General features: G+C 46.2%; 4 protein-coding genes across 7 annotated transcripts; 3 read left to right on the top strand and 1 right to left on the bottom strand.

Moving 5' to 3' along the window:
- The first annotated feature begins 32,879 nt into the window (after positions 1-32,879).
- KCNG1 (potassium voltage-gated channel modifier subfamily G member 1) lies at positions 32,880-38,664 on the top strand. Its single transcript, XM_054573370.1, has 2 exons — positions 32,880-33,653; positions 37,894-38,664. The coding sequence occupies exons 1-2, from the start codon at positions 32,880-32,882 to the stop codon at positions 38,662-38,664; spliced, it is 1,545 nt and encodes a 514-aa protein (XP_054429345.1).
- Positions 38,665-56,481: 17,817 nt separating this feature from the next.
- Positions 56,482-58,758, bottom strand: MOCS3 (molybdenum cofactor synthesis 3). Its single transcript, XM_054573371.1, has one exon. It carries the CDS (start codon positions 58,738-58,740, stop codon positions 57,364-57,366), a length of 1,377 nt encoding a protein of 458 aa, XP_054429346.1. The 5' UTR covers positions 58,741-58,758; the 3' UTR covers positions 56,482-57,363.
- Positions 58,759-59,032: 274 nt separating this feature from the next.
- Positions 59,033-80,330, top strand: DPM1 (dolichyl-phosphate mannosyltransferase subunit 1, catalytic). Its single transcript, XM_054573596.1, has 9 exons — positions 59,033-59,206; positions 61,922-62,021; positions 67,525-67,558; positions 68,906-68,982; positions 69,067-69,092; positions 71,433-71,528; positions 74,238-74,306; positions 77,157-77,271; positions 78,346-80,330. Exons 1-9 carry the CDS (start codon positions 59,046-59,048, stop codon positions 78,448-78,450), a joined length of 783 nt encoding a protein of 260 aa, XP_054429571.1. The 5' UTR covers positions 59,033-59,045; the 3' UTR covers positions 78,451-80,330.
- Positions 80,331-82,477: 2,147 nt separating this feature from the next.
- Positions 82,478-115,385, top strand: ADNP (activity dependent neuroprotector homeobox). 4 transcript variants are annotated; one of them, XM_054573597.1, is made up of 5 exons: positions 82,490-82,675; positions 84,691-84,864; positions 103,541-103,653; positions 105,389-105,481; positions 110,167-115,385. In XM_054573597.1, the coding sequence occupies exons 3-5, from the start codon at positions 103,546-103,548 to the stop codon at positions 113,275-113,277; spliced, it is 3,312 nt and encodes a 1,103-aa protein (XP_054429572.1). In that variant the 5' UTR covers positions 82,490-82,675; positions 84,691-84,864; positions 103,541-103,545; the 3' UTR covers positions 113,278-115,385. The 4 variants fall into 4 exon arrangements, with proteins under 4 accessions (XP_054429575.1, XP_054429572.1, XP_054429573.1 ...); XM_054573600.1 differs by lacking the exon at positions 84,691-84,864 and having other exon boundaries at positions 82,478-82,675; XM_054573598.1 differs by lacking the exons at positions 82,490-82,675; positions 84,691-84,864 and adding an exon at positions 101,114-101,774.
- Positions 115,386-121,391: the final 6,006 nt, after the last annotated feature.

Genomic DNA, 121,391 nt, shown 5'->3' on the forward strand with positions numbered 1-121,391 from the left:
AAGTGAAAAATACACTGTATGAAATTAAAAGGTCAATGGACACGTTTAATAACAAATTGGAGATGACAAAGGAAAGAGTTGCTCACCTTGAAGATAAGTCACCAGAAATTATTCAGGTTGAAGAACAAAGAAAAGATTTCTAAATAAAAAACCAAAACCTCCAAAACTTTCAGGACACTATTGAGAGGCAACAGAGGGTCAAAATACCTGGAGCCAAAGAATGGATCTCCTCGCTGTGGGCACAATGACTAGGTAGATTAATCTCCCTACTGTACGGAGAACTTAAAAATATGGGAACAGGGACCAAATTCCTGTTAGAAAACTTGGCAAAGGACACGAACAGCTAACAGAAAATAAATGTAAATGAGACTCAAACATAACAAAGATGCTCAATTTTATTCATAATGAGAGAAATGCAAAGTAAAACTATACTGAGATACCATTTCTCTGCTATCCAATTGGTAAATTTAAAAGCTTAACACCAAATTCTACCTGCAAGACTATGGGGGAGGAGGCATTTGGAATGTTGCTGATAGAAGTACCTAATGGTGCAATCCTTAGGGAGGGAAACTTGGCAATATTAACAAAATTACATGTGTATTTATTCTTTGCCCCATTCATCCCACTGTTAGGAATTTATCCCACAGACATAGCTCCCTGAATATGAAAAATATATATATAAGATCATTCACTGCAGCATTACTAGTAATAGCAAAACATGAGAAACAATTTAAATGCCCATTCGTAAGAGAGCGATTGAATAGAGTAGAGTACCACCACACAGTGGAATCTAAGAAGCTGTGAACAGAACAACAAAAAAAAAGAATGAGGAAAATCCTTGTGAGCTGGTATGGAGTGATTTCCAGGACATACCAAGGTAGGGGGAAAAGCAATAGGCTTACAGTTGTAATGCAAATAATATAATAACTAGTAAATAATACTACAAGAATAAACCCTGTGTCTCATGCACTCACAACTGTAAACCTACTTTTGCCCCACCCTCTATTGTCAAGAGAAAAAGGTGCAAAATGGTAGAGAGAGAGAGTGTTGTAACAGCATTTTTGCAAAATGAAGCACAGGGAGAATAAACCAGAAATTAATAAAAACCCTTTGCTCTGTGCGTCGATGAGAACGTGGTAAAAGGGGTAGAGGGGGAGGGAGGCGGCTCTGAGTACACCTTTTTACAGAGTTTAGCTTTTGAGCCACTTAATTAGATCAACAGACATGGGAAGCTGCAGCCCCTAAAATCGAACACATGCAGAAACAAAAACTCTAACTGTAGGGCAAATGAATAATGCAACCCAAAGAGAAAAAAAATGATTCAAAGAACCTTGTGACACACATTCTGGCCGGATACCCTTGGTGGACAGGGGCTCAAAGAACTGCAAAGAAATTTTGAATTTATTTACTAGATTTGTTGCTGAGAATGGTGAGAGCAGTACATTCCTTCTGAAAGCACTTTGTGTGTGTTGCATGGTAGAGCAAATGAGGAAATACATTATTTTTTTGTAAATCATTGTTCCCACTATGGGTGAATGAAGATATAAACATGGAAGGGTGGGGATGAGGGAGAACTGTGGTCTCACTGTGAACTCATGATGTAAATTACACATCGCCCCGTTCTCCACGCAAAAGATCTAGAAGTAATTATACCCCAATGTCAAGAAAGTGCACCCAGCACCCAAAACTCGTTCCTCACTACTGTGCCCCTACCAAAAGGACAAACGACTGATTCCATTTCTGGGGCAACATCTTGCTGTATCCAAAAGGAAAGGATGTGCTCAGAACTGATGGAGGCGTGTTCCAAGGTCAAAGGAGCCGGCTTGGCACTCCTCCCACCGGCCAAACCCGGTGGCAGGTGGGGAGAATCCACACGGCCGCAGTGATACTGAAGACAAGAAATTTTGAAATTGCAGGGAGAGGGGGAACAGGAGGGTGAAGATCTCCTTTACACAAGAATACCAGCCAGGAAATACAGACGGAATGACATGAATGAATGACAGAATTAGAAGACTGTAACTGCGAATGTATTGTAATGATCGATTCAGGCAAGGATCCTCAGTTGATGCTAAATCCATTGGAGAAAGGCCATTGGGAACAGAACAGGCAGGTGGCCTCATGTGTTAACTTACAGTGGGGAAATGTAGCAGACACCACCTAAAACACGAGTCCCAGTGTGGCCTTACCAGTAATGGACCAGGGCTGACGTCCTCTACCACCCAACGTGATGCAATGGGAAGTAAAAAACATTGCCTGTGCATCTCATGTGCCAAAAAGGTTTGTCCTGGGTCTTGTCATAAGGAAATAATCAGACAAACTCAAGTTATTGGATATTCTAAAGGACAACTGATGGGTTCTTCAAAAACATCAGTCTGCCATGAGATGTGTAAAGGACAAAGGCTGCGGGGGCCGGGGGAACATTCTAGATTAAAAGACCCTAAGGGGCATGACAGCTAAATGCCATGCGTGATCTTTAATTGGATCCTGGATCAAGGAAGAAAGGAGAAAAACAGCTTCAAAGAATGAGAATGAGATACTTGGGAAATTTTGAATATCGGACATTATATTATACCAGTTATTAAATTGTGGGGCATGGTAATGGCCTTGTGGTTACGGTGAAGAATGTCCTCGTTTGGGGGAGGTGCAGGCTGAAGTATTTAGAGGTAAGGGGTCATAATGGTTGCAATCTACTTTCAAATAGTTTAAGAAAAAGTCAAAAGGCACAATGTCAAATGCCGATCCTTGGTGAGTCTAAAATAAGAACACAAGTTATTACACTATTCTTTTACCTTTTCTGTAGATTTGAAAGATTTCAAAATAAAAGATGAGGAAAAGGATGAATTGGGCACAAAAACTCAACTATAGTGTGGATCAAAGGGGCTCTCTTTCATCAATAGGTGTGAAGGATGTTAGAATAAAAACAGGTAAGATGTTTATGGCTCTTGTGAAAAACTAGGTACTCAGCAATGTCAGTGGGAAATGCCCTGTTAATTTATCCCGGGGATTGGAGGAGTGGGAAAGAAAACAATTTATAACCAAGTGTTGTAGATGAATGAAACTTCAGCTGTCTTTCCTTGGGCGGTGAGTGAAAAATCCTCAAACCTAGTGCTCTCGCTGATTTGATTTCTGGGAACCCACTTGGCGGCGGACCTTTCCAAAGCCAGTGTCCACAATTACGTGCCCTCACCCTGGTTCTTGAAACATGCGTGGGACTTCCCACATTTGCCCCACCTGGCACATAGACGCCCCCGGTGTCTTTAAGGTGCGGCCAAAGACCAAGGCACAGGGTACAGCTTGCTACCACTTGTGTGTACGAACAAGTACACTGTTGTGTGTGCAAAATATTACTGGAAGAAATGAGTAACTGTTTTTTCGAGGGAGAAAAACCAAGATGCGAAGGTCTTGGCCTTCCCTTCTATCCTGTTATTCTATTTGCATTTTTTTCCACGTGTTCACTCTTCCAAAAAGATTTTTAAATCAATAGTGAAGAACGGATGGGTGGGTAGGTGGAGGAACGACTGATGGACATGTGGTTAGGTAGACAGAAAAATGAGTTTCTGCACAACTCTCGTTCTAGACATTTGCCCCACACGGCCCCACCCTCCCCTTCCCCACTCCTGTCCCAGGTACAATGGTTTTTGCTCCCAGGCTAATCTCTGATTTTCACCCTGTTGGGGTCTTCAGCTTAACAGACACAGCTTCTCCCAACTCTGCATCTTTCCTGACCCCTAGGGTTCTCTCCCCGCGCCCTACGGCCTCGCGACCTTCCTTCTAGCCCACTGCGGTGCATCCTTAGCCAAAGGGACTTCATCTGTCCAATTCGAACACCCATCCACTTTATCTGCGAGGACAGAACCGAATCGCAGCAAATCTCCTGGGTGGGAATTGCTCCACCTCTGGTGCGGAGAAGAACCCCATTCGCACCCCAGGGAGCCCTCTGAGGAGTTGCCAGAGCCCCACGCCTCCCTGGGGCGGCCTGGTGACAACCTTTCTCCTTCTCTGCAGTAACGTGCTTTTACAGAGAGTTTGCTCACATCACACGGCCCCTGGGACCTCATCACTCTGGCCTCTGCGGGGACCGCGTGCGACTGCTTTCATTTCCAGCAAAGGGCAGGGAGGACCGCGCAGAAGGCTGAGATACCCAGTCCTCCGCTGCCCGGCACTGCCAGGCTGTGGAAAAGAGGAAAGAGCAACCCCAGGTAGGTGATGCCGCCAGGAGGGCTCAGTCTTCAGGAGGCCGGCCCCTGGCCACGTCACAGCTCATGACCCCACAAGCCTGTGCAGAGAAATGGCAAGGACCTCCATGCCGCCGCCTTTCAGGAATAAAGAATGGGAATAGGGGGTCCCACGGGTGTCTGTATAGATTCCCTTTACCAGGCGTGCCCTCACTCCTACCTACTGCGTGGATGGGTAAGGGTTGGCTTCTAACAGCTCCTAACATCCTGCCTCCCCAGAGAGTTGCCTGCTCTGGAAGGCAGCCCATGAGCCCTGAGGGGTGGGCATGGGCGCCCAACAGCTGGCCCCGCTGTGCAAGTCTCACGTGCTCCCTGGAATCAGGCTGAGGCTCACCTCCAGCTGAGATCACACCCTACCCAGTCTTCCCCTGTGCTATCTTGCCCCCGCCCCCCCCCCACCCCCGACACACACACACACACACACTTGTGCCCTCACTAAACCCCAGGCCTCAGCTCCCACCATGTGGCTGACACCCTGCTCGAGTTTACGAGCACTGTCCCATGCGACCCTCACAACGGTCCTACGAGGCAAGGAAAATTCTTAACCCCATTTTACAGAGGGCGACCCAAGGGCCTACAGCCCACAGGTGGGGGGCCAGCACCACTGTGAGAGCTAAAAGGGGCTAGAGACCCTGGCTGCTCCTGGCACATTTAGGGAAACAGAGGGAACAGGCAGAAGATCTATGTGTCACCCTCAGCCCAGCTTGCCCAGCCCCCCACTCCAGGGCTCTCTCTGTCACCTTCCACCTCTTAGCCTCGGGCCAGAATCACATCTGTAGGAACAAGACAAAACAGAAATCTCCTTCTCTCTCTCTCTCTCTCTCTCTCTCTCTCTCACACACACACACACACGCACACGCCCCAAGCTAGACCTCTCATTTCAAACCTCCCAAGACAAATACTGACCAGTCTGTAGCGCCCTTCATCCCCAGACACAGATTCCACAGACCTGGATCCCGGCCTGGATCCTGGGTCCTGGATCCGCCGTATCACATACATTTTAATAACCTGACCACCAGCAATTACTATTTCACCCTATGGAGAACCCACCAGACAACAACGCTCTGGTTCTCAGGGTGACCCAGGAGCTAGCGTTCCTGGGAGGGAGTCCGGCCCTTCCGGGAAAGCAGGGCGCGGCCCATCTTGTGATCTTAGGGGGGTGCAGGGCTTACCCTGTGCCAGCCTCCCCGACGAGCCCACCCCAACTCCAACTGGCGTCAGTATTTTGCCAGGATGTCTGGGGGCTGATTAACGTGTGCAGGCACTATGCCAAGTGCTGAACACACCTCGTCCGCCTGAATTCTTACGGCCACCCGCGTGGCGGGCAGTGCGGTTTGACAGGTCAGAACACTGATGCTCAGAACGTAACTTGTCCACGTTCACACAACTAGAAAATGCCAGAGCCCACCCTGGCACTCAGCGCAGGCTGAACCCCTACTGTCCCAACCTAATCATGACCTTGGGCCTGACCCAGGTCTACATAACCCTCTGCAGCTGACCTCAAGGCACTTTCTAATGAAATGACCCCGGGAAGCCAGGGAGATGGAGAGAACCGATGGGACCACCCCGTCCCTGCAGAAACGTGAACCCGAACCACAACTCTCGGCCTGCAAAGTGTGTCCCTTCGCTCCCCTGTGGCAGAAATAGAGGAGAAATAAACAGAGCAGAGGCTGTTCACAGACCTGCCGGCTATTTCCATATGAAAAGAAAGAGAATAAAGGGAACAAGGCTATTTTCAGTTTTTTCCTTTCCCTGGAAGGCCATTGGTGGATGCTTCTGCCCTTGCTGGCGATAAAGTGTTCCCTTAATTATCAGCTTGGGGCTGAGTCCAGAAAGCTATTTTCCTCCAGTATTGTCACAAGGAAATGAAAGACACCACGTGGGGCCACAGGTGGTCACAGACATGTTGCTTGTGCAGGAGAGTGGGCTGTGTGTCACGAGACGTTGCCACAAAGATGGTCCCAGCTCCGACATTAGCCTCGTGTCTCTGTTACTATCGCCCAGAGCAGGGCCAGTGCCGGAGGCCGCCTGTACTTCTCCTTGCCTTCCCCGAACTCTCATGCCTCTTCAGAAAACATGAGAAGGACACCAAGGCTGTGTTTCTTTTCCTGCCTCTGACCCTTAGCTCAACCCCCAAGAACATTCCCAGGCCTTGCCAGCGTAACTCTGATGTCGCTGGCCCCCAGGACAGCACAGCCACGACTGGCTGGAATCAAGACGTTTATCTCAGGAAGACGTGGGCTTTCCCCTTACCCTACATCACCGCAAAAACCTTCACAGCTTCCCACCGCCTCTTGAAAGGAGCCACACTGTGGGCCAAACATTCACGGCCACAGTAACGTGGCTCTGGAGCCACAGGAGTGGTCGTGAAGAGAGTGGAGCTGAGGATGACCACACCAGGTTTGCACACTGAGCTGTGGGACCATGAAAAAGTCTCTTCGTAGATCTGTTTCTGTATTAGCTATATATTGCTGTAGTTAAAACCTATCCCAAAAGTTAGAGGCTCAAAGCAGCTTGTGGTTATTGTCCCATGTCTTCTGTGGGAATGGGATCCAGGCATGGTGTCACTGCTTGGGGTCTGTCACAAGCTGCAGTCAAGGCATCAGCTTGGGCTGCAGTCTTATCCGAAGGTTCACCTGGGGAAGGACCCACAGGGATCTCACTCCTGTGGTGTGGGCAGCATTCAGCCCCTCGGGGACTGTCTTCCTATAGGAGGTGCCAAGTAAGCTCAACCTGGAAGGATGAATGAGATTGAGAGACGAGTGGCCCGAGAAAGGAATGACAGGGTCAAAAGCCAAAAACAAGAAAGTGGGGCTGTGCACATGTTCTGCCAGCAGCCAGATGCAAAAGATGAGGGACGGGGGCTCAAGGTCAAAGTTAGGGAGGTAGGTTAGAATCCTATTGTGGAGAACCTCGAACACTAAACTTAGTTCAGACTTTTTTCAAAGGGCAATACAGAAGGACAGGATCCAAGCTGCACTCCTGGGAGAAAGAGCAGACTGTACCATGAAGGTGAGAGGCCACGTCAGGGAAGCAACTGCAATATCCAGTAGCAAGTTCAAGGGAAGCTACAACAACAGAGAGAGAAACCTTAAAATCCCAGGGAAACCTTCAAACCCATACAGGGCACCAAAAGCCAGCAGTGAACAGGGAGTTCCTCCCCTCTCTCTGGAGGAGATGTTGCCTCCCGTCCTTGACTCTGTGGGACACTGAGCTTTCTAGCATTAGAGCGTTTTGAAAGCCAATTTTCTAGCTGTCTCACGCACTGAAGAAAGAGCTGGCCCTCTGCTGGGGATCACACGGCACACAGGCATGCGAAAGACAGCTCAGTGCCAGGCGTGAGCTCCTCCACCAGACCTTCCCCTGGCCCCAGCTGGGCAAAGGGAAGGTTCTGTCCTAGATACTAACCAACATGTTTCTGTCTGTACCCATAAAGCTAAGTCATATTCTCTCCAGCAGTCAAAGTGCCCTGACCCTAAGCCACCATCTGTCCATATTGGCAAAGAGTTTGGTAATTTCCCAAGGGACTCCTCTACATTCTTATTTTTTAATTGTGGTAAAATACATATAACATAAAATTTACATCTTAACTATTTGTAAGTGGACTGTTCTGTAGTGTTAAGTACATTCACATTTTTATGCAACCAACCTCCAAAATTCTTTTGACCTTGCAACTCTACAATTCTATGCCTATTAAACGACTCGCCAGTTTCTGCCCCTCTGAGTCCCTAGCAGCCACCCTTCTACTTTCTGTCCCTATAAGTGGGTTTGGCCGCTCTAAGACCCTCAGAGGAGAGGAATTGTGCACTATTCATCTTTCTGAGACTGGCTTATTTCACTGAGCAAAATGTCTTCAAGGTTCATCCACATTGTAGCATGTGTCCAAATTTCCTTCCTTTTTAAGGCTGACTAATATTCCATTGTACATACATGCCCCATTTCGTTTAAACATTCATTCATCGATGGACACTTGGGTTGTTTCCACCTTTTGGCTATTGTGAATTATCCTGCTATAAACATAGGAGTACAAATATCTGTTTAAGACCCTGCTTTCAGTTCTTTGGGGTATATATGCAGACATCGAAATGCTGGATCACATGATAATTTCTATGCTTAATTTTTTTTTGAGGATCCATTATTCTGATTTCCACAGCAGCTGCACCATTTTACATTCCCGCCAACAGTGCACAAGGGTTCCAATTTCTCCAACAAATGATATTTTCTGGTTTTTCATAGTGGCCTCCTACTGGTTTTGAGGTGGTATCTCATTGTGGTTAAGATTTGCATCTCCCTAGTGATCAGTGATACTGAGCATGTGTTTGTTGTCCATTTGTATTTCTTCTTTGGAGAAAGTCCTCTGCCCATTTTTAATTAGTTTGCTTGGTTTTTGTTGTTTAGCTGTAGGAGTTCTTTATGTATTCTAGCTATGAACCCCTTATCAGGTATATAATTGGCAAATATTTTCTCCCATTCCACAGGTTGGCTGACCCCTCCTCATTCTTGAGGACCACCATCCCTGAGTTGTTTATATCCACCCTCACATCACACCGACCTCCGAAGCTGCTCTTTTCTGAACAGCTCTATCCTAGGTTCATATCCTATCATTTCCCAGGTCTCCTTCCAGGACAACTGACAGCAAAAGTGTCTGTTGCCCTCAGATCTTACGCCGACCCAGCATGGCTTCCACTGATGATCACAAAATAACCCAAAGCCAAGGTAATTCCCAAAGGCTGAGTAATTTAGGTTTAGATTCATCCAACGACAACAGATTGCAATACACTCTTGAAATTTTATTGTGTGTTGGGCAAGGGATAGGGAGAGGGTAACCTTTTTGTCAACCATTTGAAAAACATTGGAATCTTGTGCTATGTTTTGCAGGAAACTGCAGCATTAGGAGTTTTCCAGAGCAAGTTTGAGGAAACAGTGTATAACATTGACATAAACAGGCTGATTCACTAACATTGATTTTTCAGAAGGTTCATAACCTGCAAAAGTTAAATAAACCTGAATGCTGACAGAGGAGTAAATCACTGCTGAAAGGTATTATCAGATTCCTACATTCCTGGTAAAGCATATCAGAGATTATAAGAGAGAAATGTTTCATAAACTTAATAAGGAGGGGGAAAATATTGTTAATCAGAAAGCCATGCTGTATTTCCTGGTAATTTTTCTCTAAGTGTCATGAACTGCTGAGAAATAATTAGGTATAATAATCACATTATTTATGTCTAATTTCTATGTCAGGACCCACTGCAGCATTTATGAATTTCAGGCACTTTTTAAACTTTTTAAATTTTTTCACTATGCATGATTATTTGCTAAGTATAGTATCAGTACAGCTTTGGTATTCGAGATGATTTTAGGTAGCACACAAATGAATAGTTTGCTCTACATTAGGTAGTCTAATATTGCATTTATATTTTAGCTATTTTTTGTTTATACCAAGTGACATTGGTTTTCCATTTACCATAGTGACACAGATTTTCTTTTTTTAAAAAAACTACTTAATTAAAAAAAGTAAATTGACTTAAAGAAAGATTTTAAGTCAATAATAGTACAGGTATAATACTATAATTACTATAGTACAATGACATATTAAATGGATGTGACAAATATAAGGACAGAATGCAGAAAATTGATTTGCAAAATACTACTCTTAAATCACAGGAAATCCTGATGAGATCTAACAACTTCTTGGCTATTGTTTTCCTCTAATTGTGTTCTTTTTATTTTTTAAATTAAATTTATGGTGGTAACATTGGTTAAAGACATTATGTTCTTTTAAAGGAATTTCCTATCATTTCCAGAATCTTGGCATAGCAGGCTTTAATACATATTTGTTGGATAATTGAGAAAAAAATTAATTAATAGAAGAAATTGGCCATATGATCCACAATATCATCCCTTATTAATTCAGTTTATAGGGGCAGTAACAAAAGCATCTATAATACATAGAATATTTACTATATCCCAGGTACTTAGTCAAGTGTTTTACATATATCGTCTCATTAAATCTCTACAACAACTTCAGGTGGTATTTATTTTCCCCTTCTTACACAAGAGTAAGACAGAGTTTAAGTTACTTATCCAAGTGTATCAAGGATGGTTTAAATTCTAAGGGCATTTGCAGATTACTTAACAAAAGGCTTAGAGGTGGATGATTCCAGGGTTCATTCAGTGGCTCGAAAAGGTCAGACAGCTCTGACATTCTCTTAATTTACCTCATGATCACAAGATAGCTGCCACAGCCCCACACATCACATCCTCACATGGATGCTCCAGGCAGGGAAGCTATGGGAGCTGACACAAGCCAGCTCTCCTCTCCAAAACACCCACCTCTGGATAATCTTTCCCAGAAGCTCTCAACACATATCCCCTTACATCTAATTGACCAGAACTGTGTCACATGGCAACCCGTAGCTGCAAGAGAAGCTGGGAAAGTCAGTATCTATCTAGCACTGTGGTGTGAGCATGATTGGCTTAAATGAGTCACAGTTCATCCCTGTGGCTGGTGAAAGGCTAGGCTCTCTGAAGGGTGAGGTACCTTAGAAAATAACAAGAAGGAAGAGGGGAGTTACAATCAGAACAACAAGAAGAGAAAAGAAAAAAGGTTCCCAGACTATAAAGTCATCAGAGGTCAAAAGGCCAGGAAAACAGAGACTTGTGACTCTCTAAACGCAGAGTTTCTCAGTCTCTGCACTGTTGACATGAGGGGCAGGAGAATTCTTTGATTTGTCAGGGTGGTTCTGTGCACTGTAGGATGTTTGGCAGCATGCGTGGCACTGTCCCCCATTGAGGACAATTGTTCTAGGTTGATGCAAAGGGATGCCTACATCCATGATGACACCTGTGTCCCAAACACAAAGTAGAATCAAGGGCATTCCTGCTGCTTTGGCCCTGCCTGGGCCTTGGTACACCCCGGCTGCTGTGGAGGGAGACAGAAAGCCCCATTATGGACTGAGGTTCAATTTACCACTAGGCTGGCATGCTTGAAAGTAAAGAAATGTGTTACTTCTTTTTCCTGGCATGCCCCATTTTTAAGATCAATCCCTGCTACGAAGAGACCCCTAGGAAGTCATTGTGAGATGAAGGCCGAATACACTGGGCCAATTAAAGGCACCACGATGTCCAGGCTGTGTGCATCCCTCTGATCACCCATCACAGGTCTGTTTGTAAGGACAGTCACCTCTTGGTGGTTGTTCTACCCGCCTGTGAGGTTTTCCGAAGCGGCTCTACTTGCTCAGGTGACGTGGAGCCATGTCTGGGACCGAAATCATGAATCCAGGTGCAAGCAGCGTGGCTGGACACAGGCCAGTGTGAGGATGAGGCTGGGGCTGAGAACATGACATGACAGCATTGTGTTTATAATCATGTAATTAATTAATGTGGGGGGGTGTTGGATGAGGGATGAGGGTGTTCGTCCGTTTTGTCAACAATTTGAAAAGAGTTGGAATCTTATGCTGAATTTTGCAGGAAACTAGCCACGAAGAATTTTCCAGAACAAGAGAGAGAAAAGAGTGTATAACTTTGACTATAAAGAGGTTGGTTCAGTGACGTTGAGTTTTCGAAGGCCTATATAACCTGCAAAAGTTAAGTACGTGTGAATGCTGAATGCGGAGTAAATTGCGGTTGGAAGGCATTGTTACCACTATAACTAACAACTAATGTAATTATTACTGTAAATTCCTACGTTGGCATGTTGGAGAGAGAAACATGGGGATGGCTGCCCGTGGGCGCTCCCTGACCTCACCCGGAGGGTCGCTCTCCTCAGACCCCGTCTGCCACGTGGGCTTTGCTGGGCACAAACAGGTTTGTCTTGCTCAACTTTATATTCCCCTGTCTGGCACGCAGGAGATGGGATATACAGCTTTATTCGGAAATAGAGCCTGTGCGGATATAACCAAGTTAAGAGGAGGTTGCGCTACAGTAGAGTGGGCTCTAAATCTAGTGTCTTTGTAAGAGAAAGGAAGAAGGATTTGGACACAGATACATGGGTGGACACAAAGGGAAAAAGCCATGTGAGGACGTAGACACAGGTATCCACATGTACAGATACATACACATACATACGCACATATGCAAATATGTGGATGTTGAATAACTAATAACAACAAAAACAAAGACAATAATTTACTCTCCAGAGTAATACCAGGGGAAATACTTCACACAACCGGCAAATCTTCACCCTGTACCCTGAAACAGTAGCTCTCAAACAGGAACGATTTTGCTACCCAGGGGATTTTAGTCATCCTTTTTTACTGGAGTCATTGTTGTTTATCACAGCTTTCAAGAATTTACTACCGGCTGTGCCAGGGCTGCTGCTAAACATCCGACAATGCACAGAAGACCCCACAGCAAAAGAGTCCTCTGACCCAAGTGCCAATAGTGCCCAGGCTAAGAAACCTGCCTAAAAACCCAAGATACCAAGTTGGAAGAAACATCTCACATGGCAGTACAAGTCCCCTATTTTACTCATGGGTAAACTGAGGTCCAGAAAAAGAAACTGCTTGTCCAAGGACATGGAATAAGAGGGTGGCGAAGCTCAGACTAACATTCAGGTTTCCTTTACCCAGGCTGGCATTTGGGCCACTGAACCACAGGTCTCTGCGGCCAGAAACAAGAATGGATTCGGAGGTGCCAAACAGAGAACAAGAGGGCCTCTTTCCCCACCCCCAACAACACGCAGGATTCTTGACTCATCATCAAAGCCGGAGGCCGACAGCAGGCAAACGGGGCTGGCTGAGAACCGCCTCTAACCCAGCACTTGGTACAGTGCGCTGTTCTCTGCACTGAAGGCCAAATCACAGCAATTAGCGGTGTGGTGCCCACCAGCTGACTTCACGCTGGGCCAGTGGCCCAGGTTGCTAAAGCGACACCCCTCTGCAGCTAAATGCCAGGCAACACCAGGCAATGTGCCCCGCTCCCTGGTACCACAGTGCTCCAGCCATGGAGGTGTCTCCTACTAGCTACAGAATGGCAGATGAGTCCCCAAGCAAAGAAAGGAGAGACCGGAGTTTTGACCAGACTTCCAACAGCTTTGCAGGAAACACAGGACCCTGCCCACCGCGCTGCTGTCCTCCCTGACCCCAAAACTTACTCGCTCTGGCTAGAGCAAGGGGAGGAGGAGAGGGGGGAACAGGCCCCTGCTGGCAGTATGTGTCAAGCTGAAATCAAGATTGTATCTCCAGCCCTGGTTGGGTGGCTCATTGGATTGGAGCATCATCCTGTGCACCAAAAGGTTTCGGGTTTGATTCCTGATCAGGGCATATACCTGGTTTGTGTGTTCAATCCCTAGGCAGGGAGTGTAAGGGAGGCAGCTGATCAATGTTTCTATCTTTAAAAATCAATGGGCATATCCTAGGGTGAGGATTGGGGGGGGGGGCGGATTTTATCTGCAGGTCACAAACTGGTTATCTTGCATACCAATGAGTAACAGAACAGCTACCCACACCTGGGATCTTCAGAATTTTGTAGATTTTTCCATCAGAAACCAATTTAAGTAGATCAGTTGGGCTGAAAACATCTGCTATTCCCAGATCTTCGTGGTGACCACTGGCCCATTTTGCATCTAGACTTGGAATTTCTGAGTCAACAACAGAAACGCACTGGCAGCTGAGATCAAAACAACCGCCTCTGCCCATACTCCACCGTTTGCAAAGCACTTTCACAGCCTGAAATCACCTCATCGTATCGTCATAACCACTGAGAGGGGCTGCGGAGCAGGGTAAGTGTCTCGGCTCACAGGGCACAGAGATGTGTCCAAAGTCACACCCCTAGAACGTGGGAGAGCTGAAGTCCAAGCTCAGGCCTTGCAACACTCTGCCTTCTCCCCATCGCACACACGCTCACAGAAATGGCAGTGGCTTGAGCAGAGTCCAGTCCACTGGGTCGTCCTTGCCCCCTGGGATGGCCTCAGCCCTAAGGCTCCAAACAGGAGTGTGAAGGATGCCCGCACTTCAGAGCATTTTCTCCACCCTTTCCTGTGCCCTTGGAGGCTGACGTGTACCTGCTCCCTTTTGCTGATCGGGCCCAGCCCATGGGGAGTCTCAACAAGCTCAGAGGGAGGGAGAAACATGGTGTCGCATCAGGTTGCCTGGGACCCTCAGCTGAAGGCCATTGGTCCTCTCAAGACAGCTCTCCCTGTCTCCACAGTCTCTCCCTGTGGATTCCAGGACTGCCCCCTCCCCTCATCCCTTCTCATCTCAGACTAGTAGGAGCCGATCAAAACATACAATATGTCAAATGATGATAAAAAATGAAGGAGAAAAAGAAAACGGGATGGAGAGGCCTGGGAGTGGGGGCCCCCTCTGCCCATCCTTCCTATATAAAACTCACGTAACTCAGATGTATCCACACTGCATGGAAGAGAATTAAAATTGGTTCCGCTGACATGAACGAAGAAATAAGGTTCTTGTTTTTTTTTCTTATTTCACAAGGAACCTCTTGAAAATGAACGGGAGGCCCCAAGAGGCGCGAGGCATCGCCTGTGCCATAATAATGACATGGAAAGAGAACACAGGCGTTGCCAGAGCCCCACACTCATCCCAGGGATGGCTGACATAGACGTGGAGACTCGGGGGCCCAGACGTGAGGGAACCAAGACTTGGATGCGAATGAGCATCATGTGAGCTCTGGAAGCCAACTCAATCCTGCAGACCACCCACTACCAATCAAGTAACCCCCCTGAGCTGTTCGGAGCCAGACGAGGGCCTTCCGTTGGCCCTCGAGGCTCAGAGGCCCCCGAGGATCACGCAGCAGGGTGATGCCCAGCTGACTTGGCTGCCGTGGGTCACCCTTCCTGTCAACAGTCTAAGACACCTCTAAGTGCCACTCTACTCCACCCTCTTAACGTCCAGAGGGCTGCCGGTAGTGTATGGGGGCAACATTTATTCCCAGTAGCCCATAACTGAAAACACCCAAATGTCCATCAACAGGTGAATGGGGAGACAAAATGGGGTGTGTCCACACAGTGGCGCACCCCTCAGCAACAGAAGGGAACGGACTACCGATAACCCCAACAACGCGGAAGTTAACGTTGAGCACTGAACTTTATGCTGAGCGAAGGAAGGCAGACACCAAAGAGTGCATTCCGTATGGTTTCTTTCATTCACATGAAATTGCAGAAGACGCAGAGCTGACCTACGGTGAAAGAAACTGAAACAGTGGTTGCCCAGGGACGGCAGGCCCAGGGCTGGCGGCGGGGGCGCGTGCGGGGACTTGACAGGCAGCAGGGAGGAACTTGCTGGGGTAATAGCAAGGGTCTGTACCTTGACAGGTGCACGAGTGATACAGGTGCATGCCTTTATCAAAACTGATTAAACTGTACCCTGAAGATCTGTCACTCTGTGTAAAGTGTGTATAGGCTTTTGAAGGAGTTTTTAAAGAACATGAGCTTTGGAGTTGGGCAGACCAACCCCTAGACTTTTCAACCACGTGAATGCAATGGACTCTCTTGTGTGTTTAAGCCAGTGTGAGACAACTCCTGGCTACTCCAGCTTCTCCTCGTCTCCGCGACCCCGCACCTTGCACAGGGCGTGGCACATACCCTTAGGTCAGCAAATGGTGTCACACGAACCATTAAAAATGGGGCTAGATGTACGGTCCTTGGAGCATTTTTAGGAGTGGACTTAGTTCCCACAAACACAACCTTATCTAAAGCGAACGGAAGTGATTGCGCAGACATTTACATTTTCATTGCTTACTGAAAACTGTTTCCTTGTTTAAGGATCGTTTGAAGTCCCCGAAACCCACCTGGCTGAGGTTCAGCCCTTCATTCCATATAGAGTCGTGGAGAAGCTCTGGGTTCCAGGGGCTGGAGAGAGGGCAGGGAGACAGACACCAGACGGGTGTCCCTGCCGCTGTGGAGCGTGCAGGGAGAGGTAATAAAAATGTAAATTAAACTCTGATCTGAGGTCATTCCAGATCGGATCAGAGCTCTGAGAATAAGAAAACAGAGGATGTGAGAGAAAGTGATGGGAGGCATGCTTAAGGCAGCGGCTTGGGGGTGGGGCAGGGTGGCTCCCTGAACCCAGACGAAGGTGGAGAAGAAGGAGCCCCGTGAAGGGCTGGCTGAAGAGCAGTCCAGGTGGCTGGTGCACAGAGTCCCTTTAGCCTTGGCCTCTGAGATTCTGAGGAGGCAGGCTGGGGTAATGTCACAGGGCTGGGGCCGAGCCTGTCGGGCCCCACCAGCCTCTTGCTCTCTCTGGGCTTTGTTTTACGATCCAAAAGGTGTGATCACACAGTCTCTCGGAGCCAGTCCAACTATGATGATCCCGGGGCATCTGACAGGACATTTTGCAAAGCACAGGCTGCGCTCTCTCAAGGCTCTCAGTCCAAAAGCACAAAAGACCAAGGGGCAGAGTACACCCTGCTGTCCCCCACCGTCCCCACCCCCACTCCCCCCCCACCCGCCGCCACCGCTTCGCAGCGTCCTCTGGGCAAAGGGGATGAGGACCGAGGCTCTGAGGCTCTGACAGCTTCGTTGCTGCAAAATGAAGATGTTCTTTCTCCCAGGCCTGTCTGCAGGAATAAAACCAGGTGGCAAAAGCCCAGAGTGCTCCCTCCGCTTAGCTGTCGGCAGCCCTCCGACTGGCTGCAGCCTTGGAAATAAATGGTCCCGTCAGCTGCTGAGGAGGGTGAGCTCAGGATTTCAGATGAAAATGAAATAAGAGGGAACGCAGCCCAGAAGCGATGCGAAAGTAACGATGGGACACTAAAATCTTCCACTGCAGCAAGAGCGGTGCGCGGGGGTGCTGACCTCGAGCGCGGGGACACGTGGGATGAGCTCATACGTGGGGGCTGGCTGGTGGGCCCTGCGCTTCTGGGGTCTGTGGGCTGTCTGCGGGGACCTGGTCCAGGCTGGGGGGGCCACGGTTTTCTTGCTCCACCCCCACCCTGTCTTCTTGCTACGAAGCTTAGCACCTTGCCTGTCCCCAGATCAAACAGCCTACAGGAACAGACCTGTGGACGGGCCTACCTTTCACTCTGTGCCAAGGACTGAAAGCCTCAAACCTTACACTCCTAGCAGGAGGGAGACAGGTTATAATCCCAGGAAATGAGCTGACGCCAAGAAAACCACCATTTAAAAGACAGCATCTACTGGCACCTCCGATCCTGTTAAAACTGAGGTTCAGGGTCATTCAATCATAGCTTCTCGCAATCCTGAGAGAATTACTTTCCTGTGTCTTGGTTCTCTTGTCTCAAAAAAGGGGGGAAGCAATAGTCCTGACCACACCGGGTTATTATGAATTAAATGTAAAAGTCTGAGAACGGTATCTGGCACATAGTAAGTACTCTCCATGACTTAGTTTATTTGAATTTTTATACTGTTTCATAGTCACATTAAATGCATCTCTGTATATACAAGTAAAGCAGCATAGTACCACCCATGTTCAAACTCCCATTTGAGTTCATTGATACTAAGAAGCTACAGAATGGATTCTTAGCAAGCAACCTCCTGACTCTCCCCTCCTGTATCTGCCCAATAATCTTCAGCAATGATGCCCAGCCTCTCTCTGAGCCTTGCTAGTGCATAGCAGCTCTTAAAGGAAAAAAAGAGTTGAAATCCAGGGTTAAAATTTCAAACGCTTATAGGAGCCAGGAAGGAAAAGTGGATGAGTGAAGGGAGCCGTGTTAGGCATTAAGGAATAGCAGAGACTGCAGCAAACTGGAGAACCCATGCCCTATCTAATGCAAAACATTGCTACCAGCTTTAGCCAATTTTACCAGTAAGTTCAGGGTCAGCACATCTTCTAAGGGAGGCCAGAAATTCAGATTTTTGTAGGAGGTCTCCTGATCATCAAATATTGGCATATCATTCCTTATTTTTAAAACATGACAGTTGGCGCTAGATGCATCTGTTTGTACCCTCTAAGTTGAGGGGCACAGCCCTCCCTGCTGTTCACTGACTGCCAGGCAAGTGTTCTCTCCCTGCAGGAACCAGAACATTCTGGCTGGGCTGAAGCAACAAGGAACTCTAGACAGAGCTTCATTAAGCTCTACACTAAGGCCTGTTAGTTGGGAAAGGCTCTGGAGAGAAAAGTGAGGGGGAGTGGCCTGCGGGAGGACCCCTGAAAGGAGGGGGAGGGCCTTGAGGGTGGCAGGACTCGGAAAAGGCTGGGGGGCAAACCACAAAGCAGGGGGGGCGGCGACGAGGGAGCAGAGGCCTTAGGAGGAACTGGAAGCCCCATCTCAGCGCTTTGCACAGCCGAGTGGGGATCCAAAACAGGACGCTGCAGCACCGTCTCATCAGGGAGGTGCCCCTGCGCTGCTCCGGGCTGATGGCACTTGGCGACAGCAGGGAGGCTGCAGGTCCTCCCAGGAGCAGGGACAGGGCACAGTTCTCTCGGTGTGGCCTTCACTGGGCTGAAGTCCTCCCCGCATGCAGACTTCTTGCAGCTCGTGGAGCTGCTGGCATGCAGGCTCCCCTGCTGGAACATAAGCTCTCTGGGGCTGGAAGCGTGTCTTCGGTACCCCAGTGTTTGCTCAGTCCTTAACGAATGTGTGTCCCGTGATCCAATGAGTGAACCAGAGAACAAGAAGCAAGACATCAAAGAAGAGAGTGCTTGACCATACCTCCAAAACTCAAAATTTCCCCCAGAGCAGGAAAAATGAGCAAGGGCTCCAATGTGCACGGCATGCTGCAGCCGTGAAGATGCGGTGTTTGCACAGAGGAACACCTCACATGGGGGGCTGGGAAAAGGACCGTGACATTCCAAAATGACCAGAGTCGGAGAGGCCTAAAGCGGCCCCAAAGTGCCCAGGAGACAAGGCACAACCTCTCAGAGCTCTAGCAGGTATCTTGGATCATTCGAGAACTAGAGTCAAGCATAACCCCTGCGCTGGTAGCTGGTGCCGCTGAGAGGCTCAAGACACCAAGGGGACTGTGTCCAGTCACACGGCTAGTCTAGTGGCACAGGCTGGACCAGAACCCAGGTCTCCTGACTCCCTGTCCCAAGCACCCTGGACTGGGAGCAAAGCCGGGGCTGGGGCGAGGCATGTGGGGCCCCTAACTGGGGCACCCAATGTAAGAAGGCGCCAAAAAGCTCAGTGGCCACACTAAGTAACACTTTGTGAGGCATTTGAGATCTTGCTCCCTGGCATATGTTGTCAGTTTGGCTCAAATAAACTCTTACAAAACACTTCTTAAAGATAAGTAACATATTGATAGAATATTTTTAAAATCAAAATCAATGCAAAACAAATCTATGATGAGCAAATTGGCAGCTTTGAAAGTAAAGCTTTAAGCAAAGTTGTGCCCTTGCATGTCTCAGCCTCACCCCCTGCACCCGGATCCCGGCCCCCGACCAAGGGTCCCAGGGTGATGACTGACTGAGACCTGCAGGAACTAGTTATGTGGAAATCCATAGGGAGGTCGCACCAGACAGGAGGGTGAAGCTTGCATGGGGTGTCCGAGGCAGAGAGAGGAGGCGGCAGCGGGGGGTGGGGGGCGGCGCCTGGAGCAGAGGGACTGTGGGAGAGGCGGCGGGCAGAATCCCCCCATCCCCACCCCAGTGCAACAAGCTGCCACCCTCCCCTCACGCACACTCTGAGTTAGGTTCACCAGCCCCCCCCCCCCCCGGCATAACAGCTAAGGGAGTAAAAAGGGCCCTCCACCCCCCCCCGCCAGACTCCCCTCCTAACTCTAACTAGTTGTCCTGCAAATCCAAGCCTTATTCATCTCAAGGGAGAGGACGGATACAAACATTTGGACAGCTCTGGGTAACCCTTTGTGCCACAGAAAAACAACCCAGAACTTTAGGGCTTCCTGACAGTTGGTTATGAATGGGAAGGAAAGCATATTCTTAAACCGCTGACAGCAACTCCCTTTTAAGGCATTTCCTCGGGCCAGAGACGCGCATCCTCCTCCTGCCCCCTGTACTAATAGCAGCGCGTTTTTCAGTGACAAGCTCCAGCTTCAGGTCAGACAGGCCTGGACTCAGACACTGCTTTGCCATTTACCATGTGACCTCAGAGAAGAGGGCAGCAACTCATGATTCCCTGAGCCTGGCGGTAGCTTCAACGACACAATGTGGGCCACAATGTGGGCTGAGGGGCAAACCGGAGGCCGGGGTTGGGGGGCGGGGCCCGACCAGAGGCAGCCCAGCTGTTCCCTGCGGGAGGTCAGCCAGATCTCCCAAAGCTTCAAAAGGAAAGAGTGTATGTGAAATCTCCCAATTTTTCAAGGATGGCAACTAATTCCAAATGAAAAGATTTTTTTTTTTTCTTTTTAAATCCAGCAGGGCCAAATAAACCAGGCCTTCGAGCCAGAGCTCACCTTCAGCCCGGTGTGTATCTCTGACATCTACAAATCGCCCGGCACCCCCGCCCCCCGCCCCAACCCCCGCTGTCGCCAACACCTCATAGGTGCTCAGCAAGCAACCGGTCAGTCCCATCTCTTCCTAAGACGTTCTCATCAACATCCATTTCCACAGAACAGCTTGGGAGGGAATGCTTCCCGGGCGGAAAATGAAGATATAAAGAGCTGAAAAGCTGGAAGGCTCTAAAGGGAGGGAGGAACTGAAAAGAGGGAATTCCTTAAAAGGCTTTAAAAGAATTTTATTGGACATAGTTTAGCACAAGTCAGGGATAAGACCAGGCAGTAATTTCACTCATGGGCACTGCAAGCGAGTCTGTGTGTGTGAGGTGGATGGCGGGGCGGGGCAGGGAGGGAGGGCGCCCTTCTTGGCGGTTTCTACCCAGCGTTTCAGGGTCTTCTGTTTGTCGGTCACGCCAACCTTTGACTCAGGTGCATAGTGTTTTAATAGGTCCAGCCCTTGGGTGCAGCTCCTCCGGAGGAGGTGCCCATAGGCTCAGCTGACCCTACAGGAGAGGTAGCAAGGCTTGGGTCCCCCAGTGGATCTGGTAGCTCATGTGGGCTTTGAAGTCAGACCCAGCTGGATTGAGTTTCAAGACTTCAGCATCAGTGGAACTTGTTAGAAGGGCCCCTCCCCAAACCCACTGAATCAGGGGGTGGGGGGTCAACCAAGTGGGTTTTCACCAGCCCTCCAGAGGATTCGGGGGCACATCCTCATCCCCTGGCAAGTCCTAGGTCTCTCGAAGACGATGAAACCTACCCCACAGGATTGCCCCGGCGCTCCCCCAACAATTATTTAGTAGCCTGGTCTGCCTGGGCCGGGCGGCGTGGAGGACGCTGAGAGGGTAGCACAGAGCCCTGGCCCTGGTGGAGCGGGACGTCTAGTGGGGAGAAGGTCGAGGCAGGAACGCATACATATAAGCACCGATTTTCAGACAGGAGGAGACGGCGCAGGCTCGATCCTTCACAGGGAGAGAGCTGTGTTTCTCAGCGTCCTCCACGGACCACCTGACCCCCAAAGCCCACCCGCACAGACCTCCTGTCCTACACACCCTCTCCAGTCCCCCTCTCCGGCAGCCCTGCCGTTGCTCAGGTATGACTCCCTCTCTCCTGCTTCAGGACCATGTTGCCTTTGCCATCCCATCCTCCCAGAAAGCTTTTCCCACATCTCCCAGAGACGGGCTCCTTCTCCCGGCGCAGGGCTCAGGCACCCCTCATAGTCCTAAGCGGTCTGTCTCCCCTCACTCTGCACCCACCCCGCTCTGCAAGTCAGCAGAGTTCCTGGTTCTGCCCCCTCCCCACAGCAGATTATGAGTTCCTGGGGGCAGGCGTGGTCGCTTCCAGAGCACTGGGAGCCAAGGGTTGCCGAATGCGTGAACACCCGAACCCTATTCCTCTTCACGGAATCCCAGAAACAGTGGACACCCACCACTCCCGGGTCTGCTCCCCGCCCTTAAGGAGAATGCCTCAGGCAGGGCCCACAGCCGGGTTTCTTCACGTCCTGTCACGGTTCCCCGACGGGGCGAGGCGATAGAGACGGGAAGGAAAAGAAGAAAGGAGAGTGCGAGGCAAGAGACCCTAAGCGGCTGGGTCTTCAGTGCCGCTCTCTCGCTCTCTCGGGTCCAACTCAACAGCCAACAAAAGCGCGACTCCTACCAATTCTGACGCGGCGCCTTGCTCTCTGCCGGCTGCGCGCGCACCAGGTGCGGAATCCCAGGCCCCGCGGACCCCCGGATGGTGGCGCACGCGAACCTGGAGGGAAAGGCACCTAGCCCCGCACGTGCTGTCCCTAAGAAGTTGACGCTGCAAGGCGCCTGCAGTCCCTGGCCCACAGTAGCATGAGGGGCCCAAGGGCAACGGTGCACTTGGACCCCAGGGAAAAGCACAGGACAGGGCGCACGTGGCCCCCCGAACGTGGAAGCGCGTGGTGCGTGGGGATGTTGCATGGCCCGTGGAGACCCTGCAGCAGCGACGCAAGAGTTCCAGGAGTTTAGGCGTCCTTGAACCCTCAGGGAAGGCACGAGCGACCCCAGGAGGCTGGAGCGCCAGCCGCCCCAGGGCGGCGGAGCGCGAGAACCACAGGAGCCGCCGGGCCAAGCGGCGGCGGGAAGAAGCAGAAAGTGGTGGCAGGGGGCGCTGCGCGCTCGCAGTCCGGGGCAGAGCTCGGGAAGGGACCGCGCGGAGCGCTGTCCATCGGAGGTGCACGGCCGCGAGCAGGACGCCCGGGCGCCGGGTGCCTGCGCGTGTTTCCCCTACTCCGGCTGCGGAGCCAGGCGGGCACGGCTCCCTGCCACCGCCCCCTCTCCCCGCCCCGCGCTCAGTCCCCTCCCTCCGTCCCGCCTCCTGCCCGCCTCCCTCCCTCGGCGGCTGCCGCTCGGCGCTCCCGACGCACTCGGAGCCCGGCGGGGACCGCGAGGCAGAGACGGGCGGCCCTGGGTCCGAGTGCGGGACCTGAGCCGGGCTCAAGGGTCGAAGTTTGCCCGCGGTTCCAGGAGGCGGCGCGGGAGCCCCAGGAGGCCGCAGCCCCTCGCCTCCTGGGCCCTCGCCTGGGACCCCCCGGCAGCCCGGGCGACGCCAGCTGCGGCCCGGCCAACTCCGAGGCGGGGACGCCGCGACGGGCAACTTGAGGTGGGAACTTTGCGCGCTGCAGCCTCTCCCGGCGCCGCCGAGCCGCTGGCTGGCCCCCGCGCCTGCGAACTCGGGCTCGGGCGCAGCTCGGGGCTCCCCTGAGGGCACCCCAAAACCTGCCGAGGAGGGCGGCTGGGGCGACGGAGGACCAAGGTTCAGCTGCGGTCAGGGCGTGGAGCGCGCTCCCCACGGTCACGGTGCGGGGCCAGCTGGTATTTTTCCTGAGCGGGTCACCCACTGAAGTGCGAAGTAGGGGAGGTGACTGGGAAGGGGGAGACATCCCGACGGATGCTGGGGTTCCTCGCTGCCTCGCGGAACCCTGGGAGGAGGGAGTGTTGGGGAAGGTGGAGGGGGGCATCTGTCACTCGTTCATTCACTATCCATAGGCACAGAAGGGGGCTTCCCAACAGTGGGCTTTCCTGAGTCATTCATTCAGCAACAAGCTTCTATTGAGTGCCTACTGTGTGCTGGGCGCTGGGAATCCCGATACAGCTCTTCACCTGAGGGAAGGTGGGTTGTCGCCACCTCAGCCTCAGGGTCCCCAGGATTGGAGTTTGGGGGTGGGAGAAGGAAAAGAGAGCGTTTCGTTCATTCACGCATGGATTGGGCAAAGATTGGCTGAGCACCTACTATGCGCAGCTCACGATGCCAAGAGCCCAACAGTCATTATTTCATTCATTTAGCAAACAGTTACTGAGGCCCCAGGGCTGGGGAGAGAACGTGAAAGGAGAGGGATGGGGTGGGGACAGGAGAGGGTGGAAGGCGGCTTGCAGCTTAAAGAGCAGTAAGAACTCAGACCCAGCCCCTCCCTGAGGAGGCCTCAGCCTGGACTGGGGTGGGGGGGCTGCTCTAGGAGCCCCCATGTGTGCAGGCAGGACGTGCCTGGCACGTTGTAGGATGGCCCTTCCCCGGTCATCCCAAGCCTTCTTTCTCAAGGGGAGAGGGGAGTCTGGAACAGGTTCTTGGATAGAAGGAAAGGGTCTTTAATAGGCTCCTTGGGCTGTGGGGCGGCAGTGGGAAGGAGGGCTGGAGAACACCGATCCAGCATTACGGTGGAGGCAGGCACCCGCCCTGGGGGTCTGTGAGTGAGTCGTCCATTCAGCAGGCATTTTCTTAAGCGCTTGCTATTCTTAAGCGCTTACAGGGTGCCAGGCAGCAAAGTCATCCCGGTGAGCGAGACAGACACAGATCCCCCTTCTCTGACACGTTGGGATAAGTACAAGGGAAGGCAAGAGGAGGGAGCAGGAGCTGTGCTGATTCATTGGGGGAGGGGACACGGGGGAGGCCCTGCCTCTGTGAATCTGAGCAGAGGGTTGTCACTAGGGTGTGTTTGATACCCACACATGTGACTGCAGTTGGAGTCACTCTGGGATATGGCTCACCGGAGCCTTTCTCCAAGGAAAGTTTGGCACTGCGGGAGACCAGCCCCAATGCCGGGCCGGTGGCGGGGTGGGGGGGGGGGGGGCACGTGGCCAGGGCACCGGCTTCTCAGGCTCTGCTGGACCTGAGCTCCGCCCGGCGCCCGCTGCCCGCGAGCTCCACAGAGGCACCAGCTGAGTGGGGGACAGTCTGCGAGATGGGCCGGGGTGGCCCCGGGGGGTTGCCCTCAGCAGTCGCTCCATTCCCTGTCACAGCCCATTCCAGCGGAACGATGTCTGTCGCGGGACACACTCAAACCCATGGGGAACCATAAATGTGCTGGGAACTAGACAGCCTTCATTCCTGCACTGAGGCTGGAGGACTCAGCTGCCCGCCCTCCCCCGCCCCCGAGCCCATCGGGGCAGCTCTGGGATCTGGGCTCTGGTCCCGCCACCACCTCCAATTCTCTGCACCAGGCACACAGCTGGGCTCTGGCAAGAGGCGAGGGAGATGCCGCAGGGAAGGGAAGAATGGAGAGATGTGCCCTGAGGGCAGGGCTAGGAGACAAGGGTTGAACCCCCTGGAGCCTTCAAGGGCGTCTGGACTGGGCTGGCCTTTCTCCACCTCCCTTTTCGGATTCGTGACAAAGAGTCCAGATTTCCAGTTGCCAAACATATAGGGGTCTGGGAAGCCACTCTTGGTTGACTCATTAAACCCAGAAATGGAGCCCCTGAGTGAGAAATGGCAGCTGGAAGAGCTACTCCAAATAGAATTAACAAAAAGGGGGAAGCAAGAAAGTCTAGCTGCAAGCACTCAATCACTGTTGGCCATTTTCATTGTAAGGCAGGCTGGGAGAACGTGCTACCCACAGGATGGGAACTGTGCGTCCGCGTCTCCCCTGCTCTGTGGGGGCCTCCCCCCACCCGCCACCGCCCCTGACAGGCAGGCAGGCCGGCCCCCGGCTGTCCCTCTTCCCTTCCTCACCCCGGAGGCCGCAGCCCTAACACTGAGGAGATGGAACGGAGGGATTGTTCAAGTAGCTGTCCCTCTCCTACTGCACCAAGGTCCCCTCTTCTCCCCCAAGCCTGCTCCTCCTTTGCTTATGTCTGTGTTCCCCAATTTCTCCCTGCAAGGAGGCAAATAGAAAAGGACCGTCTGGCTCCCACCCCAAAACACCTCCTGGTGGAAGGCAAATGTGCATTGGGTGTTACTTTGCAGCAGCTGAGTAGGGAAGCCCCAGAGGCTGCCTCTGTCTTGGGGGGTGCGGGGTGATAACTCCGGCATGTCTACTCAGGTGGCGGCAGGTGGGGGATGGAGGGAAGAGCCCAGGTCCCAGAAAACATGCTCCCCAGAACTTGGGCCCCAGCTCAAAAGAAGCTGCACTGAGGTCCAGACGGGCTGGATTATGGTAAGGATGGATGAGGGATGGCAGGCGTCTACAAAAGGCTCTCCACGTGGGGACAGCATCCCTCGGAGAGCCAACATGCCAGGACCGGGGCCAGGCTAATGGCTGAATCCATTTTGATTAACATTTTAATTGGAGATTAATGCAGCATCACCCAAGTCTGAGTCACCCCAGCCAGGAGCCCTAACCCCGAACCGGCCCGAAGAAGCCGCTCTGGCGGGGGACGGGCGGCCTGGAGAGATCAGTGGGGTCCGCTGACACCTGCGTGGAATTAGGCGGTGACACAGGTTGAGAAATGTGGCGTGAGGAGGAACCAGTGCCCCAGGAGCTCAGGAAAGAAATGCTTTTCTTTTAGGAAGTTGCTTTGGAGGCTGTGTTAGTTTGCCACTGCCAGGTATACCAATATAGTGGCTTAAAGCAACACAGATTTATCGTCTTCCAGTCTTGTGAGATCGGAAGTTCAAAATGAGTCTCGTTGGGCTAAAACCAAGAGGGCAGCAGGGTTGTGGTCCTTCTGGGGGAGGATCTATTTCTTTGTCTCCTGCGGCTTCTTGAAGCTGCCTGTACCCTTGGCTCCTGGCGCCGCATCTCACCGACCTCTGGTTTCATCATCTCATCTGCTCTGACTCTGACCCTCCTTCCTCCCTCTTATGAAGACCCTCGTGATTACACAGGCCCCCCCACTAGATAATCCAGCATCACCTGGACCTTCTCTCTGTCCAAAGATCCTGCGTGTAATCGCACCGGCAAAGTCTCTTTGCCATGTAAGGTAATGTACTCTTAGATTCCAGGCATTAGGATGCAGACATCTTTGGGGGACCGTTCTTCTGCCTACCACTGGGGCGTGGCTCATCAGGTGGGGAAACTGAGGCTTGGCCACAGGAGGGACTTGGCTTCACTGCCAGGTGAGAGGGAGAGCCAGCCCTGAAGTCCAGCCTCTGGAAGGTGTTTTCTCTTTCTCCTTCCTCCTCAAAGAAAGGAAATGCAAGGAGAGGGACGGGGGCGGGCTTGCTGCACAAAAGCCGTTCTAGCAAACACTTGCGCGGGGCACAGCTCCAAGCGCCGAGAAGGCTGGGCGATCAATGATCACCCCAGCTTACAGCTGAGGGCGCTCAGGCACAGAGAGGTGAAGTCATTTGCTTAAGGGTGCACAGCCCCTCACCCCTGGCTGGTGCCAAAGGGGAGCTCTCCTGCCCAGAGGCCAAAAGGGCAACTCGGACAAAGCCGGGCACCGTGTTGATGTCTTACTGTGCTCCTGTGCAAACGCACACTGCGAATCAAGATGTTTCCCCAGCCGTGCGCGATTGTCTGCCTCTCCTTATCCCTAAAGACTTTCCGAAAGCTTGTCAGAGAAAATAGAGATGAGAAATGGAGACACATGTATTTGAACCATAAAAAAATAAATTTAAAAGAAAATACAGATGAGAAACCCAGGTGGTGGCAACACGCACACTACAGGGAAGGACCTGGTGACCCACGTCCCCAGAACACCTCCGGGGAGGCCAGGAAATGCAGAGTCAAAGGTGTGTGGTTTGGAGTCCCGCAGGCTTCTTTTGATTTTGGCTTCATCACTTATCACATGAGTTAATGAGTTTTCACTTCTTGATGCCTCAATTTCCTCATCTGCAAAATGGGGAGCCAGCGGTAATGCCTGCCTCTTTGGGAAGGATGTGGCTCATGCAATTAAGGCTCTTTCTTACACAGCACCTGGCACTTAGTGGGCGTCAGGGAGGCTGTGGTTGCCGCCGGCACAACACTAGGGCTGTTTAGCTCTCTCTCCGCAGCCCCCCTCCCACTTAGAAGAGAGACAGAGAGCTCCCTCCTAAGGATGGGCATAGGATGGAAGAGCAGAGACCCCTCTGCCCCCACCCCCCGCCCTCACTGGCATCAGACGCCAACCATGGAGCAGCCTCATGGTGGAGTTGCCACTCGAAACTCCTCACGGTTTAAACTATCATTTGTCTTTGGAAACGTGTACCCAGCCCTCAGCCATTGCTTATGAACATCATCTTTCTCCCAAGAGGAAGGACCAGAAATTGCATGAGAGTGTCAGCAGATCTGCTGGCCCACGGGCACACTTCTCCTTGCATCCAACCTGCTGGCCACAGCAGATCTGCTGCACCCAGCAGGTTGGATGCAAGGAGAAGTCTGCCCATTCTGTGCTTAGCAAATCCCAGCGTCTGACCCTCCCCGGGCGCAAGCAGACTGAACAAAGTGTTCTTTTTCCCTCTCCTCCATACTAAGGCATCTACTGCGACAGGATAGCTTTCCCCATGAGGCGCTGAGGCTCTAACTCACAACTGATGGGCGTCAAGAGGAAAGCAAGGAGGAGCCATCATCACTCATTGAGGGAGTTTCCTGCAGGACAGAAGGCGGCGGGCTGGAAGGAGGGCTTCCTCAAGAGCAAGGGGAACTTGCCTGAGGCATTCCCCGCACAGGAAGTTCCTGCTTCTCCCGTGAAGCTCCCCAAATGGGGGACCCACAGAGCCTTCCAGAACCCCAAGGACATTGAGAGGTTGGGCAAGGGGCTCTCCTCCAAAGCCCAGGGCAGCTCTCAAGCCCCCAGCCCCTGAGGGATCTCTGGACATTCACGGCACCCTCTCTTCCTCTCTTGAGCACACGGGGGACTTTCTAAGGGAACCTGTCAAAGTGCCTATTGCTGGGCCCCCTTCTCAAGCATTCTGGGCAAAAAGGTCTGGGGAGAGGCTGGGAAATCTGTATCCGCTGGGCACCAGGGCGATTCAGAGCCCAGCGGCTTGGCTGTGCCTGTGTTCATTTGTCTTTTTGTTCACCGGGATTAAAGCCCAGACAGAGCCGTGTTAGCCACGCTCTGGACTTCGCTCCTCATCCTTGGCCCGTGCTGGGCCGTGCCATTCAGTGGCCCCTTCATCCCAGTCCCCACTCCCCACGCTTGTTCCCCTTCCCCTTCTCTCCCCTCCCCGGCATCCTCTCCATGGTCGATACAGATCCTGACATGTACGTGAGTTTCTGCAATACATGTAACGTGTGTGGTCATTCATATCAAGAGCACAGCGCTATAAACTTCTGTTTCTTTTTCCACCTGCCACCATGGTTTTAACACCTAAATGCATTGCCAAACCTACATCTAGTTCGTTGCTTCTGATTCCTGCGCCATCTACCAGACTCCCTTGTCCGTCCCCCCACCCCACCCTGTCAGACGCTGGGGACCTAGCATCACTCACAACTTGGGATGCACATTCTTGTACCTTGTTTCAGTCATACATCTGTTTCCCCAGAAGCAGATCCTGAGTCAAGGGTTTGAGTGCAAATAATTCATGACTGGCAACTCTGCCAAGACCACTGTAAATCCAGACCTGGGAGATCTACCCCGCAGTGGGATTCCTGGGTCATAAGGCACCAGCATCCTTCATCTCCCTGAGCACCCCGGTGGTCGCCCTTGGCTGGTGGAGGGGGGATAGCAGACACCCACCCCCATAGCTAATAGTGCAGCAGGCATCCGTTGTGTGTCAGGCACTGGGGCCGTCACGTCACCATGTCATTTGCTTTAGTCTTCAGCACAACCCAAGAAGGTAGGAGCTATTCACATTCCCATTTTATAGATGAGAAAACTGAGTCTCTGATGTAGGTGACCAAAGTTACAGCAACTGGCCTTGAACCCAGATCTCCTGATTTCAGAGACAGCAGGCTCCTCTGTGTCCCTGGCTTGGGCCGGTCAGCAAGTTGTCCCTCAAGCTGGCTGCTTTTTCCTACACATCACAGGTCCTCAGAGGTCGATCCCTATGAGCCACCATGCTCTCGAGGTGACAGGCCTAACGCTTCAGAGAAGTTTTAAAAGACCAGATTTTTTGCAAGGGTGTCAGGCTGGGCAAGAAGGGGCATTGGGGACTTGGGGGCTTGTTGGATTTATGACCTTCACTCGAGACTCGAGACTCTAGAGCTTGTGGAGCTGTCCCTTCCCGCCCCCCTGCACACAGCAGGTTGGATGCAAGGAGAAGTGTGCCCGTTCTGTGCTTAGCAAATCCCAGCATCTGACCCTCCCCGGGCGCAAGCAGACTGAACAAAGTGTTCTTTTTCCCTCTCCTCCATACTAAGCCATCTACTGCGGCAGGATAGCTTTCCCCATGAGGCGCTGAGGCTCTAACTCACAACTGATGGGCGTCAAGAGGAAAACAAGGAGGAGCCATCATCACTCATTGAGGGAGTTTCCTGCAGGACGGAAGGTGGCGGGCTGGAAGGAGGGCTTCCTCAAGAGAAGAGGGGGTTGCACTGTGTGGCTGTTACGAGAGCTCTCTGGGGCTTGCGCAACCAGAGGAATGTTCCTCAGCTCCATCACCATTCTTGCCAAATAGACTGTTGTTTTTCCCTCTTGTCTTTGGTGGCAGAGATGGAGCAGCAGAGATGAAAACAATTATCAAGGATGCGGAGTCGCCTGAAAGGGACCCCATTACTCCTGTGGGGGGTGGCAGCGGCTTAGCCTGAGTTGGGCTCTCATTTTAGGTCAAGTTAAAACCGTTCCCGACACGCTGAAATTCAATCATTTTTATTTCAAACACAGCTATACCCTTGTTTTCCAGAACCCAACCTGTGGAACTAGTTTTCCGCAAAGAAGAATGAGCGACAATTTGCTTTTGTAGAAGGATTCCAGTTAGGAAGGAGCCCCTTTCCAATGTGGAAACCCCCTGGCTCCTATTAAACACTGTTTCTCATCCAAATAGCGTGTGTGTGCGTGTGTGTGTATGTGTGTGTGTGTGTGTGTGTGTGTGTCTTTTCCCTGAACTAGTCCAGAGCACAGATTGACGCTCAGGCACTAGAAATGGGTTTCCTGGTGGAGTTGATGGATTTTGCTGGTACCACGTGCTTCCCTGGGGGACTGGGTTTGGGGGAGGGATGGTGCTTTTAAAAAGCAAAATATCAGACTCTTACTTCTTTCCTATGGATTGGCTTAATTCTAGAGAGCTCCATTGCTATAATCGGAGGGTCTCAAACTCAGATGCCTACAGGGGCCAGGAAGGGAACCTACATGAGTGAAGTAGAGCGGGTGTTCGGAAGACAACAAGGAGAGGTGGGGACTGTGGTGGACGGCTCATATGCGTGCCCTGCTGGAAGGGGACAGCCATTTCTCAGCTGGCATTTGGGCCAAATATTGCCAGATAGTCTGGTTTTCAGGAAAAAACCAAGAATATGAATTTTTACATGAAATTTCTCCATTTTCAAAATCTTCCCCAAGCCAGACAAAATATTTGTGAACCAAAATCTGCTCATGGGCTATGAGTGAGCAAGCAATCTCATTCTAGCCCTGAGGGTTGGGAAGGAAGGAGTCTACCTCAGCTGATATGATGACCTCAGTTTCTCAGAAGTGCCCCCGCCATGTCAGCCTCACCAGCAGGAAATGCATTCATTCAGCGGGCACTTCTTTGAGCTCCCATACTGCTGGCCGCAGGGATTCAGAGAGGAGTAAAGTACAGCTCTTCCCCCAAGGACCCAAGAGTCCAATAAAGGAGCCAGGCTTGCACACAGATAATGCTGAAAATGGGCGATAAGTGCAGTGAATATAAATGAAGAGGGGGCGGAGGGACCTCGATGTGGCTGGAAAAATCCAGGAAGGCTTCCTGGAGGAGCAAACATGCCTGTCCTTTTTCATGCCTGTATCCTCAAGATGGTATGTGCTGATTTGTGAATGAACATGGCGTTGTTGTCGTAATTGTGCATTTGTTTGGACATTGCTTCTTACTTATGGCCAGTGATATGGGTTTTCTGATTATGGAAGCAATACAAGTTATCCCTTTAAGATAAATACAAAGAGTAATAATTATTATCATCGAGTACCTACTGTGTGCCAGGCACTACATTAAGTGCTCTTACATACATAATTCATTGAATTGTCTTGATAATTCTATGAGCTAGGTCACATGGTCATACCCATTCCACCGATGTGGAAACTAAAACAGCTCCAGGTTGAGCAGCTTGCCCAGGCCATGGGGCTCCAAAGTCTATGCGCATACCCACAACACCAGGGCTCTTCCTCCTGGGCACCGTGGACTGGGGGCTGGGAGGGCAGGTAGTTCTCTGCTGCGGGGTCTGGCCTGTGCACTGCAGGAATTTCAGAAGCATTGTGGGGCCCTATCTACTGCGCCGATAGCATCCACCAGACATGACCATCAAAAATGCCTCCAGACATTGTCACGGCCCCTGGGGGACAACACTGGCTCCGGTTGAGAACCACTGGTCTATACTAAACTGCCTTTCTAATCCAAATAAATACCAAAATAAGAAAAAAATGGGGCTAATGTGCAATACAGTGTTAAGTAAATGATGGGCCAGAGGTTGCCTGCCGGTCCCGTGAGCTGTCAGCTCCGTGGGTTCGGGGCAATGTCTGATTCTGGGCTTGGCTGTGAATCGCCAGTGCTTGAAGCATTCCTGGCACACGGAAGCTCTCAGTGTATTTATACAGCTGAGGTGGATACGGAAGAACTGTAACATTTAGGGGCTGCTGAAGGATGGTGTTGCTATTTTCACTCGGAAGTGATTGTTTTAGCCAGCTTGGGCTGCTGTAACAAAACACCGAACTGGGTGGCTCACAGAGAGACATGCATCGCTCACAGTTCTGGAGGGGGACCTCTGAGATCCCGGGCGGGGCTCGGGGAGGACCCTCTTCCCCGCCTGTAGGTGGTGTCTCACAGGGTGGGGGGACAGGGCTCGCTGGTCTCCCTCCCTCTTCTAGTAAGGACACTAATCCCCTCACGGGACCCCACCCTCATGACCCCATAGTCACCTAATCACCTCCCGAAGTCCCCACCACAGAATCTGGGCCCACTGAAGGGTAGGGCTTTCCCCTCTGAACACGGCCGACACCATTCTGTCGGCTGAATCAGCATCATCAGCTGAGACGCAGGACTCACCCAGGGTCTCTCCTCCCTTCTCGCCCCCAGGCCGGAAAGGGATGTAAAGGCCCAAAATGACCCTCTTACCAGGAGACAATTCTGATTACGACTACAGCGCCCTGAGCTGCACGTCCGATGCCTCCTCCCACCCAGCCTTCTTCCCGCAGAGCCAGTCCCTCAAGGGCGTCTTCTACCGCCGGGCGCAGCGCCTGCGGCCCCAGGACGAACCGCGCCTGGGGGGCCCGCCCGACGACCGCCGGCGGCGGATCATCATCAACGTGGGTGGCATCAAGTACTCGCTGCCCTGGACCACGCTGGAGGAGTTCCCGATGACGCGGCTGGGCCAGCTCAAGGCCTGCACCAACTTCGACGATATCCTCAACGTGTGTGATGACTACGACGTCACCTGCAACGAGTTCTTCTTCGACCGCAACCCGGGGGCCTTCGGTACCATCCTGACCTTCCTGCGGGCGGGCAAGCTGCGGCTGCTGCGCGAGATGTGCGCCCTGTCCTTCCAGGAGGAGCTGCTCTACTGGGGCATCGCCGAGGACCACCTGGACGGCTGCTGCAAGCGCCGCTACCTGCAGAAGATGGAGGAGTTCGCCGAGATGGTGGAGCGGGAGGACGAGGAAGACCCGCTGGAAAGCGACAGCCGCGACAGCGAGGGCCCCGCCGAGGACGAGGGCCGCCTGGGCCGCTGCATGCGGAGGCTGCGCGACATGGTGGAGAAGCCGCACTCGGGGCTGGCGGGCAAGGTGTTCGCCTGCCTGTCGGTGCTCTTTGTCACCGTCACCGCCGTCAACCTCTCCATCAGCACCTTGCCCAGCTTGAGGGAGGAGGAGGAGCAGGTAAGGGCCCGAAACTGTATGCGAGGAGGCGCGCTGCGGTGAGGGACGGTCTCTCGGGACCAGAGACAAAGCTGCCCGCTAGGCCACCTCCTCCCAGGAGTCCACATCCTTCCCAGGGCACACTGTCGCCTCCTCCAGGAGGCCTTCCCTGGCTGCGCCGGCCGAGTAGCATCCCCAGTCCCTCCTGACATCGCGTCTACATGTTGTCGGCCACCTCCACATTCAAACACAAGCTCCACGCCTGTCCTGGTCTAGGCACTGTGCCCCAGTGTCTAGGACAGTGTCCGGCACCCCAAGGCACACCGCCACTCTGTTGAATGAATGAGTGACTAACTGGGGACGTGATTGCTGATGTGCCTGGCCCTCAGCTCAGCCCATGACAGAGACCATCAAAATGTATTTCATTGACTTAAGTTCTTTCTCCGCCTTCCTAATTCCTTTGCTTAAAAGTATCCCAGAAACATTTTCTGGGTTCTGAATATGATTTTTCTGATAGGTATGTATGTGTGCACATGTCTTCAAATAGTGAACATTTCTTTGTGTCAAATAAGAGAAGGCGTGACAAGTGTTTGCTGCGGGGCCTGAAAGGGGTGTGCACTCCACTCTCAGGGCTACCGGGGAGCGGGCAGTTAATAGGAACTACACATCCAATCTTTTCAGTGAATCTCCCAGCAACCCTGCGGGGGAGGTGCTCTCTCACCCTCTTGACAGATGAGGACGCTGAGGCAGAGCGGCTTGCCCAGACCCAGGTCTGTCTGAGTCCAAGTTCTGTGCTCCTAAACGTGGCTCTGTGGGCTGCACAGGGCCCACATAATAGAGCCCCACACAAGTGAGTTCCTGGCCCGCACTGCACTTCCCAAAAGTTTGACTTGGTCGCCAACATTTAAAAGCAAGGCATTTTTCATTTAAAAATTCAAACTCCTAGCTTCTCTTAAAAATCTATACAGTTGGGCCGCCCGGCCAGCCGCCCTGCACGGCAGCTCTCGGCGGGAGCTGAGTCCGAGGGACATCCGCTCCCCCCTTCAGCCTCCTTCTGGATGAGACCCGGGGCCGCAGGGCCTTTAAGTCAGAACCCCTCCCCACACATGGGGTTCTGGGAACAAGTCTGAAGACAGACTGGAAGGGTTAGACAGGTACAAGTTGTTATGGGCATTGGAGAAGTAGGTATGGCAGCACGAACTGAACAGAAATATCATGGCAGCCAGCACTTATTAAGCGCTGGCTGTGTACCCTGCATGGAACATTAGAGCTACTGACCACGGGAAGGGGTTTCCACATACGTACATAATGGAAGAAGCAGCAATACTTTTGCATTTATAAGAGGGTTTCTGGCTCATGTTTATATGTTGAGTTTTAAAAACAAGTGTTAAGGCAACAGCACTCAGCCGGTAAAGTTAACTGTTGGTAAGCATAAGGGTAGTGACGAAGAAGGCAGAGCTAGAGCCAGACGGCCTGCATTTAAATCTTATTTCCTCCACTCCGGCTGTGCATCTGTAGGCAAGTTACTTAACCTCTCTGTGCTTCAATTTCCTCACCTCCCCCCCGCCAAAAAAAAGACAAAGAAAATGCTCATCATTCGAGACCTGTCTGCAAGTACCTGTACTGTGATTAGAATAGATTTCGGTTCAGCTCCAGCATATGTAATCCCGATGTCCTCAGGAAAATACGAGTAAAGCCACTGTTCTATTCAACTTCTGACAGTTGCTCTTTAAACATAATACCTCGCCTTTTCCAGGATTCAGTGGCAATACTATTCTTTGACTTCGCTTGGGGGACCCGTGAGGTTCAGTGTTTCAATCCCTCTTTGAGCACACATTTGAGTGTCTGCTGCATTCAGGTGCCACAGGGGAGGCACGGGCACCAGGACAAGTCTTCCAGCCTCAAAGAGCTTCAAGTCCAGTGGAGGGAGGACAGTGACACACCACACCCCCGCCCCCGTGACCACACGTGGGAGACGCAAGCTATGAAAGCTCTCACAAGCTTCCCGTCCCAGAGGTCTGAGACCTCGGAGCCCCACAAAGTAGTAGCTCGTCCCTCCGGCCTCTGACGTGTTTCCGGAGAGAGAACTACTGCAGCAGGGCTCATAGAGCCCGGCTGTGCCCAGGAACCACAAGGTGCCCCAAGCTAGAATCTTCCGTGCCTTCCTCCCTGCCCAAGGCCCCTTCGAACTTGCGGTCCACAACCACCCAGTTATATTCCGCAGAGACCAGCTGGCGGCCCACCTGCCGAACGCAGCCCACAGATGTGTCTGAGAAGCCCACTGAGTATTTTCTTTGTACTGAATTATCACAACATTTAAAACCCAGGAGATTTCATAGAAAACTCCAGATTTCCAGCTTCTCTCAAAAGCCCCAAGGAGACCACCCCAAGCCTGAATTAGCGGTTCAGAGGCAGCGATCAAGGGGTCATAAGTGATGGCCTTGCACTCCGGCCATCGACATTCACCACAAATGGCCCACCTCCCACATTTCCTCTGCCTGCCTGGCCTTGAGCCACCGCCCCTGTCTGAACGCCAGCCCAGCGCTCTCCCATCCACCTGGGCAGCAAATGAGAATCGATCATGGGCAGCATGCGGGACCTTCGCAGGTGAACAAACTACCCCATCTTGTGGGGGTACTGTCTGTTGGGACAGGGAGCATGGGGGTGCGGGGCAGAGACAGACAATAAACATGATAAATAAGTAACATAAAGCATATTAAAAGATGATAAGCACTATGCCCTGGCTGGTGTGGCTCAGTTGGTGGGAACATCATCCCATAACCAAAAGGTTGTGGGTTTGACTCCCGATCAGGGCACATACTTAGGTTGTGGGTTTGATCCCCAGTCTCAGCACATATGGGAGGCAACCAGTCAATGCTCCTCTCTCACATCAACGTTTCTCTCTTTCTCTTTCTCTTCCTCTCTCTCTAAAAGCAATGAAAGAAAATATCCTTGGGGGAAGATTTTTAAAAAAAAAAAAATATATATATATATATTAGAAGATGATAAGCCCTGTGAATAAATAAAGCAGGATAAGGAGAATCAGGGTACAGGGCAAAAGAAAGGGGTGATTTTAAACAACGGGGGGTCAAAAAGGCCCCCCTTGGTGACGCTGAAGGAAAGAGCGGGAAACAGGAGGACAGGACCATGGGCGCGGAGCAATCCTGCTGGGGTGAGAAAGTCAAGGCCGGGCGAGGGGGTAAGCCTGGGCGGCAGCGGGGGCGGGGAGGGGGCCCATGGGGCTGGAGCAGCGAGCAAGGCGGGCAAGGGCGATGAAGTGGGAGAGGTGGCAGCCGGCCACATGCGGCCTGGGAGAGTGGCACTATCCCTCTGAGTCGTGGAGGTGCTGAGCAAGGATGGCCAGGATCTGACTCAGGTGCTCAGGGTCCCTCTGGCTATGTATGCAAAATGGATCGTAGGGACAAGGGGGCCCAGGGCGGAGGTGCCCACACCTGGCCCGGTGACAGAGGATGGTGGCTGGACCAAGGCTGGGCCAGTGGACACAGTGAGAAGTGGTTTGAGCCTGGAACCATTTTCAATGAAGAGCCAGCAGGATTTCCAGAGGATTACATGGGAGGCGTTGGGAGGAGGCCAAGTCTCCTGTCCTGAGCAGAGGTAGGGTCGCTGCTAGCTAAGAAGGGGAGCCACCGGCAGGCGCGTAAAATCAGGAGCCCAAAGAAACGAGATCTTCTTTAATTTTTATTGAATGCATTGGGGTGACACTGGTTAATTAAAATTATACAGGTTTCAAGTGTACAACTATAAAGAAATTAGATCTTAATTGTTCCCACCACAAAAAAAGCAATGATAATTCAGCAGTGACACAGCTGTCAGCTCTACGGCAGTAACCACGTTGCAACGCGTAGATGTATCCAGTCGGCATGCTGACACCTTCAACTTACACGATGTTGTATGTTAACTATGCCTCAATAAAAATAAATTTTAAAATCAATCAGGAGCCTATTTGGGACAGGAGGAGCTTGTGGCTCCCATCAGGCGCCCCAGGGGTGACATCGAGAAGGCAGCCGGCCTGTGGGGTCTGAAGTAGAGGGGCACGTTCTGGGCTGGAGAGAGAGATGGTCAGCGTCAAGATGACACTTCAAGCCGTGGCGACCGCAGGGTGTGAGCGTAACTAGAGAGAGGCCCTGGGGCCATACAGCACAGACAGGCAGGTTGGCCGCGCCCAGACCGGGTCTCCTCCAGGTGGCCTCCTGGCCGGTGGGACCGCTGACCTCTCCGGTGACTCTCCCCTCTGTCCCAGGGCCAGTGCTCCCAGATGTGCCACAACGTCTTCATCGTGGAGTCGGTGTGCGTGGGCTGGTTCTCCCTCGAGTTCCTCCTGCGGCTCATCCAGGCGCCTAGCAAGTTCACCTTCCTGCGGAGCCCGCTGACCCTGATCGACCTGGTGGCCATCCTGCCCTACTACATCACCCTGCTGGTGGACGGCGCTGCCTCCGGCCGCCGCAAGTCAGGCGCGGGCAACAGCTACCTGGACAAGGTGGGGCTCGTGCTGCGGGTCCTGCGGGCGCTGCGCATCCTGTACGTCATGCGCCTGGCCCGCCACTCCCTGGGGCTGCAGACGCTGGGGCTCACCGCCCGCCGCTGCACCCGCGAGTTCGGGCTCCTGCTGCTCTTCCTCTGCGTGGCCATCGCCCTCTTTGCTCCCCTCCTCTATGTCATCGAGAATGAGATGGCCGATAGCCCCGAGTTCACCAGCATCCCTGCCTGCTACTGGTGGGCTGTCATCACCATGACAACAGTGGGCTACGGAGACATGGTACCCAGGAGCACGCCCGGCCAGGTGGTGGCGCTCAGCAGCATCCTCAGCGGCATCCTCCTCATGGCCTTCCCGGTGACCTCCATCTTCCACACCTTCTCCCGCTCCTACCTGGAGCTCAAGCAGGAGCAGGAGAGGGTGATGTTCCGCAGGGCCCAGTTCCTCATCAAAACCAAGTCGCAGCTGAGCGGCATGTCTCAGGACAGTGACATCTTGTTTGGAAGTGCCTCCTCAGACACCAGAGACAAGAACTGAGCCCTGAGGACGCACCCCGTCCCCGCCGCCACCACCAGGACACCCCCAGCCCTGCCTGCCCTCTGTGGCTTGAAGCCATCGCTGCAGAAAACTTCAAAGGCACGTGCTGATTCCAAAAGTGTCCCTGGCAGAGGACTGACCCAACCCACGCCCCAGGGAGGATGCTGACAACATCCACAGAGGGGTCCTGCCCTCCCCGGCCAGCAGAGCTGGCCATGAGCCCAGCACACAGCCGTGACGGTCCCCCTGCCTTCCCTAGCCCGCAAGCCCGTTTCCCTGGATAAGGAGATGGCTTATTCTTTCCACCATGTAAATATGCCCAGCAAAAACTCGCTTTATAGCCCTGCCTAGAGAAAAAAACAAACAAACAAAAAAAAACGGCCGCAGCAAGGTGTCTATCTTTACTGTGGATCGTATGCAATTAAAAAAAAACAATGGTGAAAAGCAGAGAAAAGTCTTCTGTGGGGCGTGTGACTCTGAAGAAAGGAAGTGCATTTCCCATCAGAGCCGGCCAATGTGGGTACCAGAAGTAAAAGGGCCTATTTCCCGCCTCAGGCCTGGCGGGGCCCTTGTGGGGTTGGAGGCGGAGGGAGGGAACAGGTACCTTAGGGAAAATAGTCAGTAAACACCGAATTCTCGCTCTTTTGTTTCTCTTCGACTCGCTCCTCTTTCGCGCCTCTCGCGCTCCCTTTTTCCTCCTCTCCCACCCCCTTTTCTCCCGTGTTGCACCTTCAGGCCCCTATCCTCAAACATCCCACGCAAGGAACCCCTCGCCGCTGAGGGCCCACCAAGGGGCCTGTCGGCATTGCTGACTACAAAGGCGAAATTGCTTCATTTTCTCTTCAAATCATAGCATGTGTTTTTCATTCTCTTCCACATTTATTTGAATATTTTTTTAAAAACCCACAACTTTAAGTTATTTACCTGTATCTAAATCTAAGCCCAGAGTGGGGTTGAAGCTTCAGGAAGGGGGGTCATGGTCCCCTGGGTAATCTGAAAAGCATAGTCTGATGTCCCCAAAGGATTCCCCGTGTTCCCCAAAGACCTACAGGGCACCTGCCACCGGAAACACCTCCCGGACTCGTGTACTGTCGGTGACCCGTGGCAGAGGGGACCCCAGGCTAGCCCACCAGGTTCACTCAGCTCTCGGGGATCCCAGCCCCTCGGTGGCAGACACCGCGAGGGGGCTGCACCCCCGCGTCACGGTCCCAAGCCTGTCTTCAGCCTCACATACACAGCAGCAGCGCCCCTTCTCCTTCACCCTTGGCCCCAGCCCCTCCCCTCGGCCAGCAGCACAAAGCAAGCTGTAAAACAAACCTGACCTCCAGCTGCCCTGCCTGAATGCACGAGGGGCTGTCCATCACCATGAGGATAAAACCCAAAGGCCCTGCGTGACCTGGGCCCGCGTGACCTGGCCCCGCCCTCCTCTCCAGCCCCAGCTCCCATCTCTCTCGCTCGCTCTGCCCAGCCACACTGGCTTCTGCTCGGCCCTTTCCACGAGCTTTGCCCATTGCCTTCTCAGGGCCTTGGCACCTGCGATCCTTCCGCAGCGCCCGCCCTCCCTGCAGAACACGCCATGGCTGGCTCCTCCCCGTCGCCTCCCGGGCCGCCTCTCCGAAGAGTCCAGCCCAGCGCCGCCACCGCCACGCTCTCTCCCCTTCCCTGCTGGATCTTCATCATTCACTTATCAACCTCTGATGTCACCTCATTACTTTCCCTGACACTCGGTTTTGGCCGGTGCCGTGCTGGCAGGGACTCAGCCACCTGGCCCATCGCTGACCCCTGGCACTCAGCACAGAACCGGGTGCCCGGTAGGTACTCAGTAAACACTTGCTGAATGAATGAATGAAAAATGACAAGAAACGGGAAAGAGGGCCAGAGGGTAGAAAGGCACCTGCTTTTAACATTGGATGCTGGGCCTGCAGCACCTCTTTTCTCTCTCTCTCCCTGGGGGCAAGGTGGGCGGATCTCAGCACAATATCACAATATTGCGCAGTGAGGCAGAGTGGAAATATCATTCGAGTCACACGGGCCTCGTTAAAAGCTCCCCTGACACCTGCTTCCATGAGTCACGCCTGAAGAGTAAGTTTGCTGACTAATTAGCTCCACCTTCCCAGCCCTGGGGTCATCATTGCCTCCACGGTAACAGTACCTTGGATTTAGGGAACCGCAGGAGACCATTTGAAAACCTTACGTAGAAAGGAACGTGATACAGAAAGAGGTATAAAATGGGGCCCTTTACAATTCAAGGGAGCTGAAAGCAAAAACCATTTGGGGTGAAGGAGGAGTTCCAAATGGGGTAAATGGGGCAGCGGTAGGAGGGGACCCCTCCTCCCCCGCACTGAGGACAGAGGCTGTGGCTGTGCAGGGAGAAGCTGGGGTCACGGAGGGTCGAGGTTTCCAGCATCTGGCAAAGATTCTGTTCGGAGCTGGTGGCTGAGACCGAGGCCCGGATTTAGGCACCTCTCAAGGCCTCCCTTGAGAGACAAGGGGGCTCTAGGGACTGGCTTGCACACCCAAGGAGGGCGAAAGAGGCCTTGGCCCTAGTGGAGAATCAGGAGGACATCTCACCAGCCACTTCTAGGAACCGTGACCGATTTGATGATCATGGCTCTTCCATGTTTTTTCAGCAAAGTGAAGTTGGATGCAGGAAGCCCAGCTATAAATCAGATCCAAGAAGGGCTGTTCTGCTTGAAATGTGGGCCACAGTCCGTTGCCCCTGCCTCTCTTTACACCCCAGTACAGGCAACTAACTCCATCCAGCTGGGACAGTGTGCAAAAATCACCGTTCTAAGGAAAACAGCAAATCTCCAGTTTGTTTTCTTTTGGGCTGGCCAGAAAGTCCGTTGTTTTTCCCGTATGATGGCTCTTGTAGTGCTTGGTTGTCCTTAACTTCATTTGAAACAATTTTGTTAGATTGCATTGTGACAGCTGTCCTATCACCATGCATTTAAAAATAATTTATCAAAATAGGTGAATTTGGGGGCAACCATTTTAACATTGAAGATGGGAGGAAATATGCAACATTTTTGGTGTAGTATATTTTACATGTCAAGAAAGGTAAAAATACAACTGAAATGGAAAAAAAAAAGATTTGTTCTGTGTATGGAGAGTGCGCTCTGACTGATCGAATGTGTCAAAGGGGTTTGCAAAGTTTCTTGGCCCTATTGACATTTGGCCAAATAATTCTCTGCTGTGGGGCTGCCTTATGCATTGGAAGAGGCTGAGCAGCACCCCTGGCCTCTACCCACTAGAAGCCAATAGCAAGAGAGAGCCGACATACTCAAAGCATCTGAATCAATAACTTTACTGGTAAAAATGAAACAGGTCTTTTATTTTACAGAAAAAAAACATAACAGACTTCTTGGCCTGCCCGACAATTTGGGTTACAGGGTCACCCTCCCTCTCTGACTCAGTTCATCGCTTCTGTGAGCACAGAGCAAGGCCTGGGCATACAGATGCCTGGACCGCCCCCCCACTGCCGGCCCTGAGCTAGGCTGGGACTTCTTGCCCTAGGCTCAGGACTTCAGGAAGGGGTGGGGGCACAAAAAGCCTCAGTGATCAAGATAAATCCTATTTTAATGCAGTATTTTTTTAAATCAAAATTAGCAGTAAAAATCTGCAATGAAGAAAATATCAAAATGTTATATAAAGACAGAATTGGCCTTTGTCTCGCCACTTCCTAATTGTGGTCCTGTCCCAACGCCCCCGGCGTATCTGCTAAGACGGCATCTGCCAAGAAGCGCAGGTGAGGGTTAGCACCTGCCACCCACAGCTGCTGGCAAGGGCACCCTGCCCACGGCAGGGGATCAGGATGGGCGCCGCCACCACCTCCTACCCCCGTGAGCATTTCAGGGCCAGGTCTCCGTTCTCATGGACCCACACAGAGATGGGGAAAGAAACAAGTGAATTAAAGAAAGTAATTTCTTTACAGTGAGCACAGGGTGACCTGCCAGAGCCTGATGGGCCAAGGGGAGGCGGAGAGCAGCCACTTAAGGGGGTCAGGGAAAGACTTTCTGAGGAGGCAGCATCGAAAGGGGACCTGGAGGAGGGGAGGGGCAGCCATCCAAGCAGAGAGGGCAGCCAGTGCAAAGGTCCAGAGATTGGAGAAGACCCAGATGTTTCTCCAGCTGTCAAGGAAACGCACGGGCACAGGAACATGTCCACCCAGGGAGAAAATCCAGATGTGCCAAGGAAACAGTCTTTGAGCATTTCCAGAGACCTTAGCCTGAAACTGGTGCTGTCCACGCAGCTGGGGACAACACAGACACAGCCGAACTGGACTCAGTCCCTGCCCCAGAGGTGCTGGTGATTTGATGGGGAAGACACGGAATAAAACAGTTCTGCACATGTGAAACGATAGGGGGCGCACTTGCCTCCTCCACCGGTCCAGCCCCGTCCTTTCATACCTGCCTTGTGGTGGAGCCTCCTCCCTGGCTTCCCTGCGCTCTTGCCTCCCTCCATCCCTTCTTGCGCAGCAGAGGGACCCTGTTAGAACCCAAGTCAGCTCATGCTCCTCCTCTGCTCGCAACACACGCCCCTCCCTGCAAACTGGAGACATCCCATCCCACTGACAGTCAAAGCCAGAGTCTCTTTTGACCACACCTCCCTGACCTGGTCTCCTTGCCACCCTCTCATGTCTCCTTTCAGCTATAGCAACCTCCTCTATTCAGGGAGCAGACCAAGCACAGTGCCGCCTCAGGTGGCCAAAATCACTGCTAAATGGGCAGAAGGCTTATCTGACCACCTCCGCACAGCCCTGCATGAAAGATCATACTCCCAGTATCACCCCAATGTAGTAACCGGCTCCCTTATTTTCTGTATTCTGATGCTTTGACATCCGGAGCCTTGCAGACCCCGCAGAGACGCCCAGGGTTAAAAAACAATCAATACTGAGAGTCAACCCAGGTACCTGGGGGTGGCTACAGGGAAAGGAGGGAGCCTGTGGAGAAGCAGCAACCCCTTCTATCGCCCTCCGCTAGTGGGTCTTACTCCATCTGGGGCTGCTGGGCTGGCTCTGAATGAGAGGTCAGGTGTGGGGGGGGGGGGGTCCGTGAACGGCAGCGTCTCCCAAAACACCTTTAACAGTACACGTGCCCGCAAGCTGAGTTTAGCGCTGTCGCCACCCAGGCACAACTGGTCTTAAGAGAAGTCAATTCACATCATTTTCTTAACTTGAACCGCCCCAAATAGGCACATGGTACTCTGAATGTGACAACCTGCAGTAGCAGAAAGTGTTGCAAGTCCCATACAACCAGAATGATCTCAGGCTTTGGAGCCAAAGAACCACAAGTTCGATTCCCTGAGAAGCCACTGCCTTAGTGGGCATCCTTGGGCAAGTTACCGAATTCATCCTCCAGATTAAAAAAAGAACACTAACACCCACCACACTGGGACAACTCGGAGATTAAATAAAATAAAGAATATAAAGCACCAAGAACTGGCCCATAGTAAGCGCTCAGTACATAGTGGCTATTGCTATTATTGTTCATTATTCCCCCCACTCAACAGCAGCAACAAAAAGGGTTTGATAAATAGCATACCCAGGAGAAGGGGGGGCGTGCCTCAGCCTGATTTTGTATAGCATCTCAAGGGCCTTTCACACATTCCTCGTTGCCTGCACAGCTGCAGCTGCTGATTACAAGTGCGTTTTCGCGCTTCGTTACAACAGGCTCCGCAGAACCATGGCAGAACCACAAGTTGGAATTGTTTTTTTTTCATTAGCAGTTGGATAATGAATGTGGAGAAACGGCTGCACTGTTGTGCTCAGGGGTCTGGATTTCGCCCCTGCCCTCCCCTGCAGCCAGGATGTGCTCCTTTGCTGTGATTCACGGTACTGGCTACTTAAGAAGGACGACCGGCTTCCACTCTGCTGAACACTGTTTTCCTCATCCAGAAAAAAGAGAGTAATGATAACACCTTCCTTCAAGGGCTGTGTGAGGATGGAAAGAGGATTAAATGCGATAAGGCGGAAAAGTGTCTGGCAAAGAGGAGATATTTAGTAATAGTTTCTTCCTAAAGCCACTTTGTAAAAATTAAAATGGATATTGTGTCAGGCAGGATTATTATGTTTCCAAATAGCAGAAATCCCAGCTCCAACTGTCCTGGGGGATGGGGAAGGGGATGTGGCGGCGGAGCAAAGAGCGTGAAGAGAGGACTTTCATGGGCTCACACACAGAAGCCCCAAGGCTAGGCCAGCTTCAGGGGCAGCTCAATGTCATTAGAGGTCAGTTTCCCTCCACCTTACAATCTCCACCCTGTTGGCTTCACTCTCGTGTTCGACCTGGCAGCTCAGGACTCTCCCTTCGTGGTGACAACATGGCTTCAGCAGCCCAGCCTTTCAGCATCTCAAGTTCAAGTCCAGCAGGGAAGAGCAAGATACCTTTTGATTAGCTCCTGCCAGAAGTTCTGAGATTCATTCGGACTGGAGTGACTTAGACCGTGTGCCCATCCCTGAGTCTATCAGTGAGGCCTTGAGGAGGCAATACTCTGATTGGCCAGGCCCTGGGGACATGCTTTACCACGTGGTCTGAGAGGGCGCGAATAGTGAAAACAGGCAAAGCCAGAAGTGTCTCTCTAGCGCCCTCTACTGAGAAAGCTTAACAGTGCACTCATGGCAAAGAAGAGATGCTTAATAAGGCACTCTGTCCCCTACGAAAGAGCAGGTATCGGAGGGTGAATTTGGAGCGGAGAGGCATTAAGTTGGTAATCGACATACATCCCCAGGCCTGGGGCTGCAGAGGCATCTTCCTGGCAGGAGCTGTGGTCAGAGAGAAACGCACAGAGGCAGCCCAGAGCAGGAAGGAAACAGGTTAATGAATTTCCCAACCCCGTCTTCTGCGGGTGCCCGTTTTGCAAACCCCACCCAGAAGCCAGAGACGAATGAGAGGTCCCTGTCAGTCAGCCTCCCTGGGTCTGGGGGACAGACTGGGAGTGCTCAGCTCAGTAGGAGCTGTCACTATACGCATTTTACAGATAGGATGAGAAACTTAGCAAGGCCACACGTGACCCAGCTCCACCACTCTGAACGCCTCGCCCTGGAGCCACGCTCGCTCTGCTCCATAAGCAGCAGCGAGAGGGAGCAGGGGCGATGGAGGGGGGAGGGTAGAACAGAGACTCCATAAAAAACAAAACAAACAAACAAAAAAAACTAGATTCCTAGAAACTCAAATGTCAATGTTGTCCCTTCCAGCAATTTCAAAAACCAGCTTCTACTTGCTCTGGAGAGGGAGAGAGAGAAAAATAATCATTTCAATCTCTTTCCAATGGACAGACCAGCAAGAGTTCTCATCTTTCCCAGACCTGTCTCCCATTCGCACGTTGACCCAGGCTGCTGTGGGGTGAAAAGTAAGTAAAAAAAAAAGGAAAGGAAAGAGAAGAGAATAATGCAAAATGCAGTCACGCTGCACCCAAGCAGGAGAGACTGAAAAACTGGAAAGCAAACCGACTGTGCTGGGTGCTGTCTCCCAGTGGCGTGCGTGCTTTCAGACAAATATATACTCAGCAGCTGATTCGCACGGCAAAGCTGGGCCCTGAACCACCCAGTGGAGAGGGGCCTGGGTTGTGTTTGCCTCAGGAAATATAGATGTGCTTTTTGGGTGACTGGAGCCTCTCTCTCCTAGTTGTGGCAGGCGGTTTAGAGTCACCTGAATGCGGACTCAACCCTTGCTACTCAGGCTGTGGTCCGTGGACCAGCGACACCCATGGCCCATGGAAGCCCATTAGAAATGTAGGTTCTGAGTGTAGAATTGCCATAGAAACTTACTATACTGAAATACTGTTATTGAAATATTTTTTAAAACAAAAAACTGGTTCAATAATACATGAGCTTCTTTATTAACCCCATTAATTAACAAGATATAGCAGTGGTTCTAACAATTAGAGTAATTTGGAGATATTGCAGAGCATAAACAAGATTTCAAGATATCTCCATGCATAGTCCTAGCAGGTGGCTCAGCTGGTTGGAGTGCCGCCCACACACCAAAAGGCTGTGGGTTTGATTCCCAGTCGAGGCACATACTTAGGTTACCGATTCGGTCCCCAGGCGGGGCATGTACCAGGGACAACTGATCGATATTTCTCTCTCTCTCTCCACCCCCCACCCGCCTTTCCTCTCTCTAAAAATAAAAAAAAAAAAAATCCTCAGGTGAAGATTTTTAAAAATCGTCATGTATGTTCAACAAAAGTAATGTAACATGAAAATACCTGGGATTATTTTAGTGATAAATGATAGTGTAGGGGAGGAAAATATTTTTTTCTCCTTCTACCACCCCCCCTTCTCAGCTGCTCTCTAACAAAAAGATAGAGTAATGAGAGAACAGCATAAAATGTATTTAGTAAAAATGTTCTGTGCATAGAAGCCCCCCCCCACCCACCCAGTGAGAAGACCTAAAGCAGTGACTCTACCTAAGTGCTTATATTCTAGGTTGAACAAAGAATAGCGATTATGAAAAAAATAACTAAAATGTATGGGGAGACTAAAGGAAGAGGAGTTATTTTCACAAGTCTGTTGGTACAGATTTTTCTTTGCCTCAACTCCATGTCTCTGGTGATAAGAATGTTTCTTCCCACCCGGTACAGGGAGGGCATCTTTCGCATGAAAGTGAATCCAGCTCAGAGAAGCATTTTATTGGAACCACACATTGTATGGTGAGTCATTAACATTCTAAAACCTGGAGCTTTTACATAAAAATCTAGATTTCTGGCATCTTCATGGTACTGGGCCTCTACGCCCACCGAGCAGCCACTGGGACAGCTGTCCCCTTTAGGTGCCCCTGCACTGTCCTTGTCCAGGGCTCAGAGTCCATGCCAGTAGCAGACAGACCAGCCACTGCCTGACCTCCAGCTAGAGTGTTCATTGCAATGCTTCTTACAATAGAAAAATACTTCTTTGTACTAAAGGTGCTTACAAAGTGGGGAAGTGAAAAGTATTACAGAAGGGCACGTGTTTCTCACACCCCTTGCCTTCTATCTCCTTTCATGTTCCCTGCATGACCCCTGATTTATACAGTAGCAGGAAAGGGAGAGGAGGAAGAAGTTTCCATGCAAATAAGCTTTGAAGCTCCTTGGCCCATAACAGGGGCTACATTAATGTTCACTAATTTCCCTCCTTTGGAGCTCATAGGTCTCAGACAGACTGACATACCAGCCGCTGGCGTTCTATGTATACTTAGAGTACTTTTGAGCTAGATTCAGAGAGTGATGGGCTCAATCTGAATTGCTTGGTCTGGAGGCTGCAACGGGCAGCTGTCTGTTCCTTGTCCTTCACCCCCACCTACTGGTCTTTCCAAGAACTACAACCTGGGATCCAGTTGGCAATCCCCACTGCCCTGCTAGTAAACATCCAGGTTTGAAAAGTTCTGTAAAGGAGGCAAGAACTCTAACATGTCTACGTATCTGGAAGAAATTCTTGCGAAGGATCACCTCTATTCCCCATGTTCTTCTGGACCTTTCCATGATCGGCTGTCTCTAACATCTGTTCCATGTCATATGTGCTGATTCAGTGGGCTATCTTCACAATTGTTTTATGGCTTCAATCTCAGATTAGAAGTCAATCCCAAAATTTGGATAATGTAAGCATGAGAAGAATACAACCTTCCCCAGATCTTCACATGTCTGGCTACTTGTCATTCTTCGGTCCTCAAACTCGAATATCACCTCCCCCACCATGTTCCCCACCTCCCCACTCAGTCCCCCTTAGCACATTACCAGGACTGATTTCCTTCATAGCTAATAAATATTTTTTATTGTTTAGGTATTTTCTACCTGTTCATCACCTGTTGATCCCAATAGAAGGGAAGAGGCCTTCTATTTTGGTAGAATTTGACCCTCACTACCACTGTTTAGGACTAATATTATTGTTAGATACTTGCTTTTTACTCCTTTTGTATTATTTAGATTCTTTAAAAGCATGTGTAAACATTTTTTTTTAAGTTCAAGTTGGAAAGTTTAAATAAATCTGAAGTATACGCCTTGAAGCCACAACATTTAGTAGGGTCTCATTACATTTGTTGGGGGAGCGATAAATACATGATAAAGTGACTACATACTTTAAAAAAAAATGTGTATCTATATACACACAAGATCAAGGTCATGGCCCACCCTGCTCAAAATCCTCTCCCAGACTAGGGCTCTGGGGCAACATCAGGAGAACAGGGCAGTCACAAGGTGGGCTAAGAGGCCCCCAAATCTCTGTGCTCTCCCTTGAACACCATGCTGTAGAGTCCATGGCACATGCCTTCCTTCCTACCATCCTTGAACCTTTATTTTGCATTGGAGATTATCTAAATAGCAGAACCTCAAAAAAATTTAAAAAATTTATTTTACTTAAATTTTTAAAAAAGATTTTTATATATTTATTTTTGGAGAGGGGAAGAAAGGGAGAGAAACATCCATGTGCGGTTGCATTTCGTGCACCCCCTGCTGGGGATCTGGCCTGCAATCCAGGCATGTGCCCTACACTGGGAATCGAACCAGCGACCCTTTGGTTTGCAGGCCGGTGTTCAATCCACTGAGCTACACTAGCCAGGGCTAAAACATTTCATTATAATAAAAAAAAATACATAATATTAAATTTGTCATATCAACCACTTTTATGTGTATAGTTAAGCACATTCACATCGTCATGCAACAGACTTCCAGAACTTTTTCATCCTGCAGAACTGAAATGCTACACCCATTTCCCCCTCCCCCCAGTCCCTGACAACTTCCACTCACCCTCCTGTTGCTACGGTTTTGAGTGCTCCAGATACCTCAAATATGCTCTTCTAATGCTTGCCACAGAGCAAGTCAGCCCACCTCTGCCTGTTTCCTTACCTTTACTGTAGTGATAATGATAGTCCTTACCTCATAATGTGTGTGAATTAAATGAGGCCATCTTTATAAAGCTGCTAGAACAATGCCTGGTTCACAGGAAGTGCTGTATAAACAGTTGCTGTTGTGGAGGTGGTTGAGATGTATTTATTTTCATGTATATTAGGGGGAAAATTAAACCAGCACAGAGAAATCTATGATTTAATGAGTATCATTGCTAAAAATGAGACTAAAGCATGTTTTAATTTTTAAAAGTTGATTTAAAGAATGTTCCTTTTTTAAAAAATTAAGTGTACATGACAAGCTTTTTAAAAGGATCTAGCGCCCCCTCCTGGGAGTGGAATGCAGCTGTCAGGCTGATTCTGTATTTCTGAAGCAGAAAATCAGAAAAGCTGATGTCAGCTTTCTTCAGAGACTGAGAGCAGGATGGATGCTCCAGGGGCCAGCCCCGAGAAATGTGGCCTTGCAGTGTTGAAGTGGTGATCATGAGCCCACCCACCATGCCGCTGTTGTTCCGTGATAATTCAGGGATCAAATGTGGCCCAGGCTGAAAGGTGACCCAGACGCAGCCAGCCACCCTGCACCCTCTCCAGGATCTGTCTCTGGTTTCTCCATACGGCACTGCGCAGGGCAGCCTGGCTTCCTCCTGGGAATGTCTGCAGGCTCCGGAAAGCCCATGGGAAAGCCCACCAGGAGGTGTTGGCGGGGGCGGGGGGTGGGGGGGAGGCTAGCCCCACCCTCACCTTCAGCCAGGACACACCAGAAAGAAGGACTCACCTTACTGCACTCACGCACTTCATACATCATGACTTTTTGTCCTTAGTGAGTCCACAGAACAAATTACTCACCGCGCCCCGCCTCCGGCCCCCGTCCCTCCATCCTCTGACGCTGACCTTTTTCTGTCCCATCCCCTTCCCTCCTCCAACCCCAGCCACCCTGACCTCTGTCCTCCAAGGCACTGAGCTTATTCCCCCCTGAGAGCCTTTGCCTGTGCTGGTCCCTCCACCCAGATTTCACACAGCTGGTCTACCTGGTGCCACCTCCCCCGATGGCCCTGCTAACATGGGTCCCAACCCGGCTGGCCCCTAACTCTCCGTGCCGCTATTCTGTTTTAGTCTCTTCCTGGCACTCTCAATAGTGCCACTGATGCCTTCCTTTTTTTACCTGTTTATCATCTATTTTTTCACCAGCTGTGAGCTCCTAGTAAACAGATGTCTGTGTCTGTCTGGCTCACTCAACGTCTCCATTCCCTGTTCAGTGTTCAATAAATCTTGGTTGAATGAATGAACATGAAAATGAACATGATTCCCACTTTACACGCAAGGAAACGCAGAGAAGTGGAGTGACTTGCCAGACAGAAGTGCCCCTGAAGGTCATGCCTTTGCCCTACGCCACGCTGCCCAGGTCTGGTGTGGCCACACCCAGGGATGGTTCAGGCATCTCCAGTGAAGTTGCTTGTTCTTCTGTGCATATAGGGCGGGGAGAGGGTCATCTCTGACTGGTGACATTACATGGGAGAGATTTAGTCATCGAATTGGCTCATGGGCCAGCTCCATGGTGCAATCCCTTGGCCCATGATTCATCCCCACTGACATTTTCAAAGAATGTGTAGACACAGTATCAATGGAACTTCTCACTCACAAGGAAGAGTAATAGGTTACTCATTCCCTCAGCCACCAAATTAGCAAGGGAACTGCCTCCAAGAGATCTGGACAAAAGGGGACCCTTATGTACACTCAAAACTCAGACACATCACAGAGATTTTTTTAAACGGTCATCAGCAGTTCCAAACCCTTATTCAGACCATAAGATGGTTGCCAGAGTGATTTGGTCAATCATTTGACAAATATTTATTGAGCATCTACTGTGTTCTAGGCACTAGGCTACAGCAGGGAGCAAAACAGATGCAGGTCCCCGCCCTGTAGAGCGGAGATTCTAATGACAAGATAGATGGTAAACAAATAAACAAGGAAAACAGGGTGTCAGACAGTGACGCCCCAGGGAGAAAAATGGAACACAGAAGCCTGGGAGGAGATGCAATTTTAAGATGTTTTAATTATTTAAGTTAAGTACTTAGGAAAGGCCTTGCTGAGAAAGTGGCATTTGGGCAAAGCAGAAGGCACAGCCTATGCGAAGGTCCTGAGGCACTTGTCCGGAGTGTCGCTGGCTCGGCAGAGAGACCGTGTCGCTGGGGCCGACTGAGCAGGAGAGAGCACAGGGGACCAGGTGTAGAAGTTGGAGGGCAGATGCAGTCCCCTGGTCAATTTGGTTGTTGCTCTGAATGAGATGTGGGAGCCAGGGAGGGTTTTGAGCTCGGGTGGGATAGAACACCACGTAGGTGTTAACAGACCCCCTCGCTGCTATGGGATAACATTGGGGAGGGCCAGGTAGGAGCAGGGAGAGCAGGATGGGATGGTTCATTCCAGAAGCAGGGCGCTTGGCCCAGAGGAGGTGGTGAGAGATGGGCAGCTTTGGAACATAGGGCCAACAGGGTTTGGTGACAGATAGGATGTGGAAATAGGAGGAGGGGAGGAGGCAAGGATGATTCCAAGGCTGTGGCCTCGGCACCGGGAAGAATGGTGGTGACGTTGCGGAGCCGAGGACTACGGGAGGGAAGGAAGGGTTAGGAGCAGATCAGTGTCCCAGAGCACACTGCTTTGGGATCGTATAGATCAAGATGATCCCCAGCCGTCCCTGCCAAGACCCAGACTCTGTCCAGAGCTCAGTTCAAGCACCTTGCAAGCCACAGAGAACACAGCTCAATGAGTGTGCAAAACTCCTGCTGGAGAAAGATACGTGAAAAAACAGGCTGCCAGAGAAAAGCGAAGGCTGAGACCTGAGCCCAGAAGCCTCCCGCTCGAGGAAGACGGCCCCAGCCCTCTCCCCCCAACTGAGAATCCACGACCCACGCTCAAGTTCCCCTCAATTCATCAGCTCCCCGTCCTGGGATTCAACCACAAAACCACAAAGGAGGCACCTCTAATCTGTGGCTTCTAATGAAAGCCCAGCTCCCCGGGGAAGGATCTCAATGAATAGAGATGGGAACAAAAAGCACAAAACCCCTCAACAGCCCAAAGTGTCTGGAAACCTGACAGTCTCCTCTCAGTCCCCATGGCGGCTGTCCTGATGGCGTCTCTCACTTCACCCAGTGCTGCGCCCCGGAGGTGACTGTCAAGCCTCTTTAGCAGCCCCCGAAGACAAGCATACTCAATGGCTCTGATTACCCTCTGCCCCTGGCAATGGGAGACACAGTTTCTGGATGGTTTTTAATGAAACAAGAGGGCCTGGTGCCAGGGGAAGTGAGAACCACAGCCACTGTCAACTGTCAGCTTTTCCTGACAGTGATCAGAATGAATGACAGTGGCAGATGTGGCCCCACGGACCCAGTAACAGGGGACCAAGAAGTCTAGAGAAGACCTGGGCATATTTATTGCCAGGGATCCCAGGATGGGACTGACCAGGAGGCCTGTGGGCGCAGCAAATCCCAGTGACAAAGACAGATGGTCCACCTGGGAATGGGAGGATGACAAGTGACAGAGCAAAGCCTGAATTTGGGGCCGAAAGTGGCTGGACTTGCATTTGGGTAGCGGATACCTTTTGTTTCTGGCTGCCCAGCATCTGTCTCCACTTCTCGCTGCAGAAAGTGGGTTTTCACTTGGAGAACTGTATTCATCATATTGTATTACGTATTTTCAATGCTTTGATATCTGGGGCCCCTGCTGACTCTGGAGGGGCTGTCCCTCCCTGAATTAGCTAATTCCTGGAGAGAGTAAACAACAGACCCTGGAGGACACTTTTCATCTGCAAACCAACCAATCCAGAGCCCACAGCCCCAGCCTCCTCCTTCTCTGGCTCTCAAAAACTAGACCCCTATCCACCTGCCCTAAGCACTCAGGGCCAGGTACCAGGCAATTAAGGTCAGCCCCCAGCCCCCTCCCCGCCCCACCCCAGAGCCTCTGCGATCATTTAAACCAGCCAATCCTAAACCTGCTTTCCCTGCCTCCCAGCATAACACCATCTTTTCAGTAGCAGTCACCTCCTCATACCCTGGCCTCACCATTCCTGAATAATAATAAAACCTGCCTTTTAAAACCAGAACCACCTGTCCCTCACTTACAGAGTCCGTGGGATAGGATGGAGTTGTATCCAGTGTGGGCATGTGACCCGACCTGGCCAGAGTGCCCCATCCCTGCTCACCACAGTTAACTACACAATGACTCCACTTTTGAATAATAAAGCCTTTATTGTGTTCTCTGGGACAAATAAATGTCCAAAGAGTCCTTGTAACTAGAAGGGAAAGCAAATTGAAGTCCAAAGGAATTAAAGGCTGAGCTCAAATCCACTTGCCCTTGTGAGTTGTAAGATTAAAGCAGTTGGGGTCTGTTTTATCATGGGAGCATGTATAATCTCATTACCGAACCCCTGATGGGCCATGTTGGATAACAAATCTGGCCCTAGTCGGAGACTGGAAAAGAAATAGGCAAGTTACTTTCAGTGAGGAGCACTGGGTAGGTTTTCTGTTGATTTAAAGAATGTGTTTTACCCAGGCCTGCTGAGCCTGTCAGTCTAGAAAGATCCACAAGGAGCCCTGGCTGATATTGGGGTTCAAGAAGGCAGGCCCAGGACTGGCCTGAAGGACTGCTGTTCCCCCGTGGGGACGGCCCACTCCCGTCGCCCACGGGCCTAACAGTTCTACTTTAGGGGCAAGGAGACCAAAGCTGGGAGGACGTGGGAGGAGGACATCTGTTTCTCACGCTTCCTGTTCCTCTGGTCAGTGCTTCTCAACCTTGGCGGCAGGTGGGAGTCACCTGGCGTCCCAGGGTTGCCAGATTTAGCAACTAAAAATGCAAGGCTCCCGCTAACTTGGCTTTTCAGATAAATAACGTTGTAATATAAGCATGCCCCATGCAATTGCTGGGGCACACTTGCGCTGAAATATGGACTTCTTTTTCTGAAATACAAAGTTAACTGGGCACTTTTGTAGTTTATCTGAAAACCCTGGGAGGGAGGGGCTTGGGGAGGGGAACAAAACAAATGCTAGGCCCCTGAAATCCTGGCTTCATTGGGGCTGGATCGCCGCCAGGGGACAGGGCTTTTCAAAGCCCCCCAGGCGACTTCCTGTGCAGCCGCAGGAGCGACTTCTGAGCTGGAGGGGCGGGGCTGGTCCTCTGACCGTCATCGCCCTCGCGCGCCTGTCCAGGGAGGATGGCAGACTTGCCCAATGGAGAGCTGGGGACAGGGAACTGGGGTACAAACTACGGCCCCTCCCTCTCTCTGAGATTGGTGGGGCCCACACTGATGGCAGGATGGGCACTGCAGGCTGGGGTGGAAAGTGCATGGGGATGGGGACAGTTTATTAGCAAGGTTGGCCTCATGCACCCAAGCAGACCCCAAGTCACTTCCTTAGTTATAAAGGTGGAATTTCCACCTCTGTCTACCCAAATCCCGGGTCTCTTTCTCACTTGGGTTTGAACTTCCTCAGAGAACAAAAGGATGTTAAGAATTGACCCCCTACGGCCCCAACATCTGTCACCTCCCCTCCTCCTCCTCCATGGCTTGGCTTGTTCCTGTTCACTCTTCAGGGCTCAGCTCAAAGGGCCTTTCCTCTAAGCCTTCCCCAGACCAAGGCAGATCCCCTGGCGTATGTTCTCATAAAACCCCAATTTTTTTTTCTGGCCTGTATCAAAACTGAAGCAGGATTTTGCAACCTCAACACAACTGAAATTTGGAGTCAGATAAATCTTTGTTGTGAGTCGGTCCTGTGCACTGGAGGATGTTCGGCATGACCCCTGGTCTCTACCCACTAGATGCCAGTGACCCGCTCCCCTGCCCATCCCCAGCTGTGGCAACCAGTCTCCAGACATGGCCAAATACCCCACACACTGCATTGTATTCAGGGCCAGCGCAGTCACCCCTGCATGGTATGCAAATTATCTGGCTGATTCTGGTCAAATATTGATGTGAAAAGAAAACAATGTACACACTGCAACTTTTTGGTGCGCAGGCAGACGCTCCAACCATGCCGCCCAGCCAGGGCACGTATCTTGTTATCTTAATGCTTCTTTCCCACTACGACATGGGCTTTGGGAGCAAAGAGTGCCTACCCTGCTCACCGCTGCACCCCCGGTGATGACAGAGGAAGTACTGGCAAAAAAAATTTGAAGACAACAGGAAGCAAGGGAGAGGCTGGAGGCCTGCAGCGACCCAGGCTGAGAACAGAAGGGAAGTATAACCCTGCCGACCTGTATAAGCCGCTAATTTCAAAAGCCTTCCTTCCTTGAGGCTGCTGAACATTCTTCCCAATGCCTCCTCTGTCTCGAGAGGCAAGTGGACCCTGTGTGGTCCGTCTTTCACATGGCCCTCCATATGCCGTGTCATCTGGACTGAGTCTTAATCCCCAGATGTAAGAGGAGAAGGCCCCCAGGGGAGAGTTTAAACACTGAATTTCTGAGCTCTGTCCGTTCAAAGTAGGCCTTCGCTTTGCATTAATTCTGGCCAATTTAGCTTATGCACCCATCCAAAAATCTGAGTGCACCAGGTTGCAATTCTTAGAGCCAGATGAGCTGACAGCAGGCTCTAGCCTGGCAAGTATAAGCACTAGGAAAAGGTTGTTCATGGTAAATGTACTTACAATGGGGACACAGTCCTGGCCACCGTGGCTCAGTTTGTTGGACATCCTCCTGCAAAGCGAACAGTTGCCAGTTTGATTCCCAGTCAACGCAAATGCCTGGGTTGGGGGCACACACGAGAAAAGTACAAAAGGAAACCAATCGATGTTTCTCTCCCTTTCTCCCTCCCTTCCCCTCTCTAAAAATAAACACTTTTAAAATAATAATAAAAAATAAAACTTCAGAATGACTAGTGGAGGGGACAAAAGTTTGATTTTTGTTGCAAACTGGTAAGTAAATCTGACATACAGGGGTTCTTGTCTGGCCCACGATGCTTTTTAACTTTCTTTAAACATTTGTAGCCAGAGATACAAAGATTTCACATTTACATCCGTGGTTTCTGGTGGTAGGTAAGCCTGCGTGCAAAAGGCAGCTGGAGAGGAGAGGTGCCCTGTGACAAGGCTTTTCCTCCCCAATTTACCACTGCCACATACTCACATACCAAGCTTTTAATTTTGTTGTAGACATCGGAAATTGGGCAGAGTACCTGCCATTTCATGGAAATGTTTGTAACAGATTGAACAGGGAAGGACAGGAGGAGGGCAGAGGGTTGGAACTTGGACTTGAAGATTCCAAAGCAAGCCAAACTGTAATACAGTTTAGAAAATGTTCCGAGCACAACATAAGATGGACCCTGAAGCCAACTTTAAGGAAAAAAAAAATCAGGAGTTTGTAACAGAAACTGACATACTATGAAAGTGTCTTATCTTGCTAACCTGTAAATATTTCATTTTGACATGAATTCAAAATATTTAATATATAGAATTACCACTTTCCAGATAATTAAAACAATGTACATCTTTAACACTTATTTTTGTAATACATATTCTGTCATTTGAAGTAGAAATAAGACCCAAAGGATATCTTTAGTAAACGATAAACTGATCTTAAGCATATCATCTATGATCAATTCAGTAAGATATTTAAGTTTACAACAACTTAATTCCAGGCATAAAATAAACCATTTAGAGAGTTTTTTGATTGGAGGTGGAATAAAAGCAAGACAGGCAAATGATCCGCAGATTAAAGCACAAAATCCTGTCCATTACAGTATAGGCCACGTGTTCAAGACAGCCTTCAAGTGCTGAAAACACAAGGCAGTTGTCAGAGACAGAATTATAATCCATTAACAATTATACCATCCAATAAATTGCCATTATCTTTAAGATAACACGACAATGCACATCTTTCTCAGGTCAGGCCATGTCTATCAGCCACCTCAGTACTGCGGAAATGTCCCATCAATTTTGGCAGCCCAGGCCATGAGCCCCCCCACAACATCCTGAACCGTTACAGAGCCTAACTCTTGGATTGCCGTCAAGGACTGCAGGATCTTCACGGCTTTCTGGGATTCGTTGCCCAGTTTGCAAATGACGTAAATGGGGACAGCTGCTCCTTCCTGTGTGCCTTGCTTCCCTTTCAGGATTGCTTCTCCTAAGAGTCTCAGGCTCTCCGCATCCCTCCGTTCCAAATGTTTCAAAGGGATGTGTAGGGCATGAGGCAAACGACAGATGTCCACCTCCACCTGAGGCCTGACGTCCAGCAGCACGTGGGGAGACCCAGAATCCAGAACTCGCTTATAGTCAGAGACAGAAACTCGCTCCTCCGGGCTCAGCAACTGCAGGGAGCGGCACTTATCGGTGGCCGAGGAGCCACAGAAGGCTTCGTAGTCCTGCAGGTCGGTCACAGTGGGCCGCTCCCCGCAAGCTGCACAGTCGGGCCTGCGGCTCCGAAGCTGAATACAGCGGAAACGCCCCCGGAGAGCATCAAAGAGCATCAGTCTGCCGCTGTAAGAGGGGCCCAGACCTGCGGCGATCTTCAACACCTCCAGCGCCTGCAGGCAGCCCAGGACCCCGGTGACGACACCGAGCACCCCGCCATCCGCGCAATTGGTCACCGTGTCCGCTGGAGGTGGCTGGGGAAACACGCAGCGATAGCAAGGCCCGCCGTCGTAGTGGTAGACTGTGATTTGGCCCTCGAAGCGCAGGGCGCTGGCAGATACGAGAGGCCGGCCCGCCAGCACACAGGCGTCGTTCACCAGGTACCGAGTGGGCGCGTTGTCGGAGCAGTCCGCCACCACGTCATAACGACGAACTAGGTCTAGAGCAGTGGCTGGCGTCAGAGCCTGGGCGTAAGGCACGCACTCCACCTTCGAATTGAGACTGCGCAGCGAGGCGGCAGCCGAGAAGACCTTGGCCTGGCCGGCCAGCGCCTCGCCGTGCAGCACCTGGCGGGGCAGGTTGCTCATTTCTACTACGTCGTAGTCCACAAGGCCAAGGCGGCCTACGCCGGCCGCTGCCAGGTACTGCGCCAGCGGGCAGCCGAGCCCCCCGCAGCCCACGACCAGCACGGATGCGGTGGTCAAGCGCAGCTGCCCCTGCACGCCGAGCTCCGGCAGCACGAGCTGCCGGCTGTAGCGCAGGATCTCCTCACGGGTCAGGGCGGTCTTCGGCGGCAGGGGCGACACCGGAACCGGCTGCTCTGGCTCTTCCTCCGCCAAGAGAGCCGCCGCCAGTCTCTGCTTCAGGGAACTCAGTTCCTTCTCACGCCGGGCAACTTCAGCCTGCAAGGCAAGGACCTCCGCCTTGGCGGCCATGGCGTCCTCTCTCCCAAGAGCTCTGGAAAGGCACTTCCGTTTCCGGTTTACCGTCTCCTAGCGACTGCAGTAAACTAAAAAATTGTGTGGAGCTTTAGGAAAGGTGATAAATAGATATATATTTCCCGAAACAGCATTCAGGTTGAACTTTGAAGATTCATAAGCTCTGAATATTTCCAATGGAACTATACAGAGGGACTTGGGAGGACGAGCATTCAACCACACAGGCAGGCTCCCTGACCCTGAACTTGGCACCGTCCGACTCGTCACGTCATTCCGCTTCCGACGTCTCGCGCAGTTCCGCCATGGCCACCAAGGAAGCGAGTCGTACTCCTCCGAAGTCTCGTCGGGGGCTAGAGGGACGCGACCCACAACAGGACAAGTATTCGGTGCTACTGCCCACCTACAACGAGCGCGAGAACCTACCGCTCATCGTGTGGCTGCTCGTGAAAAGCTTCTCGGAGAGGTAGCATGCCCGGCCGCCGTGCCCGAGGAAGGAGATGAGCTGGCTGCCCCGGCCTGGCTGCCGGCAGTTGGCTGCGCGAGGCGGCCCTGCCCGGCCCCTCTGCGATTGCCGGGGGGAGTCTCGGGGAGGAGGCTACCCTGCGAGAGACGCCGAGGCGGACACTTAAGGGGTTCCCTCCGCGTCTCGGTTCTCCTGCCTGTCCTTGGGCTTTGTGAGACAATCCTTTTATCTTTACACTCCCCGCCCCCCCCTCGCCATCCGTCGCCAACTTTTCCCCAAAAGGGCTGGTCCCTCTGGTCCTTGGGGCGAGGCTGTAAGCCTGACCTCACTCCGCCGTTTAGGTGGTCGGGACCTGCGGCAGGATCCGGGAGTCTGAGCGAGCACACGCGCTCTCGCCCCGGTGCCCAGTGCTTATGTAAGCATGAGGTTGGGTGTCTGCTGCTGGGCTGGACAATCATTCTGGAAAGAGCAGAAGGGCAGCTTCGCTCATCAATGGTGGATGTTCGTTGTAGTCGTTAGAACCTGGGCTTGGAGCTTGAATTTGAAAACGTTGATACAGTTTTCTTAAAAAAAGAACTTGGGTAAATCCTGGTGTCTGTGGAAAGTAACCGTTTTTATGGTTACACTAATGATGGGACTATATTGTAGAAACCCATATCAGCACCTACAAACTTAGCAAATTATTTTGAAAACTAAGTAATAGTCCATATGGCTGTTATATTTTATCTAACCGGGTCATATCAACGAACAGATTATTTTCAAAGATTTTTTTTTTACTTCACAAATGAGAATGGGGACTTTGTTCACGCCACAGTCTCTAGCATTTTGAAAAGCGCTTGATACATAGTGAGTGCTCCTCTATTAGGTGATTGTTACAACAAACACTCATACTTTTGCTGGTACATCGGGATAAAGCCTTCGCGGCGGGATTGCTGGAAAGACAGACGTGTGCTAAAATTTGATAGTTACTGCCAAACTGTTCTCAAAAAATGATTGTACCGGCTTAGGACTGCCCAGCATTCGTCAGAGAGTGCCTGTCCCCCCACAGCCAGGCAACCTGAGTGTTAGTAAACTAATATCGTTGGAAATGCTGGTTGCTGAAAAACACTGCTGGGTTGTCTTTTTTCAGCTGCACCATTTTATTATTTTATTTTTCATGTACAGTCTACATTCAGTATTATTTTGTATTAAATACTTTCTGGCAAGTTTGCTGGGTCTGACTTTCTTAAGCCTTTATCAGTGGTTAAGCAATCATAAGCATTGCTGTTTTGATTTATTTATTTTTTTGAATGAGATAACTGTCTTCACACACAAAGTTCTTCACATTTTTTAGTCATCTCTTTTTACGTTACCTTTTTATTTTGATTTCTACAAGCTCTTTCTAATTTAGAGAAATTATCATGTAGCTGATCTTGTTCCCATGTCTTCTGATTATACAGTATTTTTGCTTTATTTTAACTTATTTTGTGTAGTGCATTTTTTCTTTTAATAGTCTGAGTGGATTTTTAAAATAAAAATGAAGTTTAATGCAGGAAACAACTATTTTCTTGTCAGATGCAGTCGGATTGCCTTATTAATTTCTGATCAGTTTGATTCCTTTAAGCTACCTCACCCTCAGGTGGTATGGGTGCTTTGAAGTGGAAGAGAAAAATGATTTTACTTACGAAGTATAGCTCTTTGAGCACATCAAGTAGAATCAACATCTTACATGTTTTGGCCTATGAAGCACATACCCACATTTAAAGTACAGGTGAGAAGCTGAAGCCGTCCTATCTTCTGGTGGAGGATAGGCTGAGTTTTGCTTTCTGGCAAGTTTGCTGGGGCTGACTTTCTTAAGCCTTTAACAGCAGAGCATGTTTTCTGGTTGATTTTTTGCATGTTTCCTGAAGTAGGACCAAGAAGAAACAGAATGTTGTGTGTGAGAGTTTGGCTGTGCCTCATTTTCTTTCCCTTTATGTTCCCCAATAAAGTTAACAGAAAGAATGGTTTTTAAAGCGGGTAGGGGCAGACATGGTAGTGATCTTATGGATTGTTATTAAGCATTGGCTTGTTTGTAGAATAGAAACTATCTGGTAAAGACAATGGAGAGCAGCAGAGAGGTGTTAATTTTGAAGCATGTTGAAATCTTATATAATTCTGTGCTGTTTTTATTTGATAGGGTGGGATAATGGGTAAACTCTTTGAAATAGTGGTGTAAAAGATTGTGTTACTATTCTAATGGGGATTTTTTAAGGGTGAAATTAACTTGGATTTATTCCTGATCATGATCTTTAAATCATTTGGGAATTAAAAAGAATAGTCCCTCAGAGCTACTCAGTCATTTTGAGTTGTCTTTTAAATATACTTTTGAAATAGTGTAACTAAGATTAATATTAAGGTTCCACGGTTCTATTTCCAAAGTAAGCAAAACTTCATATCTTATCATATTACATATGTAAATCACCGTGTGTGTTTTTTTTAACTGAAGAGTGTGGTTTCTGTGTCAGAATTTTTTAACATCTTAGGACTTTATAGTAGCATTTCCAGCAACATGCTGAGTTTGGAGGTAAAGTATTGAATATTTGACGTTTCATTTGGTAATTGAAGTTTTCCTTTGTAATTAATGTGGAAATAAATTTCCACTACTGTTTAATAATTAGTAGTTTTAAAATTAGTTTTTTTAATTTCATAGTACTGAACTCAAACAATACCAATTTCTCTTTTTTATCATTTTAGTGAAATCAACTATGAAATTATAATCATAGACGATGGAAGCCCAGATGGAACAAGGGTCGTTGCTGAACAGCTGGAGAAGATCTATGGTTCGGACAAAATTGTAGGTCATGTGACTGTTTTTCTGTCTTTCCCGTTGTGTTTTTGTAGGGGATAAATGAGAGAGGAACAGCGCTTAACTCCACCTGTTTGTCTTGAAACTGGAAAGACAAAGAGCAACTTAGACACTTGGGATTTAGATGCATTTTCATTGTGCTTGAGGTTTTACATCTTTTGATATGTTGGATCAGTAGTTTTCTAGCAAAACAATCTTTGGATGAACTGTTTTTATGATTCTGCAGATACATTTTCTTGAGCGACAAAATTAAAGCATGATATTGAATTGACAAGGAATAGGATAGAACTAGGTTGCAGTTAGTGAGGTGGGCCTTGATCTTTCTTGCTCCCTTTCTCTAGGTGGTCTCGTCCTCTCAGTGGTCAGTGCTGCCTGTCGGTGGAAGCTTGTAACTGAGGAAGGCGGCTGTTTGCATGGGGACTAGGAATGGCTTTGTAGAGTACTTGGCATTTTTATTTTTACTCATAGAATAGTCTTTTGGGAATAGGTTGACTTTCTGAATCTTAAACTTTAGATTTTATTTTATTTTTTTTTAAGATTTTATTTATTTATGAGGGTAAAGGAAGGAGAAAGAGAGGGAGAGAAACATCAAAGTGGGGTTCCATTTCACACACCCCCTGCTGGGGACCTGGCCTGCAACCCAGGTATGTGCCCTCTATTGGGAATCGAACCGGCAGCCTTTTGGTTCACAGGCCAGTGCTCAATCCACTGAGCCACACCAGCTAGGGCATAAACTTTAGATTTTTCCACTGTACCTTGAAGCATGTTCTTCTTTGGGATTAAGTTAGGCAGATGTAATCTTCTTTTTATAATGGCTTCACATATATGCACACACACACATATATATATGTGAATACATATGTATACATGGTCTCATATACATGTGGCTTCATATATATATGAATACGTATGTGTATGTGTCTTTTTAGTCACTGATTTGGATTTTTAAATGTTTGAGAATACTAGTGAGCTTGACTTTGGATAATCCTGGGGCCAAAGCATACAATTAAGTCCATATTTAATTAGAAAATGCATTCTAAGATGCGGGGGGTGGAGGAGAGCAAAGCAGGAAAAATTGAGACAACTGTAATAGAATAAACATGATTTTTTAAAAAATCCAATAAAATAGTGCTTTTAAAACTAAAAAAAAAAAAAGAAAAAAGAAAGAAAGAAAGAACACATTCTAGGCATTGGGTATTGTAACTTACAGACCAGAGTTTCTCAGTCTTGGCACCCTTGACATTAGGCCTCAGCCATTCTTGGCTCTGAGAGGCTGCTCTGTATGTTGTGGGATGTTTAGCATTGGACCTGGCCTCTAGCCACTAGGTGCCAGAACTACCCTCCTTCCTGGTGTGGCAACCAAAAATGTCTCAGGATTTTGTCAGATGTCTCCTTATGGGCAAAATTGCCCCCTCCTCCCAATAAAGAACTATTGGCCTCGACATAAAGAAGTCTCTTGGAGAACCTTTATTGATATTTGCATTTCAAGAAATGGCACTTAGCATCATAAAAAAATAGTCACTGGGTCCAAATATTCTTGATTAATCTAAATCAATTTCTATTTCGTGGGAGGAGATCTTGGTTGGTGGGAAGAGTTAAGGGTCATATGAGAGTTACTCTTTATATTTGCGGTAACCCTACCCTGCAGTAGAGACCCTTTCCGTCTGTGTCACAGAGCAGCAGCTCACGGGTCAGTCACTCCTCCAGTCCTCTCTACTGTCTCCTGCTGCATAGGCGTACGGAGGGAGATGAAAAGTTGGCGGATTTTCCGCCTTCTAGTGGTGACTTCCAGTGATGCTCGGTTTGTAGGTTTGACCAACAGGTCCCCAGTTCCTCCTTTATAACTTCTGGGCCATGGCCAGGGATGTGCATTTATTATCTATAGAATCCTCTGAAGCTATGTGCTACCATTTCATCTGGGAGCATCAACCTGACGCTATTTTGAATATCTATGTCATTGAAGCTTAGCTTTGAGGTGTAATTGATTAATTGATTTTAGGGATTGCCTACCAAATTGACCTTCACAAATTCTAAAACGACGTTGGTCCTTAAAGAGTTTCATTTTTCCCACCAACCCAATAAAATTCAAATGAATAAGAAAGACATTAGCATTTACTATGGTGATTTCCCTATAGTACCAGGGAAATTCCCTGTTTATTCATTATTTTATGATCTTTGAATCATCTAAGCTAGAAGCATTTTTTTTCCAGTGTTAGGCCTTGCTAGGGCTGGCACTTAATTGCTTTTAACTGACATGTATGTTTAGTTGAGGGGAAAGGTGGATAAAAATGATTATTTTTCTCAGATAAAGTGGTTCGGCCCAGAAGGCTTTGTGAGCTAGCCTGTCAAACTAGTTCAAATGAATGTCTCAGGAAAAAAGCAAGGAAGATTAAAAACAAACAAACAACAACAAACAAAATAAAACTCTATAGTAAGGAAACAGACAAGAGGGTTAATTCACTTCCCAAGATTGCACAGCTGACTAATAAATGGCAGGCGTGGGACTACAGGAAATCAGGAATGTATGTTCTGAACTGTTACCAGTGGTTACAGCAGCGGTTCCCAGTGAGACTGTGGAGGGCTCCGACCTGTCCACGTTGAATGCTTCTGTCGCGGTGGGGGTCGTTTCACTCCCTAACCCGAAATCGCAGTCAGCCCAGCAGTGTTGTGCAAACTATTCTCTGCTAATATAACTCAGGTACTAACGATTGAAAACACAAAGGGACAAAGAATGCAGTAGCACCAGGGGCCTTTGGGTTGTCACCCTGGCCATTGCTAACAAAAGTAAGGCACAGAGATCATCACTGCTTAGAAGACCTGTGAGGTTAGTCAAAGGCCAGAGCAAGAAAGAACAAAAAGACGGAAATGGTTTTTGTTCACATCTGCATCTGCATAGTAAGATGTGTTCGTTATTTTTAAAATGTAAAACATAACTATAGGAGTGAGAGGTCTAATTTATTATAATAAAATATTTTGTTCATCCCCCAAAACCAAATTTTCTCTGAGAAAAAGATCAGTATCCCAATCAAGTGTACAAAAACAGACGATTTCATAAAACAAGAACCACACATGGCCGAAAGGGGTGGGCGGGGCGGTGCTCGATGATAAGTAGAGAATTGCAGAGCAGGAGGAGGGTACGAGGAGGCTTAGGGCAGGGCCCCGGTGCCCGGCAGGGGAGAACACTGGGAAAACTAGGACCTCGCCCCCAGGGGAACCTCTTCTCCTGGCCTTCCCTCCCTGGAGAGAGCATGGAGGCCTCCGTCCTTTCAGCTCCAGGCCCAGAAAAGCAGCAAAACTAGGAGGGCCGGGCCAGCACCAACTGCAGAGACTACAGACCCCCCTACCCTGTTGCTGACCGATCAGTGGAGACCATAACCCTGGAAAGGCACACCTGGAGAACTGATGAATATTCAGCTGAGACCCCCCTCGCCCCCCCATTCCCCTTCTGCAAGAGAGAGATAAAGGCCTCAAGACAAAGGTCCCAGGGCGAGCCTTCTCCCTCTGGGGAGCAACCTGGCCATTTTCTTTTCCTTCTCCTTCCCCCACAGGCAGGCGTCTCCTAAACTGAAAGGCAGTGGGCGGCTGGCAGTATCCCGGGAACCTGTCCCCAAAGCCCCAGCGAGCCAAGGCAGCTGGCCTAGGCTCTCCTGTGGCTTCTTATGCGCGAAGCCCGCCCTTGTTTTCACTCTCCCCAGCTCTGATGAACGCGTCCTCACAGTCACCCGCACTCCCGTTGTGGAATCTTTTCTACACAGAGTCAAGAACCCACAGGCCACAGCTGGCCCTGGGCAACCCGCTCAGGCCAGGGCCCCATCCAGTGACAATCACCGCCTGTTCTCATGGCAGCTGGGCGAGGGGAGGCGAGCTCTGGCGTGTGCCCTGTGCTGCCTAGGTCGCACGGGGCAGGTTCGCAGGCGGCTCCAGAACAAGGCAGCCGGACAAGGAGAGGGGCTAAGGGGCTGACGGCTAAGCCCACGAAATGAAACAATTTGAACTTGTCATCTAAGAAATAAGCAAGTACCTCCTTGGTGTAAAATGTAAATGTTACCCATAAAACTGAAGTTGCCGTTGAGCAGCATTTCCTTACGTGCGCCCCAGTGTCCTCCCCAGGGTAAGAACTGGTCTGCCGATTGCTGTGCATCGATGTGTGTATGTCCACATCTTAGAACCAGGTATCCTGCTGGTGTTTTTGTTTTTAAATGTATATGTAGCCTTTCTGTATCATTGTTGCTTTCTAATATCTTGGAGATTTTTTTGATCACCAAATGACCTCATTCTTTTAACTGCTCCATAGTGCTCTATCAAATGCAGCATGGTTTATAGTTTGTAAACTTTTGAACATTCTGAAACTTATAAATAATAAAATTATTTTTTTATTTGAAACACAGATTTTCTTCCAGCTGAAACATGGAGTTATAGAAAATCTAAGGTGAACTTGAAAAGATTGGCTTTTTTAGGGCAGAGGTCAGATGGGTTCAGTATTTTGTCAGTAACTGTCGCAAAATCAAATAAAATCTGACATACCTTGTTTGATTTTGTTCAATGAATTATAATCATAGATGATCGACTGTCCTGTTCTTGGGCAGGAATATATTTTATCTATCTTTGTTTCCCCTCCCCCCCCCCCAAGACCTAGAGCAGCGTGCACGTAGTAAAAAAATTAACCTATCCTGGGTGATTGGAGCTGAGAAGACTTTGTTTAGAGATTTGAAGTCTGAGGCAACCTGCTTATACACTGGGAAGTGCAGAAGGGAACAGGACACGCTCACGCAGTGAGTCTGCCTGAGCCCAGTATCTCAGAAACTCACAACAGAGTCAGAAACTTGGCATTCTACTTTTTCAAAAGTTTTCAGATAAAAAGGAAAGCAACTAAGTTAGGGTTTATATATAAAGCAAAAAATGTAGAAAGACCACCAAGTAAGTGACAAAACTGTAAGAAAAAAAAACCTATAACCTCATCATTGGGCCAGCAGAGAATGAGATGAGATCATCCAAGTGTGAAGTCAAGATAAGTTGTTGGAGGAAGAGTGGTATTAACATTTAAAATCACAAAAGGAATTGAAAAAACAAATCAGGCTACCAAATATTCCAAAAATACGTAGAATAAATGAGACCTGCAGTTTTCCTCAGGAGGCATTAATAAATGTTTAAAGTGATAAATCAAGTGATACGTAAAAACATTGTTTACAAAGTTTTCTGGTTAGCACCCAAAAAAATTTGTGTGTAAATTTGGCTATTATTATGAGGTTGGGGTGAAAAAAATGTTGCTTTCCCTTAAAAGCTGTTAAACTATTTATTACTCAATGCTTTTTTTCCCACTTTGGCAAAAAAAAAAAAAAAAAAAAAAAAAAAAGGGAAGCGTACTCTGCTCTAAGGTCTAAGAAATGGTGCTATATTTCTGTTAAAATGAGCAGCAGTTACATGAAAAAAATAACTCTTAATAGTCAGATCTTTATTATTTGTGTCAAAGTGTTGTTTCTCATTCTTACAGCTTCTAAGGCCACGGGAAAAAAAGTTGGGACTAGGTAAGTAGAACATCTCGTCCCTCACGCTGCTTCTTTCCTTGGTGAGATTGTGAGTGTTTTCCTAGTTGGAACAGGGCGGAAATAACAACCAACTCCTGTGATGGTTTTTGATCATCTTAATGACATTTCGGCAGCCTGCGTTGCCGTATCAGTGAAGGCCTGCTTGGGGAGGGAGAAACTACTGTAGCTCTTTCAGTACAGGGAATTCAGTACAGAGAATCCGGTTACTCAGGTGAAAGGATTGCCGAGAAGCCAAACGGAACAGTGAGGCTCCTCAGAGATTACGCGCAACAATAGGAGATGTTGGTTTTAGAATCTCGGAACCAACCCAGGGTGCCCAGAGGGAGCCGGAATGGATGGCGTTGGGATACCTGGCAGGAGCAGGAGCCATTGAGGATATGCAGTCAGCCCTAGGAGGCAGAGTAAGAGAGGGAGGCCACGTAGATGGTCCCCTCCTCCCTCCTCTGCCTCCCGTAGCTATTTGGAAGCCAGTTGACAAGAGAACCTGGGAGATAAATGCCCTGCAATATTGGGAACTGCCAGAGAAGGGATCTGAGGGACTTCTTGGACCAGCCCACAGCCTTTGAGCATTATTTAAGTTGTAAGTCTTAAAACGGTACTCTTTCTATTTTAAAAGGAAAGCTTTCCCAGCTTTTAATCATAAAGAAGATCTCAAACGAGCTCAGTCATTCTGAGATGAAGATCTAAATGCCTTTCTGTTGTTAGTCACAGTTACTTAGGTTGAGAATCAGTATAGTTTTCCAATAACTGGCATCATCAAATGTTCTGAATATCAGTCCAGAGGTTGTTTGGGATTCAAGTAATCTGGACATGGCCATGAAACTGACCAAGAATTACTGATAAGTCAGTGATATATCCAGAAAGCTGTAATGGTCACTTCTGAACAAAGTAAGGTAGAAGAGGTCAGTCTTGCTAAGAGGACGCTGAGGGGTTGGGGTCAGAGAATGCAGAAATAAGGAATTGATAGCTGTGCCTTTGGCCCCAATACCAGAGCAGGGCTCCAGGGCACCGGGCTCCCCACAGTGTAGAAGACATGGACAGGACAGCGTTTGTGGGAGTGGGAGGGAAAGATGGGGAGAGCAGAGGTGAGACACTCGGTAGGGAGAGATCCTCAGAAGACCGTGCCGGGCACGAAGGTGAAGGTGGAGGCCAAGAATGGAATTGAGAGATGTGTTTGATTAAGAACAAAAATATTTAATTACAGTGTAGGATCCCCTTTAGAGGACTGACGTACACTTTTCAGTGCTTAACAGTTTCTTCTCTGTCCAAATGCATATGTACGCATTTCTGGTGATTTTCTTTAATGGAGATAAATTTCATTTTTAGGAACTGCATATATTCATGGAATGAAGCATGCCACCGGAAATTACATAATTATTATGGATGCCGATCTCTCACACCATGTAAGTGGCGTATTTCTTTATTAGTAATTTATGATCGTCTTAGTCTATTATACTGACTTACTGTTTATTCTTTCTAAATTTCAGCCAAAATTTATTCCTGAATTCATTAGGTAGGTAATTCTAATATTTGAAAAAAATATATGATTCAAATAATTTATCTTATATTGATTTGGGGCTTATTTTCATTCTTTATTCTTAATTAAAAATGAACATGCTATTTTGTTTGCTATCAAAAATAAAACTTATGGACTTGACAGTCACGAGTATATAAGATGTGTGACTAAAGGATGTTTTAGAAGCCCTGAGGGCTGATCAACAGATAATTCCTTTTTTATCTAGATTATTCCAGATGACTTAAAAAGATAGAAAGTGACTTCCTGTTAAGTGGAATTAAGCCCTGCATCATAAGGGCAAAACCCCATGAAAAAATAAGGTTATTCCAGGAATTCCAGAGTGGTTCATCTGTAGGAATTCATGAACACAGTTTATCACATTAACAAAGAAAGCAGTGTGATTAAGTCTGTAGATGCCAAAAGGTATTTGATCAAATTCACTAGCCATTTCCAATAAAAAATTTAAAGTAGAAATAGAAGAAAGCATTGAAACATGATAAAGATAACCCAGTCTCAATACAAACATTTTACAAAATGGTGAAACTTGGAATCATTTCTAACAAATTCATCAAGATAGACATACCAGCTCCCATTATACAAGGCAATTTTAAGTAATGTTGTAAGACAAGAATTTAGTATAAATATTGATAAGGATACAAAATTATATTTATTTGCAGGTGGTATAATTATATTCTTAGGAAACCAGGAGACCACAAAACCTCTCACAATAAGAATTTGGGAGCTGATCTGAATATAAGCTGAATACACAAAAACACAGTCAAGTTATGTCACTACCCTGTTTAGAGTAGTTCAGGGAGTTCCCGTTAACACATGGCGAAAAAATCCACGCTGCTTTTTTTGTGCCCGAAACTGCTGTGTGACCTGGCCCCTGCCTCCCTCCCTGAACTTGCCTTGTGCTTCTCCCCTTGGCTCTCTGTTGCAGGCTTACTGCTTCCATTTCTGGCTCTCACAGGGCGCTCTGTTCCCTTCGCCTGCTCCTTAGTGGCCGACAATTTCTCATCTTTTGAGCCCTGCATAAAGTTACCTCAGAGATATCATCTCTTCTTATATTTCCAGTACACAAACCCTCTCTGACCTGATAAAGAAACAGAACCAGTGGAGTAGTAAATGGGAAAGATACAAACAGGCCCTGTGGAGGAGTAATCCAAATGGCTAACAAATCTAAAAGAAGATAGACACCCTGGGATGTAGTCAGAGCAATGCAAGTTAAAAATAATCATGTATTATTACTACCCATTAGTTTATCAAAATTAAAAACATCCAGTGCCCTGACCAGGTGGCTCAGTGGGTTGGAACATCGTCCCGTACACCAAAAGGTTGCGAGTTTGATTCCTGGTCAGGGCACATACCTAGGCTGAGACTTCCATCCCTAGTAAGGGTGCATATGGGAGGCAACCGATGGATGTTTCTCATATCGACATCTTTCTCCTGCGCCCCTCTAAAAATCAACAAACATATCCTCGGGGTGAGGAATTAAAACAACAACAACAAAGAAAACTTATCCAGCAGTACACCCAGCACCGATAAGATAGTAGAAAATGAGCACACTCAAATATTGCTGGAGGAAGTGAGTCGCTAAAACCTTTTTAGAAAGTGATTTCTGATGAGATCTGTTAGAATTCTTTTAGCAATTCCGTTGCGCTCCACTGTGGGTAGTCTGAGCACCAGGATATACATTTGTAAGAATGTTGCAGCACTATTCATTGTGGTTGTTTTCTTGGAAGTGAGGGGACCCACCGTGGAAACAACCATAGGAGAATATGGGTTCATATTCTGCAGAATATTTTTGCAGCTATTAAAAAGAATGGGGAAGTTCTGTTGTCCTGGAGGGATATCCATGCTTCCATGATATGTATTGTTTACTGACAAAAAGCAAGTTAAAAATGTACTTTTTTTGCATTCCAGTTTTGTAAAAGCGACCTAAAACCCCTAGAGGTGTGTTCATTTTTTAAGTTAATTTTCTGTGTAAACAAGTAGAAAGGTCTAGAAGGTTACCAGGCTGTTTTAGCATTGTTCACGTCTGGGGGCCAAGAACAGAATGCGTGGGGATTGGGAAAATTTAATTTTAGTGCTACATTTTAGAATGGTTTCCCATGGTGCCATCAGCAAACGTACTGTTTTAAATATTAATAAAGTAAAATAGAATCAGGTTTGAAAACCTTACTTTGAAAGATCTTTCAGTAGTATAGCTCATCTGTTTTCTTGACATTGTTATTTTCTAGATGCAGGTCTTAACAGTGCTGTTTTCATGGCTCTTGAAAATACTGAAAGCTCAATAGCTTTCTCTGATTAACAGCTAATTTATTTGTTCTACAGGAAGCAAAAGGAAGGTAATTTTGACATTGTCTCTGGAACTCGCTACAAAGGAAATGGCGGTGTTTATGGCTGGGATTTGAAAAGAAAATTAATCAGGTATATACATGTGCTATGATTCCTGTTTTTTAGTGTAACTACTATACTATAAATATGTTTATAAGTGGTATTTAGGTTAAATTACCATGCTGTCTTAGGATTTGTGAGATCAGAGTATAATATCCAATAAATATTTCCAGATAGCTTCTTACCTACAATGTTTTCTATGATTATGGTATTTTATTCTGGATATTTTTCACTAAGGAAAAAGCAGCATAAACCTTCAAACCTGTGGTAAAAATGGTATGCTTCAGCACAAATTTATTCTATTGCACCTTCAGCTTTGATTTTAAGTGAACTATATACATCTATATATTGGGACTATGTAGGTACTTTTTTCCATATATATTTTGTATTATTTAAAGTACATAAGACACTTTATGATTTCACCTTTTTCTAAGCAGCATAGAGTAGTGAGGCTTTGCAGACAGATTTGGGTTAAAATCCTGATTGTTTCATTTAATTATCTGTGTCACCTTGCATGTTTTACCTCTTCTAAGCTTTACTTTCCTTGTCATAAAATGGAAATAAAATCTGCTATTTCAGTTTTCTCTTGCCGTATAACAAACCACCCCAAAGCTTAGTGACTTGCATAAAACAACTACTTTTTGCTCCTGGCTCTTTGAAGTGGCTGGTGGTTATTCGGTTGGCTCCCGCGGAGCTCGTGCATGCAGCTTCCCTCAGCTGGAGTGTCAGCTGTGCTGGAAGGTCCAAGTCGTCCTCATTCATTCATTCGCGCAGTGGTTGGTGCCGGTGTCGGCTGGGCATCTCCGGTCTGCATTTGGCCCCTCACCTCCTGGAAAGCTAGTCCAGCTTCTTTACGTGGCGTCTTAAGGGCAGCGTGCAACTACCAAGGCCGCAGCCCCCGGCCTCTTGAGTCCTGGGTTCTGGGGCTAACGGCCTTAATTCTTGGTCAAAGCAAGCCCGGGGCCAAGGGGTGGAGAAGTAGAATGGAAGACCCGCAATGAATTTTTGGCCATTAGCATTTTTTATCACCCTCCATTCCTGGTGACGGTTCTGTTAATCTCAGTATGGCCTCTTCACTGTGAACCTTGGGCAAGTCATTTAAAACATCTAAGTGCCTCAATTTTCAGAGAAATGAAGGGGTTGGATAAAACAGTGTTTTTCAATCCTGCTGAACATTGGAATCATGTAGGGAGAAAATTATACACAACTGTTCCCAATTCATCCTCCCTTTCTGGTGCACACACACAGCACACACGATCTGAATGGCTCTCCAGAGGTGGGGCCAAAGCATCCATAGTTTCCACAGGCTTCCCAGGTGATTTCTATGCTGCAGACAAGGTTGAGATCAACAGCGAGCTCTCGGGCCTCTCTGCATTGGGTCATTACAGCTGTTTATTTAAAATCAGGGAGTTCCAATCAGAGAGTTTACAACTTTCAGCTGGGTCATTTAGTTGTATCTGTCATTAGTTAATGTCTGAGCTGACATAACATACAAACTCCTGAGAAGAATTATCACTTGCACAAGGTCTCATTTATATGGTCCAGAACCAGAATTTGAACCTGTCTGTCTGACTCTTTCTGAATTTAAGAAACCCCAGTTCAAAAATACATTAAATAGGACCTGGTTGGGGTGGCTCAGTGGATTGAGTGCTGGCCTGCGAACCAAAGGGTCGCTGGTTCAATTCCTAGTCAGGGCACATGCCTGGGTTGCAATTGAGGTCCCCAGTAGGGGGCGCACAAGAGGCGACCATACATTGATTTTTCGCTCTCTAAAAATAAAATCTTTAAAAATACATTAAATAGATGTACAAATACATACACATATATACGTATGCGCTCACATTCCTTTGATTACATGCATTTTAGGGGTTAAACTATGTCCTGGAATTCTTTCATTTATTTATTTGTTTGTTTATTTTTGGTAGTGCTTAGGAGCAGATGGAAGGGGGAAAAGTTTTTGTTAACCATTATCCCAGCTATATCCTTAACTATGTTGTTTATATAAAAATATTCCAAGAGGGCCTTGGTGGTTATCTTGGCTTTGGAAACTTTTTCCCCAGACCGCCCTAGAGAACTTTTTCTGAATCTGAGCCCAATAAAATAGCTGCCATACAAAAGTCACTTTTCCAAGAGTACTTTACATCTTTTTGAAATGTTGGTAATAGCTATTAGCGGTAGCTTGTAATTGATTGGTACTTAGTTGTGTTTGAAGCACAAGCCCTAAATTCATTGTTATGGACTCTTTGTGTCTGCTAAAAATTCATGTTAGAGCACCTTAGCCTAAAAGTGTTGGCATTTGGAAGTGGGGCCTCGGGGGTAATTCGGTGTAGATGAGGCCCTGAGCGTGGGGGCACTCATGGTGGCATTAGTGTCCCTTGCGGAAGGGATGAGAGCTGCAGTCTGCTCTGCGCCCCCCACCCCTTCCCCTGGCTAGCGCACAGCACGAATTAGGCCATCAGTAAGCACGGAAGAGAATTTTCAGTTTCTTGGACTTCCTAGCCCCAAGTAACGTGAAAAATAAGCCACCTAGTCTGGTATTTTGTTTTAGCAGCCCATGCAGACTAAGACAGGTCTCTCTTCACTGACTAAAGATTTCCTTGTTATGTAGAATTAATATTTTTGTAAACTAGTGTTGCATTTATTTATGAAATCAGTGTAGCATTTTTAGTACTTTGCTCTTGGATGTGTTTCTTTTGCTTAGAAACTATTTTATAAAGAAAATCTAATTGTTTTATTTGACAGCCGCGGGGCCAATTTTATAACTCAGATTTTGCTGAGACCAGGAGCATCTGATTTAACAGGAAGTTTCAGGTACAGTGAAAACCTGTAATTTTATATTTCTACTATTTATAACTGCTTGCCTAAATTTCTTGCTTTACAATGGCTTATTTTAAAGAAATGCTTTTCATTTCTACCCTGTTTTTGTCCTGGAACACCAAAAAGGCTGAAGTTCCTTAGAAGTTGCTAATGAAGCCTAAGCATCTTAAGAAAAATATTGTGCTTGCTTTCAGAGAGGATCGAAGGCAGGGCTCCGGTTAGTGGGCTTGTTCACATTTGTATTAATGCTCATCCCCTAAGGGGCCCAAGGTGACCACTCACTGCTCGGCTGAACATTTTTCTCGCTGGCACTGTGCTCCAAAGACCACCACCTCTTCCAGGAACTTTCTGCAGTTTATATGAATATTTGAAGCATTGATCACAGAAAAGTTTAAAATCTTTAATATTTATGTAGAGTTTTTTGGATTACCTTGTTCTCCATATGTTTTTTTATTTAAAAAATTCTTATTTAATTGGTGCAAAGCCTCCTGCTAGGTCCCTGGGGTTTTGTATTTTTCTTTATTCTTGGGGGTGCTGGGTGCTACAGGGGGCGTGTGTGTGTTTAATTTTAGACTTGCTACAAGAGATGCACTGTTTTTATATGACCATGACAAATGATTAAAGCCTGCCAGATTTTTTTTTAATCTCTGAAACTATAAGATGCCTGTTCATTTTCTTTAAGGTCCAAGCCCCACGCATTAGTTAATAATTTATATTACTTGATATTTACTTTTCCCATTAAATAATATTGATTTTCGAACCTTCGTTACAATTCCCACATACAAATTGGGAGCTGGCTGTTGAAGGTAACTAGTACTTGCAGTACAACTGCAAGTCTCAAATATCAGTTCAGAGATGGTTAGACTGAGAAGGTCAAAAGTGAAGAGAAACATTTTTTGTGTCCTTATTTGGTAAAATAAAAGTAGATACGAGTCAAAAGCAAGTACCCCTTTCCTCCTCCCACCAAAAAAAGCGAAGAGAGGCGCCATCACAAATTAGGGGTCAAATAATGAAAATGAAGTCTCTCTAGAATTAAAATGTAAATTGGTTAGAAAGCATAATTTGGTTTATAAAAGACAGATGGGGCCCGTAAATGTATCCTTTTTGTTCCACACTTCAAGGCCAGAGAATAATGTGTTATCTGATTGAGATCACTGATTGCTGTGTAGCAACAATGCAGAGTAGTGGCACTTGGCAAAACCTCTGCGCAGACAGAGCAGCCCATGTGGACTTCACAAGCCGTAGGTATGACGACTTTGGATGGAGACCCAGGGTGGCTCCATGGGTTGTGGCGATAGGGACTTTGTGTTTTGGCCTAGTTACCCTCTTGGGAGCTCGGCAGGTGCTTTCAAAGAAGCTAAAAGGTGATTCGTTTTAGAGTCAGCCAGTATTTATTGCATGCCAAGCATTGGACAAGAGTCAAAGTCCTTGTCCTCATGGAGTTTACACGTCCTGATGACGTGAGACGTACAACTCCATAAAATAGGTGCAGCATCACGTGGGGACTGTGCTGTTTAGAAGAACACAGCAGAGAGAGTAACGGGTAGTGGTGCCTCACCACCAGCAGATCCATGCTGGGGTCAGGCGGGGGTGAGGGTGGAGGGTGGCCTGGAGCCCTGGGGGGCGTGAGAGGGCAGTGATTGGGTGTGTTCTCTGCAGGTATCAGAGCAGACACACGCGCGCAAGTGAGCCCATCAATTTCACTACTTTTAAATAGTTCATTGTCTCTTCCTAAGAGTAGTGATTTGTTAAATACATGGCTGTATTAAAGTTCAACTTCTCATTAAAATTCATTAATTGTCATTAGATTCCTAGTGTTTAGGAGACATGTGCATTTTACAAAATAAACGGGAACTCAAAAAGACTGCAGCTCCAGGTGAACCCCACCCCCCTTGGGCATTGCAAATCTAGGTGGCCTTTAACTGGGAAGAGAACATACGCCAAACTGCCTCTCCTAGCCTGCTCCAAAGGACCAAGAGAAATTGGCACCTTCCTTCCCACAGAGACTGGTTGTTTTTTTTTTTTTTTTTGCGGGGGTGGGGGTGTGGATTGATTGATTGTTCACCTCAGTGACTGCAAACAGGGAGCTCTTCAAGAAAACGATTGGTTTCTATCACTGGACTTGCCAGCTCCTGTCTTACTTGGTAAATCTTATGAACTTTGTGTTTGGCCTACAGTCTGTCTGAAATTAGACTGCACATTCATTCGCCCGTTAAACGTATCTAACTGTGACATCAGTTGGTGATAGCTGTGTCCCGCCAGGATTGCCTGAATCTTGTGATGCCTAGTTTCCTGTCTTAACCTAGCTTACCCAGGCTTATCCTGGGGGTGGGCTAGTGTGTCCTAGGGAATTTATTTAGTGGATCTGCAGAAAAAGATGCTTGACATACACATTTATAAAGAAATGCTTGTTAAGTACTAGGTTCTTCTTGTAATCTAGCTTATATTCTTGCTTCATTGTCTGTCAGCTCAATTGTTCCAATATTTGGAACAATTTCTACTCTTTCAACTTTAAAAATTTTAAGAAAATTTAAAAAGTAAAAATAGGTGGTTCTGCTTTGAATGATTCATATTACTATATTTTTATAATTTCTCATAGTATGGTAGGAAAATAATTCTGTAAAAAATACTAAGAATTCATTTCCTAAATTACTTAAAAAATATTTCATGGCCTTTCTGGTTCAGGACAAATATATCATAATACCAACTGTGAGAACTTTTCTATATACAAATGGCCAGTGAAAGTTTTAGGTTTTAGAAAGGCCAGTGAACTTTTTGAAAGGTCAGGATACATGCAGGCACATATATTTATCTGGGTGTTCATATATTTTTAATTTTATACAGGTTATACCGAAAAGAAGTTCTACAGAAATTAATAGAAAAATGTGTATCTAAAGGCTATGTCTTCCAGATGGAAATGATTGTTCGGGCAAGGCAGTTGAATTATACTATTGGCGAGGTATGCAACTGATGGTAAATAGCATGTATATTCCTCATAAAGAAAACAAGGTTTAGACTTTTTATGATAAAAAGTTTAATTTTGATAACTACCAGATAAATGTGAAAGGCTTCCAGCTTTTTAGAATGCCCATGCATTAACATGTGAAAATTCACATCCCTTTCACATTAATATATTTGACCTACGAAGATTTAAAACATTAGCCCTGGCTGATGTGGTTCAGTGGATTGAATGCCGGCCTGGGAACCAAAGGGTGGATGGTTGATTCTCAGTCAGGGCACATGCCTGGGTTGCAGGCCAGGTCCCCAGTAGGGGGCGCACGAGAGAGGCATCCACATTGCTGTTTCCCTCTCTTTCTCCCCCCCCCCCCCCCCCCGCCCCTCTCTAAAAAAAATAAATACACTCTTTAAAAAAAATTTAACTGAAGGCAGCATTCCCTTTTAAATACTTAAAAGTTACTGGTACCTTCTCCATCCTTGTCCTTTGTTCTGACCACTGAGCATTCTGGGATTTGCTGCTTTCCCTCTTGCTGTAGCCCACAGCCACCTAACTTTGAAATGAGTGGTGAGTCCCATTGCCCATATCATGAGTAGATGAAAAGCCAGGAATTGGTGGGGGGAGGTCTGTAACATTTACAGCGAGCTAGTAACACTCAGGGAAGACTCTCCTTAATGTTAAGACTTACTCATAGCAAGAAATAGCTAAATTTTGACAGACTAATGAAAAAAATTAAGTGAAAGGCCTTTTTACTTTCAGAGTATAATTTTTCCTTGAAATGCAGTCTAAATCTTGAGTAAACCAACTTAATATGCAGGATCAGTGCTTTTCAAACAGTTGTCAATTTGTTTATACATATAGCCTACTTTTAGAAAATAAAGTACTTGTTTAATTGTAAAGACTTGGAGGTACACACAGTTGCTGTAAGAACTGAAGGAATTGCTTAAATTTAAAGGAATTGCTGTCATAGAACTAATCTTGTTTCTGTGGTATTAGTAATTTTTGTATGCCTGCTACTCTTCCTTTTTAATATTTTTGAAGACTGACTTAACGTGTATTTTTTTTAACTATTAATAGGTACCAATATCATTTGTGGATCGTGTTTACGGTGAATCCAAGTTGGGAGGAAATGAAATAGTCTCTTTCTTGAAAGGATTATTGACTCTTTTTGCTACTACGTAAAAGAAAGTTATTCATTTATATTTATCATGTTCATTTCAAGTTAAACGTAAAGGAAGCCTCATTGCTGATTTTTATGAAATGTACTCTTAGAGCATAAATCATAGGTAAGGTAAATTTCATGCAAATCTTTTTTTCTGAAGGAATTCCATTTTATATGTCAAATTAAATGAGAAAAATGAGCAGTGTTCTCAATTTTCTTTAACATTTTGCTGTATTAAGTAAGACCTATAAATAAATGCATATGGGGTTTTACATAAAATATTGCTGCTTTTTCATTAGAGTATTTGAATGCAGAATTTCTTACATGGGGAAAACTTTGAAATATTCTCTATAAAAACTGAATTTATAGCTCTTTGTACCTAATAGATGTCAGAAGAGGAATGCTAAATGTAATCATGAAATATATATGACTTTCTACATGAAATGAAAAAGATATACACACCTTTGCCCTTTCTTTAAAAATGTATATCATATTTCTTAAATCAGATAAAACAATACCTTTAGAGCACAATTTTAGAGTTTGGTTCTCTGTACCTCTTGAAATGATGAAGCAATTCATCCATCAAAGCAAGTCTACTTAAAATACATACTTCAGTTGGAAACAGCCTGACAGCAGTGGGTAGCAGAGCTACGTTTTCCTCCTCTAAGCAATACCTTCTATCAGTAAAGAAAAGTACTGATATGAAAGCAAACTTTACTGTTACAGAAATTTTTAAACATCTTACAAACTGTATAACGATTTTTTTCTCAAAATATTTCTTTTCATATTATTTCAGGATTCTCAACAAAGCATACATCTTTACTAATAAAATAAAAATTCCTTTCCTATAGCTTTTCTCTCTGTTCAGAAAAGTGTTCTTGATAGTTAAAATGCAGGGTAAGTTCAGTAAAGCCAGTGCAAACATTGTTTACTTTTGTTAAAGTAGGTATTTCCAAAAAAGATCAATTTCTAACTGTAGCAAAGCTTTTGGATCATGCACTATCTTTAAAAATTTAGGGTGAGACATATTGTGAACATATAAGCTTAAGATCAAGTTAACTTCACAAGTAAAAGGAAGAGGTGTCTCTTAAGTTATTTAATAAACATTCAGCGAACAGTATTCCTGATTATTACATTTTCCTGGCTTAATTTGGTTGCTAAAGTCAAGAAAACTTCAAGTCTGATTTTTCCATTTCTTATTCTAACAGACCCTACCAGAAATGAATACCACAGTATTAAACCTTTGATGGCATTTTGAACATTGCCTCTTCCCATAGTTGAGTCCATAGGACACATTACAAAAAGGGCCTGGACTATTGTATTTCCCTTTTACACAGAGCTGTACGGTAGCCCACCAGGGACCCACCTTCCTCAGGGAAGTGACTTCTCTCATCATAACTATAAAATTCATCACTGTTGGATGTAAAATTAGTTTTAAGCTAACATAATAGAAATGAAATACCTTTTCTAAAAAGTGATCAGAATCTGTTCTTTTTCACATAAACATGAAATTCAGTTTCCATTGCCAAGTGTGTGGAGCAGAGAAGTACCTTCCTCAGAGAACCCGCTAGTATTCTCAGACCTCGACCGAAGCAGATACCTTTTGCCTTTTTAATCTTTTTGGTTTTTATTGCCACAGTCATTACAACACTGCAACTAGTGGGGTTTACAGTAAAAGTATTTAAGCAGTGAAGACTTTCACCATTTGGAAGTTATTTAGAAAAGAATCCAGACTATTTAGATGCATTTTTGTAGTAAATGCAGTGACTTAAACACTAAAATCATTTACATGTGAATCCAGCATCCCTTTTTACTTTGTAAATGAGGCCAAGAATGAAATCCAGATGTTCTCCCTTTGTATTATCACTGTATGAAATCTAAGTATATCTAAGGAAAGCCACACAGAAGATAAAATTATTTTATTTACTTCATATTAGCTTTTGCCTGTCTTCTGCAACATGTAATTGAGTCATCTTTGTCTCTCTAAACCAGTGATTTTCAACCTTTTTCATCTCGTGGTACACGTAAACTAATTACTGAATTTCTGTGGCACACCAGAAAAATATATTTTTTGCCACTCCGAAAAAATAAAAAGTATAATTTTGATTCATTTACTCTGGGCTAGTGCTGCTGTATTAGCTGTTGTCATTCTTTTATTTGACAATCTAAGGGGAAAGAGTGCCCCTGACTAAATAGTCAGGTATTGCATATTTTTAAAATTCTTGCACCACACTGGTTGAAAATTGCTGGTCTAAACCAGATGCATTGCTCCCTCCCCCCACTTTGTGTGTGTGTGTGTGTTACAACTTTTTCCAGCTATTGTTTTCCTTTGAAATGCTGATTTGGTTTTTAAGGGTGTATTTTATCACAATTTCAGAAATTAATGGAATATTGTGTTGGATGAAACACCTTGTTAAATCTAACTGAAGGTTACATTGAGCAACATGTAACCACAATTTGTACTATTTTCAAAAGGTAAGATTCTTTTGGGGTGTTAAGTATAGTTTGAAACTGTTAGAGTAACAGCAAAAGATAGTATATTTACACAACGGAAGAGAACAGGCTTGGTTAATGCTTCACAATTGGCGTGTACCACTTTTCAGTATGTGCAGCCACGGTATACTCTCCGATGCATTTTGCTATTAAAGGTGGGTTTTAAAATGTTGAGATGTGTTGGTTGGGGTTGACCTAATTTTACAAAGTCTTAGACAATCAGATTGTGGGAGCACTGAAAGTGTCGCTGGAACTACAACTGAGGTGTAGTTTTTAGGGACCTTGAGGTCCGTTGGCAACATCATTTCTCATCCCTAGGCTTCACCAATCCAGTGGCTTCAAAACCCTAGGGATCCCATTTGCTTTCTCCAGGCCAAAGAGAAGAGGCCATCACTGCCTTGGAAGAATGTCAAGGCCAGGGGCAACAACCTGCCTTCTGTAAACACTGCCCCTGCCCACTGAATAGCCAGCCCCATTAGGAAGGCATCATCCTTGGGGTTGTGTCTCAAGTCGGTGTGTGAAGCACGAGGCCCTCACACCTCACTTAAGGCTGAAGGCGTCAGGCAAGAGCAGCCAGGTATCCCTGCCCTTCCGGCTGCTGCCCAGCCAGTGAGAGCGCGGGCCTCTCAGCACGTGGAGCCGCGGGGCTGCCCACACGCCCCCTCCCGCCAGATGTAGTCCAGGCCCAGCTGGGCCCGCGCAGGGATCCCCAGCACAGCCACCTGAGTGCAGGGGGTGCTGCGGCCCTATGCATGTGCCTCCGCCGCCGGCGTTGCGGCCAGTGGAAGGCGCCCGCCGAGCACACGGGCCCTGGAAGCGCACTGCGGCCATTATTCGCGGCGCCTCCTAGTGGGTCAGTGGCAAATCCTGGTTCTCGCGAGAGCTCCCCCTCAGTGGGGATTATATAATTTCCCTTAGGCGGGGTCGGGGATGCTAGTACTACTCTCCCTTACAAAAAGTTAGGTGCAGGCACAAGTGGGAGTAACAGAGTTATCCCTGGGGGACATATGGGGAAGGGGTATTGTGCCCCCCCTCCACTTAGCTGGACAATGAGTCCTCTTATGCTAATGAGCACTTACGTCACTTCCGCTCTTTCTCAGCCGCCATTTTGGCTAGGGCAGGTTCAGGGACTCGCTCTGAGGCGCTTGTATTGTCTGCTGAGGGGAGACGCGGGATCAGCCCCCTCCCCCGCCCGTTGCCGCCGCAGCCTCCGCCGGCCCGGTCTCCCCTCCGCCGCCCGCCGAGATCCATGAGCTGAACTCCCGCCCCCCCTGGCCGCCGCCATCTTGTGCCCCCTCCCCCTCCCGCGGGCAGCGCTAAGGGGGATTTTGGCGTCTCAGGCACAGCTCCCTCTCTCGGTCCCCGCAGCTGAAGAGCGAGAGGAGCGCGGCCGCCGCCGCCCGCCTGCCCGCGCCGGTGAAGCGGCCTCTCCCACACCCTCCATCTCCTCCCTCCGCCCCTCCTTTGTCTGCACCGCTCGACGACGCTGCCGCCGCCGCCTGCGCGGGGACTGGAGGGAGCCGCTCGCGCCGCCGCCGCCGCCCGCCGCTCTGTTGCGCCCGCCGCGCCCCCCGGCAGCAGCCGCGGCCGCGGCGCGAGCCGGAGCCCGCCGAGGCCACCGAGCCCGAGCGCGACGAGGCCCCGGGCGCGCCCTCGCCGCCGCCACCGCCGTGCCGCCGCCATCCGTCCGCCGCTGCTACCGCCCGGCCCCCGAGCACGCCGGCCCCGCGCTCGCCTCGAGGCCGAGTCAAGGTAAGCCGCGCGCGGCCCCGCGGCCCGGCCCTGTTCCCGACCCTCGGTCCGCGCGGCTCCCGCCGAGCCGACCCCACGGGTGCATTGTTGTTTAAATTGCCAGCCCTCCAACCATACACGCTCCTTTGCATACTCTGGGTCTGACGGACCGCCCGACCCTCTCGGACCGCTCCCCGGCTCTGCTCCGGGGACTAGGCGCCTCCTCCTGCAGCCCGACCGCCGTTCCTCCTCGTGAGCCCGCGGAGGCCAGCAGCCAGCCTGGCCTCGGAGCTTTAGCCGCTAATGGCATCTCCCTCCACCCCGCCCCCAGCAAGAACCTAGCTTCTCCCATCCCTGGAACTCATCCCTTCCTCCCGCCCCCCACTCCCACCGAGCCCCCACCCACACCCCGAAAGCCTGGGACGAGCGTTCTGCAAGGTCTGCCCACCCTTAGTTAGGGGAAGGGGGACAGATTGGGGGGCGGGGAGCATGCATGGCACGGAGTGAAAGTCTACCGCTCCTGTGCAATCCTTCCTCCCCAACATGCTACCTCCTCTCCTATCCTGACCACGGAGTACACCGCCACCCTCTTTACTCAGTCGCAGTGCCTGGTTAGCACGACCTCTTAGGAGCATTCTGAGCCCCAACTTTGCAATAAGATGGTAGAAAATGGAAATCCAGAAAGCTGCAAAAAGATTTTTTTTTAATGCAATGAATGGGAGTAGTTCTTTGAGTACCCTTTTATTCACCTCTTCTTTCCTCTGCTCTGGGCTGCCTGCCTGCCTGCCTTCCCCCCCCCCCCCAACCTGGATGCCTGTCTGCTGGAAAAGGCGCGATTGCTTCTCTTCCTCTTCTGCCCAAGATCAGGCGTTAATATCTAATACTCTTGTAGCCACACACACCCACATTAAGTGTTCTTGATGTTCTTTCATTCACCAATTCCTCTGGACAGTTCTTGCCATAACCCCATTTCTCAGACAAAGGCTTAGGAGGGAAAAAGAACCAAACTGTTTCTTGTGTTTGCCATTTTAATGCTGTCCATCCCACACACCCAATTCCTATTCCTGATGCTTCTCGTGCAAGTGTCTTGAACCTTCAAAAAGAAAAAAGAAAAGAATCTCCTGGAGACCTTGATACAGTTTCTTTATAAATCTGCATTGTTGCTTCTGGTTTATGGCCATGAAGAAAATACCAGCCCCCACCCAAAATGCACCGCAGCCAAGTCGGCTAAAGGCAATGAGCGTTGGAGTCAGTAGGGGGCGCATTTCCTGCACTGGGTAAGGCTGCAGAGGGGGGGAAGGGCCCCAGAGCTAGAACAGGATGTGCTTCACAGCGCCTTCTACAGACCATGGGAAAATGGGCCCAGCAAGACACACTGCACTCTTAGTTGGTGAGCTGACAGCAACATGGCGAAGGACTGAGTCAAGAGCAGTGATTTTCTATCTTTTAAAGAATCCACCCTGCATTTTAGAAGTTCTGTCTTTTTACTTTTCTAAAGTGTTGACCCACAAACAGTCTACTTTTGTTCTTGATGAATCACCTTGACACATCCTTGGTACACAGATTTCCCCTTCTCTGGAATTCTGGAATTCTTCCACCTTAAACTTTGCATGTGTCACCATGTCTTTCCAAGGTCAGATGGTAAAGGGAAAAGCTTCAAACCTAAGAGTAACTGGTTTGGTGTATCGCTGATTACCTCCCTTCTTCATGGCCCAAATCTTTCCAACTCTTTGAGAGTTAATCATTCTGGAGGGCTAGTAGACGTTAGTGGGGTAGTGATTTTCATAAGCATGTAGTTGGGTGACATGATTTGCAAAGCCTTGTTGGTAAACATCAAGCCCATGTTGAGTTCTTCATTGTCAAACTCAACAGTTGATTGTGTTTAATTTTCTTTCCATCTTCAAAATTGTAATTGCCATTCATTACCTTAGCAGCCAACCACCTTTGCAAAAGTGTTGATACCATTCTTCTGTGAACACCCATTTTCTTAGGGTGTGTTGATTTCTATAGATTTTACTCCTCTTGTTATTTCCTAGGTGTGAGATGCACAATGCGAAACCTAGGCCCCAGCTTTCGCACCATGATGCACAGGGTTGTACTTTTTGTACTGAACTGATAGGTGGCCTAGTGGTTATGCCCTGTACTACCATTTTGAGGATCTGGACTCCGTTCCTGCTTTGCTCTTTGGACCACATTATCAATTCACACCGGTGGGTATATTCATTTTGGTGGGTGGGAACTGCAGCAACAGGGAAGCCAGAGACTTTTTCTCCTAGGTCTCCACCAAAGCCAACACTTCCAAAATTTCAGCCTAGCCACATTCCTCAAGGAACCAGTTAGAGCTGGTTGTAGTCGTGGGTTCTGAACAGAGAAATGACTTGTGACTTAAAAACTTCAAGTTGCTCATATTTAATTATTTACATTCTGCATTCTGCACTTGTGTACATAAAGTATGTTAAGTTCTCAATTATGCTATTTTGGTGGCCCAATCTCAAGTGTAAGCTTCTAAAAACCTTAAAGATTCTCTGATCAGAACAGGCTTTTTCATGAACATGCACTTGGTACCAAAGATTGACAGTGGTTGATGCTCAAGGGTACTTTCCAGACTTTGTTACAGGTATTTTACATAGATACACCAAGGTACGTTTACGGGAGAAATGAATGGATGTATTCTTTGATACATAGTTAACCACTTGCTGCTTAAGGGAGACTTTTCATTGGACATTTGCTACCAAGTAAAATTTTGGTGGGTGAGAAGGAGGCAGTTTAGTTGAGATACTCTATTAGAGACTTAATTATATTGCTTTTATAATTTAGTAATTATGAGAATGATATACTTAATCTAAATGGGTATTATTTGTTAGTTTTAAATATCATTTAGTGTTTGTTAGATAGAATTTTGACTTGTATTTGATCTTTGATACATGAGTTACATGAGTTTTAAATGAGTGATTGAAGACAATTTCGTATCTGAGGATATGAGATGAAGTTGTTGAAGATTCTTTTGTTTGATTTAGCGAATTATACATAAGATAGTGTTAACTGATGTCCTTAGTGGTAATAGCCATTTTCCCCTACAGGAAAAGTCGCTGTGAGCTATTAGAAAAGCATGTATGCTGTGGTTTCAAAGGTTTCCTGGTTTTGACACTCAAAAAAAAAAGGTGAAACAATTGGGCTTGATGGCTGGAATTCGGTAAATTGTGAGGGTGCATTAAAGCATAAAATAAAAGGCCTTAATTAACTAGAGGGCAGAGTATGGGTATCCTGAACTAAATCTTTGATTTGGGTTCTTCATTGGGCTGTGAATTTCTAAAGACCCCTGCTCACCCTACATGTCTGAGAGTCATTGGTTTTAAACATGCCCACTGTTAAATTGTTTTGCTTAAACTTCTATTTTTTTCCTTAAATCAAAGTGCAGGGAAAATTCTAATACTATTGATATGAAAATAAAATGTCACCATATTGAACAGATTGTGTCAAGTAATTTCTCAGTTACTCTTATTTTGATGACCCAACCTCAAGAGTTACTGAACTTCTAAAAAACTAAAGATTCTCTGATTGGAGTAGATCTTTCCATGAATGCGTACTTGCTACCAAATAACCAACCAATAAACAAGGTTTTATCAAGTAAAATGGCTGTTGATTTTCATTATAACATGCATGCATACATTTATTATTTATATTTGATTACTAAAAGCATAATTATGTAAGGTACATTGAGTTGTTGCTTTCCTTGTAACTACTTAAAAATTTTTTAAAGTATTAAAAATAATTGCTAATCTGAAAATTTAAATGAATACTCAGCAAGCTGTTGGTTGATATTTTTAAGATGTACACATTCTGGCTACACATTCAATTGAAAACTACGGTTTAATAAGGAAGATAGAGCTGTTATAAAAAGCAAGTGAGGATCAATAGAGGAAATAAAAGAAAATCGTCAGACTTAAAGTACATTTTTTTTCTTTTGAGAAACATAAAAATAACAGAATTGCACAAGTTTGTAATAGACCTTAGCAGATTTCATTAATACATGTGTGCACACACACAACTATAGTCTGCTGTTTTAGAGCTGGAAATGTAAGTGCAGAGAAAAACGTATCAGAATTAAACATTGTAGGTCTATTTAAATAACCTAGCAGAATCTTAGTGAAATAAACTTTTTAAAAATGATGTGAAAGTACAAAAGAAAGTTTTTATAAGATTAGAAGTTAATTTGTAGTTTACATCAAGATGCCCAATACTGTTGCGTAATAAGCTTCTTGTTCAACTTTGACTTCCAAAGGACTTTCACTTTAAAAGAATGTCATAAACCCTGTTACATCTTCCAGAAGGTAAAATACTTTCCATGAGAGTTAAACTTTCATTTACTTGCCTAAAAAGGTATGAAGATTTAGAAAAATGTTGCTCCCCTATGTAAATAATTCAGTTATAGTTAGGTTAACATGTTATTAGCATCACATAAACTTACACAGTTTTTCCTCCTTTAGTTTGGTAAGAGCTTGTATTAAATCTGGAGTAAAGGCCATATTTTGCTGATGTACATCACTGTCAGTTACACATTTTATGACGTTAGTTTGGAAACTTGGCATTTAGAACTGTTATGAACCAAAGCCCCATACTAACTGACTTGATACTTTGAATTTAAAAGATGTTTCTTGTTCATACGTTGGTACTTTCCACCTTGACTGTTGAGACACTTAATAAGAGAAGCCATCCATGTTTTGCCCAACATGAATGGCCATGGGTCCATCATGATTTCGTGGTTTTTTATTGTTTGTTTTCCTGACCCTGTTAATTAGGCAGGATGATTGTGTTCCCTCCATCTTTTAGTGTCTTAGTATTCCTTACACCTCTTGTGTTGGTCACGATCTACCTTTGATATCTGTCAGGTTAGGGGGTCAGCTTAAATGAGAATCCATATTCTGCCTCACTGGGAGAAGGCTGCCTTCATGTGGTCATCAGGCTTCTCAAATTGGGATACATGTATTTCAACCTTGTTGTATGGCGGGGTGGGGGGATATAAAGTCACATAAAATGAGAGTAATGTATTTAAAGTGCCAGTTTTGATTGGGAGTGTACATTTTTATTCTGATAGCGTAAAATGCAAAATTCTTATCACTATCTCTGTTCTGGATTCCCTCATCTGCATTTATGTGTTCACTGCCCTCTGTCTTCAGGAGTTGTTCGAGATGCACTCACAAGCGCCCTGGGTTTTATTGATCCCTAGCATCGTTCTAAGACAGCAGCTAAAGAAATTCTAAAATCTTAAGAATTTCAGCAGTGTTCCAGAAATAAAGGAGAGCATAAAAGATTTTTGATAAGAGTTTCCTAATGGAAGACTGCCCTGAACACACACTACAGTTTAAGATTTAACTCAAAAACATGCACGTCATCTATATGAGACTCACACATTGTTTGAGCAGCCCATTGAATTGAAAATAATCTCCACATATCCCGGTTCCCTCTTCAGTAAAGATGGGTAGATTTGTAATTGAGTTGCTTGACTTTGGGTTGTTTTTATGTGACATTTCTCATATGACTTGGTTGATGCCTTTAATAAGGATGAGCTATTTAAGTGTAAAGGCCCCCTTGCTGGCCTTTATGGTATTATAAAATAATATTGATGGTTTGCCTTTTTTATTTTACAAGTACTTTTATAAATTATTCTCAATCCTCCCGGGACTGTCCTTGTTTTACAAGTAGGGAAATTAAGGCACTACCACGTGCAGTGATGAAGTGAGCCCCAGAATACATCTGGGCTGGTTCCCAGGCCTGTGCTTGGAACACAGGCTTTTATAATGCTCCTGTGAGCTGTTTGGTTAATGAGGGCTCAGATGAATGCTTCATAACTGCATGGCAATGTTCTCTGCTTGTATATCAGCTAACACCCAAAGATCCCAAATGGGCTCCATGATTAAAGAAGTTAGCCACACCCCCATCAGGAGCACTACAGGTGAAAATTGTGGTCGTTATAGTTAGTTGAGGTAGCATATGCCTGGTTTGAAGTTACCCGTATAAGGATCTGAAAAGTAGGTTTGATTATGGTCCTGTTGCTTTTCCCAATATTTTGGTTTAGAATAGTCGTGCTCCTTCTCCCTTGCGAGCAGTTATTTTTGCTTAGACAGATAATTGCTGGCTTTGCCATTCTGCCATTTCTGTCTTTTTCTGAACCCATTATACTCTTTAAAAGCTCACAGACACTGTGTTTCCCTTGAAAATCTGTAAATCTTTCCTTGTGAAAGCTGTCAACAATTGAGAATCTTTGTGAGTGGTGTCTTTTGAAACCTGGTATATCTGAAGAAACTTCTGTGTAGTGGAAATACAGCAAAATATATTAAAATTTTAAATTGGAATTACCTGTTTATGTCAACAATTAGAATTCTTGCTTGTAAAAGGTGAATTAAGACTTAGGGTGCCCTAATGTAGTGAGTGCTCAGAATCCTGTTTCAAGATCAAATTAGATTTTAAAACTAGAGAATAAAGCTTCTGCAGAAAATGTAGGGATTGATCATTAAATGTCAAAACCTGCTATAAGAATAAGAATGCTTTGGCTAAGCCTTGACTCTAGGAGATGCATTATAAAAACTTGGTAAGATGATTTAAGTGTATTTTATTTTTCAAGAATGGTGAGAAAAGTACATTTCCTGTTACTATGTGAAATTGTTTCTGAGTAGTTTTGATAGAGCGTGGAAAATTTTTTAGGGGGTTGAAAATAACCTACTTTTGTCTTAATGCCATTTAGATGCAAAGACTAGCCGCATGCTTCTGGAAGGATTCCAGAGGACGTATCTCAATGTCCTCTTAAGCCTGCTTGTGAACTGGTTTCCTTTTTTCACGTTTATCTTAGGCCAGGTTCTCCACCTGTGTTGACAGCAGGCTGCTCTGAGCCTATGGAGGTCTTATGTAGACAGCAGCGTGTTGGAATCACTTCCCGCAGTGTTAAGTGCTAAGTTGGGAAATGCTCCCCATCTCACACTCCCGAAAGCTGAGTTGGAAAGTTAGAGATATTCTCAGTCTTTTTTTCATATTCAACAGTGAGGCATCTTTCCCCCTTTGAAACAAATCTTACGTGAACTCTGGTAATATGAAATTGATTGTGTTAGGGAGCCACACCTCCAGTTGCAGTTGCTCAGCTTTCATCGTGTCCCTCAGGCTCAGCTTCCCCTCTGTCCGTATTTGTTCCCTACGGCCTCTCAGCATGCGCTCAGAACTACACCCTTGACAACTATTGGTTCCCTTGGTGTTCTAGAAATGATGCTGGTCATAGCTAGGATTCTTGTCTGAAATCGCAAAGTAACAGCTTAAGCAGTAACATAATAGCATTTCCACTAGTCCTTTAGCCTGAAAGTCTTAAAGTGACTCACATGTTTTTTAATAAATATACAAAATCTAGATCATATTTTATGTTTCTATGCAACTGTAAGTCACGTAGGTTTATTTTGGATATTTGCAGATGTTAAGTTGCATAAGCATTTTAAGTGCCACACAGCTTGTAAAGATAAGAATATGCTTACTGTGCCCCGGCCGGTGTGGCTCAGGTGGCTGGAGCGTCATCCCGTTACTGAAAGGTTGTGGGTTCGATCCCTGGTGTGGGCATGTGTAGGAGGCAAGCAGTCAGTGTTCCTCTCTCACATCAGTGTTTTCTCTCCCTTCCCCTCTCTCTAAAATCAATAAAGAAATATTGTTTTAAAAAAATAGGCTTACCCTGGTATGAGTGGTTCACACACATGTATAAAAATACTACTATGTGTATATGTGTAAGTGAATGCACATTATAATGTGTACAGGAACAGATGTATGACAGACACATGTGACTCCCAGGAATAACAATAATCCATGCTTTTTAAAAGATTATACTCTGGTGTGAACTCATAATTTTCGAAGTGATTATTCCAGTATCTAATCTGGTGTAAGGTAATAATTGCTTTTAAGCACTAAGTGGTATCATCTCATTTAATCCTGATATTTAAATAACAGTGTCGTGGTTATACCTCTATGGAATAACCATATGAAACAGACCTCCAGAGGTTAAGTAACATTTTTAGGGTCACAAAGATACTAAGTGGCAGAGTAGGTATTTAAACACTGTCCAGCTCCAGCGCTGTATTCTTAGTCACTATAATCTTTTCTGGCAGAGGAAAGCTTTACTGTGTTTTTCACCTTCCTGTTAGAGAAATTTGAAGTTATGAGGTAAAAATTTTCACATGTGGACGATAGGTCATTAAATTTTTGTCCGTGAAAATAATAGTCTTACTGGAAAGCACAAATGTTGATGTAGGCCGTAGGCTTTACCCTTGAACCTTTTTTCTCCTTCCTTTTGTTACCACATCTTACACCTAAGGCTCTGGTGATTTTGCAGACCTTTCTGATTGAGATGGTCTGGAACAAGTGTAATCTTTCTCTGTACTGCTACATATTCTAGAATCACTTCAGTTTTGCAAAACTAAAAAATAGTTGAGCTTCTCAGTAAAGTAATCCCAGCTGGATTAAATCTGTTAAGTTAAAACAATTAATTGGAGCCTTTCACATTGACAAAGTGATACATAGCAGGTCCTCAAATAATGTCTTGCTCAACATGGTTTCTGCTGAGATGTTGATGATGCAGGAAACTTAACGCTTGTTTACATCAGCTCGCCTTTGGTGAAGTGGGTTTTGTCCATGTCTTGTCACTGCGGCTCCAGGAACCTCCCGAGGATAACTTTAAGTGAGGGCTTACTGCATTCCACTGTAGCTGGCCTCTGGGAGTGGAGCGGATTGGCTGGGAAAGTCCACTTTACTAAGATTTTTTTCAGTATTAAACAGTTTGAGGACTATTTAATATATTAACATAGAGTCACTCACTTAATACTGTCCAGCATGGTCTGGAAATTTGTAAAGACCTTCAGAGTTTCTAAGAGCTCTTGAATAGCCCTCCTATTTAAAGGAATCTAGTATTTGTAGTTTTGGTAAAGAGACCCAGACTACCCTGCTGATAAAATTGCAAGCAAATCTTAATCTGGTTCCATATTCACTACTGTTGCCTTAAGTTTTCCAGTAGCCACATCTTTAAATTTTTATCCATTTTCAATTATAAAATATACATAACATAATACAATTGTAACCACTTTTAAGTGTACGGATCTGTGGCATTAAGTACACTCATACTGTGGTGCAGCCATTACCATCATCCATCTCCAGAACTTTATTTTCCTTGCAAAACTGAAAACTATACCAATTAAATAATAATCCCCATTCTTCCCTCCCCCAGCTTTTGGCAGCTACCCTTCTTCTTTCTGTCTCTATAAATTTCCCTTTTCTTAGTATCTCATAGGAGTGGAGTCATAAAGTATTTGTCCTTTTGTGACTAGCTGTTTTTATTTAGCATATTTTGGGGGTTCATCTATATTGCCAGTAGCCACATTTAAAAAAATAAAATGAAATTAATGTTAATATTTTAACTGAGTATATGCAAACTATTGTCTTTTTTTAAGATTTTATTTATTTATTTTTAGAGAGGGGGGAAGAGAGGGAGAAAGAAAGGACAGAAACATTGGCCTGCAACCCAGGCATGCACCCTGACTGGGAATTGAACCTGAGACCTTTCACTTTGCAGGTTGGCCCTCAATCCACTGAGCCACACCAGCCAGGGCTGTCATTTTAACATTAATATTTTTGTAAGGGTACTTATAGGATATTTGGCATATTTTATACTAAATCTAGGAAATCCTGAGTATGTTTTATACTTAAAAGTATACCTCAAATGGGCAAAGGACTTGAATAGACCTTTTTGCAAAGAAGATAGACACACTGGCCAGTAAAGCATACGAAAAGACATTCAACATCACTAAGCATTAAAGAAATGCAAATCAAAACTACGGTGAAATACTACTCACCCCCATTAAGATGGCTACTGTTAAAAACGTAACAGGTTGATGAAGATGTAGAGAAATTGTGTACTGTAAAGATAGAACAGCTATGGAAGCATAGAATTAATGTGATAGGACAACAGGATCTGGAAGAGATACTAACTTGTACAGCCATGTTCATGACAGTATTATTCACAGCAGCTTAAAGGTGCAAGTAACCGAGGTGTCCACTAACGAATGAATAAGCGAAATGTGCAGGTGTGTGGGAAATAGTACTCAGCCTTTAAAAGGAAGGAAATTCTGATATATACTATAATATGAATAAAACTTGAAGACATTACACCAAGTAAAATGAGCCAGTCACAAAAAGGCAAATACTTTATGATTCCTTTTATATGTATGTACTTAGAGTAGTCAAAGTCAGAGACAAAGTAGCATGGGAACGGTGGTTGCCAGGTGCGGGGGGAGAAATGGAGTCACTGCTGAACGGGTACAGAGTCTCCGCGTAGAAGGTGAAACGAGGTCTGGCGACGGAGGGCGCTGATGAAAGCACAGTATGAAGGCTATTTAATGCTGCCGGACTGTATACTGTAAGATTTACTGTCTCAACCAGTTTTGTTATGTGTATTTTACCACAATATAAATAAAATAATTTTAAAGCACATCTCAGACCTGTTCAGACTATCCATATTTTAAGCTTAATAGCCATTTGAGGCTAATACCTACCTTATTGGGAAAAACAGTTCTTAAAATAAATTTACAAAATTTCTAAACAACATTAGTTTTCTTTCTGCATGTATATAAACACTGAAATACAAAGATTTTGTTTCTTTTAAAAGAAAAATAGACTGTGTGTTCATAAAAATCTGGAAGGCTAAATATTGTCCCAGTGTTATCTATTGTCTTTGTGTAAAATTTATTTTGTTTTCTTTGCCTTATCCATATTTTGCAGTCTTATACTAGGCCTAATTATCTTTTTCTTTTTGTCACAGCTTTATTGAGATACAATTCATATACCTTAATAATTCACCCTTTTAAAGGGTACAATTAAGTGTTTTTTAGTGTATTCACGAGTAGTCCAACTATCACCAGAATCACTTACAGAATATTTTTTATCACCCCACAAAGAACCCAGTAGCAGTCACCCTCTATTTTCTCCTCTAACTCCCCAAACCCTCGGCAACTTTAATCTTTCTGTCTCTATAGATACACTGTTTCTGGACATTTCATGTAACTGAAATCATACAAAGTGGACTTTTGTGACTGAGCGTAATGTTTTCAGGGTTCATCCATGTGGAGCATGTATCAGCACATCATTCCTTTCTATGACTGAATCATCCCATTGTGTGGATAATACCACATTTTGTTTATTCGTGTATCAGTTGAAGATTTGGGTTGTTTCTTCTTGGGTGTTATGAATACTGCTGAGAACCTTAGTGTACGGGAGGGGGGGGGTGTTGTGTTGTGTTTTCATTTCCCAGTTGCTTTTGTAACAAAAATGAATGGAACTTAATTTGGGAAAAGGAGCTGAAGAGGCAGTTAAGAGTTAGCTATCCTCCTGCCTACCCCTGTCTTCTAGGAAATAAAGACCACCAGAGCCTCTGCTTTCCCAAGCAGTTTTGGGAAGAACATGTTTTGAGTATTAATAATGGGAAGATGATAAAGGAAGATAGCATGCCTTTATTTTGTGAAAAGCTGTTGTTTTATTTAAGAATACCAAGGTTGTGGTTTTCCTATTACAAGATACTGCCATTACAAATGGGATAAAAAGATACCTTTCAGATATGACTATCCAGTTAACGTTGGCGTCCACAGCGGTGGTTAAGAGCAGCACTATAGGGCAGGTGGTCTCAGAGCTCAGTTCTTGGTTCAGTTCTTCTCTGGATGTGATGTGATGTGATGGGACTGCCTGGCTTGAGGTGGGTGTATATTCTTAATCTCTGTTATCACCACTTGAGCTATTGCAGTGTGTCTGAACTTTTTCAAGATCATTTTATCCTGGGGATTGACGTTCTAGTACTTTTGGGTATATTTATATAACATGCTGTTGTGTACTTTTTCTTCTTATTTTCTTAAGATTTATATTTTGAGAGAGGGAAAGTGAGGGAGAAACATCGACTGGGGGCCTGGCATGTGCCCCAGGCATGTACCCTGTCTGGGAATCAAACCAGTGACCTTTTGGTTCACAGGCCAGTTACTCAGCCCACGGAGCCACACCAGCCAGGGCCATCGTCATACCTAATGAATGCCAGAGATCAGAGCTCCATCTGTGTGGGTAATGGAGGGGAGGGGAGAGAGCTTCATCTTAGATCTGGAAAGAACCTTGAGACCCCACTCTGTCACTGACACGCTTGCCACCCTTAGACCGGTTGCTTCACCTTAGTTGCTAATCTGTAAAATGAGAAGAGTTTAGCTTAGACAACCCATAGGTACTTTCAGTGGTTCAAAGTTCTGCTTTTCTATAACATTGCATTTGATACTGTGACTTGGAATATGAATCTCAGTCTCTTATCTTTCCTAAGGCCTGTGCTGGACATTTGTTCCTTTTCATTTTGGGATCAGAATGCCCCTGGCCCCTTCAGTTGAGAAGATGCTTAAAGACAGCTGATGTTACTTCTCTTCTAACCAGACGTGGATTCAGTATAGAATCTTTTTTCCACCAGCTGAACCAGCTAATGCTTGAAAAAGGCAGCACATGTGCAAAGAAGAATCAGATTTGGGTTCATCATACACACGTGAAGTGGCTATCACCAACACAAATGCACCTTTCAGGAGATTAATTAAAAAATAATAGCCAGCTTGGGCCAGTGTGGCTCTGTTGGTTGGGCATCATCCCGCAAACTGAAAGGTCTGGGTTCAGTTCCCAGTCAGGGCACATGCTTGGGTTGCATGTTTGGCCCCCCGCTTGGGGCACATGTGAGAGGCAACCGATTGATGTTTCTCTCCCTCTCTTTATCCCTCCCCCCTCTCTGGAATCAATTTTTTTTTAAAGTTTAAAAAAAAAACAAAACGCTTTAAAAAATAATTATAACATCCAGAACTAGAAAAGTGTTGTCCCACTTGACCTTCTGATTATGTCACATCTAGGATAACAGTTTACTGAGGGCATCAAAGAGGTTGACAAACTGGAGCCCATCCATTGGTGATTGGGTTATGCAATATCAGAAGAAATGGTGGAAAAAAATTGAGAGTGGTTAACTTGGAGAAGGGGCAGAACTTGGGAGGGAAGAAGGAAGTGTCTTAAAAACTTAGAAGACTGTTGTGAGCAAGTGATTAGACTTCTGTAGCTGAGCTGAGAGTTGTGGGCAGGTCACGACACCTTGTAAAGAATAAACTTAGGAGCAGAGCTGTCCGTTGTGAAATGGTGCCTGATGGGGTTTGTGCCCCTCACTTGAGGTGATCAGGCAGAGAGAGGGTCTTTGTGGAGTGGGTTCACACACTCGTGACAGAAAGTGGCCAAAAGTGCGTCTATGACCAAAAGGTTTGATACGTACAAAATACTATATTTAGGTGAACATACTCACTTTGCCTTCATAAATATAGTCTACCCACCAAAGGAATAGTTAGGAAAACTTAAATATACAGAATTTAAAAACTGATTTGGTTAAAAATTGAAGAAAATCACAGGCAGTTTGGGGTTGGGGGGTTGGTTGGTCGGTTTCTTCCCTGAAGTGGAGGCAATTTTGTATTTGACGTTTTACTCAGTTGGGAGTTGGAGGGGGTTTTTGGTTTGTTTTTGCATTATGAAACAGACTAGTAAATGTCAGTGCAGCAGTCAAGAAAAGAATAAAACAAAACAAATTGGTTACATTTTCCTGCCTGCTTCTTGTCTTTATTAACAGTATTCCAGTATTATTGTCCTGGGCATCATAAGTGATGTTCATTCAGATTTAGCTTTTAGTACAAGTGTGTCTTCATTTGCAAAGTAGTTTTTCTTTCTGATTCTCCTGGGCTTTTCAGGACCCTTTTTTTTAAAGCCTCAACACTACTGCATATTGAGAGAGGAGACTAAACTTTCTTTTCTTACCTGTCATGCTGCACAGTTTTTTTATCTGCTAATCCAGAAGAACATTTTGCCCCTGTGATAATCAGATAGTCACTTATTCTGTGGTATTTGGGGCTTAAGAAAGAGAGAAGACAGAGCTTCCTTTCTATAAAGAACTTCAGGCATCTGGAAGGTTTTTTGCCCCAGTTTATAGGAAATTGAAAGATCAGCTGCTTCTGTTCAGGACTGTGTTTTAGAAGAAGATTGAGTGATGATTGCTTCCAGACTGAATGGAGGCTCTGGGCGTGCCTGCTTACTGGAGGGTTGTTCCGGATGGTTTTACAAGGTTCAGTTTGTAAAATACAAGTATCAATATATAGGCTTTTTCACAATGGGTTTAGTTTAAATGTAGGACTTAGTGACACCCTTAAAAGCAAATAAGGTGTCTGTGTTCTCTTCAGATCCCAGAATAGCGAGGAAAGGTAAGCACATATTGCTTATAAAAAAGAAAGTGTTTTATGATGACCACAGTTTTACTCAATGAATGATGTTGGTGGGTATTAATTAAATATGTTGTTATGGGGAAGGAAGGAGGAAAAGAGGGTGCGTGAATATGGGAATGATCTTTTCTTTCTGCCTAAATAGTTTTTATCTTAACCAGGTCCTACTAAATGTTTCCACAAAGACATTATAAAGTTTGTTTGTTTGTTTGTTTGTTTGTTTGTAGTGTCATTATGGGTAGCAGTGAAGTAACTGGTGCTTTGATTCTCTTCATGAGAATCTTCTTAAAATGCCTAGCTTCTTAAAAAATAGCATGACTTAACAATTTTTAGTTGCTTAGAGAAACTTCACATACCTTACTCTTAAATCCCAGTGTGAATTATAAGGTTATTATATACTTTCATCATCATTTGAAGTACAGTTGATTGTGTGGGCCCACGCTTATATGCAGATATTTTTCAATAAATATGCACAGTACTGTAAATATATTTTTATGACTTGATTTTTTTAGCTTATTTTATTGTAAGAGTATAGTATGTAATACATATTAACAAACAAAATATGTGCTGATCAACTGTTTATGTTACCGGTAAGTCTTTAGTCAACAGCGGTAGAGTTTTGGGGGGAGTCAAAAGTTATACTCGAGTTTTCAGCTGTACAGGATGTCAAGTGGTCCTGACTCCCATCTTATGCAAGAGTCAACTAACTGTATTTTGTTTCGAGTTAATTATCAAGGGTCTGGATTTCTTAAATGTCAATTTGGGTTGATGATGTTATCAAAACTGAAATTGTTTATATTCTAGTAGCTTGAATGTCTTCCTAATTTTTATTAGCAAATGAACAGCAGCCCTTTTCTTTACTAATAATGACATCATTCCTGGTCTTCGTTGTTTTTCCCCCTCCAGGTAAAAGATATTCCCAGAGAATCTGTATTTATCTTTATAGCTTTACTGTAAAAATGTTTAAAAGACAACATCAAAGTATAAACTGTGTTCTAATCCTTAGGTTTACACTGGGCTTCCTATAACTATATTCTGATCAGACGATTTTGTTTAGGGGATATTTTTACTAAACTATAGGAATTCTGTTATAGCCATCAAACTTCTTGCCTTGGTTGATTGCCCGGTTAGGTCCAGATTTTATGTTTCAGTAGACAGCCACCTTGGCATAAGTTTGCATTATGAGCTTGGTTTAGACAAGTAACTATTTCAAGGAGTTATTTCAAGAAGACAGAGAACTCTTTCTTCTTCCTTTCTTCATTTCAACCCCAGCCCCTCCACTTTTTTATCTTTTTTATATTTCAACTAAGATTTCTTTAGAAACATTCACCCCTTTGGAGGGTGGGGTGGGGTTAAAAACCACTGGTTTGTACTAAACAGCTTATGTTTAGGTGTTACCTGAAAGAAATGGTAACCATCTTGACTGGTTCTCAGTGCAGTGTTAGAAATGTTTTTCTTATGCAAATTGTTGAGTTGCATTTGCTAATATAACTCATGTGTTAGTTGTCACCTAGGTATATGTTCAGATTTCGGTTCCCTAATACAGGGATGGACAAAAGTAGATTTGCAGTTTTAAGTGTGCAAAATGCAGTTTATTCTCGTATTATTTATTAATTGTTACATCTTTGTATTAAAACTGTAAACCTACTTTTGCCCATCAAAGTAGAGTTATGCCAGCAGGTGATGGAAACTAGGACACATAATCGTATTTACTTCTGTATTTTCTGGCCTGTTAAATTAATATGTGTTCTTATTGGGGACTTGGGAAATACCACATAAGAATGAATAAAAAATATAAAGCATTATATAGTGGAAAATGCCATGCTAGATCTGCACTTGTAGTACCTTAAAATACAACCTTGAGAGATTTAATTTGGAAGCCTTTTTTCCTCCTGGCTTGATTATTTATCTGTGTCTGGTCAAAGGTTTATGGTTAGGTTTTATTGGGCGGGGGGGGGGGGTTGTTTTGTTTCTTTCTGATGGCACAGTTATGCTTTTCTTCCCCGCCCCGCCTTCAAAAAAAGAAACAGGGACTAAATTATGCCATCTTGGATCCAGCGGCTTTGCAGAGGGACTGCAGTACACAGAGGGACCCCACCAACTCTTGATGCCTCAGGTCCTTCCGGCCTTGCCTTGGGCCTGCTAAACTAGCACTATGTGTTGGGTTTCCCTTCTTCCTGACCCCCAAGATCCTGAGTGCACCTGCCTAGATCCTGGCCTTTAGGCTGAGCTGTATTTTCATAAATAATTATAACTGTGTTCCCCAGTTAATGACCTCTTGGCTTCAGTAAAGTCCACAATCACTGATGTATCATCCTCCTCCTGCAAAGAGTCGGCCTATAAATATTTCCTCATGCGACAGGCTCTGTCTGCCTTTATTTTACCCTCGTGGTACTTGGAGTAAAGGGGTATTTGAATATGACTCAGTTATTCATTCAACAATAAATTTAAATCATTCTGAAAACATAAAATTAAGTCTAGTTCATCAGGTGTTACATGGTTACACAAAATCTTACCTTCAGTTGTTAATAAAACACTTGTAAATGTGACCTCTGCTATTAATAGGTCACTGAGCTTTCCCCAAATTCTCAGAATTTAGAAAATGCTTTCCTATAGTGTTTTTGATTAGTGAAACATCTTTTAGAGTACATCTTGGCAAACTCCTATTCTGCCTTTAAACCCAGTTCACAAGTATGATTTGCACAAAATTCCTACCTTCCTTCTTTTACTCACTTTCTATTTTGTGTCCCACTGTAGGATTACCAAAACTTCTTGTTACAAATGATATGGACCAAAGCTTAAGCAAAAGTTCTAATGCGTTTGCCCTTGTTTTGAAAAGTTGGGAGTGGCAGGGGTGGCTTTCAGGCACAGGTAGATTGGGGACCTTAAGCAGGGCCAGGAGGCATCTTTCCCTCCCTCTTCTTCCTCCGTGTAGTGGCGGAGGATAAATCAATATCTGCAGAGATAAACTACCCGAACTGGTTGACCTGGGTCATGTGCAGTCTGCTCTAGAGTACAAAGGGCCTCCTAAGCAAATGTACATCAGTAATGGCACCAAGAAGTTGGACAGGTAAAGCAAGTATCTTCTTTACTTCCAAGGACCTTATGACCACTGTGTGCTCAGACTTGATCCCCTAGAATCAATAGACTGTTGAAGGGGAAGAACTGTGTCCTATTAAGCTCTCTGTTCCCAGTACATTGACTGGCAAAGTGTAGGTGCTCTGAAAATGATTGAAGAACGGTGGTACCATTCCATTAAATTGGATAGTTTTCCTTTTTCATGTCATGAGCTGAGAGGTTTATGGTGTGGCTAGAGGGAGTGCTCCTTGGTATGGGGATAGTGGTGCTGACCCTGTGAGAATGGCCATCCTGGTGGTCAAGGCAGCTCGAGCCACCGAGGACAAAACTGGAGGGGCCGTATGCCCATCTCTGCGTTCCTTTCAAAGCCCATCTCCACACAGATTTTATATTGTAAGACATCTACCTCCCTAAGAGTACTGACTGTAAACACTGTTTTTAGCTCTCTGTTAGTCAAAAGAGAGGAAACTGTCCTTAATCTCAGGCAGTGAATTTCCTATTTACTCTGTTCCTACCCTTCAACCACTAAGGTATGGGCACCTCGTTTAGATGTCTAATTCAAAGGGCTTTTGAGGGGTGAGGAGGCGGCCAGGGGTAATTCTTGTAAAAGTATTTTAAAAAGAAATCAAATAGGTAACATTAATGAACCCAGGAGCCAGCTGTTGATTTGAGGTTCTCTCTTAACAGCAAGCAGGAGGCCGAAAAACCGTATATAGGTCCTTTAAGTTCTTTTTCCTAATCACCCATAATAATTGACATTAACTGATAGAGGTTGTTGGAGGCTTTCTTTCAGGGAACCTTTGGTTGTTATAGACATAGAAAAATTCAGAGTGTGCTCAGGGCATATACGCAAGAAATGGTAACCGTGACCCCCTCCTGGGAAGGGGGGCTGCATGGATAGGAGGACAGGAGTAGGGGAAAGCCTTCTTTGCTTATGTGCCTGCACTTGGTACCTGTTCTGTGTACTGAGAAAAGTGTTTTTATACACACACACACACACCCTTTTTTTTTTTTTTTTTTTTTTCTTCTTTTCCCTTTTACTGATCCAGAGAGGGAGTTGGGACAGGAGAAGGAAAAGGAGAGAAACATCAATCCGTTGCTTCCTGAATGCACCCCGACTGGGGACCAGACCTGTGACCTTCAGTCTGCAGGACAATGCCCAACTAACTGAGCCACACCAGCCAGGGCAAAAATTGTTTAATTTAAAGGAAAAAGGAGGAGGAAAAAACCAGAAGAACCATTGTAAATGCTTTGAGGATGTGTTACTCTAGCTCCAAGTGAACAAAATCTTGGAAAATGGCCGCTGTGAGCAAATACATAGAGGACACCTCCATCTGGGGAGAGGGGCAGATGACAGAAAGGTCATGAAGACAATTATAATCTTCACTCAGAATACTCTGCATCTTTCAGTGTAAACTTTAACTTGGATTCCTCCTAATTACTAATCAGAGCAAAGAACCATTTTCATGCAGCGTTTTCCAATACACAGTATCACTATTTTATTTATAAGCCTGTTTATTCAGCCTAAGTAAGTAAACTTGAGATTTACTCTACGGCAGAAATGTCACTTTATATAAATTACAAGTTTCTTGTAACAAGGCATTTTTAACGAACATACCCATGTTCTCATAACTGTAGGTGGATAAGTTGGATACCTACCATGCAGTGAGGCACTTCTTTTGGATGTCTTCAAACAACCTCATTAGCTGTGGGTGAGCACATAGAATGCCTGGTGTTATCCATTGGAGAATGGGTTTTCCTTTATCCTGAGCTACAGTTTGCCTCCCTTGGATGTTTTCTATGTAGACTGATGGCTTGAGTGGTGGCAGCATTTCCAGATCTTGGTGTATTTGTTTTGCTGAGATGTTGAGTGCTTATCCAGGAAGCAGAGGAAACCAGCAATGGCTGCCTTCTGGGCACATCGCTACTCTGAAGTGAAGTAGAATTAACTTGGGAAGTTCGAAAAGAACTGCTGTTTTTTTGCCCACAGAGAATTTATGAAAGGACTAGAAAAACAAGATGTCTCTTTAGCAATCAGATTTCCTTAAGGTATAGATTTGGCCTTGAATGCACATTAAATTGTATCAGAAGTGACTCCTAAGTCTGCTGTTAGCTGAAGTATCACACAGACCATCAGGTGACAGGAGTGCAGAGAACGCCGCAGCTGTGCTCATACGTAGTAGGGCTTCCATCTTGAAGATGAGACAGGTGATAAGTTTTTCTCATTGAAATAACATTTCTCTTTTGGCCTCTACTTTGGTTCTTCATATAGAATATTTTGAGACTTCTAAGTTCTGCTAACAGATTCAGAATTTCTAGGACTTACTGCTTTGGTAGGCTTCACCCATTTTTGTTTGTTCCATTTTTCATAGTTAATATTGACTTTTGGGTTAGAATAATAAATGAGATAGCATACTACTTTTGGATGAGTTGGCGTGATGATTGTGGTTTGCAGTGGTCGTGTTGCTATAGACTGACAGCAGCCTTTATTAATTAGAAAAGCAGGTTTACATGTATTAAGTTTTAATTCTTCATGCTTTTGTTTTTTGCCTTTGTTTTTTGTTTTTAGAACTACTTTATATCCTACAAAATTGATTTAGATTATTAAATTGATGATAAATTTTTACTGTATAAGAAACATGATCTCATTGGAAGACATTCTCAACCACCCAAGTTGTACTAATTTTAGTATCTTAACTTTTGTTTTTAAGGAACTTGGGGAAGTGGATCTAAATTTTCTTTTGATGTTATGTCATTTAAATAATTTTTCAATTCCCTCACACACATATAGGCTTTTCATTTTTCAAAAGAATTTCCTGAAGTCATAGAGCAGTTACCATCGTGTGCTCTGACACTGAGTGCCCAGCTTTTCCCATTCTCAGTTTTCATTCCGTGACCCTGAGTGTGTGCCTTTGTTGTCCAGGTACAGCGTTGGCTGAGGGGCAAGCTACACAATTATTAGTGTCTTTTGTTTGAGTAGTATACAGAAACTTTTAAGAATTTTTTTTTAAGAATACCATAGCAATGTGCAGGGCAATTCCCAGACAACAAAAGCTTTTTTCTGAGGCACTCAAAATTATGTGGTAATGATGCTGAAATGGTGAGCCTTTTCTATTTTGAGAGATTCGACACCACAAGGGGGAAGGCACTCACACTTGATTTTTTTAAAAATCCACTGGTATTAATAACCTAATTCTCACCTTTGGACGCCCATCACCAAAAGTATAATCAGAATTGTGCCAGGTTAGACTCATAGTCAGTCTACAACGTAAAATGTCATGTTAAAAAACAGAAAAGATCAGAGAGCACTTAATTTTGCCTGCCTGCTGTAAGTGTTCAGAACATACTAGATGAGGCTGCCTACTTACCTTTTTTTGTCAGACTGGGCCAGGGCTTTTGATCCTACCATCAGTGGAATTAGTAAATATTACAAGTTGTACATGTTTTTTGACTTGACTTAAATTTTTTTTTCCAATAGAAACTATGTTCCAACTTCCTGTCAACAATCTTGGCAGTTTAAGAAAAGCCCGGAAAACTGTGAAAAAAATACTTAGTGACATTGGGTTGGAATACTGTAAAGAACACATAGAAGTAAGTAGCATGCCATTTTTTAATTTTAACATGACTCAGCTTCTGATCCATTACTTTGTGTCAGCAGCCAGGATGGTGAACTCTTAGGTATGATTCTGATTTTGAACCTCAGCATTAGCTTCACCAGAGCTTTCTCAATTAGCCTACCTTAATCCCTTCTCGCTAAAATGGGCTTTTCATCTTTGCATCCTGAGGCAAAAGCAGTTACCATTGAGGACATACACATGTCAAACATTTTCACTAGGTGCTTTAAAATTGTCTCTAAATTCAAATCCTTAAAACACCCCTGGAGGGATGTAGAAATCTTATCTCCAATATACAAATGAAGAAACTAAGGAAATGGGTCCACCTCACAGCTAAGCAGGTGGCAGGGTCTGTCTTTGGGACTCCAGAGCCGTTCCCACTCGGACATACCTGAATGTTCTGGTTGACCTTCTGATTGTTGAGGCATGGTGATTTGGGTGTTTGTTGTCTCTCTAGGATTTGAGCATTTGTTGGCCCTTTTGACCCATCATAGACTATTATCTTCCCCTTGTGTAGCAGTTTGGACTTTACAAACTGTTTTTCTAGCCTTTTATTCTACAGCCCTGTGGGATAGCCAGTGCATTGGTTCCTCCTTTTCCAGATCTCATTGCTCCAGGTCTTACAGTTAGTTGGTCAATAAAGCCTCTGATTGAAAAGAAACGTTTAAAGCCATTTCCCCCCCCCACAAGCTTTTAAATTCCAGCTGGTCAGGGACCTGGACAACCTTGTCCGCCCGTGTATCCCCAGCACCTAGCATAGTGCTAGGCACAAAATAGGCACTCAGCAGTTGTTTGGAAGGAATTGAAAAGAAAAAAGCAATTTCCTTTATTCAACAGGTTTTCTTTTCCTGATTCCCACTAATAGTCTAGGGATTTGTCATGTAGACTGAAGCTTCTCTAGTTACGTTGTCCCCAGCACAGGTCCACTCCACTCCCTCTCCAGCCCCTTGAGTGCAGGTCGATCTGCCTGATGAGACAGCCCATTCACCTCACACTCAGTGGGGTCGTCTTCCTAAGAATAAATAATGCAAATAATAAGGTACCTTTTCTACCCTGCATATGATGTTTCCCCCTCCCATTATTAACACCAATTACATATCCTGGAATTTACATGTACTTGATTTTCCCACACTTAACTGTGAACCTTTTAGGAGCAAGGGGAATTATACCCTAATACTTTTAATCTTCCTAGCCTGGGAGAAGCAGGCCATAACATTTTTACATAGGAGTATAAAATTTAGCAATATTTTCTTTGAATAGCTTTCTTTCTTCCTTTTAGGGTTCAGATATCTTGAGTTTTCTTCGCAGTCCAATCCCCCTTACCCCACTCCCAATATCAAAATATCACACCTGTAGTGCTATAAGCAAACACTCCATTCTAATACTGTGACTAATGAATGAGTTACAATACTGTAATGAAGGGTATTTTGGTTATTGAAATGTGGCTAAGTTTTTTTAAATGAGAACTTTAGCATTTTCCTCGGAAGCCTGGCAGACCATTAGGGGAGTGGTTGGGTGACAGAATGTTCAGTGCACCTTCCGTATGCCTTTTTGTATTTCCTAAGAGCTTCATGACTCCTAGTTTAGTTCTTGATGGGGTTGATTTTCCCATATATCACTCCAACCCTGGTTAAGAGAAAGGATGTATAAAGTAAGTTTGGGCTAGAGTTGATACCACTATGTTTTTGTAAACTTCTTTCACTGTTTTCTAGGATTTTAAACAGTTTGAACCTAATGACTTTTATTTGAAAAACACTACATGGGAGGATGTAGGACTATGGGACCCTTCACTTACAAAAAACCAGGTAAGTGGCACAGGTATACTCCTTTCAGCTCTAGACCTTTCATAGTGATGTGTAGGTGACCTAAAGTGGTAAATGTCAAAATTGATTACAGTCATGCGCCGCATAATGACCTTTTTGTCAATAATGGACTGAACAGTGGTGATCCCATAAGATGAGGATAGAACTGAAAAATTCCTGTTGCCTACTGATGTTGAAGTTGTTGTAAGATAGTAGTGTTCACACATTACTCATGTGTTAGTGGTGATGCTGGTATAAACAAACCATTGCCGGTCGTATAGAAGTATAACACAGTTATGTACAGTACATAATATTTGATGATGATAAACTATATTATTGGTTTATGTTTACTGTTACACTTTTTATTATTTCTTGAGAATATACTCTTTCTATTTAACATTTTTTTTAAAGTTTGCTGTAAAACAGTATGCTGTGTTATGCCAGAAACAGCTTCATGTATCTATTTACCATGTCTCTTGATTGCATCATTTCTCTTGTGCTTGATTTAATCTTGTTTGTTTTGTTCATCATGACCCCTGAGCATACCAAATCCACTGCTAATGTTGACAGTGAGAGGCCGTGTCGAGAGATTGACCTGGAAATGAAATTAAGAGCGATTAAGGACTACGAAGGTAGAAAACCAGTGGTGGTTATTGCTCGGCAGTGAGGCACGTCCCATTGCACCATAGCTACGGTCTTGAAGAACAAAGTGACAGGAGCTGTTAAGTGCTTCATTAAAGGCAACAAGATTAACAAAGATTCAAGAATGGCCTATTTCAGGCATGAAGAAACTTACAATGACCTAGATTGAAGACCAGACACAGAAGCATATACCTCTCAGTACCATGACAGCCACAGCCAAAGCAAAACGTTTGTGATGATGAAAGAAAAGGCTAGACCCAACTACAGTGTTGTGTATAATGCCAGCTCTGGGTGGTTTGAAGGATTCAAGAATGAATCGTTATTTGTTACAGAATGTGAAAGTGAGGGGTAAGTCTGCTAGTGCTGGTGTGAGGGCAGCTGAATTTTTGTAGACTCTTGGTAAAACTGATTATAGAGGAAAATTAGTTGCCAGCCCAAATATTCTATATGGATGAAACCGCCCCAGTCTAGAAAAGGATGTCTGAAAGGGCTTCGGTCCATAAGAAAACCAAGTCAGTGTCAGGTTTCAAGGCTTTCAAGGACAGGATAATAGTTTTGCGTGGGGGCAGTGTTGCAGGCTACAGATGGAAGCCTTTGTGATGGCACCGTGAGAACCCCAGAGCCTTCACCCATATCAGTAAGCACACAGTGCCAGTGCACTGCAGGAGCAGTGGCAGTCACGGATGACCCAGCTCCTCTTCCAAGATGCCCTCCAGAATTGCTACACCAGCAAAATGGAAAAGTACTACTTGGAGAATAACGTGTCTTTCAACGTTTTGCTTATTGTTGGTAATGCTCCTGGACATCCTCCTTTTATTGGTGATCTTCACCCCAATATCAAACTAGTGTTTCTGTGTCCAAACACCACCTTTTTGAACCAGCCAATGAATCAAGGAGTCATAGCAGCTTTTAAAGCCATGACCTTTGCCCAAGGCTATTGCTGCGCTGAGAAGACACCAATGAAATTCTTGGATTATAGTATCTATGGCTGCATATAAGAACCTTGCTTAGGGTGATGTCACCTAGGAATGCATGGAAGGCATCTGGAAGAAGACACTCAAGAGGTTTGTCCATGACTTCAAAGGATTTGCCAAGGATGAAGAGGTTGCAAAAATCAAGCAGGCTGTGGTTAAGATGGCAACCAACTTGAACCTGGGTCTGGATGAGGGTGGCAATGAAGAGCTCCTGGAGGTGGTTTCTGAGGAGGTGACTAATGAGAAGTCATTAGGACAGGAACAGGACCACATAGCTGAAGAAAAGGCAAGAGAAAATGAAACTGCAGCTGAAAAAGAACCCCCAAGAAACTTCACGGTGAAGGGTTTAGCAGAAAAGCTTCTGTAGACTTCAGCAAGCTCTTTAAAAAGTTTTAAAACATGGACCCCAACACAGGAAGGTTCTCATAATAGAAATGTTCATGGTGCAGAATCTGCTTACAAGCAAGTCTGTAATGAAAAAAAATCCAAAGAAAACCACCGTGGACATTTCTGAAAAGAGTAAAACCTCCTCAAGAAGATCCTCAGGTCCTTCAGGAGGTGTGCCAGAAGAAAGCAGCATCATTCAGAGATGACAGCCACAGGCATTGGAAGACCAGACCTTCCAATGGGACAAGATTTGGAGGTGAAATACAGTGATATTGATGATTCCAGCCAACCCTGTGTAGGTCTAGGCTAATTGTGTGTGTCTAAGTTTTTTTTGTTGGGGTGTTTTGTTTTTTTTTATAAAACAGCAAAAAGCTTATAGAATAAGGATATAAAGAAAAAAAATGTTTAATACAGCTATCCAATGTGTTTATGCTTTAAGCAGTTATAAAAAGTCAAAACATTTTAAGAAATTATAAAGTAAAATTTACAGTAAGCCAATGCTAATTTATTAAAAGATTTTTTTAATGAACTCAGTGTAGTCTACATGTATAGTGTTTATAAAGTCTACAGTAGTAGACAGGAATGTCCTAGGCCTTCACATTTACTCACCACTCACTCACTGAGTCACCCAGAGCAACTTCCAGTCCTGCAACCTCAATTCATGGTAAGTGCTCTCTATGTATAGGTGTACCATTTTTTATCTCTTACACCATATTTTTCCTGTATGTTTCCTATGTTTAGATATACAATACTTAACCATTGTTTCATGATTGTCTATAGTATTTATTATAGTAACATGTTATACAGGTTTTTGTAGCCCAGAACAACAGGCTATATACCATATAGCTCAGGTGTGTAGTAGGCTGGACCATCTAGGTCTGGGATGGTCACACGACAATGAAGTCACCTAATGATGTATTTCTCAGGACATATATCTGTTGGTAAAGCGACGCATGACTGTATTTCGTATCTTCTTAAGTGGTAGGGAAAACTAAGAAGAACTTTGTGTGTTTTTTGTCATTGGATTAAAAGTTCAGGTTTAAAAGGTAGACATTTTGTTAACTAAAAATTCTGAAGCCCATTGTATGCCAGCATTCTCCACCTCCCCAAAAAGTACCACTTCTATTTCTAAAATCCCACCAACATTCTCTTCATCTAGGTTATCCATAATTTTTCTATGTCTGTGGTACAATCCTTGTTTTTTCTAGAGATGGGAGGGCTAAGCTCCTTCTCCCATTTAAGTTATTTATGTTGATGCTGGCCACCTCTGGGGAGGGTCGACTATGCCAGCATGTGGGGGACGGGGGGTTGGTGGCTCTGAGATAGCAGTGACAGAGAGGTGTGACTTAAATTTTTACAAATTGGAGTTAAAAACTGTAAGTGAAAGGCACTGGCAATACCAACAAGTATCATGAGGTGAAGATACAACAAACAGGAAATTAATGGGTAGTATTTCCTTTTCCACAGGGAGAAATGATTGTCAGTTCAAACTTTACCGTTACCTATTTCAGTAGCTATTGTAATTTTGGATTATTAATCTGTTCATCTGTTGGAACATAGCTTGTCAGGGAATTAGTACCTTTAATTCTTCCTCAGAAATTTGATAGTATAATTATTTGGTCCTATCTTATTAATTCCCCAGGAAGAGGTACTAACCAACAGTCTTAGAATAAAAAAAGCTTCCAAGTGGGACACACTACTCAGTTTTATGAATCCCAGAGCCTCATTCTAACACTAAAGAAAGGTTGAGATTTAAGGAAAAGCACAGTATTTCATTTTGATTGAAACCAATATCTAAAACAAAGTAGGTTTCTAGGGAGAAAAATCCATTCTCTGGCCAACCTTGTGTCTCACCTGTCTTCATGAAAGGACCAACTACACAAGTGTTAACTCGCAGAATTCGGAAAGTTGCTCTTTGATACCAGTGCTTCTGGCTTTTTGTAGCACCATGGGCTCCTCACAGCCTGTAAGACACTTTATTTAACCTCTTAATTTGAGTCAAAGAAGCTGTCGACTTCACTACTTATTTGAAAAGGTGAAAGCTGCTCTTGGTTAGGAAGGAACAACATGGCTTATAGAAGAAAGCCTACTTTCCAAATCAGGTTTTTTTATCAGCATTGAAAACTGAATACTGTATTGGGCTTCTATCAGAGGAAAAAGTGAGATTTTTGAAGGATAGGCCTTTCTTCTATGAAAATTTCTCCATGATGGGAAGACTAAAAGGTATATATTTATATTTTATTGCCTAATTACCCTACAACACTCTGGGCTCTGATTTTTACTATATACTATATCTGAAGCCATACCAAATCATAGAATGAAAGTGATTACACATGGTTTAATCTTGTCATTTCTAACTGTAAAATGTTTATCTCGAAGCAAATTGTCTTTGGCTTGTCTAAAATCAGTCTGAACATGTGACCCTGGTCTTTTCTAAGCATTAAGGAAGAACTTAGAATTGAGTTTATTTACACTGTAGGACTCAAAAGTACTTAGTTTAAAACAGCTTTCTTGCTTGAGTATATTTCATAAATTTATTTTGCAAAAGAAAAAAATCAAGCTTTAGAGAATTTCGGTTCTAAAAATAAGCTGTCTATTAAGAATAGAGAATGTCTGGATAAAAACGTAGAACCTGTTATGCCTATCTGGATCGCATTCTGATTCCAGTTTTTGTCTTTTCTTTAGGACTATCGGACAAAACCTTTTTGCTGCAGCGCTTGTCCATTTTCTTCAAAATTCTTCTCTGCCTACAAAAGTCATTTCCGGAATGTCCATAGTGAAGACTTTGAAAATAGGATTCTCCTTAATTGCCCCTACTGTACCTTCAATGCAGACAAAAAGACTTTGGAAACACACATTAAAATATTTCATGCTCCAAACGTCAGCGCACCAAGTAGCAGCCTCAGCACTTTCAAAGATAAAAGCAAAAATGATGGCCTTAAACCTAAGCAGGCTGACAGTGTAGAGCAAGCTGTTTATTACTGTAAGAAGTGCACTTACCGAGATCCTCTTTACGAAATAGTTAGGAAGCACATTTACAGGGAACATTTTCAGCATGTGGCAGCACCTTACATAGCAAAGGCAGGTGAAAAATCGCTCAACGGTGCTGTCTCCTTAGGCTCAAATGCCCGGGAAGAGGGTAGTATTCACTGCAAGCGATGCCTTTTCATGCCAAAGTCCTACGAAGCTTTGGTACAACATGTCATCGAAGATCATGAACGCATAGGCTATCAGGTCACTGCCATGATTGGGCACACAAATGTGGTAGTTCCCCGATCCAAACCTCTGATGCTAATTGCTCCCAAACCTCAAGAGAAGAAAGGCATGGGACTCCAGTCAAGAATTGGTCCCCTTACTTCTGGAAATGTCCGGTCTTTGCCTTCACAGCAGATGGTGAATCGACTCTCAATACCAAAGCCTAACTTAAATTCTACAGGAGTCAACATGATGTCCAATGTTCACCTACAGCAGAACAATTATGGCGTCAAATCTGTAGGCCAGGGCTATGGCGTTGGTCAGTCAATGAGACTGGGTCTAGGTGGCAGCGCACCAGTTTCTATCCCTCAGCAGTCTCAGTCTGTGAAGCAGCTGCTTCCAAGTGGAAATGGAAGGGCTTACGGGCTTGGGTCAGAGCCGAGGTCCCAGGCACCGGCAAGATACTCCCTGCAGTCTGCTAATGCCTCTTCGCTCTCATCAGGCCAGTTAAAGTCTCCTTCCCTCCCCCAGCCACAGGCATCCAGAGTATTAGGTCAGTCCACTTCCAAACCTGCTGCTGCCGCCACAGGCCCTCCCCCAGCCAATACTTCCTCAACCCAGAAGTGGAAAATATGTACAATCTGTAACGAGCTTTTTCCTGAAAATGTCTATAGTGTGCACTTCGAAAAAGAACATAAAGCTGAGAAAGTCCCGGCTGTAGCCAACTACATTATGAAAATACACAATTTTACTAGCAAATGCCTCTACTGTAATCGCTACTTGCCTACAGATACCCTTCTCAACCATATGTTAATTCATGGTCTGTCTTGTCCATATTGCCGTTCAACTTTCAATGATGTGGAAAAGATGGCAGCACACATGAGGATGGTTCACATTGACGAGGAGATGGGACCTAAAACAGATTCTACCTTGAGTTTTGATTTGACATTGCAGCAGGGTAGTCACACTAACATTCATCTCCTCGTAACCACATACAACCTGAGGGATGCCCCAGCTGAATCTGTTGCTTACCATGCCCAAAATAACCCTCCAATCCCTCCAAAGCCACAGCCAAAAGTTCAGGAAAAAGCAGATATCCCCGTTAAAAGTTCACCTCAAGCTGCGGTGCCCTATAAAAAAGATGTCGGAAAAACCCTTTGCCCTCTTTGCTTTTCAATCCTAAAAGGACCCATATCTGATGCACTTGCTCATCACTTACGGGAGAGGCACCAAGTTATTCAGACAGTTCATCCAGTGGAGAAAAAGCTCACCTACAAATGTATCCATTGCCTTGGTGTATATACCAGCAACATGACCGCCTCAACTATCACTCTGCATCTAGTTCACTGCAGGGGTGTGGGAAAGACCCAGAATGGCCAGGATAAGACAAATGCACCATCTCGGCTCAATCAGTCACCGGGGCTAGCACCTGTGAAGCGCACTTACGAGCAAATGGAATTTCCCTTGCTGAAGAAGCGAAAGTTAGAAGATGATAGCGATTCACCTGGCTTCTTTGAAGAGAAGCCTGAGGAGCCTGTTGTTTTAGCTTTAGACCCCAAGGGTCATGAAGATGATTCCTACGAAGCCAGGAAAAGCTTCCTAACAAAGTATTTCAACAAACAGCCCTATCCCACCAGGCGAGAAATTGAGAAGCTGGCAGCCAGTTTATGGTTGTGGAAGAGTGACATTGCTTCCCATTTTAGTAACAAGAGGAAGAAGTGTGTCCGAGACTGTGAGAAATACAAGCCTGGTGTATTGCTGGGCTTCAACATGAAAGAATTAAACAAAGTTAAGCATGAGATGGATTTTGATGCTGAGTGGCTCTTCGAAAATCATGATGAGAAGGATTCCAGAGTCAATGCTAGTAAAACTGCTGACAAGAAGCTCAACCTTGGGAAGGAAGAGGACAGTTCCTCAGACAGTTTTGAAAATTTGGAAGAAGAATCCAATGGAAGTGGTAGCCCTTTTGACCCTGTTTTTGAAGTTGAGCCTAAAATCTCTAATGATAATCCAGAGGAGCACATACCGAAGGTAATTTCTGAGGATGCTTTCGAATCTGAGGAGAAGCTAGACCAAAAAGAGGAAGATGGTTCCAAATATGAAACTATTCATTTGACTGAGGAACCAACCAAACTAATGCATGATGCTTCTGATAGTGAGGTTGACCAGGATGATGTTGTTGAGTGGAAAGATGGTGCTTCTCCATCTGAGAGTGGCCCTGGTTCCCAGCAGGTGTCAGACTTTGAGGACAACACATGTGAAATGAAACCAGGAACCTGGTCTGATGAGTCTTCCCAGAGTGAAGATGCAAGGAGCAGTAAGCCAGCTGCCAAAAAAAAGGCTACCATGCAAGGTGACAGAGAGCAGTTGAAGTGGAAGAATAGTTCCTATGGAAAAGTTGAAGGGTTTTGGTCCAAGGACCAGTCACAGTGGAAGAATGCCTCTGAAAATGATGAGCGCTTATCCAACCCACAGATTGAGTGGCAGAATAGCACAATTGACAGTGAGGATGGGGAGCAGTTTGAGAACATGGCTGATGGAGTGGCTGAGCCAATGCATGGCAGCTTAACTGGAGTTAAACTGAGCAGCCAGCAGGCATAAGTGCCAGGTCCTCTGGCCTCAGTGACATGCAGCCTGGAACTTGGTTCTCCTTTGAGTATGACTGCAAAACTGTATCCTAACTGGTACTGCCTTCTGAGTGCTGGGTCATTAGGCTGTAAGGACATGTGGCCACTGCAATCCCAATGGTTATTTCTGTGACACATGATCTTGCTTCAGAACTTGCTGTGACACAGTAACTTAATGTGAAAAACCAATAGGCTGGTGGCTCACGTATGCACATGAGGAAAAGCAAAGGTTTATTTTATCTGCCTTCTCAACATTTCTTTCCCTCTGTAAAATGTTTGGTTGGATGTCCTTAAGAAGTGTTTTCCTGATTCACATGGTAGCAAAGGGCCAACAAACAAGCTACCAGTTCGATGTGTATAGTAGACTTTGGGGAAATTTGATTTTTTTCATGTATTCATTCTGAATAGTTGAAATGTATATTTGTACAGTCTTTTAGACCTATTCAAGTGATGCTTATGATATTGTTATTGTGTATCCATCATAGGTTTTTGTTTTTTTTTTTAGTGTTGCCCTTGCTGTGTAATAAACGCTGTATCTAGTTTACCTAGCAAAAGCTTGAAACTACGCTAGTATGGACTTTTGAACAGACTTAGTTTTTGCACATAACCTTGTACAATCTTGCAACAGAGGCCAGCCACGTAAGATATATATCTGGACTCTCTTGTATTATAGAATTTTTCTTGTTCTGAATATTCTTGACATTACAGCTGACAAACAAAAACCGGTATTTCAGGATCTGTTTTCTGAAATCTTTTAAGCTAAAATCACATACAAGAATTGACTTTGCAGCTACTAATTTTGACACCTTTTAGATCTGTATGAAAGTGCGTTGTGTTGAAGCAGCAAACCAATGAGTGCTGCATTTTGGATATTTAGTTTTATCTTTAGTTAAACACCACCTGGTGTATTCATTTATACCATCTAATATATGACACACTGTTGTAGTATGTATAATTTTGTGATCTTTATTTCCCTTTGTATTCATTTTAAGCATCTAAATAAATTGCTGTATTGTGCTTAATGTAAATATTTGCTTTATTACACATTACAGTTCTGTGTCCATCATTCTGTTTTGTGCCAGTTGATGCCATGGCTCTCTTTCATCAGACATGGAAGCCATAGCTGCTGAGGAAACCTGTGGAAGACCATGGTCTGCCATTGGCATAAAGAATGCGTTCGTGGCACCTGTTAACACATTATTTTGGTTTTGTCTCTTTCCTTTTTAACTGCTAAAATAAACATCCTTGAGGTTTTTAGTTCCCCTTTTGTTAAGGAGCAGAACCTGCTTATATATGTAAATGTCTCGGTGATAAAAGGATGTAAACATAAATTGACATTAATTTGCAAGCAGAATCTTAAATGCCCTGGTGTCCTTTCTTCTAAATGAAGTGAATGTTAGTTTTCACCTTATGGGAACAATTGTACTAAAGAGGTAACTACTCTGTATAACTCTCTTGACCATCGTGATATTAAGAAAAAGGCTTTCTTAATTGGAGATCACACATTTGGAGGGCTTTCGAGATGGAAGGAGCTGGTATATTTACTATGCAAAGATTCCCACGACCAACTCATACTAAAGAACAGTAAGTTACAAGGAGGCAGTATTAGCCAACACTTCAGCAATTATAATGATGGGATTCAATCACGCAGGGACATTGGCCTAAACCGAGTTCTGAAGTGGCTAGTTTCCATCATTTCTCTAACTCCAAAAGATTCATCTTGTTAATGCTTTTGTTACCTGAGAGTAGAAATCTGACCGACATCCTCCTAAAATGCCATGCTACCCAGTAACAGGAGAAAGCATAAAAGGATCTTTGGGGCATTCGGGTTTGGCCTGGAGCTAAATTCTGTTACATGGGTTGTAAATCCTGTGGACACCAGCTAATATTTAGAACAGGATGTCCCCAAATACCAAATGGGGGTGGGGGCGGGGAACAGCATTGAGAAGGATAGTAATGCCAGCTGAATTTAAGCCATCTCATATTTGTTTTGAAAATGCTCTAACAGGTGGGAAGAACTGGGCCTGGGCTTTTTAGTGCTACATGGAGTACTAATGAAAGATGAGTAAAATAGCCCAGGGTTGGGGGGTGGTCCTGGTGAATATGGGAGCAGAAACAGATGTCAGTGCTTCCTTGCTGAGGTGGTGAGGGTGGACCTTGTCAGCATTCAGAAAAGAGGTTCGCCACCGAAGAAGTAGACCAACTGAAAATGTTGCAGAAGCCCTAAAAGTGTCTCAATAAAAGCCATTTTATTAAAAAGTTGTTGGCTACTGTTTGCTTTTGGAATAATCTGAAAATAAAAGCTGTGGCAAACTGCTACCTGCTGGGTAATTAGAGAATATAACTGGAATTTGAGCAATTCTGTCATTTTCTTTTTAACCAGAAAAACGTAATTCCAGGGAACTTGTTGCCCTTCAAATTTCCTTTGGCCGCGATTGCAGAGTCAGACTGACGAGCACTTTGTTTCTTTCCCTTTTCAGCCCATCAAAGCATTGTCCCATCTTTGGTTCCCTGTCATTGAGCAGTTACAGGGTCCCCATCAAACAGCCCTTTGTCCCCCCTTGAGATCCAAGCTGGAGAGGATCTGTGCCTGTTGTGCCCAGTAGTTGGGTGTCTGATCCAAATGCCTGCCCATTTGTAAAACCACGCACCATTTCAGAAGAGAACAAATGAGTGCCAGGTCTGAGAGCGACAGAGCAACGATAGGGAGTCCCCCGTCTGAAACACGTCACTAGAAGCCATTTAAATGGCTCTTGCCAAGTGTGTATTGCCACATAGGGGGGTGTTTCCTCTACCTCCCCCATAGGCTGCCAGCACCACACCCTCCAGATGGGGCCCCAAAATCATCTCTCCGTGATTCTATGCCACAAATGCTTGAGAACCACTTAGGCTGAGTGAGGGGAAGTCTCCACCAACCACGTTTGATAGGACGTTAAGTCTGTTGGGCTTGCAGAGCATCAGGTGAGCTTTCTGCCCCACCCCTCAGGAATGGTCTTTTTCCACCCACTGTGACCCTCGTTTCGTACCCACCACCCTGTTTGCTCATTCATTTGCCACGAGTTGCAGATGTTTCACCAATGTGTCCTGTGAAAACAAACCTCCAGAAGATGGGAATGAAAAGGCAGCTCCCACCCCTCTGAGATGCATTTCAACCATCAATTGGCCACCATACAGTGTTCTAGAAAAAAACGACTTCAGCTGAGATAAACACTCAACAGCCATATTAGAAAGTAAAAACAAGGCATTTTTCTACCGGCTATTGCTGGAGGATTAGCTTGAAAATGGACCCAAACTTAGACCAAAGGAGGGTCGCCCTTTGGTAATTCTCTGCATCCTGGGACTTCCCGTCATCTGGCTCCACTTCAACATTCACTATTACTCGAGTGTCGAGGGGACTGGGTGCAAAAGCCAGCACACAAGGTGAAAATCGCGTATCCTGACAATCCTTAAGTCATGGCTTCAAAGTGCTCCAACTAAGGACACAGGTCCATAGTCATTTCCAGGACAGATCCCCTGTGAACTGAATAAAGGGCAGACTCTTGGGCTCCATTTAAAAGAGTTGTCACAGGGCGGGTGTTTTTCAGAACACAATGTGCATCGGAGACACAAAGCAACCCCTCCCCCTACTCTCCAGTACACCATCAGGTCTTAGATGTACAGTCATCTTAACCTAAACTGGTTTTTGCAATAAAAATCTTGCTGTACCTTTATTGTCTCATTACTAAGTGAAGCAAAATGGATACCTTAAACTAGAGAATCATTCACATTTTGGAAACTGATAAGCAGCTAGAAATAAAAGAGCTTTTCCAATGTCCTTGACGGCGATGTTGTATTGGCCCCATCTAGACGGGCGGAGTGTGACGGCTGGGTAAGAGTCCAGGAATTCAAAGGCCCTGCCTTGGGGACCGCAGCATAACCTGCTGGTGGCTGCGTCGGCCAGCACAGCACTATGGGCTTCTCTGGGAAGACAGAGCCCAGAGACTCAAACTCAGCCTCGTCTTGCGAGAAGGGGGACACCAGAGGCATGACTACACCTTCCTGAGTGTGACACTGTTCGTAAAGACACCTGGAGATCAGAGCAAACCCTTGAGTACAGATTTACTCAAAAAGTCCTTGGCGAACGACACTGAAGGGTTTTGGGACTAGCTGCGGGGCACTAGATTCCAAGGTAATTTGAGCCCTCAAAACAGCTTGCCCCGTCCCAAGTAAAAGTCCTGTAAAGGGAGTATCAGTGCCAGGTTTCCGGACATGAAGGTTCAGAGAAGCTAACTTGGACTCAGACTCTCTGAGTCCAGTCACTGGAATTCCCAACCGCACCACGCAGCCTTGGTCTTGGCTGAAGACTAGCCTTGAAAGAAAGGCTGCCTGCTGTGCATGCTAAGACCCAGGAGTCCCTCTCTAAACCAACACATACTTTCCCTGACACAGCGTTTCCAAACTGCACTCGTTCACGCTGCCATCTTCACTTTTGCCACATCTGCCTAAGAGCCACTTTGTGTGCTTAGTACATTCAACTCGCCTTTTTAAAAGGAAACTGTTTCTACCAAAAAAAAAAAAAGGACAAGCATAATTTGCCATTTAATAAAAGCCCTCATCCATAAAAGAAATACTAGACAGACAAAACATTATGCTAAATTTTTGCCACCTGTAATTGCTTGCTGAGATCTGGAAACCTGAGACTTGCTCTGTTTGTTAAAAAGGAAAAGGAGCCCCGGCTGGTACAGCTTGGTTGGGCGTCGTCCCACAAAAACGAAAGGCCACCCGTTTGATTCCCAGTCGGGGCACATGCCTGGGTTGCGGGTTCAGTCCCAGGTCGGGGCATGTACAAGAGGCAACCGATCGATGTGTCTCTCTTTCTCTTTCTCCCCTCACTAAAAATAAATAAAATCTTACATGTATGTGAAATGTTTCTAAACATGTTGACTTTTTTTTTTTTTTAAAGGAAAATCAGAGGAGTTCAGGGCACCTTAGCATCAAAATGAGACTTTCTCCTTGGCCCAGGCAAGACAAAGAACTGCATGAGCCTTATGTCCGTCTCACTGTGGCCTCTGTTGCCCACCGCGTGCCGGTGGCACCAAACTCTAAGCCGAGAGAGGGCTCTGGCCCAGAGTGCTTCCCAGGGAAGTCTAGGTTCACCTGAGACTCCTGGCTGTAGACTCCCTTTTTATGAAATGAGATTCTATTGGCAGATAACAGGAATTCCAACAAAGACTGGGCTTAATAAAGGGGGCACGCAGGTGACCCGCTGTGTCTGAGTGTGTCAGGCTACTCAGTGACATCAGCAAGGTCTCAGTTCCTCTGTCCTTTCATCCTGACACCCACGTGGTCACCTTCATCCTAGGCAGGTACCTGGTGTCCCTCCTTCATTACCTTCCCTGAGAGGGTTTCGCATCATAGAACAAGACTCTTAAAATCAGAGCCGATTTGACCATTCCAGAACAAATTTCTGAGACCAGCGGTTTTCGCCAGAGCTACCTTGGTGAGTTGCTGAGCTAGGATTACTCTGATTGGCTTAGATCGGTCAGCACACATCTCTGGACCTGGGGTGGAATCAATTCAACCCAAAAGAGAAACCAACTCAAACCCAGTCCTACACCAAACTCAGGAAGGCATGAGGCCAGTACACTTTTCAAACGAAAACTCACCAAGCATCGAAAACAGAAAGTGCAATTATCACAACTGGAAAAGAGGTAGCGAGTCCTCCTTTAAAAATATGACTGCCCTGACTGGGTAGCTCAGTTGGTTAGAGCATCATCCCGATACGCCAAGGTGTTGGGTTTGATCCACAGTCAGGGCACATGCAAGAATCAACCAATGAATGAACTAAAGGGAACAGCAAATCGATATTTCTCTCTCCCCGCCACCACCCGCTTCCTCTCTCTAAAATCAATTTTTAAAAATAAAATTTCTTGCCTTTTGTACATTAAAAGCACTGATCCCCAGCCCCAGCGCACACTGAAGTCACAAAACCCAGCAGTGCTGAGGCCTCCCCTCAGAGACTCTGAGGTAACTGGTCCGGGGGTGGCCCAGCTGATTCCAATGCGCAGCCTAGACTGACCACCACTATTTCAAAGACACTTAAGTGAACCTGGGCTACAGCACAAGACTTCCCCAATTAATATTGTAGATTTGCTGCCAGTGGTTTCTCATGTAAGACCATTTTTTCTATTTCCCCCTACTCAAGAAACACTGGTCAGACAGCCTAAAACACCCATCTCCACACTCAAAGATGCCAACAATTGTGCACCTGCAAGGTAATGCCCTCATGTCCCCATGGTTTACCGGAACAATGAGACTGCAGCCCACCAACAGAAGAGAAGCACATACCTGGTTCTCGGCCCCTCCAGAGTTCCTCCCTCGCCTGCGCCTTGGGGGCCTGGCTCTCCCAGAAAAACGGTGCTGATGAACCGCTGACTGTTCCATTTATAACAGAGCAGCTCCTTGGAAGGCCCAATGAGAAAGTGTTTCCGGGGGAAGGGGCGGGCCTCCAGCATTCAGGCTGGGTTGTTGCTTTGATTCTTCAGGGAAACCATGCGTTTATCCCAGCAAAATACATTTGTCCACTGCAGTCTGCACTGAGCTCCTTCCTGCAACTCGCATCATGTGTAGCCAGCAAAACAGATGGGCCAGATGTCCCAGGAAAAGAGGGCAGAGGCCAGTCTCCGGCCCCCTGCCCCTCCACAGTGGCTCGGAGCCAGGAGGGCTTTGGATCTTTCCACACCCCCAAATGGTTGTGCTCTTGACCATAAGACAAAGTGGAATTTTGCTTTAAGATGGGGAGGAAAAGGCCAGCTTCCTGGGTCAACAAATCACCCGACCCGACCCTCTGAGCACTCCCCTCTCCACCTCTGGAAGAAGCGCTTTTATCATAAATGGATGTTGGATTTTGTCAAAAGCTTTTTCTGCATCTATTGAGGTGATTGCATGGTTTTTGACCTTCATTAATACAGTGGGTTATATTGATTGTCAGATGTCAAACCAACCTTGCATTTCTAGGAGATCCCACTTGGTCACAGCGTAGAATCCTTTCCCTAGGTTGCTGGATTCAGTCTTGTTAATATATTGTTGCAGGCTTTTGCATCTCTGTTCATGAGGCATGTTGGCCTGTAGTTTTCTCATGATATCTTTGTCTGACTTGGTATCAGTTACTCCCCAAAGGAGAGCCATGAAAAGCACAAATTTCTATAAGACCCCCCCGACCCCCTGTCCCCATGGAATCTGAAATCGGGGCACAGAGATGGTCACTAGCCTGCCTGTTGCTTGAACTGCAGTGATCCTGAACATACCCCATAGCCTGGGAGTGAATTCTCCACGGTTCTAAGGCTCGGAAATGCCAGGCAGGTAAAATCAATCAATGAATCATTTGGATGCAAGAGAACCTGGGGCACATGCACCTTCCGAAGCCACTCAGCTGTAGCTTGTTGTGGCGTTGCAGGAAGGTGAGCCCAGTATGGCCAGGTAATTCCAGTTTTTGAAGAGAAACTGGAAATCCAGTTTTATGCCTGGACCGTCCAAATTTTTCATTGCTGGCAACTGATTTTAATTGAGTTTTTGGAATAGGTAAACACCAAAATATCCAAAAAGTATACAAAAGAGAAAAGCCCACTTCTCACCCAAAATAGATATTCATTGCGCTCAAATTTCTGTTTACCCTCCTGGAGAACTTCCATGCCTTCGTTTCGCACACAGGTGGTAGCATATCATGTGCATTTTTATGCACATTGGCTTTCTTACCGTGGTGTTACTTCTGTACTGATTCGTAAAGAAATCCTAATCCATTCTTACAACCTTGGGGATTCCATCTATCCCTGTGTGCATGGACGTGCCGTAACTAAAGTGATCCCACAGTGACAGACACTCAGGTTCTTTCCAACCTTTTCCTACTTCCAAGTGGGGGAATAACCCTTTGCATTTATCGTTCCTCTTGTGTGTGTATTGAGAGGCTAGATCCTTATAGGGTGGAATTACTAGGTTCCCGTGTATACACATTTCTGATGTTGCTAAAGGTACAGCCATGATGGTTCCCCCAACAATGGAGAACAAATTTTTCTTGAAAATGTCACCAGTGCTATCTTCAAAAGACATTTC

This window comes from Pteronotus mesoamericanus, unplaced genomic scaffold, assembly GCF_021234165.1.
Source record: "Pteronotus mesoamericanus isolate MK-2021 breed Mesoamerican mustached bat unplaced genomic scaffold, CSHL_Meso_final contig_25, whole genome shotgun sequence".
NCBI lineage: Eukaryota > Metazoa > Chordata > Mammalia > Chiroptera > Mormoopidae > Pteronotus > Pteronotus mesoamericanus.

Excerpts from the sequence above, each read along its gene's own strand:
- KCNG1 (XM_054573370.1), top strand. The coding sequence starts at position 32,880 with ATGACCCTCTTACCAGGAGACAATTCTGATTACGACTACAGCGCCCTG. Across the intron at positions 33,654-37,893 it reads TGAGGGAGGAGGAGGAGCAG|GGCCAGTGCTCCCAGATGTG; the intron begins GTAAGGGCCCGA and ends CCTCTGTCCCAG.
- MOCS3 (XM_054573371.1), bottom strand. The coding sequence starts at position 58,740 with ATGGCCGCCAAGGCGGAGGTCCTTGCCTTGCAGGCTGAAGTTGCCCGG.
- DPM1 (XM_054573596.1), top strand. The coding sequence starts at position 59,046 with ATGGCCACCAAGGAAGCGAGTCGTACTCCTCCGAAGTCTCGTCGGGGG. Across the intron at positions 69,093-71,432 it reads TTTATTCCTGAATTCATTAG|GAAGCAAAAGGAAGGTAATT; the intron begins GTAGGTAATTCT and ends TTTGTTCTACAG. Across the intron at positions 71,529-74,237 it reads TTGAAAAGAAAATTAATCAG|CCGCGGGGCCAATTTTATAA; the intron begins GTATATACATGT and ends TTTATTTGACAG.
- ADNP (XM_054573600.1), top strand. The coding sequence starts at position 103,546 with ATGTTCCAACTTCCTGTCAACAATCTTGGCAGTTTAAGAAAAGCCCGG. Across the intron at positions 103,654-105,388 it reads ACTGTAAAGAACACATAGAA|GATTTTAAACAGTTTGAACC; the intron begins GTAAGTAGCATG and ends ACTGTTTTCTAG. Across the intron at positions 105,482-110,166 it reads CTTCACTTACAAAAAACCAG|GACTATCGGACAAAACCTTT; the intron begins GTAAGTGGCACA and ends TCTTTTCTTTAG.